Source organism: Periophthalmus magnuspinnatus, chromosome 8 (genome assembly GCF_009829125.3).
Source record: "Periophthalmus magnuspinnatus isolate fPerMag1 chromosome 8, fPerMag1.2.pri, whole genome shotgun sequence".
Lineage (NCBI taxonomy): Eukaryota > Metazoa > Chordata > Actinopteri > Gobiiformes > Gobiidae > Periophthalmus > Periophthalmus magnuspinnatus.
In genome coordinates this window covers 29398971-29543149 of record NC_047133.1, presented here as the reverse complement: position 1 = coordinate 29543149, position 144179 = coordinate 29398971, and the positions used below count along the sequence as shown (strand labels likewise).

General features: G+C 40.0%; 7 protein-coding genes across 10 annotated transcripts; 4 read left to right on the top strand and 3 right to left on the bottom strand.

The window, feature by feature from the left end:
- Positions 1-18150: 18150 nt before the first annotated feature.
- nags (N-acetylglutamate synthase) lies at positions 18151-23081 on the top strand. Of its 2 annotated transcripts, none has more exons than XM_033971730.2 (8): positions 18151-18574; positions 18930-19183; positions 20400-20613; positions 20728-20908; positions 21180-21219; positions 21498-21629; positions 22230-22412; positions 22497-23081. In XM_033971730.2, the coding sequence occupies exons 1-8, from the start codon at positions 18206-18208 to the stop codon at positions 22663-22665; spliced, it is 1542 nt and encodes a 513-aa protein (XP_033827621.1). In that variant the 5' UTR covers positions 18151-18205; the 3' UTR covers positions 22666-23081. The 2 variants fall into 2 exon arrangements, with proteins under 2 accessions (XP_033827621.1, XP_033827620.1); XM_033971729.2 differs by having other exon boundaries at positions 20385-20613.
- A 4276-nt stretch (positions 23082-27357) lies between these two features.
- LOC117375413 (beta-1,4 N-acetylgalactosaminyltransferase 2-like) lies at positions 27358-51719 on the top strand. 2 transcript variants are annotated; one of them, XM_055223550.1, is made up of 12 exons: positions 27358-27856; positions 29017-29147; positions 42364-42501; positions 43210-43316; positions 43465-43502; positions 44051-44123; positions 44353-44466; positions 44544-44630; positions 45197-45378; positions 46187-46330; positions 46834-47062; positions 47167-51719. In XM_055223550.1, the coding sequence occupies exons 2-12, from the start codon at positions 29017-29019 to the stop codon at positions 47352-47354; spliced, it is 1431 nt and encodes a 476-aa protein (XP_055079525.1). In that variant the 5' UTR covers positions 27358-27856; the 3' UTR covers positions 47355-51719. The 2 variants fall into 2 exon arrangements, with proteins under 2 accessions (XP_055079525.1, XP_055079524.1); XM_055223549.1 differs by having other exon boundaries at positions 43210-43379.
- Positions 51720-52962: 1243 nt separating this feature from the next.
- prr36b (proline rich 36b) lies at positions 52963-87708 on the bottom strand. Its single transcript, XM_033970862.2, has 5 exons — positions 87501-87708; positions 65340-66017; positions 64112-64199; positions 57105-57298; positions 52963-56921 (listed from the first exon to the last, which is right to left on the bottom strand). The coding sequence occupies exons 2-5, from the start codon at positions 65923-65925 to the stop codon at positions 54067-54069; spliced, it is 3723 nt and encodes a 1240-aa protein (XP_033826753.1). The 5' UTR covers positions 65926-66017; positions 87501-87708; the 3' UTR covers positions 52963-54066.
- Positions 87709-98267: 10559 nt separating this feature from the next.
- LOC117375234 (mucolipin-1-like) lies at positions 98268-109962 on the bottom strand. Its single transcript, XM_033971508.2, has 13 exons — positions 109785-109962; positions 108761-109008; positions 108274-108435; positions 107118-107274; positions 106635-106716; positions 106462-106558; positions 105694-105793; positions 105516-105622; positions 104749-104898; positions 104573-104674; positions 104374-104496; positions 100171-100377; positions 98268-99700 (listed from the first exon to the last, which is right to left on the bottom strand). The coding sequence occupies exons 1-13, from the start codon at positions 109825-109827 to the stop codon at positions 99566-99568; spliced, it is 1713 nt and encodes a 570-aa protein (XP_033827399.1). The 5' UTR covers positions 109828-109962; the 3' UTR covers positions 98268-99565.
- A 126-nt stretch (positions 109963-110088) lies between these two features.
- Positions 110089-111946, bottom strand: LOC117374359 (trafficking protein particle complex subunit 5-like). The gene is made up of 3 exons (XM_033970448.2): positions 111880-111946; positions 111105-111380; positions 110089-110927 (listed from the first exon to the last, which is right to left on the bottom strand). The coding sequence occupies exons 2-3, from the start codon at positions 111372-111374 to the stop codon at positions 110631-110633; spliced, it is 567 nt and encodes a 188-aa protein (XP_033826339.1). The 5' UTR covers positions 111375-111380; positions 111880-111946; the 3' UTR covers positions 110089-110630.
- Positions 111947-113134: 1188 nt separating this feature from the next.
- Positions 113135-117674, top strand: LOC117374357 (N-acetylmuramoyl-L-alanine amidase-like). 2 transcript variants are annotated; one of them, XM_033970445.2, is made up of 5 exons: positions 113135-113269; positions 114292-115101; positions 116224-116434; positions 116852-117146; positions 117606-117674. In XM_033970445.2, exons 1-5 carry the CDS (start codon positions 113197-113199, stop codon positions 117621-117623), a joined length of 1407 nt encoding a protein of 468 aa, XP_033826336.1. In that variant the 5' UTR covers positions 113135-113196; the 3' UTR covers positions 117624-117674. The 2 variants fall into 2 exon arrangements, with proteins under 2 accessions (XP_033826336.1, XP_033826337.1); XM_033970446.2 differs by lacking the exon at positions 113135-113269 and adding an exon at positions 114148-114219.
- An 812-nt stretch (positions 117675-118486) lies between these two features.
- wizb (WIZ zinc finger b) lies at positions 118487-143173 on the top strand. Its single transcript, XM_033971706.2, is given in 18 exon segments — positions 118487-118736; positions 119924-120103; positions 120725-120884; positions 121690-121765; positions 122325-122452; positions 124635-125894; positions 126586-126649; positions 126651-127021; positions 127338-127688; positions 130015-130122; positions 130555-131103; positions 131647-132072; positions 132512-133009; positions 133300-133854; positions 133966-134177; positions 135689-136010; positions 136693-136864; positions 140528-143173. Coding segments are annotated over 17 exon segments (5742 nt in total). The 5' UTR covers positions 118487-118736; positions 119924-119995; the 3' UTR covers positions 140910-143173.
- Positions 143174-144179: the final 1006 nt, after the last annotated feature.

The following is a 144179-nucleotide window of genomic DNA, read 5'->3' as shown; positions in this document are numbered from 1 at the left end:
CCCTGAAGAAGCTGCAGGAGGACTGGTGAGAGCGGTAGAGAGTACTATACACCGTAGAAGATGGATAAAACTACTGTATATTGGAATGCTGTGTAAAGCCTTTTATTTTGTATATAAATTGTAGAAGCATGGAGTGAACATTTCCCACCACTAAGCATTTTGGCTTGCAAGTGAAACTGTATTGAACTATAAAGGATTTAACAAGTGCTTCGGGGCTTCAGTAAATAAAAATAAAAATATTTTCAGATAAAAATATTGTTAAAAATCTCTATTATCTCCATTTCACAGTTGTAGCTGACAGACTTTGAAGTAAAATGAAAAATATAAAGTACAGAACAATGGAGTACTTAAACCAAATTCACCAGTCTTTAACAGTTTGGACCCATAGACTGTTTTGGTACATGGCCTGAAAGCAGATGGTTTAATAAGATCCTGCAGTGTTCTGTGTACTCCCTGGTGACTGGAACCAAGAGGAATCTAAGTCCAGACATGATTCTCCTGTTGTATCTCTGTGCTGACACATGTGACACTGTGGGACATTGACATGATTTTAGACCATGTTTACTTCTGTAAACTCTGTGTTTGTAAATCAACACACATAAACATGAATGTATGAAATTCTTGCTGTCACCTGGAGGAGTTACTCATTACCTGTTCTTTGATTACTTTAATCAATGTGAGCTGAACACGTTTGACCTCAGGCTAGAGTCCTGAGATGTAACTTTCATTGTTTGTGTGCAGTCTAAATTAATTTGAAAAACTCTTACGTCTATGGGATGTAGATTATAGGTGTGTGTATTAAATTAGGTGTACTTATGTGTCACAAATATGTGACCCAAAATACATTAGCACAGCCTCACCTGCCTCAAATGTTGAAACACTGAGAGAGAGACACATATCACAATTAATTGTGATATGTGGTGCTCAAAGGTCAAAAAAACAATATAATGTTTTTTTGGCTCCTACATTGCTTTTTATATCACCATTTACGCATAGACTGTGGTAAATACCCAGTGTTGTGCTATTTTGTTATTTTTCTAATGTCTACATCCAAATATAGGATTGAAATTTACTTAAACCTTATTAAGTTGAAACTTTTTTTCAAATCAAATGTCTCTAATCCTGGGGTTGTCCTAGGTACTCTGCTGCTCCTTTCTCCTCACTATGAGCCTAATAGAAGGCTGTAAGAGTCTTAGACCTGATTCAGGTCTGGTAAAGAGGTCAGTCCTCCTATTTAGTCCTCGTTTAGTCGTGTTTCAATTCTGGTGCTTTCCTGGTTCATATCAGCTCTCTGCTTACTATGAATATGAATATCTCCGTAGTTTTCAAAGTAAACGATTCACACTTGATAGACACGAGCGCTAAACTTCGCGCATTGCTGATAGATTGCTGATCTTCCGCGCGCATATTTAATCATATATTGCACTCTCGGTTTGCAGACTTTAGCGGGTCGTTTTCCGTGGTCACGGACTCTTTTTGAATAGTTAAATTCAGAAGGAGGCTTGGAGTGGTCTCTGGCGCGCTCTCAGGGCTCTCCCCCTCACGTCCAGAGCACAGACACAGCAGACCCGCCCCTCATGCGTGTGTATGCGCTTAGAGAGAGGAGAAGGCGAGCGCAGCGGCTCACAGACCGGAACGGGGCTCTTTCATGCAGCTTTTTTTTTACTGATACACTTGCCCTGTGTTGACGCGCGAAATAATAATTTACCGCGGTTAGCAAATTATGGTTAAGTTAACGCGATAAAAGGCTATAACATCCCCTGGCCTAATTTATAGCCTACAGTGTTGGGAAGTAGGTCTAATAGAATATATGTACCGAAAAGACGTATTCTGAATGGCTTATTAATTTTTAGTCTTTCGTTTGGTGGTGTTTAGAATAAAGTTACGTTAAAAGGAATACATCATTATGCAATTTTGGCTTTGAACAGCACAGTATCTACTCTAATTGGAAATAAATTCAAGCATAACAAACAGTGCACCAAAAATAAAGCTGTTTATAATTAAATACCATTTTTTTTTACATTATACCTTAAAAGCATCACGGTGTAAAAGTATTCAGAGCATTTAGAATACAGTGCTCTGACTGACTCATGTAACGGAATACGTTAAAAATTACATTATAATTTGGGTCTTCAATATTCTGCAACTAAATACATTTTAAAAGTATTCTTCTCTTATATGTATTCTTCCGTTATATGTATAATTTAAATAATTTAATACATTTAAATAATTTAAATACATTTAAAGAATTAAAATTAAGCATATACATGCTTGTTTTATTAATCTATGTTTATTTATTTATGAACCCTTAGACTAAATAAGCATTCATTCATAAATCATACAATCTTAGTTGTATGTTTCATTGGAAATGTATATATCTTACACAAAGGTTGTTAGTATTGTAACCTAATTCTTTCACGACGGAGGGGACCAGACTGATATCCCTGATACAAAGAAATATCATTCTAGACTTGTCAGGCAAAAACTGTCCCTAATATGTCTTACCAAACATGCCTAATTCTTGGACCTTCTAATGCTCCAGGCTGCACATATACTAAGGGTCATCAAATCTGGTTATGATTTTACAAGATATCAAGTGTGACTATTCAACGGATTTGAAAAGTCAGCACACACACTCAGCACACATTAAACAGCACACTAATCATTAATCCAGTTTACTTGATTTAACCCATGTGGAGCTGAACATGCATTTGTAGTCAGAACTTTGACTGTGGTTGTTCGATAGCCAGGATTTGCAGGATTTTAGAAATAGGCAAGTTTCGCCTGATCTGAGCAATTCTGAGGATGTGAGAAGTTTTGTAGTGTTTTGGAAATTTGTGAATCTGGTGAATTCATCATCAGTTCACCATAGTAAAACTGACTTTCTTTGACGATGGTGCATGCGCCACTGATATCTCGGTACTGTACATGTTGCGTGACTTACCCATTGCTTCTTATGTCTTAAGACGTCATGCAGTTTACTCTTTCATATTGGAAAGCAATGAAATAATAATTATTCAAGAAAAACATTTCACTCATAAAATTATGGGGAAATCACAACTGCAACAAGAGAAAAGATCAAACTCGCATGACTCCATCTTTACTCAGGACTTGTGTGGCGGATGTCATCTTTTAACCCTTGCATTTTGTTGAAAATGGACAGTGTTTCATTCAAAATGTATTTTTAAGATTAATATTTTTCAAAGATATTCTGTCTGTCTCTGTCTGAGTTTCCTCTACAGGGTGGCTGGGTGCTCCCTTAGAGATAAGGTGAAGAGCTTAGTCACACAGACTTGGAGCTTGGAGTAGAGCTGCTACTCCGTCACGTCAAGAAGAGCCAGCCACCAAGGGATCCATAAGATCCATAATATGCTGTAAGGATTATGTCCCTCGGCTGGTCCGGGAACTCCAGGAAAAAATGGAGGAAGTGTGTGTGGAAGGGGAAATCTTTTGATGTGTGATTTTTCTTCTGCTGGCTGAACCATGCTAATGGCAATATACTGTGACAGAAACATATCTGGTCTGGAGTCTTGTTCACAGACAGTGACAGTAAATCTGTAGCTTTACCCCAAAACTGAAATGTCTGCATGAGTAGAGGCCATTAAAATGAGGTACAAAATGAGAGGCGTGGAGTGCTGCACTATGTGACTACCCAAGCAAATGTAATGCACTGCAATTACACAGAAACGCCTTTGTTTTGAACTAAACACAATGTCATGGAAAAAGCCTATCAAAGAAGTGCTCAGGATTATAATTATCATGTAAATATGATTATCACACCTCTGTTGTCTTGGTAACCAGCTTTATGGTTAGTTCTGCTGAACAACTTTCTGTTATTACAGTCTCCAGTGATTGATTTGCATGTACAATTAAAGTAGAGGTAATCAAGTCTCTTGAAAGAATAATGATGAATGCCAATATAATACACAATGCAAAAATGTAGGCAGAAAATATTCAAATGTGAGTCTTTCAGACCAGTGTTGTTGTTGTTTTGTTTTTGTTTGGTTTGTTTGTTTTTTTTTGTTTTGTTTTGTTTACCTGGTTTATTTAAACTACTCCGGATAAGTCCAACTTTGTTCCAAATAAACAGTGTCTGTGATATTGTCCTCCCTCTGCTACACCAGACGCCGCTCTCCTGATCTGTGTTGGGTTATGTGGACTCAGCAGGGCCTCAGTGGAAAAAGCTGGGGGCCATATTTGACACTTTTACCCTATAAAATAGGCTGTGAAACCTGGAAATCTAACCTCCCTCCTGAGGTAATTCTGGCTTTGTTTTACCCGGATGGTGTAGTGTGTGTGTGTGTGTGAGGGGGAACAGCACACAAATTTACTGTCATAATTTGATTTCATTACTCAGGACCACAAAATGTAAACACAAATTATAAATTGTCAATTGTATAGTCATCATTTATTCAACTTTTCACAAACTTTACAAAAAATAAACACAATCAAACACATTTTTACATTGTTGTTAGCTCCTATATTGCTCTCTTTTTTACTCCTAAAACGCCATGTTAGTTTTTACCAGAACAGGGATGCATTTCTCTGATTAGTTAATCTCCCTGTCAATCACACACTCAGGAGACAGGATATGGTTCCAGACCGGCTTGTCTTTGTAAAGCGTCAAAGTGTGTGGTTCTGGCTGGCACGTAAGCTTTGTAGTCATTGTTTCTGCACTTTAAAAAACTGAAATGTTGACTATAAAAGTATTCCCATTATTTAAGTACTTGCCCCACTGGAATAAATTAAAGGTGCACTATGTAACTTTTCCATAAATATATAAATTTTTTACCTGGAATGTTCACAGTATGACGTTAAATTCATCTTAAATTCTTTCAAGGTATTAAAGTTGAAAGAAAGAAGAACATGCATTTATACAATTAGTGCGGTACCCTTTCTACAGATCTGACTTGTAACTGTGGAGATACACAAGTTTACTGTAATACTGTGGAACTTAGGCAAAACAACAACGACCATGGGGGAAAAGCAGACGTTGGACCTTTAAGTTATTTGATTGACATTGACTGTGGGTATTTAAAAGTATTTATTTATATTTTTACGTAACATTGCCACAGCACTTTATATGTTATTAGGGTTGGGTGCTTTTGACATTTTCCCCAATAAGGCCTTGTATCCTGACATTGTGTGCACATGTGTTCCTCTGAAATCAGACATGAACTGTAACTATAACTGAGGACAGACACTCAGCCCTCGACAGACTGTGGTATGGTAAAAAGTCTTTAACCACTGCAGATTCTGTAACGAACCATTTCCCTGTCATCTCTGATCAGAAGAGATGCTGCTGAAAGACCACGGCACCTACTCTCTCTCCTCCACTGTCTGTGCTCTCCAAGCCTTCTCATACAAAAGGAAACAGATTGTGTTTAATGCTCTGGCTTGGGCTTGTATATAAATCGTCTGTGTAAATACTATAGATATCCAGAGATGGAACTCTCGACTACAGGACAGTATTGGTATGACATCAATTTATTTAGAGGGGGTATAATGCAAAATTTTTATTTTATTTTTTTGTACATTCTACTATATTATAACATTGTTCCCTCATCAAAAACATGCTTGAAGAGGTTTTACATGTCATCCATACATGTTTCAGTAATTTATCAATCTCTCCCGGACCCTACTGAAACTGTGCTTAATATATTAAGTAATGTAATTGTAATATTCTGTCCAATGCTCAGCTCTCAAGCCTACGTCACCCTTGTTCCCACATGACAATTCTCATAAATACCTTATTTCCCGGACTATAAGTCGCATTTTCTTCATAGTTTGGCAGGGAGTGCAACTTATACTCAAATGCGAATTATATATGAAATTATTCAAGTACAGAATTTCACATCTTTGTTTTTGTCACACTGACAAGTGCACGAGGGCACTCTAGGCTTGTGTACCAGAATGACAGCCATGCGGAAGCGGCGCTTCATCTACTTCTGGAGCATGCAGTGTTGTTCAGAAGCGACACCGAGGATGTAGAATTTAATGGATTTAGAGGTTGTGTTAGAGGACTAACACAGGACTTTGTGGACTGGTGTCAGCAGAACCACCTCTTCATCAATGCAGAGAAGACCAAGGAGATGGTGGTGGACTTCCGCAGACGCCACTCTACTGCCCCCTCAGTGAACATCCAGGGAAGGGACATTGAGAGAGTGGGCTCATACAAGTACCTGGGTGTTCATCTGAACAACAAACTGGACTGGACTCACAACACAGATGCACTGTACAGGAAGGGCCAGAGCAGGCTCTATCTCCTGAGGAGACTCAGGTCTTTTGGAGTGAGAGGGCCACTCCTGAAGACCTTCTATGACTCTGTGGTGGCATCAGCCATCCTGTACGGTGTGGTCTGCTGGAGCAGCAGCATCACAGAGAGGGAGAGGAAGAAGCTGGACAAGGTCATCAAGAAGTCCAGCTCCGTCCTGGGCTGTCCTCTGGACTCAGTGCAGAAGGTGGGGGACAGGAGGGTCCTGGCTAAGGTCATTTCTATGCTGGGCCATGAGTCTCACCCCCTGCAGGACGCTCTGTCTGCCCTGGAGAGCAGCTTCAGTGACAGACTGATTCACCCTCGCTGTGTGAAGGAGAGGTTTCGCAGGTCTTTCCTTCCTGCTGCTGTCAGACTGTACAACGAACACTGTTAACACTGAACATGTGTCATTCATCCATACCTATGTGCAATACTTAAGTCACTTTACGAAGATGTTATATTAGAGTCTATTTTTAGTTTATTTTTAAGTATTTTTTATTATTATTTTAAACTATTTATCTATTATCTTTTTTTATTGCATGTACCATTTTCCTTCTGTTCTTTAACTGTGCGGCGCAATACTGGAATTTCCCCACTGTGGGACTAATAAAGGCATATCTTATCTTATCTTATTTAGTGATTTGGAGTGAGACTGAGTAAATTTGTTAGCTTGTTTTTTATGCTTTAGTTATCTGATTAACTGTTAATATCTTATGTTAACATACCAAACATGTATTCAGTTTACTGTCTATGCTTCATGTACCTGTTTATGTATGTGTTATGTAACATTTGATTATACATGTTACAGTTCAGTTGTTTGACCACTAGCTGGCGCTGTTGTGTTTGTAAGACCTGTAAAATTGACTTGACTCATTTTCTTTTATACATTTCATATTTAATTTCCCTTACTTATTTCCCCTTCATTTATAAGACCGTAAAGGTGATATTTTTTTTCATTTGGACCAATATTGTAAATGTTTAGTTTATCAAAAGTCTAGTTTAAGGTCGCAAAAACTAATTCCTGTTTTCCAGTTCAGCCTTTTACGCTAATGCGAGGTCTTACCCAACAGAACAAAACAACTGAAGAGTAAAATATAAAGTTTTTGGTTCAAAATATAAAGTTTTCAGTTCAAAATATAAAGTTTTCGGTTCAAAACAATAACTTGACAAACCTGATGTAGTGTGCAGTAGTTTCATTAGCAGGGGTGCACGCTGATTGTGTTGTGAGAGAGCTCTGAAGGGGGCGTGATTTAGCATGGAGAGCAAAGGGAGGAGAGACTTAGAGTGCTATAAACTAAAGTGAAAAAAAAAAAAAACCAACATGTTAATGTATTGTTTTTAGTGAATATATGATGAAACAACATCTAAATGCACCCACACATTTTATATGTGTTAGCAGTTAATACCCCCTCTTTAATTAAGGGGTTAGTAGTAGGGTTAGTAAACCTGAATGATTCTTTATATACTATTTGTTTGTTATGAATGAACTCCATGCTTTATTCAGGTTAGTTAAGTGTAGTTATTGTAAAATGTTACTGATATCCTGCTTAAAAAGTTACAGAGGACGAGGTAGGCAATATTGGCAACAATACAATTGTTGTACTGATCATATGAAATACTCCACAAACAAAACTACAGCATTAGACATTTAGATGCACATTTCTGACTGAATTGTAAATATTTAATTGCAGTTATTCATACTTTTGTGTGTGTCTCAGTTATTTAGTCTACAAGAACAACAGCAGCACTCACACTTGTGGGCTGTGACTGGGGGTGAGCTGCTCTCACATCTGTCCCAGATGGAGTTGGATGTGTCTGGGGTCTCAGGGGGGTCTTGGGGGTTAAAGGGGGTTGTTGGGGTGGGAGCATTGTGGAAGTGCAAGTGAATGCCACAGGCTCATAATCACAGGTCACAGTCATTAACTTCTGAGAGGAGGTTTGTGCAGGGGCAACAGGTGTGCCCTGCTGTCCAAAGATCAGAGCACTCCACACACTCTAGAATCATTAACCCATATTATTTCATTCATGATAATAATGTATTTGTTTTATGTGTTCTCAAAATTACAAAATCATTTTCTACTCTATGCACTCCTTGAGCTACACATTTGCAGTCACAGTTGTCGAGGGGCAGACTAAGAGAAGCGTGGCTATCAGTCCTGCTGTTAACAGAATTAAATTTTCTTTTGCTGTCGTGGCCAAGGACACAACAACAGTAGACTAGCTAGAGCTAGTCGACAAATGATTGTGCTGCTTGACTCATGTTCTGACTTGTACTAGAAGGCAGTTTACATGTATGTGACATGCATAAACTAAAACTTCACCTTTCAGGTTCAAGAGTGGATTCAGTCTCTGTATTTTTAGCAGCATGTTCAATATGGCTGACCTTTGTAACTCTAGGGCCCAAATGTCAGGGGTCAAATGTCGGTGGGTTGTAATGGCAGTTTATTTTTAGTGCAAACAAGGCTACATAAAGAGCTTGGTCAGAAAATTATGGCAGCGCTTGGTGGACTTCCATTTATCCACCCACCTAGCTGTCAATTGCAGCCATATGTGAACAGAGTAGGGGGTCTGCCCTGCTGCTCCCACTGTGTGTGTACAAATGTTGGCATAGTTTTTTACACATTGTAAACACTAACTACATATGCCCCCTCTTGATGATTTTTGCTAAGTACCAAGTGTGGTTTCTCTGCATACATCTCTGCTTCTATTTGGTTTGGACGTCTGCTTGCCTCTTTAATTAGCCTTCCCAAATTTGTGTCCACCCTGCACTGTAGAAGGCACTCTTGTTTACACCCCTCCTCCACACACCACTCAGACATACACTGTGTCAACACACCACTTTACAACACAGTCTGGTTTAGGCGACCAGAGCTACCAGCTTCAGGGGCTGCATCATACTAGTCATATACTACTACATCAAGTGATGCCATACATATTGTCTCTCAGAGAAATTGTACTTATTTGATTGAAGTTCCAATAGAAAAACTAGATTTCAGATTTAAATTTCAGTCCAGGCTGTGCTGATATGTATAACAACAGATGTACTTTTATTTCAGTATTTTTGGTCAAAGGACTTGGGCTTTGTTTCTTGCATGCATCTTTGAGTAATCCTGCAAGCTGTGGCTGCAAATAACCTTCTTCAAAGCAAGCTGTTATCGGTTTTAGCCGTAATGAAACTAAATACATCTCCAGCATTGTAGCTGAAGATTTCTAAAAACCTAAAAATATCCAGGGTTGAATTTTATGAACAAAGGTATATGGTCTGTCTTAAAGGAGTACTATGTAACTTTTCAGGTAGGCGTTGGCCACCAAGTGATGATTATTATTTTCCTGTTATTTTGCTCAATATTCTTACATTGTGCAGGGACCTGACTTGTATTTTGGCCTGCTAGCCTCTTTTCTTGTATGGAAGATAAGTTCAATGGCATACTGTGGAACATTCCATGTAAAGCAACAAAATCTTCATGGAGACAAGGAGATGGTGGGCCCTCTACCAGAAAAGCTGCATAGTGCACTTTTAAGTCAGTGCTGTGAGTGATTATAGCATGTATGTTTTTTTATACAGTAAGATTCACAAATCATGAAGACCTGATTGTCAGAGATTGCTCGATGCTGATCCTAACAAACTGCGTAGACAACTAGAGCTTAGGAGCAGATCTTCCGCTGCAATTACCTTGTCCCAGGAGGCCGTGGGAGAAACATGGCCGACATACTGTACCCACACCAGTGCAGTTCAATCTTCCTCTGCTTCTTTTCCAAATCCCAACATAGACAAATAAGAAAACCCAAATTTACTGCAAGACCAAAAGTACCCATAATCCCTCTAGGCACCCACTTGCGGTGTACGATTACCTCTTTGCAAACTCCACCCATCTTCCGAGTGTTTTTATATTGAAAGGTGATATACCTGAGGTTTGAGGAAATGGGTGGCCAGCAATGGCAAAGGTGCAAACATGACTGGTTTGATTTAATATAAAGCAGGATGACAAGTTGAATTATGTTCTGCTTGGTGGGTTGAGAGTTGACCAAAAGTGTGTTCTACCAATGTTGCAGAACGACAATGCAGGCAATTATTTTCATTACAATTTTTAAAACATTAGAAAACATTACTGCAGTCCATTGTGAGTAGATTTGTACAAAAATAACGTGATAAAGGTGCTTCCCTTCACAAGGAGACAGACTGACTTTGTGCAGATACATGGTTCTGCTCCAACAATGGTGACGAGCATCTGGTAACACTTGTGCATAATTGCTGCTGAGAAACCCTGAAGATCTGAGAAGAGGAGAAAATTCCAGTATGTTTTTCCTGCGTCCTTTTCCTACTCCATTTGCTTCGCTGTGGAATTTCACCAGGTTCTCAATAAAAAAAACAAAAAATGTAAAAAGTATTATAAGATTATAAGATTATTATAAGAGTACTTTTCTATCAGCATACTTTTACTTCTACTTGAGTAATATTTTCATTGCAGTAACAGTACTCTTACTTTAGTAAAGGTTTTGGTTCCTCTTCCCACTGTGAGTAAGTCTACAACTGACAAAACCTTTATGATGACGATATGAAATGATTTTAACTTTTTTTTATGATATAATGTATTTTTTTTTCTCCTAATTTTTGTGTCTATCCTTTGAAAATATCAGATTTTTTGTTTTGTCCTTCAAATTACTTTAACTTCAAATTATAAATCAGATGTTCTGTCCCAACAGTTACTCTTTAAGTTACACATACTTAAGTAATACTTTTTTACTCTTACTTAAGTACTTTCCTGGACAACTACTTGAGTAACATTATTTTGAAGTAAATTACTCTTACTTGAGTACAATTTTTGGCTACTCTACCCACCTCTGGTCAGGTGAAATAAATGAAAATGAAAAATGTATAGTCTCATAATAAAATTAACTAAAGTTTAAAGATATTTTAAAACAAGCTATGGTAATATACTCCACATAGGCATTGAAGCAATTTTCCTCAAGCATTTAACAGACTTCTGTTAAAAGTAGGGTAGCTTGCAGTGTATAGCGGTACGTGGCCCATATTCGGAACATACATGAAAACAAGGCTTGAGCAACACTGGGAATAAAACACACCTAAAGACAGAGGACAGTATGCTTATAAATAGTCCCTCCACAAATTTCACAACAACATGGTCGACGTAATAATTACAGGGGCGGATCGAAGGTCTTAGTGGGGCCCTTGGTGCCTGCAGATTTACTGTCTGAACTACCTGATGTAATGCTGGGTGTAAACTAACTACAGGTCTGCAAAAATAATCCACAAGAAGTCTATTCTTTCCTGGCTGGTGCAGTGTCATGGAGCAGATTTTCAGTACTTCCCTGTGTTATTGTGTAAACCCATACGTTAAAAAAATTTCCAAAACAATTACATTTAATCTCCACAATTTCCGACATATTAGACGGTCATTGACATTAAAGGCAGCAAGAATGTTTCTGCATGCTCTGATCTTTTCACATATCGAATACTGCTTCACTAATTGGACCATGACCAGTGACACCGCACTTAAACAGATTGAATCACTGTACAAAAGAGGACTAAAAATCTTTGCTAAGAAATCAATTTCATATCACCACTGTCAAATTCTTAAAATATATATATTTCTATTCTATTCAATTATACATATAATTTATTGAGCTTTGAAAATTTCAAACACTTTAAGTATGCTTGTACAATATACAAAATCCTCCATGGACTCGCACCACCACCACCACTACAAGAATTCATTAAACAAAAACCTACCACTGGCAGGAATACCAGGGCGACTACTATAGGTGATTCTGAGGTTCCTCATAGATGTACCACCTTCGCACAGTCAGTCCTCTCAGTCAGAGGCTGTAACATCTGGAATAACATCCCTCACACAATAAGAGAATCCTCTACGTATAACAGCTTTAATACTCACCTTAAAAAATGGCTCAAATCTAATCAACATTGCTCCCATTAGAGCTGTTCTGACCTCATGTACATGATACATATACGTATGTAGCATTACCATGATTGTCTGAACAGACTCATATTTTACTGTTGTTGTTGTTGTGCGGTGCATGCCTACATGTACGCATGTAGGCATGCACCGCATACATGTACCTGGCAATGCTGTTACTGTTTTTTACTGTTAATATGTAAATATGTATATATGTATGAATGTTTAGGACCTGAGGGTGCTCGGTAAACTCCAGTGTCTTGGTCGTCTCTGAGCGGCAGGAGACGACTAACACATCTGGACTGAACTGGCTTTAAACTAAATTAACTTATTTATTACAACACTACAGCACTTTAAAATTACTGGAAGCACTTTAGCCACACACGCACTTTATAAATAGGCACTAAGACCATATGGAGTGTGAATTTTTTGTGATCTGTGGAGTTGTTTGATTGTTGTGTGTGATGTCCTGTCTCTTGTCTCGTTTTAGATATTGAGGGACTGCGAATGAAAATTAGCTGTGCAACTAACTTCGGCACATTTACACGTGTATTTTTTACTGGTGTTTATTAATGTGCATTGTCCCTTTTAAATAAATAAATAAATGTGACTCTAAGTGGTTAAGGAAGGTACAGTACTACAATCACAAGTGGACCTGGGTTGCAACCTGTCAGTGCCTAAACCTGCATATAGAGGACACAAGGTTTGCTCATCAAGTGTAGAGAGACCTCCACTAGGTCTGAATAATGATTGACTGTGGTGCAGGTGCTGGAGTGTTGGTAGTGAGGATTCAGAGTAGAGAGATTTCATAAAGCAAGTAACACAAAAATCGGGACTGAGTAAAGACGGCTATATAGAATGCAAACACTCCTGTTATACAATAGTTCAGTGCAAGCAATGGAAAATGTCTCTGTGTGCTGATCAGTATGGATGAGAACATGCACATAATAACTAACCGAAAAGTTGTCATTTAGACCCTGCTGATATACTGTTGTTGTGTCCTTGGGTAAGAGACAAGACATTCTTTCTAGCACTGTGCTGTGAAACACTATACTGACACCATTTGATGTTATCAAATGAAGTTTGCTGAGAACAATGTAAAGGGTACATACGATTTATAATAATAATTTCATAAACTTGACCTATCTGTGTCTCCAGAAAGTAAGCATGTTCAAATCAAATATAGCTTTAGTATATTCCGCAATTTGGTGTTTTGGCTCTCAAAACAATTATCAAATCAGAAACATCTGATGTGACATCAACTGTCCAGGGACTGCATGTGTAATTTATTTATTTTTTATTTTTTTGCTAAAACCTGGCACATAGCATAGTTATTTGAAAAAGTCTGTGCATTGTCCCTGATTAAAATTAAAAAAGAAAGCAGAATGAGCCTCAGAATGAGTCTATTTGGGTTGCCAGGTCCAAGAATCTGACCAGTGTGAACCTTAAAGCTCTACCTCCGTTTTTCTGCCTTTATTGTCTTTCAAGTTCAAGATGCAATGTCATCTCAGACTTCAATAAAGCATATCCAACACAGTCAAAACACTCTCAATAACTGTAAGTGGGTTGGCCAGTGTTTACAGACGTTACCAGACACCATCCCTGAGTCCAATGCTTCTAAGTACATGGTTCAGCAACATGTTTAGATCTCAAGCTGCACAGTGGCATTTTAATCATGGTCGGACACACACATCCAGACTGACCCCACAAGCTCAACACTCACCCTGCCACAGAGTTAGCCCACCGCATGGCAACCTCAGTGCACCACCCACCTATGTGGCACCACCAGCAGGGTGGCACAGTCTTGTGGATTGGTGGTCTGCCCAAAACCATGTGCCTACAAACTGGCTTCAAACACACAAATAATTTTACATTTTACACATCAGACAATTACCATTAGCGCTGTGATGGGTGCCATTATGAGGCAGCATGTGAAATCATCAAAGATGGTAAGCCTTTTATCAGCAAACCTTGCACGATGCAGATGCACGATGTCTGCAGTGTAGTACACAGGACGTCATGTTACATTTGAATCACGGAAGCCCTCTGGGCCATGATAGAAGGATTAATAGACTTTTATCATTGAGTAAAAAACCCTTATTATGTATTAGGGCAAAAGAGGAGTGTTGTTAGCACAAAGCTGTCTCATTATGATTCTAAATACTTTATGCATAAAACAGTTTTGACACTAACAACCAGATAACTGTGCTGCACAATTCTGCAGCTGTTCTGCAATGTAGTTACACATTAAAGTCACCAGGGGAGGCAGTGCCTCTCTCCCTTTAAACTCCGCCAGTGGTTTGCATTTGCACTGATTAAAAAAATAACTTGTGACAACTCCAAATTACACTAGTGATTACATTTGTCACCTTTTTATTACGTATTTATCGACTTAAATGTAGCCTACGTTTAATTATCAATGGCAAGCCCAACTTAAAGATGCAGTTGCATCGCAACGGTGCACTGCCCTCTACTGGTGCTTACTATAAATGCGCCCTCTGCGTTTATGACAAAATCATACACAAAGTAAGCATTGTGATCACCTGACCTGACACTTTGTAAGAGGTAACGCACTGATACCACTCAGGGCGAATTATATCACCTTGCTTCCTCACTCAGAATGTTTTGGCAGTAAGTAAGTAAGTGTTACAGTGTTTCTCTTTATCTTCTGTTTTACTTCTTCCAAAGATATCACTAACAGCAATCTTATTGAGTATGAGTATAAAAACGTTTGTAGAAATGTTTTTGTCAAAATGTCCCAACGCCTGGAGGGGTGAGAGAGGGTGGAATGCGTGCCTTTGGTGTGCAGCCCCTAATCACTTCCTGCAGATTATACAGTAGGTGCACCTCCGCACTGTCTCCAGTCCTGCTCTGGCCCCAGCATTTCTTAGGCTCATGGGAGTCCTCGTTGTGTCCAGCCTGATGACAGACACAGATAAGGCACAGGAGCACGATGTCATCAAATTGGGTTAACAATTGCAGTCATCCGAGCAAACAAATATATTGCGATAATTGTGTGTCACTTTAACTATTACAATACAATGAACAATTTTGGCTATACATGATAGCATTAGTGAGACTGGATTTCTTTTTCTGCAGAGGCAGCAAATATCCAAAAATGTAACAAACCCTCAGTAACATAATATAATTATAATATAATATTAAAACTGCAAGCAGTGATAAAGGCCCTTGCCACCCCTTGCGACCGCGGGGTATACGCCACCGCGGAGATGCTGCCTTTCGTTCCCGCTTACATCGCCCCTCTCCCCAAAATCAGTGACTGAGTAATACTACTCCATTCATTCCAATGAGACCATTTATCACATTGTCACGCCTGCACGGTTGGAAATAGAGATATGTCTTCATTGGCTTTTTTATTCAGTATGATGAGAGGAATATGTGTACCAAATTTCAATGGTCTATGACACACTAATTATTTTTCATCCTTGTTGACTAAAACCCATGTATTTCAATGAGAAATGTCAGACGTTGCCATGGCAACACCTTTGAAAACAGAGGTATGGTGTTATAGACTTTTTTGTTCAGTATAGGAATAGGGATGTCCATGTCAAGTAATTTTTTTGGGTACCATGTAAAAATTTCAAAGGGGGCGCTGTGGAGAAATGTAATATTTGACATATGTAAATTGCATATCTATGCACTCAGATCAAGATTTTAAACAAAACATATATTAATGCTGGGAAATAGGAAACTGCATGTTTGAGTTACAGGCTATTTAAAACTTCAAAAAACATCTTTTTTTTTTGCAGGCTGGCCACACCCACATTTTATAACTTAGAAAAATCCAAGAGCGTAGCCTATAATCCCACATGGGTGTAATTAATTGTGACCATTTTGCAAGTTTATTGAATGAAAATCCATGGCATGAAAAATCCAAATGTTAGAGTTAAAATTTTGAAAAAATGGGGTTCCACCCACAATGGCCGACTTCCTGTAGAGTTTAGGGTGGAGTCATAATATAATATTTTACTTGCCTTGACATGTTCTATGTTTGTACCAAATTTCATTTGTCTACGATGAAAAAGGTCTCTCATTGCCGTAATATGACAAAGTAGTTTTTTTGAGTACTATTAATAAGTTCAAGGGGGCGCTGTGGAGCAATGTAAAGTTTGACATATGTAAATTGCATGTCTATGCACTCAGATCAAGATTTTGAACAAAACGTATATTAAAGCCGGAAAATAGGACACTGCGTGTTTCAATCACGGGTCATTTAAAACTTCAAAAAACGTCTTTTTTCTTTGAAGGCTGGCCACACCCACATTTTATGACTTAACAAAATTCAGGAGAGTAGCCTATAATCCCAAGTGGATCTAGTTTATTTTGACTAATTCGCAAGTTTCTTGAATGAAAATCCGAGGCACAAAAAATTCAAATGTGAGTGGTAAAATTTGGAAAAAATGGAGTTCCGCCCACAATGGCCAACTTCCTGTAGGGTTTAGGGTGGGGTCATAATACAATTTTTTACTTGTCTTGACATGTTCTATGTTTGTGCCAAATTTCATTTGTCTACGATGAAAAAGGTCTCTCATTGCCGTAATGTATTTCAAATTTTGAGGTGGCGCTATTGAGTCATTTTGAAACATTAATTTTTTTGAACATAAAAATAATAAATTTTTTGCCAACCTTGAATTTTGGGTCCAATAAATTAATGTTTAGGGGGTCAAAAATGACTTCAAAGCAGCACGTATAATAATAATAATAATAATAATGGAAATTTTTTTTCCACCCATTATTTTTCTCCTAAACCATAACAGCTACAGTCATGTGACTTTCTCACATTGTGTCCCATCACAAATAAGGCCCCTGTGAATTTTTTCTGAAGTCTACGACAAATCCATTGTCTTCTACGAATTTTTGAAAATGAAATTTGAAGAGGGCGCTAGAGAGCCATTTTGTGAGAGAGTGCCTTGATTTGCATATCATTGCGTTCAGCTCACAAATGTGCATAAATGCTGTATTAGCGTTTTCCCAACAAAAAATGTGTGAAAGAGAAATATTTTTTTGAAATATTCCAAAATTTGTGATTTTGTTGAAAATTCACCCTGACCACACCCAAAGTCATAATCAAAATGTAATTGATAATCTTTAATCACACATGGGTTTAGTGGGATTTGGCCAAATTTGAAGTGTTTGAGATGAAAACTGTGCGAGGTGATGCCCTGAAGGCGAGGGTGTGCGCTTTTGTCTTTCCCGGGTTTGATCCAATATGGCCGACTTCCTGTACATTTTAGGGCGGGGCCATAATATCATTTTTGATATGTCCCGACATGTGCTATTTTTTTATCTGAGTTTCAGATTTTTATGTTGACTTTTTTCCGACTCGGGCTCCCATTGGCCCCATGAAAATCAAAGTTTGAAGTGGCAAAGTATTTCGTTATTTTTTCTCGGGGTCTTTTGTGACAATTAGAGCTCATCGAATTCTAATTTTTGATATCACTCACTGCCACTTCGGAGCATGTTTACTACTTGATTTTTGCCATTTTCCATGCTCCGGACGCGGTTTTAATGAGTCCCTCGCCGGGACGTAGTCCCAGGCTCGGGCCTAATACTATACTATACTATACTGCACTGTACTGTACTGTACTGTACTGTACTGTACTGTACTGTACTGTAATGTAATGTAATGTAATGTAATGTAATGTAATGTAATGTAATGTAATGTAATATAATATAATATAATATAATATAATATAATATAATATAATATAACATAACCTTTAGAGTAATAACTCATTACTGTCAATAATAAGGGGTAATCCCTGATCTCAAACAAAATTTTGATCAATTTACAGCTTTACGACAGCTTTATAAAGGTTACCTAAACCTGATGAATTTATTGATTGTCTAACTTCAGATTGATACGGCAGCTGTTTGTCCTTGGGTTCTGACCAGAGGAACCGAAAGCATTAGTCGTTGCTCCACGGAAGCTTTTTGGTGCTGCACGTTCAGCCACCACCAGCGTCGCCACTACCACCTACAAGTATTTAACATGGCTAAAGTGAGCAGTAGCTCCTCTGGTTGTCGAGTGATGGTAATTGCGGGGAAATACTTGTCAAGCCCAGGTCCTTTAGCGCTCACCCGGACGTGTGGCCCCCGGCAGCGGGACTTGTGCGGAGCTCAGCGGCGACGGGCGAGCTCTGATACCGCGGGAAGCAAAAAACCTACGGCCTCAGCGCAAGAACAGCTGGGACTATACTCTGCTGCAGACCGACATCTACCGGCCAATCGTAATCTCATTTACCGGGATGTCAAAGCTTTTCTCAGTAAAGTCGGAGGGGACCCGCGAGAGGCCCGGTACTGGCTGACACAGTTCCAGAGAGCGTCCTCCTTTCAGTCTCCTGCGTTTGCAGTGTTAGAGGTGAGACTGGGGCAGAACTGGGGATGTTAGATATTTTAAGTTCTGTACCTCAACTTTGAAATGGTTTGGTTTTGTGTTTTGCCTCTAGGTGACGCTAGAGGAGTGTGAATATTGTGAGTTGGCATTGTATCTTTGGGTGCATTCAATCGAAATACACCTTACTGTATCATCACGTGTTTTTTAAAGTTTTAGATTTTTTAAATTTTTTTGCATGCTATAATCTGCCATTTTAAGTCCATAAAGCGCACAATTAATTCTAAATAGGGACTGACACATCATAATACTATGTTATAAACTAATCTCATAGCACCCCTATGTCCAATGTTTTTTAACATCATCTGGCCCTTCTTTGCAGGTGGACAGCTCTGTGTTTGAGCACAGAGACATGGTCCAGAGCCTGGCGTTTGGACTGTCCTTTCTGCAGCGGATGGACATGAAGCCGGTAGTGGTGATGGGATGGTCTGGCTGTGGGGACGGTGTGGCTGATCCTCAGAGCAGCAGGGCTTTAGTGGAGCGTAGCCAGCAGCTCACAGAAGCTCTTCACCAGCACTCAGCCTCTGTCCTGCCCTTCTTCTCAGCCCAAACTATCCTACTACAGCGAGGAGCCCAGTGAGCAAAGCACCTTCCCATCAAACATCTCACTTTCACAGAACACATTGCATATAAGTGTTACAAGACTGCAATATTTGCTGATACCAACAGATGACTTGCCACAAATTCATGTCAAGTTTTAGTAGAGTTCACAAGTTAACTTTTCACCATTTTAGAGAAATGGTAACTAAATGTATTTATCCATTTTTACACATTGGTCTGTTCAAAAAGGCCTATTTGATACTGTGGGAATGAGCACATAGAGACAGATACAGCATAGAAAATGTATTTACTGGAGCTGACATATTCCCTGTCCCAATGCAAAACATTTAGTTGATTATTCCCTGTTTGGGTTAGTATTACTCATTAGTTTATTAGTAGAGACTAAATAATACAAATTTGTGAGAGGTTTTGCCAACACACCGCACTGCCTCAGTAAATCAATCTACAGAGCATGTCTTTAGCTGAGCAAGAATTACTTTAATTGACTTCAACCCTACACAGAACTAACATTTAAAAGATAATTGTCTACAGAGCAAGTTCTGTATGGCTTGTCACAGTTATTGAAAGAATGAACCAAACTGAAAAATCAAATGTTGAACCTTTTTTTTATTATTATTTTTATTTTATTTGTTCCTCTCCCGATAATGCACAGTAGTATAGTGAATAACAATACAGTACGTAAATAGAAGGCATTTCCATTATTAGGAAGGAGGAAATATAAAGAAATGTTAGTCTGCTCCTTTATTTCCATTTGAATAAACTTATTTGATGGTCTAGATGGACCTTAATGTGGTTTGGACTTGTGAGAACCACAAAACATTTTAATCTAGATGCTTAACATTATTTCAGCTGACAACAATGACACCTTTGTGCTTAAACAATGCCAAGTTTTTTTGCTTTTATTATTTTTGCTTAAAAAATACCCCCCTAATAACATCCCCCTTTATTATTTTCTGCTTATAGAGAAGATATTACGGCATCCAAAAGTCATTTTTAATCTGAAAATGCTAATCTATAACTCCTCCCATTGGGCAGGTCTAATATATTATTATTTATTTATTTTGGGGACAATATATTTGTAGTATATATATATATATATATATATATATATATATATATATATATATATATATATATATATATATATATAATATATATATATATATATATATAAGTTGTATATAGTTGTTTTTCTACAATTTTCAACCATACACAGAGCTCCGAACTCCAGAGCTCCGCCAGCCATTGCTGTGGACACAGACCTTCTGCAGTGGAGTCTGGTCTGTGGGACCATCCCTATTGTCTGCCCTGTGGGGAGAGACGAGCAACAACGCTCCGTCATGATGGACTCAATTGAAGTTACCTCTGCTATCTCCAGAGCTCTGCAGCCACACAAAGTCATGTTTCTAAACAAGTGTGGAGGCCTACGTTGCCGCCAACACAAGGTACGACTATCTATCATATGTATTATGCTTTTTTTTTTTTTATAGAAAACTGACTATTACTGTTACGAGTGAGTATTGAAAAGGGCATGTGCATTTAAGTCTTTGTGTGTGCAGGTGTTTGCCACAGTGTCTCTGCCCGGGGACCTCCTGGCTCTGTCTACTGCAGAGTGGCTGCTTGATGTGGAGCGGCGCAGAGTCACATCTATAGCCACATTGCTCAACCATCTGCCCAGCGAGTCATCTGCAGTCATCACATCTGCTGACACATTGCTAACCGAGCTTTTCAGTCACAAAGGTCCAGAGCACACACACACACTCAACATGCATGCGACTTTCTTACAGTTATAAACATTGTATGTCCAGGTATGAGGCACATTCAATGCAAATATATCAAATTAACATTAAAATGCTTTTGATTGAACCCTTTAAGCACATTACGTTTTGAAAATTATTAGCACAGCTTTAGAGGGCTGTGCAGTGAATGCAGTAAAATGATTGCAGGCAAATTAGGCTTTTGTGATTTTTATTTACGGGTGCATTTAATATTCTCTGTCCTTCTGTCTCAGGGTCAGGAACACTATTTAAAAATGGAGACCCTATACACAGGTAAAAAGTTTTATAACATCCAAAGTCATCTTCTCTGAGCACTCAAAAATGCTCTGTTAGCGTTTTGCCCAGATTTTTCAGTCATATTTAAAATTCAGGACTTGTCCTGCCAAAAGCCTTTGTGCTCACAACAAACGCATGGTTTTATTCGCTTAACATAAAAAAACAAAAAAACAATTGTTTTGTTTCATTGTTAGCTAGTAACTAATACACCAGTTTTCCCAGGTAGAGAGTGTTTTGCATGTTTTGTAATTTTATTTCATTCCATGTTTGTCCAGGTACAGTTCCTTGGATGAAATTGATGTGGAGCGTTTGCTGGCACTCATCAACAAGTCATTTGAAAAAACACTAAACCAAGATTATATCGAGTCACTGAAAGGACGTCTGCGTACAGTCTACCTCTCGGAAGGGTGTGTAGAATCACTGCTTTCTCTTCATTCTTTTTGAATACTGATGATAATGGATTGTAACAGCAGAAAGTTATCTAAACATTAATAGGCTGACCAATGCACTGGACCTGTATTTGGTATTTGAATTTTAAAGGACAGAGTGGGTCTTTAGCTACTGCAGCTACTTCCTATGAGCCAGACTATATCAGACTGATGGATAACATACGTAGTTACAGTTGGACAATATTCTGCTGTTGTGACTGGAGTAAGGACTATGTAAAAAATTATGTTACAACTCTTACACTCACATTTATCATGGCGGTTCTAAGACTGGCTGTCTTTTGTCTATTTTTGAATGTTTTTAAATGTGAAAATATGGATGGCTTGATGTCAGTCTGGACTTTTAAGACCAAATTTGTATTACTGTGGATTGCAAATCTGCTGTTTTGGATCCAAAGTGGCATTGTACATATCTGTTGTCATAGTTTGTTGATGAGTTGGATTTTTTACTGGCCTGAGCTTTGAAAATCCCATGTCAATTGACCTCAACAATACTGTTAACTGTATTATCTGTATAAGATTGTAAACTGTATGCATATTTACATGTTTATATGTTTCTAGATACAGTGCTGCTGCTATCATCACTATGGAGCCTGTTAATGGTGGTACTCCTTATCTAGACAAGTTTGTGATCAGTGGCAGTAAACAGGGCCAGGGTACAAGCCACATCTTGTGGGAGTGTATCAGACAGGACTTGGGCAAACTGTTCTGGAGATCTCGAGCAAACAACAAGATCAATCCTTGGTTTGTTAGCCTACAGTCAGATACAGAAAAATATGGATGTGGTCAATACCAGTGCTCATAGTTATTCTGTTTGTCCATGTGTAGGTACTTCAAACAATGTGATGGCAGCTTTGTGAATGGTTCGTGGACCGTGTTCTGGTTCGGCCTGGCAGACATCCGAGATTCGTACAATCTAGTGGAGCATGCAACCACCCTGCCCGACTCATTCATTCATTATAGCCCAGAGCTGTGTGCACCAGCAGTAAGCTCCTGACTTGAACAACTGCTGCTTTAAAATTAACCTGGACCTTAAAACCCCAATACTAAAGAGACTAAGGTTGTGTGATTTGCCAAAAAAGATCACATCACTAGTTCCTTACAGCATGGATTACTTTTATCCCAACTTCATAATTAGTTTACACCAATTCAGCCAACACATATCAACTAGCCCTACAAGAGACACATTTCCACATAATACTAAGTTGGGTAGCACAAAGAAATGTCATGTTGCTCATTTGAAAATTTGTATTTCTGAATCGAAATGGACATTGTGGCTGTTGAATGTTGAATGACTCATTTTAGTTCACTAAAATGAATCAAAACAAGTGAAGGTTTGTGGACATTAAAACATTAAAAGCAGAATTTCCCACAAAAAAGTTGCAGAGATTGAGCTTTTAATTTCAAATGAGAGAATATCACCAAATGGAACATGCATCAGATAAAGTCTTAAACCAATAACTGCTTCCGGTAGCCCTTTTGGGGCAAAACAAGAGCCCTTCAAAGTAAATGTACAATATCTCCTTTCATATACAGTTGAAACCAGAAGTTTACACACACTATATAAAAAAGACAAACTTTTTTTCCATACTATCTGACATGAAATCACACTACGCTTTTCCTGTTTTACATCAACTAGGATTGCCAAAATTATTTCTATTTGCTAAATGCCAGAATGAGAGGATTTTTTTAGACAATTTTTCATTACTTTCTTCAAAGTCAAATGTTTACAAACATTTCATTAGCATTTGGTACCATTGCCTTCAGACTGTATGACTTGAGTCAAACATTTTGGATATCCCTCTACAAGCTTTTCATTATAGTTTTATTCTGTGGAACAGGATAATCATTAAGGATGAACTGAAAGGTAATTAGAAAATGGTCAGATAATATGAAGTTATGAGAGAGGACATTTAGGTCACTGATCTCTACACCATATGTTAGAACAAGATCCAGGGTGTGCTTGTAACTGTGGACTAGTTTATTCACATTGTATATCATAGTGCTAAACTGGGAAGGACAGTTGTAGTTTAGGTAGTGATTAAAACATCTAATACATATTACAATTGATGCCTCTCAATAGATACAGAAGGGATTCACAACCAGCACTGGACAAAAATCCAAGTAGAAATAGCTGAAATGATCAAAAAGCTGTGATGATAGGCATTCAGTGAAGCTGATAAATATTTGGCAGGATCTTAACTAATGAATTGTATGAGCACAGCGTTCAGACTGACAAATATGTAACAAATAGGAAAAAAAAAAGTGACTATCATGGCTGACATAGACACCTAGCAGACTATTAGGTGTGGATATATTTCAGAGTTTAAAACTATCTCATTACTAGAGCAAATGTGGAAACATATTTTGCTGCAAATTATGTGGTTAAATACCTTGCCATTTGTGCTGATGGCATTGTGATCCCCAATCAACATCTCAGTCTCTTTGAGATCTTAACTGGGAGAAGGATGGACACTCCTTTCTAGACCATGACATATCAGACTATTGCAAAGCACTGACTAACTTAAGTGTGTAGTTCTCTCCCAACAGGCCTAAAACCTCTGGAATTCCCCTGGTAACTGGCATTCTAATCTGACCTAAATTAAACACATTTTCCTAGGTCCATACAAGTTTTTCTAGGTCCATACAAGTTGCTTAACTATGGAAGCCTGTTTCCGCCATGGAAAAAAAAAAAAAAAAAAGCCCCACAGAAAGTCGAAATTGCGAGTTTTAAACTCGTAATTATTAGTTTTAAACTCGTAATTATTAGTTTTAAACTCGTAATTATTAGTTTTAAACTCCTAATTAGGAGTTTAAAACTCCTAATTAGGACTTTTAAACTCGTAATTATTAGTTTTAAACTCATAATTAGGAGTTTAAATCTCGCAATTAGGACTTTTAAAACTCCTAATTATGAGTTTTAAAGTCTTAATTGAGCTTGTAGCACATTGCAACTGAGTGTACAGAGCAGAGGAGACAGGGTTGTTGTGTTTATCACCTACGTAATTTTATAAATGAATAAATTAAGCTCCAGTAAAGTTTCTGGCATCTTGAACAAATCAGTGGGCCCTGAGTGCTGTTCTGACCACTGTTTTGTGCCGTGAGTGCTTTTCTGACCACTCATGAGCTCTGCTCTGGGTCTGTGAGCGCTCGTCCTCCTGGTCTGAGTCGGAGTGCTAGCTAGTTACAACCCCTGCTGGTTTATTGAGGAAATTATTAAAATACCAAATAAATTTAATCAAAATTGATAAGGTTCACATTTTGTAAATGTTGCATTCCCAAAATTATGAGTTTTAAACTCATAATTAGTAGTTTTAAAACTCCTAATTACGAGTTTTAAACTCATAATTAGTAGCTTTAAAACTCCTAATTGCGAGTTTTAAACTCCTAATTACGAGTTTAAAACTAATAATTAAGTAATTTCGACTTTCTGTGGGGCTTTTATTATTTTTTTTTTTTGTCATGGCGGAAACGGGCTTCCATACTTAAGTTGCTAAAAACCATTAAGTTGGGGGGAAAAAAAAGTCACAATACCAACAATATTAATTGCATCAGAGCTTAACTTTCTGGATGCTCATTGAGATTAAAGTGTATTTATTTACTTGGCCTGAATAATCACTTAATTATGATTATTGTAATGCCCGGATGCTCTCTTTGAGCCACCATATTTTGCGCTGCTCTTTTATTGTTTACTGTGCTGGCTACTACTCCCAGTCTGGCCTTTGTGCAAGAAGTTGTTCTGTAGCGTATTAGTTTTATTTAATACTCTTCTAGTCCAACCCATTCCTGACATTTAACCCTCCTCTGTTCCCAGAACCATAGCTAGTTTTAAAAGGTTTGCTGAACAAATCTGTACAGATCCAATTAATATTTACATTCATGTAATTTGGTGGTGGTGCATTAGTAACCATGTAAAAAATAAATAAGGTGAATTCAGGTGAAGTAGTACACTTTTTGGTAATAGTCAGGAAACATAGAAACATTTATTCTACTTTCCTTTTTTTCCACTTGTTCACATAGCAGTAATGGAATTTCCCCACTGTGGGACTAATAAAGGCATATCTCATCTTAATATTACTACTAGAGCACAGTCTTTCGGAGTTCAAATTGTGTGTTTTTTGCTTGTTTTATTTCTTTTTTCCTGACTTTATAAGCATTTTCTTGGCATTACCTTATTTAAGTAACATATGTTTAGTAGCAATAAATTCATATAAGGACACAACAGCCTCTTGGTTCAAATGGACAAGCACACAATATAGTTCAGATTACAAATTAAAACAAAAAACAAATTGATCCATTTGTTTTTGTCGTAACGGTGGGTGTAGGTGCGGACCAAAGGATGCAGATCTCGGGACAGATTTACAGTGTTTTATTTACAAGGTGCGGGATTCAAAGTCAATAGTAATAGTCACAACTGGGGGCAAGGTGCCGGAGGCAGAGCGGGCGGGCGCAGAACGGGACAAGGTAGGACAGACCAGAACCGGAGCGGGAGCGGAGATAGCCGGAACCGGGACACAACGGGACCAGGAACAGGACCAGGAGAGACCGAGCAGGAATAATCCAACAGGCTCTGAGGAGTGGCAAAAATCCGGTCAGAGGCAAGCAAGCAGGTAACAAAATACAAAGACTTAAACTGGAGCATTCACGTTTACACGCGGACGATCTGGCTCCGAGTGTATTCTGCCGAGCCCTCAAATACTCGGCAGCAGGTGACGGTGATTGCGGTGATGCGCTCCAGGTGCGTGCAGGAGGAGTCAGGGACTCCTCCCAGCTCCAGGCAGACAGGTAGGCGAGGGGGAGAGGACACAGGAGGACAGGCAAAACAGGCATCGTGACAGTTGTTTGTGTAAACTCATTTATTTTGTAGCCCTTTCATTCAAACCCATAATATGACAAGCAAGTCACTGCCATTTCCGTGCAGCTGTGTCAACATTACTTTCACAATGAGCCACACTGTTTCCTCAGACCAACCACAACTATTGTTTTGTGGACACAGGGTCTAGATCACAATTGATGGGAGGCTCTTAGTTTTCAAATGTAAAAGTAAATCCTTAATCGTCCCACTTTACTTGAATTGACCCTGTTTTCAATACAATATGTATCAGGCCATTTTGGCTAGAGCCACTAATGACCCCAATGGTCACTTTGGATAAATGGTTCACCTCCATTTCTATCATCCTAGCTGTCTGTGGTTGTTGCTGTATTCCTTTTGCTTATGTTTAAACTCTCTGTAATTGTGGCTTTCTCTAGTTGCTGCTGCAAAGAAAATGCCCTGCTTTCATCTATACAACATACTCCTGTGATCCATTGCAGGGCAAGGCAAATGTATTTGTATTGCAAAGTTTGTATGCAAAGTAATTCAAAGTGCTTTACAGTCTGAACTTTGAAGTTGTCTGCAGAGAGACATATTTTTCCTTCCCAGATAAGCAATAACAAAAGGTAGGGGTTACATGTGTAAGAGAGAGAGGAGGGACATTGGTGCACAAACGGTGCGCCAATGCGCACCCTTGCCATTTTCTCATTTTGACATCCAACTATCCACACCTCTTTCCAAAAAGGTGGGTGAACAAATGGTGTATAAAGGTTCTTGTCGTAATGTCTGGTGGATCAAAGATACAGACTCTGAATAAAAGGTTTAACAGAGTTTATTATAAACAAGAGAATGTGAATGCTTGTTGGAGGAGCTTGTAGTAGGAAGCTGGGTCAGAGGCGGAGGTATTCGAACCTTTCTTAAGAAGCTGGGCTGGAGGCTGAGGTGCAAGGGGGTACCGAAAAACAAACCAAGTACTTTGAATGTAACCAAAAAACAGACTGAGCCAAGCAGAACTGCAACACCACAAAGGATACACTGAAGATACACAGACAATCTGGGAACCTATGTAGTTATCAGCAGCCCCTTTGTACTCTTTGTTTTAGGCTTGACTGCTGATCAGCTGCAGGTGTGTAGTGGGTGGTGCCAGAAACTCCACCCAGCTCCAAGCACAGACACAGAAGGGAGGGAGAAAGACAGCACAGAAAATATAAAAGCCTGAATCCTAACAGTTTTCTAGTCTTTAACACAGTTATGAGCATGTAGCTCCATGACGATAGCGGACAGACAGGTCTAAGCAGAAGCTTTTTCACAGCTCTCAGTTTGCAGCTTTTCAGGTGAACACTTGGCATAGTACACAGGACTCTGTGCATTAAAGGTAAGAAGATTCAAGAAACACTTTTGTAATAGATTATCTCTGTTAATGTCAGTAACATGTCTATCAATTTCATTGAGTCATATTTTTGGAACATAGTATTCTTTTATGAACTACCTTATTATTATTATTATTATTATTATTTTGTTTATATATGATTTGGTCCTTCTGCATAAGCTTTATATGATTTGCTATTACATTGAACTTAACTTTAGCCACACCCTAAGTCATTCCATACATTTCATTAGCATTTTGTGCCATTGCCTTTAACCTGTATAACTTGAGTGAAACATTTTGGATATCGTTCCACAAGCTTTTCACAATAGTTGGCGAGACTTTTCGCAATTCCCTCTGACAGAACTGGTGTAAATGGCCATATGACAAACTGGCTCAAATATAATTTGAGACTTGTTTAAATGTACAATTCAGCTCACCTACTGTAGTTCTGTTCTTTATGATCCGACTGTGTTAAAACAAAGCTCAGATAAGATCAGCTGCAGACAGTGCACAGCCTGTAGCTGTGATGACAACACATGAACTTGATTATTTCTAACATTCACTGTAATATTTGTTTAACCTCCTGAGACCCGAGCTCTTGAAGGACTTTATTTGCAAAAACTATTAAGAGCCTGAACACATATATTTTGTGTAAAAAAACAAAATGAGAAACAATTGCGCCTCTAGGAACAATGTGTCTCATTTGTGCTGCTGACAAATGCCTTTAAATAAAATAAAATAAAATAAATAAATGAATAAATAAATAAATAAATTAAATTAAAAACTATATATTAAAATACAATAAAAAAAAACAAAATTAAAAAATAAATAAATACAAAATGAAATACATTAAAAAATATAAAAAAATAATAATTAAATAAAAAAATTAAATACAATAATAATAATTAAAAAATAATAATAATAAAAAAATGAAAATAAATAAATAAATATTCTAAACTCTTAGAAATATTCAAAATTGAACATGTTCTTGTTGCTGTTCTTCTTCTAAAAATTTGCACTGTGGCCTAAACAACCCAAAATGTGTCGTCCACAGATGAGGACACCGGGTCTCAGGAGGTTAATTTTCATGACTACATAACTTACTTTTGCTTACTTTTGTGAGAACAGAACTGAGTGACAGTGATTGTTAATGTTTTTGCCTGCAGATGACCGGGTCTACAATTATTAAACTGTTGTTCAGTACCCTCATCTTTCTATTGTTCATGGCCTACTTATTATTCATGACAAGCTTTCAAGCCTCTCAAAAGATGGAGATTGTGCCTGCAAAGACAAACAGGTAAACTCTTGATTATTTTACCTGGCCTTTTTTTACTGTTAACATAATACATGCTCTTACATAGGCTAGTAGTATCACATTACATATTTTACGTCTTTGTAAAATATCAGAGAGAAGAGAGAGCATGGGCTATGGGGCCGACCCACACACGGTGTTTTTGAATAGGTAAATTCTAAACAGATTACAGTGTTCCTGCTCGTTCGTGTGCTCGTTTATTGCGGGGGGTTATGTTCCAAAATAACCCACAATAGGCAAAATCCGCTAAGTAGAAAGCTTTATTTTTTACAATTATTATATATATATTTTAAGGCTGTAAAATCCCTTGCCACACACTTTATACATTTTTCTCAGACAGGCATTAACATTTTCTCACATTTCTCTTTTGTTTAAACGCTCTCAAAGTTCAAACCTTCGTATATTTTAAAAAATAAGCATAGTATTGTAGAATGAAACTAAATACTATACTGTACTGTAAATAAAAATTACAGCTTTTAGAAATACTGTAACAAATAGAATTTCAATGATCAACCTACAAGGTTGGATACATAAGAAATGATTAATAGTGACTCACGCATATTTCACAGTTCCTCTGACTCTTTGTCCTGGTGCCACTCCACTGTTGTAATGTTCTTTTTCCTGCAGTCACTGATCCACAAAGCTAAAGCAGACTCCATCCTTATGGTGGTCTTCTTGTGGGCACTTAAAATTCTTTTTGCATCCTTGTTAAAACTTATTGCTGCTGTTGTTCTTATGCTATTTTCTTCCTTCTTTATGTGACAAACCAAACATTAATTTATTCCGTAATGGCACCCTACAGCCGTGTAACTTCTACCTTCCCTCAGCATGTCTAGAACTCCAACTTCTTCTGTAATGGTTAGCATATTCCTTTGCCTTTTGGGCATGGGCTCAGGTGCCTTTGTTGGTGCAGAACATTTCATGGACATTGTGGGTTTTGTTGGAAAGCTTGCAAACACACAGCGCTTCAGAGTCACACTGCTAGCATCAAACATTTATGTAAATCTGGCTGAACGCATTCTGTACTGTACAGGAGTCTCTTAGCCAATCAGGATGCAGAACACAATGCGCGTTCATACACTATATATTAAAAAAAAAGCATGCAAAATTGCACCCAAAAAAATTACTGTTTCTGTTAGACTGAAAGGAACTTTGGACTGAGTGAGTGGTGCGGAACTGTCAGCTTTTCCCGGAGGCACACCGCAAACAAAAATCCAGTAGGCTCAAGTAGATCCAGGTTCTTTATTTCGGCAGAGGCATCATTCAAACTGATTCGACACGATCTCTCCTCTCCCCTAATTTTACATCTCCAGAGTGGGCTCTATATACTAGTAGCACACGTCACATTCTCTTAATGATTAGCTTGGAATATACAGACATGTACATGTTATCTGGGTTCACTGAAGACAAAGTCAGCATGCTGATCTGGTCTTTCTTAAGAAACACACATCTTGCACGTCTTGGTACAAAAATGCACATAGCACTTCCACGTCCATGTATGTTCCAAGTACATTATGACATCATCGTGCCACACTGGCACCCACAAAAACATACAGGTCAAAGTATAATATATCAAGTATAATAATATCATGTCACATGAAACATTAATCTCACAATCCCCCCTTTTGATCACATATCACATGTGATCATAAAACCAAAATTAAAAACAAAACACTACTTTCACATAATAATGCATTCAACTTAAAGTTCCCCTAATGAGTAAAATATTAGCATTAGCTTTAATCACTGCATTATAACACATCCCAGCCCTTAGGCTAACATAACACATAAATCAACACATGACTCTCGGACAGCAAATAAGAAACAAGGAGCACTTACTAGGATTCAGAATTTGGATTTTATATCTTTTAAAACAAATGATCAATCTACATAGTTTTGACCAAACTTAGTCAATTGGTTCAGGACATGAGAATTGAGACCTTACGGAGAATAACGAAATTTGTGACGAGGGAGCTTCTTCATTAGGGCAGTGGCCCTGCCCATGTCTTCGATCTCTACCAGCAATCTAAGACATGGCATGACGCAACATCCAATTATGACTAAGATAACAAACATTTTGTAGAGCCAATTTTGACCAAGTGTTTTCAGATGCGCCAGAATTTTTAGCAAATTCCATGGACAAGGACTTAAGGTGGTTCAGAGCCTTAGTAATACTCCCATCAGGAGAGGTATTATTTAGTATATAAGTTCAGCATTCTGCTTCAAACTTGATACATATTTATTATTCTTTGGCAAGCAACATATCTAGGGCAATCCTTTGGGTTTGGGTTTAGATTGATAAGACAATGGCCTCTTAAATGCATGATTATTTCTTGAGTTAACTCTGTATGACAATTTAATTTGTTTTAAATTTAGTGAATTTGCTACACCTTATAGTGAATAGAATAATTAACATAATTGATGCACAAACACCTGACCATGTTTTTGATAGAATGACATACAAACGTAAATTTGCACATAACCACCAAATATCTGCACGAGTGGTAGTGTGTTCAGTTAAAAGCAAATTCTACATAATTATCAGAAGATAAAGTCTAATAACAGAAATCATTAGTAAAACTTTCTATTTCATTTTATCATTACTTCTTGTGTCTATATGTATAACTGCATCTTTAAAGAAACAAGTAGCCATTCCCATAGTCCAAGATGATGCATCTTTTAAAGCTACTACTGGTAATTTATTATGTAAGTGATAGCATTCATCAGTTTTATCAAATGATTTTTAGTGAAGAGGTTAAGTATACAGGTCAGGTCTTTTTCATTAGAATATGGTATTGATGTAGTATTTGAGCAGTATACTGTACCCATTTTACCCAAGTATTTTCATTCATTACATGTTTCAGTTTTGTTTGTTTCAATTTGTTTCAATTTTTTATTTCTCTGGTTAAATCATTTTCTGGAGCAGGTTTATTAGGTTCAAAATTGTTGTTTAGATGTAGCCTTCAAAATTTAACTTTAGTTTTCTATTGCAGGGTACAGTATCAATTTTGGAACACTGGAATCCCATGGAATATTCCCGAGTCATTAAATGTTGGATGTTTAATAGATAATATTAAAGGATTGCATCGTTGAGTAATTGATTTGCTAAGAAGTATAATTTTCCTATTTTTTGTTAAAGTAATTATCTAGTGTAAATCAATTTCAAAAGTATCTTTCTCTTTATTATATTGTCCATTAGTACTGGTTATAACTCTGGCGATCTCTATAACTTTATCATCGTAAACATTATTTTTGTCAGACATGTGTCCTTACAGACAACTTGTACATTTATTGCATAATCTATAGCAGGTACATCTCGCACACAGTCTAGCACTTCACATACTATAGATTGAATAGTATGCTGCAAGTTTGTCCCTTATAACAATACTTTACAAGTTTTGGTGTCCCTCTCTTTACTCTTTTCAGTGCCCATTGTCTCTTACCTGTATTGTTGGTTTGCCAACTTGGTTTAATCGAGGCTTGTCATTTTGATTGTTGGCTGTCCGAGGCCATTCTCAACACTTCCATGAATAAGGGGAATGTACTACACACTAGAACAACAGAAATTAGCATAATTAGCATAATCAAGAATACACATGGAAAATTTTCAAAACATTTTTCAAAAAATATGGCCTATACTCTCCTTTCCCTTCGTCTTCTTCTCCCCCTTTTCTCCTCCTTCTCCAGAGCCCCAGTGGTAGCAGGTGGTCGGGGTTGCTCCTCAGGGTCACCGTGTCCAGTGATGTCCGGATTTGGTCGACTTTCTTCATCCTTCACAAGTGTTCTCTTGACAGTGGCATTTATTTGTCCACAACTCCTTGACTTATGACTTGTGGAATCCCAAATTGTGGAAAAACATCAGCAGTTAGGTGTTTGACTGCTTTCTTCTTTAAGTTCAGTTTGGTATTTCTGCAATTGCAACTTCACAGTATTTAGTCCCCACTTTTTCTTGTTCTTCAGTCTCCTTCTTTGTGTGAGTTGGTAGTAATGTTTGTTTAGGCTCCTCACTGAAGCAAGGGAGGGGCAGCTCAATCTCCAGGCGGCCGTTGCTGGCTTTCACATATCTCTGAGCCTCCTCAGACACTTGTTGCACAGTGCTGTGCACGGTCACATTGAACTGGTCGATGATGTAAATAAACATATCTACAACAGACTCAAAGACAGGGTTCAGCTGTTCCATATCCAGGGTGGACACTCGGTCTGCAATGTCCTTCACAGCAGTCACCACTCATCTGTATGCTGCATTCACATTGGTCAAAAGACCATCCAGATAGTCAGACTTGATGGAATCGACAAACTCTTGAGTTTTGTCTACAACCGCTTTCAGGGTCTGGCTGATCTTGACCAGCGTAGTATCCAGGCTCTCCATGTTGTTCACAAAGTCCACATTTGGTCAGAGATGCCTTTGCCAGTTATTTCGACATTGTCGATGATTTGACCAATGGTCATCACATGTCCGATTGGCATGCGCAGCTCCACGGTGCTAAAGGTGTCCACAAAAGCATTGTAGTAGTACTCCATGTTGCCATAGACAACTTGGATGGAGTCTATGATTTTTATAGAATAAGTCACTATTTAATAAACAGTTTACTTAGAAAGCGTGCGAAATCTATCTAGGAGTCAGCATTGCCTTATTATAGTTCTTAATTGAGATTATTTATTTTATTTGTTTAATTATTTTTATTATTATTTTTTAATTAACAATCTTAGTATTTTCTTAATTTTATTTATTCATTATTATTTATTTTATAAATTTAACAAGCTTAGTATTTTCTTAATAACAGTTTTATTTCACATTTATTAAGCATTGATCTATATCTTCTAATAACATCTAATGATATCAACTGTTTTCTAAATTCTTATTTATTTATTTATATGAATAACACTTTATAAGAACTATACCCCATCTGGCCACAACAAGATACAGTCACTAATAAATGCCATCCAATTTTATCCTAATTTAATCATTTCAACTGTCTTCTCTATTTTGTGTTTCAACATCCCAACTTGAGCTAGAAGCTGAAACAGGAGGATTTAAGGTCATGACCTTAGCGTTCCCTGTCAAACGCAAACACAACAATATAGCCATGACCAATACGGATCCTAAAGTTAAAAAGATAGCAATAAATGCAGCCAAAGTGTAAATAACACTTCCCTTCTTCTTTTAGATCTTTTAATATTTTTAGTGATATTTGCTAAATTTGACGGACACTGGTTTTAATTTTACAGTGGCAAGATAATTCATGTCCATTCTGGGTGTAACTCATTTGGACAGGTTCGTTTCCTTGAGAGCTTATCATGTTGATGAAATTGCTGCTAGCGTTACATATAGTTTTTTGGGTACCACATTTTTATGTAAACTTGATTAAAAGTTTTGTTTTCTTTTTAGTGTAAAGTTTAACCACTAAGTGTATTTTTATAAAACTTGCTTTTTTTCTCTCTTCGTGCTAAGTCATAAACACGGAAATGATTAACTTTTTTTCTAATCACACTTTACCCGATCAAAGTCTAAACTTGCTACTTATTATTAATTCCAGTGCTTTTTTTCTCTCTTCGTGCTAAGCCATAAACACGGAAATGATTAACTTTGTTTCTAATTACACTTTACCTGATCTAAGTGTAAACTTGCTACTTATTATTAATTCTAGTGCTTTTTTTCTCTCTTCGTGCTAAGCCATAAACACGGAAATAATTACTAATTTTATATAGTATTAAAGTTATAACGTAATTAATTTCACACAACGTCCCAAGAAAACATCACATTAATTTAGCATTAAACCAATTGACAGAAATTCTAAGAAAAAGGCCTCTGTCGTACCGTCTTTCTGGAGAGCTCGTTTTTGCGATGTCTTTCTCAGGCGTTCTGTGGAGGAGATGATTTGCCTGTGCCTCCAGGATTCAAAGTATCACGTCGGGGGTCACCAAACTGTCAGCTTTTCCCGGAGGCACACCGCAAACAAAAATCCAGTAGGCTCAAGTAGATCCATAAACCAGGTTCTTTATTTCGGCAGAGGCATCATTCAAACTGATTCGACACGATCTCTCCTCTCCCCTAATTTTACATCTCCAGAGTGGGCTCTATATACTAGTAGCACACGTCACATTCTCTTAATGATTAGCTTGGAATATACAGACATGTACATGTTATCTGGGTTCACTGAAGACAAAGTCAGCATGCTGATCTGGTCTTTCTTAAGAAACACACGTCTTGCACGTCTTGGTACAAAAATGCACATAGCACTTCCACGTCCATGTATGTTCCAAGTACATTATGACATCATCGTGCCACACTGGCACCCACAAAAACATACAGGTCAAAGTATAATATATCAAGTATAATAATATCATGTCACATGAAACATTAATCTCACAGAAGCCAGAGGGGTAGGTGAAGTCCACAATTCACGTTGCTAGCCTGCTCCATGCAAAATGATTTTTTGGGGTCTATTGTTCACCAGAAGTGTCAGACTGCTTATGCATTCAACCATCCAAACAACATATGTCACCTTCCAAATAAACCCACCACATCAATGGCCAACATGAAACCCAATCACCCCTGTGACCCACCACAGAACAAGCTTGCCCATTCTCCCTCTCATCCAGGTATACTGTAGTGTCATCCCTAGGACCACCAATGTTTGACAGTTAAATGTGCTGATGATTCAAAATTAGTTCATTTCAGAGATTATGGAATATATTTCTGTAAAAGTAATACTTCAAGTTTCTCAAAACGTATAGTGTGTGCGTGACAGTCACAGGGTTCAATTGGAAGCTGAGAAGGAGAACTAGCAAATTAGACAAACATTTTGGGTTGATCAGCCATCAGCCTCATTATTGTCACTCATTTGCCCCTTTAGTCAATAGTAACAATGACACCAAAAAAGAGGAAAAATTTTTTGATTCAACAATATATATATATATATATTTTTTTTAAACCCTATGTAATAGGGGTCTGTTGCAGCAGATAGGTAGTTGACAGAGGGGAGCCAAAGAGGAGTGAGCAAAGAAGGGGGAACTTTTGAGGAGTGCAAATCCTGGCAGAGTATAGTCAGCTTCACAAGTGCGTAAAATATGACAAAATATGTCTCTCGTTGGAAAAAGGTCAGAAACAAGAATAAATACAGTATAATTGAAACCTCAGGGCAGAAGTGGGCAGTGACCCGCACACTTGTGACAGGTAGCCTTGGAGCCTGGTGCGCTCGCAGTCCTTGTTGTGGCATATGGAGACATAGGTTGCAAAGGTGTCAATGGGGTGTGGTTCTGTGTGCATGTGATATGTAGTTTTCTGTACAAGGTTTTCTTTACTTTCTGTTACAAATTATAAGTAGTTTTCAGTCTGTCTTTCAGACATTACATTTTTTTTATCTGGATACTTCCAGTAGTGAGACAAAATAATCAGTTGAAGTGTTAGATGGTTGTCTGCTCTTCCACCAAGATCCCATATCCCAAGGATTTGACACACACATCAGTTTATCTCTTCACTCTTGGATATATATTCGTAAGAGTGTCACAGTTTCTGGCTTGTGTACTGCCCCATAGTTACTGGCCTGTGGATGGCTCTGCCACAGTTAGGACCACTGGCCTCAGGCTGTCAGGGTGGGGCTTTGCCATAAGGTTAGGCTAGTCATTAGCACTCGCTAAATGCCGTTGCAAAGCTCTGGGACCATACCGGTATACTAGTTTTTTTCAATTTGCCTAAACCTACCATAAGGTTACCTTGCTACAAGCACACACACAAACACCAACACACCAACAGCCACTTTGAAATGGGATGATTAATCGCTAAGTTCAAAAAGACAAACTCATAAACATAATCGCTTAATAGAAATAACACTGACTTGTAGTTTCTTTTGGGTTTGTAATTTTTGAAGTTATTTCCTTTCTCACTCTGTCCAATTGTTATCTGAGTTTGTTGAATCCTGCAGTGATGGCTCAGGAGCAGGGAGCCGGTTATCCTTCCATCCATCCATCCATCCATCCATCCATTTTCTTCCCCTTATCCGGGGCCGGGTTGCGGGGGGAGCAGTCTAAGCAGGGACTCCCAGACTTCCCTCACTCTGGACACGTCCTCCAGCTCCTCCGGTGGGACCCCAAGGCGTTCCCAGGCCAGCCGAGAGACATGGTCCTTCCAGCGTGTCCTGGGTCTTCCCTAGGGCCTCCTCCCGGTGGGACATGCCCAGAACACCTCCCTAGGGAGGCGTCCAGGAGGCATCCTGAGCAGATGCCCGAGCCACCTCAACTGGTTCCTCTCAATGTGTAGGAGCAGCGGCTCTACTCCGAGCTCCTCCCGTGTGACCGAGCTCCTCACCCTATCCCTAAGGGTGCGCCCGGCCACCCTGCGGAGGAAACCCATTTCAGCCACTTGTATCCGCGACCTTGTCCTTTCGGTCATTACCCAGAGCCTATGACCATACGTGAGGGTAGGAACGTAGATTGACTGGTAAATCGAGAGCTTTGCCTTTTGGATTCAGCTCCTTCTTTACCACAACGGACCGATACAGCGATCGCATCACTGCAGACGCTGCACCGATCCGCTTGTCAATCTCACGCTCCATCCTTCCCTCACTCGTGAACAAGACCCCGAGATACTTGAACTCCTCCACTTGAGGCAGAGACTCACCACCCACCTGGAGAGGGCAAACCACCAACAATGGCCTCGGATTTGGAGGAGCTGATTCTCATCCCAGCCGCTTCACACTCGGCTGCAAACCACCCCAGTGCCTGCTGCAGGTCCTGGCTCGAAGAAGCCATCAGGACAACATCATCTGCAAACAGCAGAGATGAAATCCTGTGGTTCCCAAACCAGACCCCCTCCAGCCCCTGGCTGCGCCTAGAAATTCTGTCCATAAATATAATGAACAGAACCAGTGACAAAGGGCAGCCCTGGCGGAGTCCAACATGCACCGGGAACAGGTCTGAATTACTGCCGGCAATGCGAACATAGCTCCTGCTCCGGTCATACAGGGACCGGACAGCCCTTAGCAAAGAGCCCCGAACCCCATACTCCCAGAGCACCCCCCAAAGGACACCACGACGACATGGTCGAATGCCTTCTCCAGATCCACAAAACACATGTGGACTGGTTGGGCAAACTGAACCCTCAAGGACCCGATGGAGAGTATAGAGCTGGTCCAGTGTTCCACGACCAGGACGAAAACCACACTGCTCCTCTTGAATCCGAGGTTCGACTATCGGTCGGATTCTCCTCTCCAGTACCCTGGAATAGACCTTACCGGGAAGGCTGAGGAGTGTGATTCCCCTGTAATTGGAACACACCCTCCGGTCCCCCTTCTTATACAGAGGGACCATCACCCCGGTCTGCCATTCCACAGGTACTGTCCCCGACCACCACGTGATGTTGCAGAGACGTGTCAGCCAAGACAGCCCAACAACATCCAGAGACTTGAGGTACTCAGGACGGATCTCATCCACCCCCGGAGCCCTGCCACCAAGGAGCTTGTCAACCACCTTGGTGACCTCAGCCAGGGTGATGGACGAGTCCGCCTTCAGGTCCCCAGTTTCTGCTTCCTCCTCGGAAAACGTGACAGTGGGATTGAGGAGATCCTCAAAGTATTCCTTCCACCACCCGACAACATCCCCAGTCGAGGTCAGCAGCTCTCCACCGCACTGTAAACAGTGTTGGTGAAGCACTGCTTCCCCCTCCTGAGGCGTCGGACGGTTTGCCAGAATCTCTTTGAGGCCGTCCGATAGTCCTCCTCCGTGGCCTCCCCGAACTCCTCCCAACCCCGAGTTTTTGCCTCTGTGACCGCCCGAGCCACGGCACTCTTGGCCCGCCGGTACTCATCAGCTGCCTCAGGAGTCCCATGAGCCAATAAGGCTCGATAGGACTCCTTCTTCAGCTTGACGGCATCCCTTACTTCCGGTGTCCACCACCGGGTTCGGGGATTGCCACCGCAACAAGCACCGCAGACCTTACGACCACAACTACGAGCAGCCGCATTGACAATAGAGGTGGAGAACATGGCCCACTCAGAGTCCATGTCCCCAGCCTCCCCCAGGATCAGGGAGAAGCTCTCCCGGAGGTGTGAGTTGAAGACCCCTCTGACAGAGGGCTCTGCCAGACGTTCCCAGCAGACCCTCACGATGCGCTTGGGCCTGCCAGGTCTGTCCGGCTTCCTCCTCCGCCAGCGGAACCAACTCACCACCAGGTGGTGATCAGTTGACAGCTCAGCCCCTCTCTTCACCCGGTTATCCTTTTCATAAAATAATAAAAATAAAAAATTTGGTCCGCACACCGCTTATCCTGGATGATAAAACTTGGAATCACACTTCTGACACCAAGATCATTATGGAAATATTTTTGGTGAGAACAAAATAAGAGGTCTTGAGTAAAACAATTGTCTTTGTGTGTGTGTGTTTTTTTTTGCAAGAGAAGGAGCAAAGTATAAAAGAGGTAGAAGAAGGAGAGCGAGCTGGGTTTTATATAGACTGGTACAGAGGCATGTACACAAAGGTCATCATTACATAAATAATGGAACTAGACAGTGAGGGGATGCACCTGAGAGAGGAAAGCCAGTTTTGATGGGAAAGCACTGACTGGCCAGGTCATTATGACAGTAATGACGAGCCTGGGACAAGCACAGCTCGGAAAATGGCAAAAATAGTAGTGGACATGACCCAACATGCCAGTGACCGGTATCAAAAATTAGAACTCGATGAGCTCTAATTGTGACCAAAGACTGAGAGAAAAAATAATAAAAGATGACTCGGTAGTGCCCCTTAACAATGGCACTGCAATTTTTTGCAAAGTTTCTCATACACAGTTGAAATTTGGCACGTACATCCTCCTTGACATACTGATCAAGATAGCCAATGAAAACATACCTCTATCTGCAACCATGTTACCGTGGTAACATAAGAAATAATAATAATAATAATAATAATACATTTTATTTATATAGCGCTTTTCAAGATACTCAAAGTCGCTTCACAATACATACAAGAATAAAATGTCACAAAATTTACAACATAAAATCAAACATTAAAAGCAGTTTTGAACAGGTGAGTTTTGAGTTCTTTTTTGAAGGTGGGGAGGTCAGAGCAGTCACGGAGGGGTTTGGGCAGTGAGTTCCAGAGGGTGGGGGCAGCGATGGAGAAGGCTTTATCCCCCCAAGTTCGGAGCTTGGTCCTACAGGGCAGAGACAGGAGGTTGGAGCTGGAGGAGCGGAGGGAGCGAGATGGAGTGTGGTGGTGGAGCAGGTCTGTGAGGTAAGGAGGGGCCAGGTTGTGGAGCGCTTTGAATGTGATGAGAAGGATTTTGAAGTGGATGCGCTGAGGGACGGGGAGCCAGTGGAGCTTGCGGAGGACAGGAGTGATGTGTTCACGTGAGCGGGTGTGGGTGAGGAGCCGGGCAGCGGAGTTCTGAATGTACTGTAGTCTATTGAGGGTTTTGGATGGTGTACCGTAGGGGATGCTATTGCAGTAGTCAATTCTGGATGTGATGAATGCGTGGATGAGAGTTTCAGCGGCAGAGAAGGTGAGTGATGGGCGGAGACGGGCTATGTTTTAGAGGTGAAAGAATGCAGTCCGGGTTATGTGCTTGACGTGGGGTTCAAATGAAAGAGTGGAGTCGAGGAGCACACGGATGAGTGAGGATGGAGAGAGTGTGGTGTTGTCAAAGTGCAGGGTGAAGTGTTGTGAGTATTTGGTGATGTTGTGTGGACCAATGATGATGAGGTCTGTTTTGTCGCTGTTTAGTTTGAGGAAGTTGTGATTCATCCAGTTTTTTATGTCTGTTAGACAGTGGGTGAGAGTGGAGTGGATTGTGGGGTTGATGGATATTGTGGAGATGTAAAGTTGGATGTCGTCAGCGTAGCAGTGAAAACGGAGACCGTGACGACGAATGAAGTTGCCGAGGGGGAGGATGTAGAGAATGAAGAGGAGAGGACCATGTACCGAACCTTGGGGGACTCCCTGCTGCAGGGGGGCTATGGAAGAGGAGCAATGGTTGAAGTGGATGAACTGTTGCCAGTTTGTGAGGTAGGACTGGAGCCAGAGGAGTGCAGAGCCGGTGATGCTGAGTGAGTTTTTGAGGCGGGACAGGAGGATGGAGTGGCTGATAGTGTCGAAGGCTGCAGTGAGGTCCAAGAGGATGAGGATGGAGAAGTGGCCAGAGTCGGAGGAGAAGAGGAGGTCATTTGTGACTTTGAGCAGAGCTGTTTCGGTGCTGTGTTTGGGATGGAAGCCGGACTGGAAGGGTTCATAAAGACTGTTGGAGGTGAGGTGGGTTTGGAGTTGGGCGGCGATGACATGTTCGAGGATTTTAGACAGAAAGGGGAGGTTGGATATGGGACGGAAATTTGCACAGTTATCAGGGCCAAGGTTGGGTTATGTGTCATTGAAATACATGGGTTCTGAGTACTGGACTTTGTTGTAGATTAAAAAGATGCTCTACATTATTCCAACTATGGCCTGAAATTCAAGCTTCCCAAAAGAATAACAGTAAACATAAAGCATAATTGAAAAAGATGAAAAATGTTTCCGTGGCGCCCCCTTAAAAAGTGAAAATACATTACACCAATGGAAGACAAGTCCAAACCTTTTTAAACATAGAAAGATGAAACTTAGCATGAACATAGTCCATGTCAAGACAAGTAAAAAAAAAAAAAGTGTTATGACCCCATCCTAAACCCAACAGGAAATCAGTCGTATTGAGCATTGAGCAAACTCCATTTTTGCATTTTACTTCTCTTACTGTTATTACTCCTCCTTGTAATTTCTTTCAAAAAGCTTAAAAATTGGTAAAACTAACCAAGACCCATGTGTTATTAAATATTATTGTTTAGATTTATGATGAATTCACAAATATGAGTGTGGCTAATCGGAAAATCAGTTGGATTTTTGAAAAGCACAAAAAGATGTGTATTTCTCACAGGTGATGGTGAATTGAGTCAGATCCAATGAAACATTTGTGCACATTAAGGATCTAATTAAATAGACAAACCAAAATTTTGTGACCCTAAGACAATTGAAATTTGGCAAGGACGTCTTTTGTTGGTTTAGTGGCCTTGTGTGGCTTTTATTATTATTATTATTATTATTATTATTATTATTATTAATAACAATAACAATAATAATAATAATAATAATATTAGTACTTTAGAGGAATACAGTACAACAGTGCATAGTCACTGAGAGAGGAGATTGGAGTTCTTTTAAACCCATGTATCCTGTCTTCCAGGTTGGCCCCTGTCCCTGTGTCTCCGCGTCCCTGTACTTGTCAGCCTGGCTCAGTGCAACTGAAAGATCGAATTCCTGAGGACCAGTTTGACAAAGTGTATCAGCGGAGAAAAGAAGAATTTGAGAAGTGGAAGAAAAGGTACAAGTCATGCACTGCAGTTTCATGACGTGAAGACTATACAAAGGGGCTTATGCTATTGTGTGCATTTCAGCAGTTCTCATTTAACATCATAATGACTTGGGTTTCTGGTTTTACCTGTTGATATAAAACAATTGTTAACAAATTGTTTTGTTATAGACACAGGGCTTGCTGCAGGTTGGTTCCAAACAATACACATGTAGATTTAGGGCTACTGATGTCATCAGCTCCAAAGTATATGCAAAGTATTGTGTTATCAGCAACAGTTAAACAAATGACCTGTGGTTAGAACTTTAAAACAGAGGGACTATCTTCAACTAAAACAGAAATGACTCATGTTTTGAACCAAAGGGTTTTCAGATTTAAAAATGAACTATTTTCACTTTGTGGGACCAAGCAAATTAAACGACTCTGAGACGTACATATTAACACATTGCATGTCATGGTGTTCTGGACATCCTTCCTTCTGTAATAATGCAATGTAAAGTGCCTTGGGTGTCTAGAAAGCCACTAAATAAATTCAATGATATTAGATATTAAATTACTATGATGTAATTATGATTAGGTATATGAATGCTAAAAACATATACACCGCTTTCACTTTCAAATAGGCCACAAGAAGAAAAGGGAACAGCCCATACTTTAGTTGATTAGTAATTAACTAACAACTTTAAAAATACAAAAATAATATTTGTCTTTCACCAACAGAACCTCATCTGAATTATCCAAACTGCTGCTGGCTCCACCCAACTCTCCTCTGCAGTATCCCATTCAAGGTTTTACTGTTCCCCCTCTAAGGAGATGCCCCATCCCAGGTACACACCTCACAGCCCCACAAGTGTCAACTTCACCTGATCAAGTACACGGAGACTCTCTCAGTAATGCATGATAAAAAGGAAGAAACAATTCCATATAAACATATAGATGGATGGATTTAATAAAATAAGTTCATCTTTGTCCCAGGTTTAAAACTGTCCACAGGAGAGCAAAGCAGCTACAAGGTTAGTATGTTGTACTATGTCTGTAATACCTTGCAAATTATACTACTGGCTCTAAAACCAGTCAAATGCTTATCAGGTATGGTAGCTAAGGTTTTAAATGGAGTCATCTGGACTAAGCTCATCTGAAGGTATTGGTTTAAGGAGCCAGATAGCTTCATAGCATACTACACCAAGGGGAGGGGCAGTCAGACTGGGCAAGTTTCTGGATGGCAAACAAAATGTCTCAATTTTCAGAAACATTCTCCTGATGGCTACCACTTTTTTTCTATCATACCTGATTAGCATTTGAATAGTAACTATCTAGCCGGTAACACTCAACCTCCCGCACAAGCTCAGGCTCCTTCCCCCCCAGCGAGGTGACATTCCACGTCCCCAGAGCTAGTCTCCATGTCTGGAGATCCGGTCGTCGAGGTCCCTGCCTTCGACTGCCGCCCGGATCTCTCTGCACCCGCCCCAAGAATAAACATGTTGATCTTAATGCAAGCTGTATAAGGTAAAGAGGTAAAAAAAAACACTATTGATTGCTTTTGTGTGTGTTGTCTGTGTAGGTGATCCTGAATGTTAGGAAAGGTCTCCTCAGTGCAGACGCCTCACTCTTCACAGGAGAAGTGATACTAAAAGGTCAATCAGGATTATTAAACAATTAAAACAAATCCTCTCACATAGGCTGAGCTTTCTGTATCAATGTTATGCATTTATTAGATCAATCAAAGCTTTTAATCACAGAAAGCATGGTGCTTAGTGCTTTCTATGATTAAAACAAAAAAAGTTGTCCAAGTCTTACATCACAAGTGTTTACGAGCGCTACACATTATGTGACCCTCAAAAGTTTATATAATTTTAAATACAGGTGATGGAAAGGCTGAGCTCACTGTGGAGTCCAGTAGCCTGAAGCTCCTGAATGCTGTGCTGGCATCAGTGTCCTACCAAAGCAGCTTTTATCATGTCCACACTGCAGATTTGGGTAGGTCCCCAAACCACAGCCCTCTCACATTAGTGCATTTGTATGAGTTTAATGTCAAACTCTTTAAATTGTCTTAGCCTCCTTTTCTTTTGAGAATCATGGAGCCCAGTTTCCCATCATCATCAGACAGCCTCAGCTGCCAGTCATATTTGACATGGGGGCGGGTAAGTTTACTCTGTGACCACATGCTAGACAGACATACATTCAGTTAATATGGGACATGTTTAGTTAACTTTACAAAGTGTAAACATTACAAATCGACAGCCATTACCTATAGGAAGAAGCATTAATAAACAAAGATGTACATTATGTTGTGAACAAGCGCGTGCAAAGCAATTTGTAGCACTAACAATATTTTGAACCTTTTCTCTGTTCCCTCTACAGTAGGTAGTAGGTGCCACGATGATCATAAAAGTACTGAATTGTAATAAACATAAGCTATATTTCATTTTTATCATTAACTTGTAACTTTGCCCAATACTAACTGTGAACACTATCACTGACAAAATGTTATTATCATTTGTAGCATAAATACTGGAGAATACATTTTGGTTGTTTTCGGCAGACATTACAAGAAATAGTAGTATATATTGTTATGTATATATAAATCAGCTAGTACTAAGTGTTGTAGTGTTTTGAGAGTCCAAGTTAAAAAAAAAAGTAGTCAAAGTGTTCATCTGTGGTTACTTTTTCATTAGAAATGGTATGTAATTGCTCTTTTTTGTCTCAGACATCAGCTCACAAGTCAGTATCACCATCAAGACCTTTCTGCGCTACGATAATCTCAAAGAGCTACTGAGCAGCATCCGCAGGTTTTACCCCAACATAACAGTGATTATTGCAGATGACAGCATTGAACCAGAAAAGATAACAGGAGAGAACATCCACCAATACATCATGCCACCAGCTCAGGTAAAACTCCCATTTGCATGTCTGTGTAATCACTAATTGTATGCAGAATTGCATGTCTACGAGATGTGTTCCAAATGCTCTTCCTGTTTCCCCTTCATATAATTTGATATGCATGATAGATCAAATTTGTGTTCTTGTTGTATTCTATCCTTTGGTTTCACTAATAACCATCTGCTATGGAAAGTTTCTAAAACTGAAGACAGAATTAACTTTTACCACAGAATGCCCTTGTGATCAAAAATTGCTGTTGGCGCTCTTGCCTTACAAGTGCTGGGCCTTCCTTTGGAGTTTGCCTGTTCTCCCCGTGCTTGAGTAGGTTTCCTTCGGGTGCTCCAGTTTCCCCTACCACTAAAAACATATACAGTAGGCTCTCCTGAAAATGATATCTAAATCTCAGAGGGACTTGTCTGGTAAAAAAAAAAAAAAGTATAGTTTAATTTACTTTCTATATTTTAATAGGCAGCACAATTTATTTCTATAGTGAAATGAGCATGTAGCTTTCATTCTCTTACTTAGTATTGTAACATGTGTTTTGATGGTCAATTCGTCATCCAGTTAAAATAAATACTTTTAAGAATAAATTATTTTAATCACTTTAAGCATTCAAGCATTTGTGGTATTGTAGTTTTGTACTGGTATCTCTATAGAATACACTATAGATCCATCATTGATGTTAAACTGATGTAAAGCTTTGTAATCGTAGTTATACTGTCAGTGACGCACATCTAGGGCACTTACTGTACCAATAAAATGGCCTATTATTAAACACGCTCGCAATGATGATTCATCTTGGTATGTGTATCTTCAGGGTTGGTTTGCTGGCAGAAATCTGGCTGTTTCCCAAGTCACTACAAAGTATTTTCTGTGGGCAGATGATGACTTCATATTCAGTCAAAGCACAAAGATTGAGAAAATGGTCGAGGTCATGGAGGCTGTTCCTGAACTGGATGTGGTGAGTAAGTTTGAACTAATGCTGTATAGTACTTTGTAATTGTATTACGATTGTTTCCCTGTTTATTTAAAGGAGACTTGTTATGCTTTTGGGGTATTTAGTATTAAACTTCACTTAGTATTAAATATGTATAAATAAAAATATGTGTAATATGTTTTTACAGTTTACAGTTAATAAAATGTAAAACAAACAAGCAGCAGATAATCATTTCTATGTTTTTATTGTTAAATGCATACGTGCCTTTATTGAACAATACATGTATGACCTGGATTTAGATTTTTTTTAATAATTAAAAATAAGTAGAGCCATGGATAGAGATACGGGGTAGGTGAAAACAGCAATTTTCTGAGAACTCAAATGCAGGACAATATAGGATTGCTCAAACATGCGTGATTTAACTGAAATACAACTTTGACCATACCAATTATGAGGGAACACCATTATAACATGGTTAAAAACAAAAACAAAACAAAGTTAACTTTACATAATTTGTTTCCCTTAAGGTTGGTGGCTCAGTGCAAGGAAACACATTTCACTTTTCACTTGAGTATGACAAAGGAGATGAGACTGAAGGAGGCTGTTTATACAGAAAATCCCATGGAAGGTTCCACGCAATTCCTGGTTACCCACAATGCTATTTGACCAGCGGAGTGGTCAATTTCTTCCTGGCTCGTACAGACTGTATCCAGAAATCTAGATTTGACCCCCTCCTAAAGAGAGTTGCACACTCAGGTAAGCAAATTTGTTGCATGTCATGTGGCCTACATTACGTCTCCTAACCAGTACCACGTGATTGGTAGACCTATAATCAATACAAATTTTTGTGCCTATGCTAGAGTTCTTTATGGATGGACTAGGCTCCCTGATGGTGGCTTCTTGTAGTCATGTGTCTATTGGTCATCAGCCAAAGAAAAATTCCAACCAGTATAACAAGTTTCGGAAGCCAACTGGTGGTTCTGAGCAGGCATTCAAATACCAACTGCACTTCTTCAAAAACAATCTCAAGTGCATAAAGTTTGGATGAACGGTTACAGTGGAAAGTGAGAACTTCCGTCTTTTCATCATATCATGTTATTTTTCAATTCTATGCTCAGCGCTTCCTGTATTCCCCTTTTGTTTCTCATGTCTGTGCACTTTGCTTGGAAAAAATGACATTGCCCTTGAATGTACCTGTATTTTGGGTCTCTTTTGATGAATACACTGGTATTATATTATTTTCACATTTTTACACCAGTATACATTCTCACCCCGTAACCAATGTACCCCTCAAGCACCAGGACGAACAAGCGGGGCCTTTCTCTCGAGCACCCTTCTCCTCCATGGGGGATGCTTTTATTAAGTTGGTGAAAACACAAAGGGAAGTCAGAGCGTTTTGAGACTGAAAAGTGGTGAGGGCATAGACTGTAGTCTGTGACTGAGTGGAAAAGGGACAGACCTCTCCATTCCATTCCCCTTTCCCACATTCCATTCCCCATTCCATTCAACAACTATTATTCTGTTTATTTAAAAATGGGCTACTGTATATAGACCTATTTATTTATGTAGGCCTACTATGTAAATTAATGCACTAACTCAACACATGGAAATTTCTAGCATAGAATTATAATTAAATACATATACATTCATGTCAAAGAATAATGGTGTAAGTTTTATACTGATAATGCTTTTAAAACTTGACAAAAGTACATATGTGTACTAGAAAAAGAAATGCTACATAAAACACACACAAACACTTACCCATACAGGCCTACCCTCGGCTGACAAATGCATGAAATAATTCAGTGAAATTATTGCCTAGGTTTTTAAAAGGAGCATGTAGCTTTGGATGATGATACTATGCTTTGTAAATTGAGAATTTATTTTGCACAAGCCTGTGTGCATGTGTTAAAACAAATATGAAATATGAAAGTGGTGGACCCTCCACCAGAAAAATGACATATAGTGCATGTTTAATGTAGACGATATATTATCATGCCCAACTTATTACACCACTTACTGTAAAGCTAATTTGAATGTCCTTTAATAGTAGAACTCAGTGTACCATGAGTCAGCATTTGTATTTTGTCTTTTTGTAAACAGCCTGTTCAACTGTAGAGCAATGACAACAAGTAGTACACACAGTACAGCCTGTACACCTGCAGAGCAACAATAACAAGTTGTACACACATTACAACATAATGTGTGGAACAGGTTGTATTGGCAACAATGGGTAGTTTCCATTGTGCAACAGAATATTTGGAAAATCTTTGGGAGTAGTGTGATTGCGATTATATGTGTCATTGATGCAGATGACATGGTACAAAGGTGGGGTAGAATAATAAAGGCAGTTAAAGAAACTGTGTGTACAATTTGGATTTTAAGTGGTGTAAACATTTGATTTGATTTTTTTTTTTATTTCGAGCAAATGAATGAAGTTACATATATTCACCTTTTGTTTTCAATGTTCAACACAAAATAACTGTATCACAGAATCAAGGTAAATGTCCAAATCAACTATCTTTTACTGGTAACAATTCTAATGCTAATGTATTCTTAATTGAAGACAGACTGGCATATCGGTGAGCCGATATATCAGGCAATATGTGCACTTTTAAGAATATCGGCTATCACTCTTAAATCACCAGCACAGGCTGATATGTTGTTTTGGCTGACTTGCTGCCTAAAGAACACACAAACCTTTATTTGAAGAAGAGGCAGAGCTTATCGGCCAATGGTTTCTCTGGATTCTAAATGACTGGCACCTCATCAGCCATGAAAAAAAAACAAAACACACACATTGTTTGATCTCTATTCTTAATTACAAAAACATTAGCCATTATGTTATGTTATATTTTGTTGTTTTGGTTCTCAAGATGATTATCCAATCAGACAGCAGAATCACATGAGTCTTCCATTTGGGTTGCCAGTTTCAATGCTGAAGTCCAGGTTTAAACTTAAAAGGACTGTCTCTGATCTGAATCCTCACTACCTAAACCCCAGCACCTGCAGCCAATCATTAATCAATGCTAGTGCAGCCTCTGTAGCTCAGTGAGTGAATCCTGGATGTTCTGAGCTATCATAGGAGGTATGACCTATCCATATACTGAGAATGAGAAGAACTTTCACAGTATGTGCCCTCCATATGCAGGTTAAGGCACTGACAATGCATGTTCAGTTGTGATTGTAGTACTGTTTTTGAAACTGTGAGAGAACAGGCCACATACAGTGTGTTTAAATGCTGTAATGAATTGTAAAATAAACCAATTTTCACACAAACACACAGTTGTTATGAAACATCCCCCAAGATAACACTGAGTCATGGCCTATTTTAAGCTCCAGCGATACATCTGCTCCGTGTACATCTGTGCTATAGACACTCGCGCGCTTACATAAATCTTTTGGTGTGAGACTCCAGAGACCGCCATTCAAAGCTTAGTATTTCTGTCCATTCTGCAGGGTTCTGAGACATGAGGTAATCAACAGTGCACGGCTAACACAGCAATGTAACAGCAATATCTTCAATAGCTCTATGTGAAATACCCTTTGTACTATATTTACTAGAGTTTGACTAGACCAGGGGTTGACAACCCGCGGCTCCAGAGCCGCATGCAGCTCCTTCATCCTTATACTGCGGCTCTGCGTGGCTTGGGAAAACTAATTTTAAGTATTTAATTGAAGTATATTTTATTTGTGTTAGTTCTTTTTTATTGTAGTTTAAACTGGAAGATTATTATGATCGTGAAATATTCAACTAAAATGATATTTTCTTATTTTTCGTTGATCAAAATAAGCATCACACTCGTGGAACAATGTTAAAAACAACACTGCTCACGCCTCACTGACACAGCTCACAGTTCTGCGTAAAGACACAGCCCTGGTTTTCAAATGCTGTGCGCACAGGAGTCAGGAGCAGGAGGATCTTCTCCGACGTAACTTTCACCCGTCCCTAATGACGCACTAATAAACTCGTTTGTAGATATATCCTGAAAATCGCCACAGAAATCTATTCGATGCAGTGACATGTTCATTATCTGCTCTTGTCCTCCACGATGACGTATCACATATAACACATCAGACACGACGCATAAAAGTAGAGCCACAAGCAAGTGAAAATGAGCCAAAACAAAAGTCTTTTGTTGTTAAAAAGAGAGCTTTTTAACAAAGGGGAAAAGGCCAACTGAGGAGCCACAAGAGGAGCCTATGACCTCCAAGAAAAAGAAAGCTAAATTTAACAGACAACACCAGGAGTCCTACTTTTTGTCGCTACAGGTGAGTCTCACGCGCAGAGTCCGCTCTGCGTAATATGCGGAGGAAAAGCGAATGAGGCAATGAAACCTGTGCTCCCAGTGTTTTATTTTCCGTGGAAACTGGGTCCAAATGGCTCTTTGCGTGTTAAAGGTTGCCGACCCCTGGACTAGACTGTTATGCCTTCAGTGTTGAGTCTCCACCTCTACCACAGTCCAGTCTCCACGAGGAGAGCTGCTGAGACTGTCTGGAGAGTAGCTGCTCACTGAGGTGACTGTAGCGGTGGGGGGGCTGAACTGTGGCCACGTGGTGCTATGCAGCAGGCTGAGACTGCCCCCCATTCCAACAGGAAGGAGCAGGAGAGAACTCCCATCTTCAGACAGCATCAGGCTCTGGTTGATGAGCTGCTGAACCATGACCACCTTCATGTTCCACTCAAGCTCCTGTGTAGGCCCTGGGCAAAGTTGCTTTTGAGAGACATATTTTCCCTGGTCTTGGCCATTGAGGACAACCTCCTCCTCATCACTGGTCTCCATAGCCTCATAGATGGTGCAGAGACCCGAGGAGGGGGAGAGCATGAGTCCAGTGGGGCTCCTCCTGAGCTGCTGTTGCTGCTGCAGGTGTTTCTGGTGCATGCGGTACTGCAGCTCCAGCTCCAGCTGCCACTGCAGCCTGTGTCTATGCTGCAGCTGGAGCATTTCCTGCCTCTGTGCCTCTTCCTCCTCCGGCCACTGAGTCTTCATCCACTCCTGCTCCACCCAGTGAGTCTTCTCCTGCTCCTGCTCTGCCCACTGAGTCTTCAGCCCCTCCTCCTGCCACTGAGTCTGCTGGCGCTCACGCTCCTTACACTTCTCCACCTCCTGCAGCTTCTCTTGGTGTTTTTCCAGCCCATGGAGCTGCTCCCTCACAACAGCAGTGTCAGAACATGTTTTTATAAGAGGTCCAAAATGTGCTGCCAGAGCAGGATCAATGGGCCTCCTGTTGCCAGGTACAAGAGCCAGGTAATGTCCATTGGCTATAAGCAAACTTCCAGTGTGGTTCTGATTCTGATTATTCCCCGGGCTCTGTAGCACATCTTCATCCTTGTCATCAGATATTTTGTTTCCTGTCACACAGTTAAGATCACTTGGTGCATCCATCAGATGCATGCATAAACACGACAAGTAAAACAACTAGTGAGAACAGGGTTCAGAAGACGTAAGACAAAAAGGGTAGAACTTAAAAAGGACTGTAAAAGGTAAGAACACCGCCTATGTTTAACCAAGCACCAGACGGCAAACTGCAATTTATTACTTAAAACCTTCATAGTGTGCATTTGGTTTCATTTTAATTTCATAAAGTGCACTTTATTTCACTTTAGCACATGCAATATATCAACAGTAGACACTTCCATGCAGCACAAGACTCTATCGGCTACATGAGTGATAATTAGTGGTGTCCTACAAGATGTGTAAAGGAGACAAAAGTTGACTCAAGACTTTTGGAGGTAAGGTCATTTGAAGGTGGGAGGTTCATACCAGGGGTTTTGTTCAGCAGGCTTGGGGATGTCATAGAACAAGAGCAGGAATGTAACACAGTGTAAATGTGTTGTTTTATTTTAATAGTCTGTCATGATGCCTGCATTTTCTGTCTCCCTGTGTGCTCTCCCCCTCCCCTACCTGTCTGATTCCGGCGCTGGGCGGAGTTCCTACTCCTCCCGTGCGCACTTGGAGAGCATTAGCGCAATCATCGCCACCTGCTGTCGAGTATATGAGGGCTCAGCAGAAGACACTCAGAGCCAGACCGTCCTCGTGTAAACATTCCTGCTCTCTCGCTCGTTCCTGCTCCTGACCCTGCGCTCCAGCTCCGGTACAGTCCACCCCTTGTCTTCGCCTCCTGTCCTGTCTTGGTCTCCGGCCTGCTTCCCGTCTCCTGCCCTGGCTCTCGCTCTCTGGATTACTCCTGTTCAGCCCTCCCTGGTCTCGTCTCGGGTCCTGTCTTGCTCCGGCCCTGGCTGTCTCCGTGTCTGCTCTGGACTACCCCCGCTTGGCTTGCTCTGTTCCCGTGCCCGATCCTGTCCTCGTCTGGTCCTGGTTTTCCCTGTTCCTGCTCACCACTCCACACGCCTGGTTTGCCTCCCGTGTGTTTAATGAACTATTGACTCTTATTATTCCACAAACTGTTAATAAACACTGTAAAATTGCCTCGAGTCTGCATTCCTTGGTCCGCTCCTGTACCTGCCATTACGACATAGTCACAATTGTGGACAAGGTGACGAGGTGTAGTTGGACAAGAGAGCAACTGTACAGTGTGGGAGGGGCTGGTTCAGGGGCATGCCAAGGACACCACTTGAAATATAAATAAAATTTGACAAAAATTCCATTTTGAAATGACACCATTTAACAATGTTGCATCACGTCCTGTTGTCTGTTATTCCCACATCAGAGTGGAATTTAATAGAGGAAATCAAGCTGTATACACACACAGTCACTATTATAAAAGACTAGGTCATATGTTTGGCCCATAAGGGAAATAAGAAACAGGAACAGAATGCATTGCAATGATGTTTTAATGGAATTTTGAAAGATATTGAAACCTAATTTGAACCATTCTTTTATGAACATGTGTAATGTAATTTCAAATCCTTCAGCTATTACAGTCTTTGTTAGTTGAACATGCAATATACTGTTGAAATAGTAAACCAAGCATCCACTATGATTCAGTTAGTAAGTCGTTTCTGCTGCAAGACAGTTAAAGGCCTTGTCATAAAATGAGTGAGGTTTAACTTTCCTCCAGAACAAAGGGTCAGTTAATGAGATATAAACAAACACATGAAACCAAATGCCTGCATAACATATGGTACTGTGTAACTTATGCCTTAGCAAAAAACTCCTGAAGCACACATTAAACATATAACTGCAATCTAATGCTCCCACAACTATTTTGACAAGAGCAAAAAGCTTTAATAGCTAAGCCTTTATTTGAAATCTAAAACATCATGAAGTTTGAACAAAAACCTGCATTAAAGAAATGTGTGATATCGTTATTATGGTGCTGCTGAACATGGAGCGTGAACAAGGCAGGGAAGACTGGGCTTAAAGGAATATAAAACAAAGTAAAATACAAAACAAAGATGACATTTGATTGGTAAAAACAATAGGATAAATACACAATGAGTCCATTTCATTCCTTCTTTTACAGCTTAAAAGCTTAATCACTACCCCTCCAGGGGTTTCAGAATATGCAGTGTTACTTAAAAACAACATTCTATTAGAAAACGGTAGTAACTATTTTACAAAGATTTAAGCCATACTTGTAACCATAACCCCAGTATGAAAGTGGGAGGCTTTCATTTAAAAATTGCTACAGTCATTTTTCCCATCTTCAGTTGCCTGTTCAATTTTTTAAATCTCTTCCTACAATCTTGGTCTCCTTTTATCTTCTAAGGTTTCTATCCCAATTGAAGAGAACATGAATAGGTATAGGGTAGGGTTGTGGGGAAAAGGTGCATTCCAGGGGCTAGCATTAGGGACTTATACATTACCTTCCAGAAAACTATCAGTTTTATCACATATGGTAGAGTAGTAGGGCGGCTGGTTCTCATCGGTGTCACCAGAATCCTGGTTATCAAGAGGGTGTCCAGGCTCCTGTGGGTCAACATCATGCAGAAGGTCTGCTCCCAACTTGGCACTCATCATGTAGTGATGCTCATCCAGACCGGAGTGGTCCCCCGGGTGGCCCAGGGGAAGAAGGTCGACTGGTCGGCCCAACAAGTCGTCCTCACCTGCACCCGCCGATGTCAGCTCCTTTATGAGAGATGGGTCCTTGGCTTCCTCTGTAAGTTGCTCTTCGTTCTCCAGGGAGAAAATCCCTGGACTTTTCCCACAGCTCTCAGCCACAGAGTGGGCATTTGAGTTGGAATTGGTACAATCAAAACCATAAGATGCCACAGAGTTAGCGGATTGAGGGGTAGCCCCACCTCCATCCTCCTCAGCCTCAACAGTTACTGCTTGCACAACCTCCTCGTCTTCATCAAAAGCTGGTAGGTTAGATGTGGGAGTTGGGCTGTCAAACAGAGCACTCTCACCCATTGCCATTGGTTCATCTGGATCATTTATCTGCATTTCGCCCTCAGTGTCACTGGCTTCATCTCCTGATGTGGATGCTGAAGAGGGAGCAGACACTGGTGCAGTCGGTGGTCCTGTTCCCAAAAGCTCATCAGCAGGCAGTGTCTCTGCCTCCTCTTCCTCTCCATCAACTTTTTCCATGTGGATTCCCAAGTCCTGCTCCAGGTCAGGGTGATTTTGAGCAAGCACTGGGGTCTGCTGTTTATCAGAGCGAGATTCGACTCCTGAGCTGCTGTCATATTCACACAGGTCCTCTGGGGTACTGGTCTCACTGCCACCGTGGCGGACAGGGACATCTGCAGCAGGAGCAGACGCATCAGCATGATGGAGGTCCTCTGATTGAGGTGCAAAGGCTTTGAGAGAGCCGTCGAAGCAGGTCTGTGCGGGAGACTGGGTGGGTGTTTCAGAGTCTGCTGCACCATGATCAGACATTGGACTGGGGGCAGAAACTGAAAGCACTGAAGCAGGTTGAGCCCATGTATCAGAGAAGGGGTTTGTCTGTCCCCATGATGAAGCACTTATTGGAAGGCCACACTGATTGAGGTTGTCTAATCTTTCTTCCTCATTAAAATCTTCCTCAACATTTTCACCACTCTCAGTCTTTCCTTCACTGTGCATCTCAACATCCTCATCCTCCTCCTCATGCTCCTGATTTGAGAAGACCTTTTGATGCTCGTCAATTTTCTCTGAGCTGAGGTCCATATCATCCACACGTTCATCTTCATCTTCATCTTCTTCCTCATTGGCAAGAGTTTCAACATTTGGAGAGCCAGTAAGGTTTGCATCCCCCTCTGAGCCCCTTAGGCTAGAGTCCACAAGGGCATCAGAGCTTTGTGTACCCTCCAAGATGGCAGTGTGCAGCGTGCTGCTCAAGTCAGAAACACCCTGCTGTCGACTGCTGGTGCAGCTGCTCATATCTTCAGAGTCCATCCCAGACAAAAGATCATCACCATGCCAACCCAAAGAGCCCCCAAAAGCTGATGACCTGACCTGGTCCTCTGATGGCTGTGATGAACTCAAATCTGTGATCATGGATGATGGCTGGTAACCAAATCTCCTTTGGTCTTCATCCTCCTCATCTTCATCATCTTCATTAATCTCTTCCTCTGCCTTTTCTACTGCCTCCTCCTTCTCATGAGGGGATATGAGGTTCCCTGAGGCAAATGCATCAAAGTGAGAAGCAGTGGAAAATGTTTCGGGAGCTTCCATCACACTGGAAGTTACACCAACTGGGGAAGAGGAGACCAACAGATTCTCCATCTCATTTGGCTCCTCCTCTTCATCTTGGTCATCATTTTCATCCTCTCGGTGTATGTTCTGGAAGTCCAAGAGAGACACATTTGGTGCTTCTACAGCAGGGGATACAGCTCCTGTGGGCGAACATGGAGGTGACATGACTGTGGTCCCCAAAGAAGCCACAGAGTCATTGGTCTTATCAAAAAGATCATGTACAAGCTCAGCTTGCTCATTTAGTTCAGGAGTAGGCTCTCTGATTGGTTCTGGGGTGAGCTCTCTGATTGGTTCTGGGGTGGGCTCTCTAATTGGTTCCGGGGTGGGCTCTCTGATTGGTTCTGGGGTGGGTTCTCTAATTGGTTCTGCGGTGGGCTTTCTGAGCTCTCTAATTGGTTCTGGGGTGGGCTCTCTGATTGGTTCTGGTGTGGGTTCTCTAATTGGTTCCGGGGTGGGCTCTCTGATTGGTTCTGGGGTGGGCTTTCTGGGTTCTCTGATTGGTTCGGGGGTGGGCTCTCTGATTGGTTCGGGGGTGGGCTCTCTAATTAGTTCCGGGATGGGCTCTCTGATTGGTTCTGGGGTTGGGCTAAGTTGTCTAACAGACTCTGTTGGTGGTTTTGTGGTGGTTTCTGGCTGGTGCATGCCCTCCTCAGGAGATGGGTGCTCTTCTGGTTTTGCAATGACAGCAGCTGCAGTAGCTATTGCAGCAGCATTGGCTACAGAGACAACCACATCCTTGTCAGATTCATTGGTTTTGGGACCACGCTTCACTGGAGTGGGAGTACTGCTACCTACAGTTTTTTTAGGGCTTGTGGTTTTGGGTGCTGCTGTTTTAGGGGCCTTGAGCGGTGTGGCCTTGTTTTCAGGTTTGGAGCGGTTTGGTGTCTTTGTATCTGCAGCCTTAAGGGTGGTGGACTTTTTGGAGGCAGTATCTGTTTTAGCTGTTGATTTTGGTGCCTCTTGTTTTGCTGCAGGAGTAGTGCGAGGAGACTGCACAGGCTTTTTGGCTGATGGGGCTTGTTTGGTAACATCTGTATGAGAAAAGAGATGAGAAAACACTTCATTTGAAGTCAAAAGAATAATTACATGGAATAAAGAAGAATACTATAGGAGCTTTTCATAGTATAAATTATAAGATGCTTTGCTCTTTGTTTTACTTTGTGACAGTTGTCTGACTGTAATATATTATATTTTTAACAAAGGTGTTTTATTACCTTTTTTCACAGGAGTTGTAGTCTTGGATGTTTGTAAAGCTGGAGCTTTGCCAGCAGAGGGAGTTGTTGGTTTGGGAGTAGCTGGCTTTAATGTTGCAGCAGAGGGTTTAGGGGTGGCAGGTTTTGGGGCAGCAGCCGAGCTCTTGGTTGTGCTGCTACTGGGAGGACGAGTGGCTGATGCGCCAGAGGGTGTCCTAAAAACACAACAAAACAAGATCCATTCAGTGAATAAGATAAGATAAAACTCTATTGTCTGTAAAAGTGAAATTTGATTTACATATTTGTAGCTAGTCCCATAAAATTAACAGCACATATGACATTCATCACACATAAAAGTACAAATCCAGTATGGGACAGTTCATCTGGGCTTCCTTTGTGTAAAAAATGCAATGGAACAAGGCACGAAAGAATGTATTCATTCCTCCTGCATCAGGGCACTCTAAAATAGGGCTGCAAGATTAATTGCAATTGAAATTGCAATTTGGATGGAAGCAATTGCTACATCTCAAAGGTTGTTTTTGAAGTACCATAATTTCCTCCACAAATAACAAAAGATTTTGTCTTACACATGTGGACAAAATTGTTGGTACCCTTCAGTTAATGAAAGAAAAACTCACAATGGTCACAGAAATAACTTGAATCTGACAAACGTAATAATAAATAAAAATTCTATGAAATTTAACCAATGAAAGTCAGACATTGCTTTTCAAACATGCTACAACAGAATTATATATTTTTTAAAAATGAACTCATAAAACAGGCCTGACCAAAAATGAGCCTTAGAAAAGACTGAAAATAATGTGACGAAGGGGACATGTTAATCTAAGGTGTGTCCACTAATTAGCATCACAGGTGTCTACAGTCCAATCAGTCAGTGGGCCTATATATAGGGCTACAGGTAGTCAATGTGCTGTTTGGTGATATGGTGTGTACCACACTCAACATGGACTAGAGGAAGAAAGAGTTGTCTCAGGAGATAAGAAAGAAAATTATAGACGAGCATGTTAAAGGTAAAGGTAAAGACCATTTCCAAGCAGCTTGATGCTCCTGCGAAAAGTTGCACATATTCAGAAATTTAAGCTCCATCGGACTGTAGCCAACCTCCTTAGACGTGGCTGCAGGAGGAAAATTGATGACAAATCAAAGAGACGGATAATACGAATGGTAACAAAAGAGCCCAGAAAAACTTCTAAAGACATCAAAGGTGAACTTCAAGCTCAAGGAACATCAGTGTCAGATCGCACCATACGTCTTTGTTTGAGCCCAAGTGGACTTAATGGGAGACGACCAAGGAGGACACCAGTGTTGAAAACAAATCATAAAAAAGCCAGATTGGAATTTGCCAAACTACATGTTGACAAGCCACAAAGCTTCTGGGAGAATGTCCTATGGACAGATGAGACAAAAATGGAACTTTTTGCCAAGGCACATCAGCTCTATGTTCACAGACGGAAAAATGAAGCATGTCAAGAAAAGAACACTGTCCCTACTGTGAAACATGGAGGAGGCTCTGTTATGTTCTGGGGCTGCTTTGCTACATCTGGCACAGGGTGCCTTGAATCTGTGCAGGCTGCTATCAAGCTATTCTAGAGAGAAATGTGCTGGCCAGTGTCAGAAAGCTTGGTCTCAGTCTCAGGTCATGGATCTTGCAACAGGACAATCAGAATCAGAATCCTTTTATTGCCATCGTTTGTGAACACAGTTCACAAACTAGGAACTTATTTTGGTGATAAAGTGCAACATAAAACATAAAACACACTGAATAAATACAAATGCAAATAAGGGCATGCACGAAGTTAAAAAAATAAAGATATGCTTAAAAATCAAATCAAATACTTAAAGGTAGAAAATATATACAACAGCAGCATCAGAACAACATTGCAAAGATGACTTATTAAAGTGACCGGTGTTATAAAGTGTCCAGTTTTGTGCAAATATTATAAAGTGTTCATGAGACAAAATGACCCAAAACACACAGCCACACAACCAAGAATGACAAACAGGAAAACACTGGCCTATTCTAAAGTGGCCTTCTTTGAGCCCTGAGCTAAATCCTATTGAGCATCCTTGGAAGGAGCTGAAACATGCCATCTGGAAAAGGCACCCTTCAAACCTGAGACAACTGGAGCAGTTTCCTCATGAGGAGTTGGCCAAAAATACCTGCTGAGAGGTGTAGAAGTCTCATTGACAGTTACAGGAATCGTTTGATTGCAGTGCTTACCTCAAAAGGTTGTGCAACAAAATATTAACTTAACCTCCTAAGACACAAGCTCTTGCATGACATGCTTTATTAATTTCTCTTTGTTATTTAGGCTGATTGGGACCTGATGAGTGTAAAAATAATTATTAGAATTATCTTTTTACATTATGTATTTTCTGAGAAAAGTGATGTAAAACAAATGTCCTCATATGTGGACATTTTAATCATTTTAATAAAACATTTGAATAATGATTTGCAAAAACTATTTATTAAGACCCTGAACACAGGAACATTTGTCCTGAATGTAAAATCAAGATGAGAAACAATTGTGCCTCTTGGAACAATGTCTCTCATGTAAAGTGCTGCTGACAGGAGCAGGAAGACATGTGCCTTCACAGAAAAAAAAACCAAAACAAAAACCCCCAAATTATTACTAATTAATTATTATTATTATTATTTTTTTAATATATATAATTCTGTTGAAGCACGGTTGAAAAGCAATGTCTGACTTTCATTGGTTAAATTTCATATAATTTTTTAAAATGTATTATTACTTTTGTCAGATTCAAGTTATTTCTGTGACCATTGTGAGTTATTCTTCATTGGCCGACGGGTACCAACAATTTTGTCCACGTGTGTATTCTGCATACAAACTGCTATGCTATGTAGTTTAGATTTGTACAAATATACATGTGATAAATGCAAGTACATGTGGTTCATATTTCAGTCTTTTTATCAATTCTCCTGGACACATTTAAAATGTGAACTTTCTAAATTGCAAATCTAATTGCAATTGCTTGTCAGAAAAATCACAGTTTGATATTTTTCCCTCTAAAATGCTTCAGAGGGTACAACATGACCTCTGTTGGTAGAGAGTTTGTTGGCTGATCTCAGTGATTGCTTCTTCCAAAGCTCCTCAGAGGATACCCCACTCTTTAGGAGCAGTTGTCCTGTTCTTGTTCTTTTTCTGTACTGAGAGGTCACAGAACCAAACTGCACCACAAAAAAGCAGCATACTTTGTTTGGACTGTGGCGGTATTACTGCTCCAGGATGGTTCTGTTGACTAGGAGGGAGCTTTCCACATACACTCCTATACTACTATATTGTTAGGTGGTGAATGACAGCTAGGGGAAGCTGGGAATGTCCAAAGATAGTTTCTACTGTTTTTGATTAGAGCATCCTGGTCAAACCACCTCATACTGTCCAGGTACAAACCTGGCTGCTCCCCTCCACACAGCAGACCCACAAGCACTATGTGATCTGAGAATTTGATGAGCTGTTGCATGGGTGCACTGATGACACAGTCATTGCTGTGGATTAAGTCTTTAAAATATCAAAATCTTATATCTCTCGAATTGTCTAAATCACGTCAAAAGAGTGCCAAGCTAGTTAAAACAAGCAGTTTTTGTGACATGTCTGAACAAAGTAGGCTAAATTGAACCGTCCTTACTTGTATGCAATCTCAGGGGTGCTATGCTAACTGCTTCTAAATAAAGAACTGAGTTCATGTCAGCAGAACGACAGCATGTAACCAGGAGAGACAGAGGGAATGAGGGTGGCTGAACCATGTTCATCTTCAGTATTACAAAGAGAACAAAATGGGCTATGGACTGTATAGTCAATGTGTGCTCCTTTGTGTTATTACAGCTGCTGGTTTAGTGTCATAAAGTAACTGCTAAGCCTGATTCTTTTGGGGGAAAGTAACCTGTGTACTCCTGATATTGAGTAGAATAGCAATTTCCTTGAAAAGCAAGGCTTGAAAATTTAAGTAATTCAGAATGGTATTAATACCTACGTGAAAATATTAAAAGGATGTAAGAGTCATGTGGGCTATTTGAAAGGACAATACATCATTTAAACTTCCAACAACTAAACTGAACTGAAAATGGAGATATTACATTCATTTCAGAGCAGTATTGTGACATAGCACTGGTAGATACATTAATAGTATCTAATAGTGCTGAAAAGTAAAATTACTGAGGTTGTTCATGGCCACAGATGCACTGATGGACATAGAAAACAGTTGTTCTGTGCTGTTCCAGAATTACAGATAAACTTATTGTCAACTTACATTTCAGCTACATTTAGTTCTGCCATTACATGTCAGACCAAATGCCAGACCCAATCATAGCCAAAGACTTGGCTATGATTTGTTTAATTAGATGTACAATGGAAAATGTGCCATGAGTAAGCAGGGACTGAGCTTGCGAATAGACAGACATGTTCCCTCCCTGCAGCCATGGTGACAGACATCATGAAGAGTTGCTAATTAAAGATGAGTTCATTAGCAACAGACTTTGATATATGTGCCCTTTGTATCTTTCGTCTCATTCTCTCTGACTCACGGCCACTTAGTCCATTTGGTAATTAGGTCTGCAGTTGCATGGCTCAGAAATTACAGCAGAGGAGGTGTACTGCATCACATTCTTACTGACCACACCCACAACAGTAAGAGATTAACAGGCTGCCCCAGTCATGCCTACCCATTACATCAACTGCAATTTGTTGGATCATGATGCTGCCCAAATTCAATTTAGAGCTATAAAAATATATCACCCCAGTGGGACCATCTATGAGATCAGAGCATGACTAATGTGAGAATATGGGTGATGCGGAGGATGGTGGGGTGTGATGGAAAACCACCTAACAGCTTCCCTCTGAGGGCTAGGCAGGCTGCTGGTTTTTGTGAAATATAAAGCTTACTACTTACACACTGTGAAATGACTGAATGTGCAAGAAAGCAGTAAATTCTCCATATGATAACAACAACAAACAATTCTGTCAGGAAAAATACTATTTTAACTTGTAAGAAGAGTCTTTCAAGCTATTGTTTATAAGATATTAGATTTTGTTTTGCAGGTATGCACAATTAGAATATTAATAGGAACAGTCAAAGTTATAAATAGTCAAAATATTGTTATTGGGAGTATCCTTAAAAAATAGATAATATGAATTAGCTAATTATTGTTGTATAATGTAACTAGTGTTGCCACAATAGGCTTAATATAGGTATGTGAATATTTTTGACAATCCTAAATGTAACTGCCATTTTAATTTGGACATATTTTATTGAAATCCAAAACAGTGCACTCAGAAAGAAAATGTAATATTCTCCTGCAGGGATCTGAGGATATGTAACATAACTCCAGTATCAACCTCGAAATCTCCAGCTAGTACAGTTCTTGCATGTGTGAGAGATGCAGCGATGAAGCTTATCAGGACACATGATTTATTCAAGCAAGCAGCCTCTGTACTCCACTGGCACCATTCTCATTGGACAGAGTACTGCATTCACAGAGCAGGGCAGGAGGAAGTGACTCTTTAGCACGTAACACAAACATCTCATGCCCCTGTAGCCTGAAATGCTTTAAAAGTAACACTAAGACATGGTATGAAAGACAAAGAACAGTAGTAGTATATCGCTGCATCTGCCAAACAGTCTGACATACACATATTAGTACAATTCCAGCTACAGAAATGCAGAGATAGCAGAAATCAATATTGGTTTTATTTTAAATTTAAGTTAGATTTTATGCATTTTCCCTTTGTTCTTTGTACTCATCAGAAGGATTATGAACAATACAATGCACTTAAATAAATCCCCACAATGACTTACAACAAGAAGCTCATAGCAGTTATAACTTTAAATCTAATCTAATTTCGCTAAAACCTGCAGCTGAATAGAAGAGACATTACTCTATTAGCCCTAAATTAGATAGACTTAACCCAGCCCACACATATTTACTCTGCACTTTTACTTGCCTGAATGGAAGCTGCTGCAAATGGATTATAATCTAGTAGGTTTTAGAGTACTTAAGTGAAAACACACACACACACACCCACACACACACACCCCCACCTACGCCCACAGACACACACACACACACACACCCACCGTACATGTGACAGCCAAAAGTGTGTGTGCAATTTATGGTAACAATGCCAGAGCCCCACTGCTGTTGGCCACATGCACATGCAGAGGTTACACAAAATCTAGAGGGGAGATAATATAATACAACTTTAAATTAATCAAGAATAATTGTAAATTTAACTTAAATTGCCGTTGTTGATGTTGATAAAAACTGTTTTAAGGCCAAATACATTACACATTTCTAATACTTGAATACTAAAAATGTTGGTTGCATTTAAGGTAAACATGAATGAAGATTCCAGTTACCAAAGACCTTAAAACAATGGTTCTCTTTTCAGTAATTCTCACCGTGCTCTTGGGAATGAGCATCAGCCATTTTTAAGGCTGTAATCTGAGTCTAATCTCCACTGTGTGCCTGTTCCCAGTGGCAGTTGGAGGAGAGTGGGAGGGCAGTGTTTTTGGTTATGAGGAAATCTTTAACCAGATCTGACGAGATCTATTTCCATTTGGTTTTTGCTTTTTGCTAATGCAAACAGCTGCCACAGCTGAGAATAAAATTAGTTTTCCAATGTCCAGAACTTAAATCTAACCACTGAAAATTCCTGTAATTTACAGTAGAGTCTGGCCAAGGTATGTCTCAGGTTGTGATCCATTTTACAAATGTAATCAACTAAATTATAGCTTATACTATTGCCATGACCAAAGCACTTTTTGATCCATTTGGATTCAACAGAGGCAAGAGCTTAGGCTAATTAGGTGGTAATAAAAATATACAACACATGCCCAGGTCAAACTAAATAGAAAGTATGGGCTCATCCAAGAATATATTTTTATGTGGTGAAGTTTCTGTAAAATTACTAAGCAAAAATAATTGTGTTTTCCCATCTAAAGTTTAGTGAAAAAAATGCTTATTTCCTCTGTATGGTCACTCCTACCTGGTTTTCTTGGAGACAGGAGGCTTGTCAGGTTTGGGAGAGGTGGTGGAGCTGGGCTTTGTGGCAGTGCAAGTGACTGGTTTAGAGCCTAAAGGACAAAGAGAGTTCTGATGAATGTGCTTTATCAGAGATCAATTGTGCATATATAAACACATGAAATTATACTTTACAGATATAGAGACATATATAGGTCAATGCATCTGTCTGTACGATCTAGGTCAGCTGCATTTCTAGAGGTGTAATATTCACTCCAACATGACTATATAACAGCACTATAAGTGCTATACCCATCCTACATTCATCTATCTTGTGGTGCAAAAAACACTGTTTGTTATAATTATAGCTGTGAAAAATGATCATGCTCCAGTAGTGCTGTGTGCTTCCTCACACAGGCTGCTCACTATTTATTTATACTTATAAAGAAAGTACTTAAAGCCCATTTGAGTCATTGTCAATGTATGCATGTCTGTGTAATCTGGCAAACAAGGGTCAAAGAAGAATGGTTTGAGAACATTTGTATTAAAGATCAATCGATATAGTTTTTTTTAAATGGCCAATACAGATATAGATTGTTCAGAATTTGGAGAGACCGATGGCCGATATTATCTGTCTGATACGTAGAGCCAATTTTATTAATTTTCCCCAAATTATCTCATTTGAATTAATTACAATCTCATGCACAACTTTGTTTTAATGCAAACTGGATAAGAGAGCAGTGTAGTTAATTTTTTACTGTATTCTCTTTGTACTGAAGTGTTCAAATAAAGCTTTACGTATATATTCTCAATGCATATTTGGGGAGCTGGATGGGACAAAGAAAAATATTGGCCCCTGCTAGAGATTTAAGGCTGCAAATATTAACCTGAGGCTGCAAATATTAACCTGATATATCAGCAAATCAATAATTTGTATTTTTATGTATTTTTTATTGAAATTTTACTGATTGGTTGACATTAAATTGTTTGTGTACTGTTATATCAAATATTGACATATTTCATTTTGTGAATATCACACTCTCCTACTTATTATTCAATCAATACAAAATTGTGTACAAAGTAATAATAATCACCTTGACTACATATTTACTAATTGTGCCTTTTTGTGATGCTATTGTGAAAAATTTGAGCTTTCCTGACAAAGAGCACTAAACTGTATACAAATTTTTAAAATATTTGTAATCTTTTCATTTTTACACAGGCCTGATGAACATATTTTGTAGATGTGAAACCTGCAGGCTTCCTTGCAGTAGCTGTAGATGAGGAACTGGTTTTAACTCCGTTAGCAGAAGCAGTCGGCGCCTTCTTGGCTGTTGTGGTTGTTGTCTTAGCTCCGTTAGGGAGCGGCATAGCTGTAGGGGTCTTTTTCTCTGCCATTTTTGGGGTACTCTTGGGTGTCGGGGTGGTCCCTGTTGGCTTTTTGGATACTGCTGTAACTGGAGTACTCTTTTTGTCTGAAGCTGTGGTGGTTTTCTTAAGCACTCCGTTGGTTTGGGGCTTAGAGACTCCATTGGAGAGACGGCTAGGGGTCTTCAAAGTGCTGCTGGTCTTGGTTGGAGTGGACCCTGGTTTTGTCTTGGTATTCTTATTAGGAGTCTTGGGTTTGGAATCTCCCAACAGCTTGCTGCTTGTTTTGGCAGTGGCTTTAGATGGTTCTGTATCACCTTTCGATTCTGGCACTGCTTCACCTGGACTTTCACCCAGACCGGCGGCCTGGTTAGGCTCCTGTCCTGGAACTGGGACTCCTTCATTGACGGGACTGGCTTCTAGCGTTTCCATTGGCTCCAGCACTGCTGTGGCAACCCCATCCGGCTTCATCTCCCCTTTCAGTGATAGTCGGACTCAGCCGTGCCGGGCTAGTGGTCTTTATGGAATGGGTCTAGAGGTGTCTGGAGGCAGCGAAGTCTGCTCTGAGGAGACATAATAGGGTACAAGTGCAGTAGTTAGCAGCAAGACCAGACATGAGGCTTGTCTTTGCAATCAGCAGAAAGAAAGACAGGAATGTGGTTAGATAAAGTAGCTTTTAAATTTGGTCAAATGCTGAAAGTGACATTTAAAATCCACTAGTAGCAATTATTATTAGAAATAGTGCATTTACTGTATTTATGTAACTAAAGTAGTCCTGATTCCTACAGATTATCTGTCACATTGAGGCGCTCCTGGTTATAAACAAAGGAATTTTTCAAATACACACTATGCACATGTATGCTTACACATATGCTTATCACAAAGCAGCCCAGGTAAACACATGAGCCCCCTTATCAGTCAGAAAATATCCCAAGGACCACTTTTAGTCCTTTACGAACTATCTATTGCCTTAAATAAACTAGTTCCAACTTCCATCTATTTCTATGGAGACAAACGGGACGCTACTAGGCCAAGTTACAGGTCAGATTTGTGGAGAGGTGACTGTGCTCACAGTTTTGCAAGTATTCCCAGCTATAAGATTACAAACACTCTGTTTGCACATAAGTTAAAACCCACAGACTTGTATCTAGGGCAATATTGTACACAGAGGGAGACACACTAGGATAAACAATTAGAACAACACATGTCATGATCAGCTGTAAGCCAGGTTTCGTGGGCCACAAAAGGGGAGCCATGGGAGGACATGTCTGCTGCTCAATGCTACAAATAGCCATCATTCATTTCTGTGCCAGTGCAGTGGCAAATGAGCCCCAGTCTGTGTTACACTACAAAGCTCAGTGAGACACTTGGGTAAGAGTACTTCAGTGCTGATGTGGGTGGGCGTTTTGAGCCTACTACAAACGACATCTGAGTCAAAAGAGTGGAAAAGTAGTTCACTAGGATATTTACTTTGCTAAATTCTAGTCTACATTATTCTTGTTGTTCATGCTACCTTACTAGCTCTCTTTGTACCAATGTATGACATTAGTATTACCTTACCAAAAAAAGTGCTTTGACTATACACACTGTTTTCATTGACAAGACATATAGTCAGCACTTAACAACTAGCAAACATGGCTAAGCTAATATTTAAATATCCATTAATTCGATGCCATTCTTGCCTTGTGACAATAGAAAGTATGTAACCCTGGTTTGCCAAATACCAAAAAACCTGGCTTCAAAGGGTCATCAAAAGTTTTGAAAATCAGATACTAATTGATACTAAAACTAGTATCGAAACTAATAACTCATTGATACTATAAAAGTCACATTCACAGGACAGAAATTAACCTTTCCTGAATAGGTTTAGAATGATCTTAAGCTGTATCAGAACAAGTATAAGACTAGTATATACCCATGGATCATCATCTAACCTACCTGGCCAACTGAGGGGATTACAGACCACATGATAACATAAAATAAAGTACTAGTATCATCTTGGTATCAGAATCAGTAATAAGTATCGAGTCTATTCCTCAGTATCAGAAACAAGTTTAAGATTTTTGTATTGTGACAACATGACTTGAAATTGTTTTAAGGTGCCAAGGCCACAAGCTGCTCAATATGAAAAGACACAGACACAGAGCTTTTGTAATACTCTTTTTCATTGTGCGTTGAAAGTGAATAACTGTATCTTATCGTGTTTCCTCACCTGTTTTCAAATGAGAGAATAGTTTTGGAATCTGAAGGAACACGCTCAAAGGGAAGTGTGGTGCTGGAGGAGAGGGGAGAGTAGCAGGAAGGCTTGTCAAAGTTTACAAACAGCAAGAGGAGCTGTCGGTAGGAGGCTACTGCTGAGGCTGGGCCCAGAGGAAGAGGTTTGGCCTGGGGAGCATGGGAACAGAACAACACTAGGGTTAAAAACAAAGGCATAAAAATTATCATCTGAATTTCCACTGCGTTAAACTTCCACACTAACTCACAGTGCCCATTTAAGAATAGGCCATACATCATCAGTCACTTTTCGGAAAATGTTGCAGAAGGTTTTTGTCTGAATTGGTCGCCTTACTACATGGAGCCTTGTTTTTTCTACCCTTGTGCTACTTGCATCCCTCTGTCTTCTGTTTTGCTTTGCACAGATGGCCAGAGCAGCTGAACCAGGGCCAAAGGGAGGAAGAGGAAAAGAAAAAAAAACTGCATACTGAAGACACGGACAAATAGCTAGTGCAACAGGCCACCACCCAGAACTCAGAGGATCACGGACCAGTTAAATATGTAAGAGATTTTCTATTAGGAGAGCTCTGGTATCTGTGAGGACTAAATTGTTGGAAAAAATGTGTAAAAATGTATTAAACATTTTTCAAATCACATTAGCTAGTGCATGTAGCACTGGACAACTTGTCAAACACTGATTGTAAGATGGTTCCAATGGTAATAGAGTTGTTAAGTGACTTCTGGCTTTGTTTTTGTTCCTTATTCATCAAACAAGAGACAGTTACCGTTCAAAAATGTTTAACCACAAATTGTATCAAATATGTAAAATTTAGCCTAGCCTAGATTCTCACCTCAGTCTCCCTCGTAGCTTTAAACAACTGCAATCTCTTTTGGAGATGAGGAAAATTGCATGATCATTGTTTTCAATCAGCTAATGGACCTAGAAGTGACATCACATGAGGGTTGGGCAGTGAGTAAAATAAGCTCCTAACAAGAAAGGAGACAATTCTGCCAGGCCAGCCAATTGGCCATTATCAATGCATTATTGGATGACAGTTTTATATAAGATAGTAAATCTTCTTGAAATCTGATCAGACAAACTTTGTCTCACCTGCTTTCATCACGTGCTTTCTATTTCCAAATACCATAGGTTAACCAGTTTTATAATGATGCCAGAAAGCTATCTGCAAATGTAATTCGGAAATTCATCAATGGCAAGCTTGATTGTGTGATTAGAACTACCGGTGAAATAGTACATTACACCTGCTACTAGTACATATGACAAATCTCCAATGTGCCCAGGCAAACTTTGTAAATCTGTTTGACCACACAGTGAACCATAAAATATACTCTGCCTCCAATCACCGTGCCTTCTTCCATTATGAACAGTCTCCTCCCACATAGGACTGCAGCAGATCTGTCCAGAGGGCTCATGGGTAATGCTGCTATGGCGAATGGGAGGAAGCAGTGATAAATCCTCCCAGAGCCATGGCCAGAGTAACATTTCTCTTTGTGCGCCGCACTCCAGACAGCTGTGAGATTGCACTTCTCTCCCAGGCTCTGACGCTCACTCAGTCGCCCCTGCATGCCATTAAGACCCCCCCATCAGTCAGAAGAACTACGGGGGAAAACTCCTGCTTATCTTCTGAGGAGCAGGAAACTGAACCAGTGCCTTTTTGAGTTGGGTCCAGAAGCTTTACTTTTATACTGTGAAGTGAAATCATATATTTTGTTTGTAAATCCTGGTTGAGTAGCATTAAGAATATATGAATTGTAGTCTGAGGGCTTTAAATCGTTGTCTAAAAAATCTAAAATATTTGCAATATATAGATTTGGTACAATTGAATTGACAAGAGTTGCCTGGCAGAAATAATTGTAACTACCATGATCATAAATTCTTAGCAAAACATTGAACAACAAGAAACTGATGAGTGATTTTTCCTATGTATTTGAGCAAAATTTTGTCTTGCCCAAGTACAAATAAGTAGCTTGAGGCCAAAATATTCCCACTGCACGCAATCTGCATCTACTTATGAAGTGTTTTATTGTCTGATAATCAGGATGTGCGTGTTAGCATGCTAGTTCTTTTTAGCTTCACATCATCCTTTCATCTGGCCATCATGCAGGCTCATAATATTTTGCTGGCTCATTGGCACCTTCACTAAAGCTACTGAATAGGGTTTAAGTAGCTCCAAGGGCTTGCAGTCGGATTACATTGCTTCATACTACAATATGTTTCTTTCCTCTCCTGTCTCACTGTTGTCAGCTCATTGACATGAACACACTGAACAGGATATAAACAATCTAAAAACGATTACCACAGGAAGCCACCATCTAAAACCCGAGTCCAGAATGGCTTTGGGAAATCCTCTCAACATCTGAGGCTGACCAGCTGCCTTAAAGTCATAAGGGACTACTGCATTTGATGACCCAAACAGAAGAGCCTGCAAGCTGCACCGAGTTGCTATAAACATATTTCACAATGTTAATGAAACAAATGTGTGAAAAATTTGGTTTGTGGTGATTTGGATGGATTTCTAAATATATTTGGCAAGCTTTACTCTCAAGCTTAGTGCACTATTGTGTTATTCGGTCTGAGCCATGTGGTGGAAGATTCTAGAAAGTAGCAACCCACTTCAAATTCTCCTCAGTCCTCAATGGTGAGCTAAACAGTTACCCGGACCACAGGACACCCACTCAAATGTCTGTACAATGGAGGACCTAAGCAGTGTTTACATTCTTTAAATTGTGCAATGCGTCACATGTGCAGGCTGATCAAAGCTAATCTCTGTCTGTGCACCCAGATACCCTTTGAACAGATTATTTACACAGAAAAATACGGATAAGATAACTGTTTGTCAAGTGTGCAATAAAACATGTTAACTCACAGAGATAAAATATGTTTCACTAATACCATCTTATTTAGTGGGAATATTCTAAATAAATGATCTTGACCTGTATTTGATAAATGAAGTATTTAACAATGATCATATTAATTTATGCATACTCATTAGTATTTCATTCTTTACTCGTGCTTAATAATCTTACAAACCATGACTAGCATTATTAGGGACATGGATGATTGACTAATACTAAGTATGCCTGTTGTAAGATGAATTACTTTTGGCAGTAGTTGCTTTTTTCCATTTGTGAACACTACAGTAATAAGCAATGCAGTTATTTAGTAGATTTGTCATGTGGTTTTACAGAACAAATACTCTAATGCCTCCAAATAAATGATTACACATGCTCATTTGTAAATAATATCCATAGAAATTGTGAAGAAGTTTTACCTTTACCAGCTCAGCAATGATTTCGATGAGGTGCTGTTCCCTGAAGGAGACACTTTCTATACATGCACTGATATGATATTGGTATCTGATGTGGGTACAGATATTGAAAATTTTGGTGGATCGGATATCAATTCCAAGATATTGGTTCAGAAAATAGCCCAATTTGGGTGTGTAAATTGGTATAATAAGACGATGTACTGGCCAATGTTGGCCTAAAACATCTGAAAATATTAAACTTGTATTTTTACAAAGATGTTCTGTAGTTACAAAACACATCTGGATCATTTTTGCTAAAAAAATAAATGCTACTTTCAGTCTCTGCATTGGTATCGATAAATACTTAACGCCAAAGTATCAACTTTGGTATTGGAACAGAAAGAGCTAAATCGGTGCATACCTAGCACTTTCATGCACATCTTTGCAAAATGCACCTTATGACTATGAAAAATACAACCAATACTACTATCAGGAATCCTACTTAAACAAAATAATTTTCTTGCTGTGCTATTGCCTCACTTAGCAGTAAGCAGTAAGCTAATGATGGCCAAGGCAGCTTGACAAGGTGAGCTCATCCTTCTAGGCATCATCCCCTCCTAATCCCACAGTGGGATATAAACACAACATGTGCTAAGAGCCGTCGTACCAAACTTAGTCAAATAGCAGCAATAACTGGAAGGCACCCAACAGCACAAGCAGATCTGAGCTTTTCTGTCTAGACACAAACAGCCATCTTGAATAATCAGGTCATAAGCATATTCAACACAAACAAGGCCCTTTGATCCCTTTTTGTACAATGTACTACTTTGTGTTGGCTCCACTGAGGTTGTTAGCTAAAACATTAAAGCAAAAACATTTAGAGCTCAATGAAAACTAAAACTTTTAGCAGTTTTTATAGTTTTTCAATTACTTCACCATACAAATTCATATTAATTTTCACATTCCCTGGAGTTGGTGGTGGTTCCTTAAACTTCAGTTTTGTACGTACACAAGATGATTCCAAACCTTGTTGTGTGCATGACTGTGTCACACTCATGCATTATGCGAAGCTTCTTTTGTCCCCAGGCCTTACTCAAAATAGTCGTCAAAGGGAGAGATTGTGGGGGAAGGAGACATGGGCCTGGTGGGGGCAGGGCATAAGGAAAAAAGACACAAGCAAAAGTGGGCTTTTGTTGCTCAAGTAACCCTCTGCCAAGGCTGAACCCGTAGAAGCTTGGGGGAATTACCCCAGACATGGCTAATGCTAATGGCTAAAGCTGCCGGGTAGGGGTCTATTTGTGAGGGTGCTTTTAACAAGTTTAGGTGACCTCTTACCCTGTAATTAGGCTGCTTTTATCTTCACAAGTGGTAGGAGTTGACTGAAACTGTTTGTAAAAATGTATAAAAAGTGCAAACAAAAGTCAACTTTGTGTAATAAACTTACTCCCTTTTCTTTATTCATAATGCTGGAAGATAAAGTTCCCATTAAGAAGGTTTCAACTTTACCAAAAAGCAACAGAGGCTCTACTATGACAACTAAGAACTTATTTAAACAATTAATAGGGCTGTGCAATTAATCAAATTACAATTGAGCCATGATCATATAGTTGTAGTTTGCAGCCAATCTTGTATCAGCAAAAGCATGAAATTTGATATTTTTGTGTAAACATGTCACAATAAAAGTGTGTATTTTGTTGATGAAACTTGAACAACATGTTGTTTCTCACACAGTGAATTTTGTCAGCAGGTGTGTTACAATTATGTTGGGTGAAAAGCAAGGTGTCAGGCTGTTGGCACTGTGCAGGTCAGAATCTACTCATTAGCCTTGAGTTGTTTATTATTGTTGTGATGAAGCTGTGGCCCCAATAGCCTCATACACAGAGGAATTTGATATCACTGAACCAGCAACCTGCTTTTCACATTTCTAAGACATTAAAAATCTGGTACAACACCTCTTAATATTAGAGGTGCTCCAATCAGGATTTTTATGGCCAATCATCTGAATGTTTAATTGGCCGATGAGTGGACACATGAACTTCTTTTTCTTTTAAACACAGGCTTTTCATGATATAAATTTCAGCAAAATCTAACTCAATCAAATCAATGGGTTCCTGCTGGCAATTTAAAATAATAATGTTGCTCTAGCTGCCCATCAATTACCTATGTGGGTGATCAGTGTTCATGTTGTTTTTGCTTTGGTTGACTGATTAATGATCAGACCAATCAATGCCTGAAAATACATTGCTACAGAAATTCTGACCCTTTCTGTGAGATGCCATGTACAGCGATGAACTTTTGGTCCCTGTTTAAGGTCCAATGGGACATCTCCAGGGCTGCTGCCTGGAGCTGCTCTCTGCTAATCAGAGCACACCCTCTCTACGCTGTGCACAAATAAACTCCAAGCAAAGCCTGCTGCTCAGCACTACTCCCTGAGGGCTGTGGAAGGGCTCAGGAGAGAGTACCTGGGAGGATACTGGGAGAGAAGAGACTATCAGGAAATAAGACATACGGTAAGATCTGTAACATTAAAAGTTATTATGTTTGGGCTGCCCGTTTATGTAAAAATTATGACACTTTTTTCCTTAAATTTGATGATAAATAAAGTCTGTAATAACAGACTCAGAAAGCATTAACCTTGCAGGTTTTACAACATATTAAATAATCTTTTTTCTTTTTCAGATTATATATTTTTTGTAAATACTGAGTTTAATAATAAAGAAGAAAAGGTATTTTGTAATTTGACTTATGGTCAGTACAATCTGTCTCTAGAACCAATCAATTTTGGTCCTGAGACATTTCCCTAAATCAGCCACACTTTTGTTCACACCAGTCATCATTATACGTGGTAAACGACAACTGATATCAAACCTGCTGAGTGGTGATAAACAGCTTAACTGTCCAGACTGAAGTCACTCCAATCCATAGATTTTCAATGGATCAGTAGTGATTGTGATTCTCGGTGAGTATATGGGGACAAAGGCCTCTCACAGAGAAGGAGCTCAGACTGGGATTTCCTTATGTTGACTTTGCTGCATAAGAACAAGGGGACACCTGGCCACAATGAGCATGACTAATATGCAGTACAATGGTATAGTAATGTATCATACTGTAAAAACAACACTGGTATACTTTCACTTTGCCATAATATGGTATGGTATGTTTCTGCACAATAATATCTTCTTTGTCTGGGATCTTATTTATACTTTTTTATTATTATTATTATTATTTATACTATATTGGGAATATTTATACTTTACAAGATGTGAGTTTGGTCACCAGTGAATCTCCCCGTTTTCAGATGAGCATGATTGACAGGTGGATTAACCAATCACTGACACACATAGCCCATTGGTAAAACAAATATGGCTGCTTAAGAGGAAAGAAGAAAGGAAAGATATATCAGAAGGGACAGAAAAACATTGTAGATTTCTGCAGAATCAGTGAGTGAATCACTGAACTACTGAGCTGAGAGAAATGTCATTTTGCCAGATAAATATCTTTTATAAATTACACATAGTTTTAGAATGAAGGTGCATTTATTTTATTGTAATTTGAGCTGGTATACCACCACGTATTTTTGGTGGTATAAACAGACACTCATTGCTCCACACATGTGTAGTAAAGAGTGTGGCCTTCCCACGGTGCATCTCTTCTCAGAAAACTTTCCCCCTGGGAATGGGCAGATTAGCACATGACAGAGCTTGTTAGCCCTGGACAGATAAACTTATGCTGTCTACCTCAGGGTCCACCAATGTAGCACAACGACACAACACAGCTGCATCACAACTAGTGTTTATTGGAGGAACCATTCTTATGGTTTCTAATACAATTTATGTCTCTCATCTCTAGGCATCTTTCCCCACAGTCAGTCTTTGTCAAAAACTACTCACAAATGGCATACAATTTTTTTTACTTATCTGCCCAGAAATAATTTTCCTTTAAATTAGTTCAAATTAGTAGTTATCTTTTCAATACACTTTTCCATCCCAATCATTCTTTCAAGAAATCAGTCAGACATTTCTTTATGTTGTAGGCGAGCAGGATCATGGTCTATGTTGTAGCCGAGCAAGGATCATGATCTATGTACCGGTAGTTCAGTGAGACTGAAGGCTACTGTAGCAGTGGACCTGGCCCCTCCCAGCAGGCCATCCCACAAATCTGCTGTGGGGATATTGATCCATCAGAGAGAGTGTGGAGTCAGGAGTGCTCCACAGATGGGCAGTGGGACAGACAGAGGAAGTGCATTAGCAAGCAGCCCTTTGATGCTGTTAGCCCGTCTCCTGAGAGACAACAGAGCTGGGGACAGAGCTTTATGTGAGGGGATGAAGGGAGGGGGACAGGCCAGGCAGGAAAATGCAGTTTGACAAAAAGGCTTAAATAATTACCCAAAAAAGTTAGAGCCCATAGAGCCCAAACCAAAAGGTAAAATCATGTTAAAGGATTTTTTCACACAACTACCTCTATTTTACATATCCATCTGTGTTTCTCCTTTGAAGCATCGAATAACTGACAGGGAAAATCCTGCGGGTCATCATCTTCGAGGGACAATGTAAGAAGATTACCGTAATGACAGTAAAATATTTAAAGAGCTCCATGCCTCTGCTTTGAGATGCCATTTGAATTTACATGATAACACAATTGGTTGCAGAGTTACGGTAATAGAAAGTCCGCAACCGCGCTCTATTGGAGATGATAGCATCCGACACTATAGGGTTAATCACAAGCTTGAATTGCGATTCATCGTGATTCATCGCATGTTGTGCACAAAGGTCAAAAAACTATATACTAGTAAGGGTTCTTCCTAAATAGATGTTTATTGTACCTTTTACACTTAAATATACTGTAGTATTCACCCAGTGTTGTGGTGGTTTGACTTGGATATAATTATTTCTGTATCTGGAACTAAGATATTTTAAAATGTCCAAATAAAAATCTAAATAATATCAAAAGGTATTAGCCTATTTTATTATTTTTCTAATTCAAATATAGGATTGGAATGCTATTTAACCTTTCGAAGATTAAACTTTTTTTTTTTTTTCCTGTAGTTATCCTGTGTAGCCTGCTGCTTCTGCTTCTTTATTGAAAAATAAAATATAATTTTTTTCAAATTCAATACATATGTATGTTTTACTGGTGCACAAAATAAACCGTGTATTAACATCACTGTGTTCAAAGAATAAAACCAATACAATGCATAAACTCACAACAAATTACATACATACCTTTTAACAAAGACATGACTTTTTTAAATTCTACCACACTGAAATTATTTTAATTTTGTATTGTATTATGTATTCCAATAATGAACTTACTGTATTTATGCTTTTTATTATTTTTAACATTTTAACACACACCCATCACCTAATTTCCATCAGGCTACAATAATGAATATTTACTGCAAATCAGTGTGACTTCTGCTGTTGCCTTTGAGAGACCAGTTCAGAAATGCATGGCTTCACCTTGGCCACTCTCATGTCATTTTCACAGCAAAGTCTGTTCCTTTTCTTCGTTTTTATGTCGTTGTATGTTTTTATGCCGTTCGAAGTGACAGTATTCAATGACCAATACACACTGAGAGGAATCTGTATCTGCTCACCCAGCTGCTCTATTACTGCAGATTCGCATTAGCTAATGCTAATGATTACACATAATACACATTTGACCCACAATTAAGTCAATAGCAGAATAAACCACGCTTACCGATCAGGAACAGCATCCAGTCCATCAAATCATAAGGTCCTCTGCTCCTCAGTCCATCATGAGATCTTCACTCGGTTCCACGAACCCCTCCAGGTCCGAGATGCCTCTTGTTTAACTTGTACAAACATCCACAGTGTCCTCGGTCGCGTACTTCCTTTGTTTTGTCCGTTTCGTCATGTTTAAAACGCAAAACTGCTGCAAAACAGTGCGTAAAACGCAATTACGCGTGCGTAATTTTACGCGCGGATCTTTGCCCGAGGGCGGGCCGTCGGAACATTAAGGGGTTAAACACTTAGAATCTTCAGCGAGTTTTCACTACACGTCGGCCACATCGGCTAAAACTCTGGTAGCGGCTGACGGTGATAAGCTGCGCAAATACGTATGTGAATCACATAATTGGCTGGAGCAGCACGTCGCCGGTCACACTCACTGACTCACATTGAAAAATAGCGCAGAATGAATTGTTGTGTGTTTATTTTATTTTCAATTCCGGTTCGATTTTTTTGTGCGCAGCACAGATTTTCTGTGCGCGGAGACCGTGTCAGCAGTGCGCAATTGAGCACGCGCGCAGTTTAGAGGGAGCAGTGTTAGATAGGCACAGCAAAGGGTGCATTTGTCGAATTAGGACACGGCTAGCGTCTGGAGACGCTCGCAGTCCGCGAATCATATGAGTCTGGTGCGTGTCTTGACCTCCGCCGAACCCCTGGGACTGACTCACCGAACCCCTAGGGTTCGATCGAACCCAGGTTAAGAACCACTGTTCTAGAGTCTTAGTCCTGATTCAGGTCTGGTAAAGGTCAGTCCTTCTATTTAGTCCTCGTTTAGTCCTGGTTCAGTTCTGGTACAGTCCTAGTTCAAACCAGCTCACCGGTTACTAAACATGTGGAATTGTAATATATCCGTAGTTTTCAAAGTAAATATGAAACTCTGCGCATTGCCGCTGATAGATCGCTAATCCTCTGTGTGCATATTTAATCATGTATTTAGCGTCACTCTCAGTTTGCAGACTTTCTTTGTGATCACTGGCTCTTTTTGGAGAGAAAGAAAAAGGCGAGCGGGGTTCTTTGATCCAGGTTTATGACTGATGCACGCGACCTGCGTTAACACGCAACAAAATAATGAACTGCGATTACCAGTAATTTAACTCGAAAAAATGCATTGACGTGCCCAGCCCTAATTTTTTTCCAATATAGCTATAAAATAATATTTATGGTATTGAATGACCCTAAATTATCTGTTCTGTTGTTGCTATCCAACAATCCAAATACACCTAAGGCTACACCATGGATAGCCCACCACCTCTTTGTCTCCGTGGAAATGTTGTTGCTTTGCCTGTAATGTTTCATATATGGCATTATATTTCCATGGAAACAAGCAGCTGAGGTCAACAAGGTCAAAATAGAGATCAAATCTATGGAGAGGTGACCCTGCTCATATAACTTATCATGACTAGTCGACTATTAAAATAGTTGTTAGTTGCAGCTCTAGTAAGAATTCGTGTTTCCAAATATTTTTTGGGGCAATAAAAACACCTGTGACTGAATAAAAGCAAGATAGATATATTTCATGTAATACTGTTGAATAATCCAGGCAAAAAATAAAAAGAGACAAGAAAGTGGCAGGTACATTCTGTACCTCTAAAGCAGGAGTACAAAAATATATTCTTGGTATATTATAAAAGTAGCACTTTGTGACTAATTATAAAGCATTCAATTGAAAACCCAGACTAAAAAGGCTTTTTTGTTTCGAGGCAAGAGCGTGTTAGCTGTGAGATGGTAGTCAACTCAGCTTTAAGAAAGTCATTGGGGTTCAAAAAGAGGAATCGTGGAGAAACTAGCTCTCATTTGTAGCTCGCAGATGTGCTGCTGTCTGGACCATCTTCGCGCTGGGCCGCCTGCTGTTGAAGAGGGTCTTCTATGGTGGCCCTGAACCAGCTGGCGGCTTGGATCAATGACACAAAATGGAGCAGAGAGAGAAGCAGGGACAGGCTGGTGCCACAGCATCTGGACAGGGACACTACATCCAGGGTGATTAAATTAAAATGTGCTTGCCCAAGTATGTGTGCATAATGGGCAACAAAGACTGATCCAAGTATAGAGAAGAGCAAGAGAAGATTTTTTTGATCAAAGAGGGTCACACTGACACCAAATTATTTTCATTTTTTGAAATTTTGGCCAATAGGCTTTGGTTTAGTGCATTTTTGACCCTCAAAATGTCCTGTAACTATTAATTTCCATCACTGTACTTAACAAACACTATTTGGTCAAATATTTTTATTTTATTATTATGTTTGAATTTTTTTTTTAATTTATATACATATATATTCAACCCCCCCCCCCCCCCCCCCACACACACACACACACATATAAATACAACCCCAATTCCAATCCAAGTAGGGATGCTGTGTAAAAAAACAAAAACATAATACAATGATTTGCAAATCCTTTTCAACCTATATTGAACTGAATAAACTACAAACACATGATATTTAATGTTCAAGCTGATAAACATTATTGTTTTTATGCAAATATTCACTTAATTTGATGTCTGCAACAAATTCCAATAAAGCTGGGACAGGGGCATGTTTAATACTGTGTTAAATCACCTTTCCTTTTAACAACAATCAATAAGCTTATTTGGGAACTGAGGACTTTCCCATTCTTGCTGAATGAACAACTTCAGTTGCTCAGCAGTCCTGGATCCGGGGGACAGGTCTGGCCTGCAGCCAGTTCAGTCTAGTACCCTCACTCTTTTTCCACGAAGCCACACCATTGTAACACGTGCAGAATGTGGCTTGGCATTGTCTTGCTGAAATAAGTAGGAATGTCCCTGAAAAAGACGTTGCTTGCATGAAAGCATATGTTGCTCCAAAACCTGTATGTACTTTTCAGCATTAATGGTGCAAGTTAACCATGCCATGGACACTAACACACCCCCATACCAGCAAAGATGCTGGCTTTTGAACTTTGCGCAGATAATAATCCAGATGGTCCTTTTCCTCTTTGGCCCCCAGGACACGACGTCCATGATTTCCAAAAACAATTTAAAATGTGGACCACAGACCACAGCACACTTTTCCATTTTGTGTCAATCCATCCCAGGTAAGCTCAGGCCCAGAAAAGCCAGTAGCGTTTCTGGGTGTTGTTGATATATGGCTTTCGCTTTGCATGGAACAGTTTTAACTTGCACTTGGAGAAGCGCAAGAGTGACAAACTATGTTAACTGACAATGGTTTCCTGAAGTGTTCCTGAGCCCATGTGGTAATATCCTTTACAGATTCATGTCTGTTATTTAATACAATACCGCCTGAGGGATCAAAGGTCACGGGCATTCAATGTTGGTTTTTGGCCTTGCCACTTATGTGCAGAGATTTCTCCAGATTCTCTGAATCTTTTGCTAATATTATGGACCGTAGATGATGAAATCCCCAAATTCCTTGCAATTGTATGTTGAGAAACGTTGTTCTTAGACTGTTGGACTATTTGCTCACACAGTTGTTCACAAAGTGGTGAACTTTGCCCCATCCTTGCTTGTGAATGACTGACCCCTTTGGGCTCCTTTTATACCCAATCATGACACTCACCTGTTTCCAAAGAACCTGTTCACCTGTGGAATGTTCCAAACAGGTGTATTTTAAGCATTCCTCAACTTTCCCATTCTTTCGTTGCCCCTGTCCCAGCTTTATTGGATCATGTTGCGGGCATCAAATTGAAAATGAGTGAATATTTGCATAAAAACAATAAAGTATCAGTTTGAACATTAAATAGCATGTCTTTATAGTTTATTCAGTTCAATATAGGCTGAAAAAGATTTGCAAATCATTGTATTCTGTATTTTTTTTTAAAGTTGTACACAGCGTCCCAACTTCATTGGAATTGAGGTTGTAGGCAAGGCAAGGCAAGTTTATTTGTACAGCACAATTTGTACACAAAGTAATTCAAAGTGCTTTACAGAATAAGGAGGACATTAAAATCACACAAATCAAAACATAAACAACCACAAACAATCATCATAAAATTAACACCAAAACAGAAGAGTGCAGAATAAAAACCTTTCAGTCATATGCACATCTAAACAGAACTGTCTTGAGCCTGGGTTTAAACATGTCAAAGAAGAGGCCTGTCTCACATCTTCAGGAAGACTGTTCCAGTTTTTAGCTGCATAAAACTGAAACGCCAATTACCCATGTTTAGTCCTGACTCTGAGCACCAGCAGGAGGCCGGTCCCTGAAGTCCTCAAAGAGCGAGATGGTTCATATGGCACTAACATTTTGGAGATGTACTTTGGTGCTAGGCCATGGAGAGACTTATACACAAGCAGAGCTGATTTAAAGTCTATTCTCTGAGCTGCAGGAAGCCAGTGTAGAGACCTGAGCACAGGACTTATGTGCTCGTACTTCCTGGTTCTAGTCAGGACCCGAGCAGCAGCGTTCTGAATGTACTGCAGCTGTGTTAAGGCTCGTTTGGAGAGACCAGAGAGCAGGCCGTTACAGTAGTCTAACCTACTGGTGACAGATTCATGGATAAGTCTCTCTAAGTCTGGCTGACAGTATACCTTTGATTTTTGAAATATTTTTACGTGGTAAAAAGCTGCAGATGTTACTGATTTGATGTGGCTGTTAAAGTTCAAGTCTGAGTTCATTATTACCCCTAGATTTCTAGCCTGATTTGAAGGTTTTAGAGAGAGAGACTGGAGGTGACTGTGGACCAAAGATGTGGATTCAGTCTTGTCTGAGTTTAGCTGGAGAAAGTAGTTGCATCCAACAGATCAGTGTGTGGATACACACTGATCTGTTGGATGCAGTGGCAAAGTGAATCCACTGGTCCATATTCACCTGCTGCCAGTGAGACATGGATCTGAGTGTCATCTGCAAAGTTGTGTTATGACACATTATTGCTGCGTATTAACTGGCCTAACGGCAGCATGTAGAGATTGAACAATGGGGTCCCAGGATTGACTCCTGGGGCACCCCACAGGTCAGGAACATTTTATCTGAGACACGTTTTCCAATTTCAACAAAGTACTCCCTGTTTTCTAAATAGGACTTGAACCAGTTTAGTGCCATACCACAGATGCCCACCCAGTCCTCTAGTCTCTCTAAGAGGATCCCATGATCCACAGTGTCAAAAGCAGCACTCATATCTAACAGGATCAAGACTGAGACTTTGCCTGCATCAGTGTTCAAGCGGATGTCATTTGTCACCTTGATAGGAGCAGTCTCAGTGCTGTGGTGGGGTCTAAAACCTGACTGGAAAACATCAAAGGAGTTGTTCATTTGGAGAAAGTTAATAAGCTGTTGGTAAGCAACGTTTTCAAGGACTTCGCCTAGAAACGGCAGATTTGAGATTGGTCGGTAATTGTTCAATATCGTGGCATCAAGACTGCTCTTCTTTAGGAGAGGCTTGATAACCGCAGTTTTCAAAGCGCTTGGGAATGTTCCAGATTGAAATGACATGTTAACTTTGCAAGCCAGTGGTGACACCAAACTGTTAAGCACAGACTTTAGAAATTTTGTGGGTAACACATCAAGGCAGCGTGTAAATGAACTCAGACTGGTGACAATCTCTTGGACAGTTTTGTCAGTTACAGGTGCAAAATGAGTCAGTTCTAAGTGTCTAGGTGGGTGCTGGGTTGTTATTTGCGTTGTGAAATTGATGGCATTTTTAATGCCCTGAACCTTGTAATCAAAGAATACTGCAAACCCATTGCACTTAGATGTGGAAATTAGTTCTAACGGCAGTGGTGCTGGGGAGTTAGTTAATCTGTTTACTGTTGCCAGCAGGACATGAGAGTTGTTACTGCAACTTCAAATAATGTCAGAAAAATACCTTTGCCTTGTTCTACATAAACTGTGGTTGTACATGTGCATCTTTTCTCTGTAAATCTCATAAAACTTGGAGCTTTGACTTGCGCCATTCCCGCTCGACCCTCCGGCACTCCCTTTTCTGTGCCCTGACCGAGTCATCATTCCTCCATGGCGCTTTCTGCTTAACTTTAACCATTTTAACCTTCATCGGGGCAATGGTGTTCAGAACATTAAGAACACTCGAAGTCACAGAGTTCAACAAATTATATAAATATAAAAAAAATCTCCTCCTCCGCAGGTGGTTTCATCCCCTCTTTTTCCATGCTCGGGACCTTTACCAGATGCTTGAGGGTTCTACCCAGTATCTTTACTATTCCTAGTACTGCACTTTTCTGGACTGAGATGTCTGATGTTTTTCCTAGCCACTCCTCCAGTTTGGGGGTCCCTGCCTCGAGAGCTGCAATGACCACGGGCACCACTGATACATTCACCTTCTACGCCTTCTCCAGCTCTTCTTTGAGCCCCTGGTATTTCTCTAGTTTCTCATGTTCCTTTTTCCTGATTTTCCCATCACTTGGTACAGCAATGTCCACCACAACCATTTGCTCTGTTGTTTATCGAACACCACAATGTCTGGTTCGTTCACCATTCTGTCAGTCTGTATCTGGCTCAATCTTGGCTTGATCATTCTCCACTACCTTTGGAGGTGTTTCCCACCTTGACCTCGGGGTTTCCAGTCCGTACTCTGCACAGACGTTTCTGTAGACTATGCCCACCACTTGGTTATGCCGCTCCATGTATGCTTTCCCTGCCAGCATCTTGTGGATCAGTGAGTCGTTGTCTTGCTCATTTTTAGCGTACAGCTTGATGTCATCGCACATGTGTCAAACTCAAGGCCCGGGGGCCAAATGTGGCCCTCGACATCATTTTATGTGGCCCTCAACATGGCAAATTAAAAGGTATGATGGTCTTAAAATGTAATTTTATTAAGAGATATGTCATTACACAGCCATATTTTTTTACATCTATGCAAATGAATATGCAATATTTGAAACATGAATAAGTAATAAATACAGAAACAGTTAATTAACAAGTTAAAAAAGTAATTACATCTATTTTACATCTGGCCCTTTGAGGGCAGCCATTTTGCTCATGTGGCCCTTTGTGAAAATGTGTTTGACACCCCTGATGTAGAGGAAGTGACTGATGGCCCTATTCCTGAGACGGTATCCATAGCCAGTGTTGTTGATGATTTGGTTGAGGGGGTTCAGACTTATGCAGAACAGCAGTGGGGACAGTGCATCTCCTTGGTATATGCCACATTTGATGGTCACTTGTGCAAGTCGCTTGCCATTGGCCTGAAGGGTGGTTTTCTACAACCTCATCAAGTTTGCAATGAAGGCTCTTAGAGTCCTGTTGATATTCTACAGCTCCAGACATTCAGTGATCCATGTGTGTGGCATTGAGTCGTAGGCTTTCTTGTAATCAATCCAGGCAGTGCACAGGTTGGTCTTATGGGTTCTGCAGTCTCGGGCGACTGTTCGGTCTACCAGGAGCTGGTGTTTGGCTGGTGTCTTTGCTGATGCTCTCCTCATGTATTGCTCATGTATTGGTCCATGTGCCCAAAATTATTCAAAGCAGGGTTTAGCATCAGAATTTATGATCTTTGATGAAATGATCGAATGTTCTGTGCTGTTTGACTCATTTCCAGGTAAACAGTTACTCTAAATATGTGACTGGAGCTTTAGAATAAATAAAACACACAATTCAAACAAAGCCTCCTCAAGAGACCAGTACCTCCATAAAACAACATGTACTCTGATAGAGAGAGCCAAGGGTCTGTCATCTGTGCATCTGTTATCTGTGCATCCAGTGATCACTAAAAGTGCACAATGGACTCTATTTTGTTAATGTAATAAGAAATAAACGAGAAATGTATATTTTTTGTCTATAATTTGAAAATAAACCTTTGATCGACTCATAAGGTTGAAAACAAATGACTTCATTCAGAGTGGAAAAATTGGACTCAACATGGATTGGTGCTTTGATGAAGAGAAATGAAAAAGGTTCCACTTCCCTTTGTTGAGTCGAGCTTTATAACTAACCAAAGCAAAACAGGAATTATTGCTAATCAACCTACCAGCACAACTAACACTTTGTGATGTTTAAGGTCTGACTCGAGGCCTAGTAAAAGAGAACTATATCCACCATCTTTCCTCCCACTGGTGGAATTCTAACGGGCAAATTACTGCAGCTGCTGGCATACAGACTCTGAACCTTGTGGCCAACTGTGTGTAGACAACTGTGGCACCACCAGTGTCTCTCCTATCTGCCCCGGACATAGACAGGACTTTATCTATCCTGTACTGGTGCCCTGTTGGGATGATTCATTGCAGCGTCTGTGCTCAAAAATAATCATTCCCAAACAGACAGGGAAGTTAAGCTAAACATCCAATATAACAACAGCATGCTCATGGTATGCTCCTAAATACACATATTATGAATTACATTTCATGAAATGATGAAATACAAATTGTGAGGTATATGAAATACTACTGCTACTTCTTCTAGTACTTCACCACCATGGCTAGTGTGCTTTTTCTTCTCTTGTGACTGGTATTACTACTAGTTTACAATTACTAAAACTAATGCTTTGCAACTGTTATTTATTGCCAGTAAGATCAATTTGTTCAAAATGCAAGACCGCAACAACTTTCTTTAAAATGTGCTTAGTATTTACTCACAAATAAAATACCTGAATAAAATATATTCTGGATATTTTTCTTAGGTATTAGTCAAAATTGTTTCTGATGGCACTAAAAAGGGGGTGGGGACACGGGTTTCATGGAGAGAGAACCCCTAGGACCAGAGACACAGGCCTGCCCTTGTCACTTTGGAGATGTTGAGAAAAGAGCCATTTAAATGAGTCATGCACCCACCCTGAAAAGCCACCCGCAGCCTACAGGCAGGCTGACACACAATTCTATTGACAACAATCACATCTCACAAGGAGTGGATCGAGAGGCCAGCTGTCGGCAAAATACACCATTAATATTAAAATCGCAGCAACTACAAGATTATTGACCATTCATGGGAAACAAGAACTGACTTGGAGATGCCAATAAATGAATTACACTAGAAGATTCTGAACTGTTTAAGCCACAGTATGTAAGGTTTAATTAAAAAAAAAAAAAAAAAAAAAAAAAAGCCTAAAATAAAAGCAAGTTTTGTATCTTCACAAACCTGACTCTTATTTGGCCTGGGGAAGGCAAGGAAATGTTGCTCCTTTGGCTATAGTCTTTCACGGTATGGCATAAAGTTTATCTATCTCCATAAATAACAGATGGTACAAAGTATATTTTTTAACTTTCTATTTCCATGGAATCATAAAGGTGATGTGCCACCCCCAGTTACATACTGTGAAAGTTACATACTGTGCCTAAATGTTGAACATAAATTGCACCAAAAGACAAAACAACTGCATAAGACAATGTGTGTGGCTCTTTTTGGAGGAACATCAGAGAAAAAACAACAAAGAATTAGAAATAAGAATGGCTTTACTTTTGTAACGTCATCTGTAACACCTGCTCCTCAAGGTGATTTAACCCCGCATCATCTATTGTTGAACAAATTAGGTTGTACCAAACTGAAGACATTCATCTTTCCCATGATTACAATAATCTGCTGTGTCTATTTATGCTTAGTTTGGGACAAATCACCTACACTCACAAATGCCTCTAGCAGTGATCCACATGCTCCAAACCAATAAATCCTTAAATAACTTAATAAACAGAGTTTGATGTTGGCTAAATTTAATTTCATATGATTGCATTAGGCCATGCTGTCTGTCCTACATTTGGCTCCCTCATCCAGCAGTGAGTCAGCCCTTCTCTCATCTCTATGCAGGGGGCAGCTGCCCCTGTCTGTGCCCACCTCTGACTCCACAGGCGTGAAGCTCCTCCAAGAGAAGTGTGTGGGAGCCTGAGACAAGCTCATATCGGTCACCCTGGGATGCCACTTAGTCAGGGTGACATCAATATCTCATGGTCCATCACCACAGCTTATTGACCAATACTTGCCCACTACAGCCACAAAGCCACAGTCAATTATACCTCTGTTTGCTGTAGGTCAGGGGAGTGAGAAAATTGTTAAGAGCTCAGGGATAGAGATTTTCAAGGGTTGCATACTTGTAGTTACTCTTGGCCAGCCTTTGGAAGCTGGCAGTGTGTTTCCCTCCCATTGTTCTACAAAGGGGAGTGTAATCTGTCTTGTTGCTCTACTCAACAGAAAGGAGAAGGAGGAGAAAGGCCCCCACTGCTTTTGCCCTCACTCCACAAAACTCCACAATCACTTTTGGAGGGTGACATTAATCACATGTGATTATATACCAGGCTGAATCTAGGAGAAATACTGAAGCTACATTTCCTAAAATTCTATTGGAAACTGCACATAAAGATGGCACATGGAATGCTGTCTGAATATAAAGGGCATAAGCCCAAATATTAGCTCTAAATACCGGTCGGTCCCCTTGAGGCAAATGAGGCATTTCTCAGCCTATAATAGAACAATGGGCATCATCGAATGAGGGTCAGACAGAGCCAGACAACAGGATTTTGAATTTAAAAAAACATGTTAAAACAGCAGAATAACGCGAGATATTTCAGTCAGGGAATCATATTCAACATTAACAGAGTGGAAGCGTGGGTTAGGAGGTTTACAGAGCATTTAAAGGAAACGTACAAGCGCCACCGCCCCTTCAGCCCATCTGCAAGAAACAGAACTCAGCGCGGCGATGCGAGAAAACTAGGCTGTCATTAGGCTCCTTAGAACATGGTGTATTATAACATGGTGTAATAAACACAAAAGCACGATATTCATAGATTAGATCAGTGTATGAGTGCATTGGTAAGTGTATTTATAACCGTATTAACCTACCAGCAAATCTAACATCGATCATTTACGAGACACGATTTAAATTTTACGCACAAGTTATTAACGGTAATTAACTACACAAAGTGGCATTAGCATGTTAGCTTGGGCTAAAGCTTGTGTCTTACCAGTAAGTGCAGCGAAGAAGAGCTAGCAAAAATCCTCCAGCTACGCCCAGTGTTAGCCACTTCACCCCGGCTTGGATCAAAACACAATTAGCTGAAAGTGAAGATGGGATCTCGGTGAACCCGAGACAAGACAGACAGAGCCGAGCCGTCAGACACGAAACTTGTCCGTCCTGAGAGTGATGCAGCAGCTCCTGAAGAAGAATGAAGGAGAATCACACGCTGTGGACCGGCGAGAGGAGAGGAGGAGGAGGGATGGACTGGACCCGAGGAACACAGGAGCGGAGGAGGAGAGGAGGACGAGGAGGAGGAGGAGGAAAGGGCTGCTGCCGCCTTCAGGAGCAGCGGAAATGTGCTAGCATCTTACCATTATAAACTATCATCATGTAGGCCTAGTAGATATCAAACAATTCTATAATAGGTTCAACTAAATTAACATACAATATACAACCATAGTTTCAGCAAAAATCTATAGGGTCCAGAAGCATTGCAGTTGTCTACACAACAAGCAAGAGTTTTAAATCAACTTTATATAAGATATTTTATTATATTTCTTTATATCAGTATTAATATCACATGTATGTATTGTTTTTAAGATATTATCTAAAGAGAAAACATTACATATTATTTTATATGTTGTGTAAAAATATTATTGAAGGGGCCCTGTGTGATCACAACAGTTGTCTTGCCCTTTGAGACAACTGTTGTTGTGATTTTGGGCGTTACAAAAATAAATGAATTGAATTGAATTGATAGAGGAACTGCAGCACAGCAGACTTTTGGGAATGGCTGATTCTGGTCATTCTGTTCTGAATATCTAAGGTATATATTCAGAATGGGATAGAATTGAGTTAAGTGATATATTTTCTGCATTATCCACATCCACAATACAGTACTACTTACCTAATATTGTAGTGGTGGTGACAGTAGACCAGGTTACAGCCATCTCAAATATCACCTGTATGCATATGCATACAACTGACTTTTTACATTATTATTATTAGTAGTAGTAGTTGTAGTATATTTCACATAATTTTATTATTTATTTATTTATTTATTTATTTCATATCTTCAAATTCTCCTGATCTAATTGTCTCAGAAACCACCAAGGTTCCTTAAATGCACCATTGAGCACTACAACGCGCCATGCTGGAATTGAAAGAACTCAGTAGCAATAGCAGGAGAACTCTGGTTTGTGTGAGCACAACCAATCGGGTCCCAGGCTCAGGGATTATTCAAATTAAGGATGATGTCATCTCTTGCAAGTCACCCTATACTGTTGCTTGGTCCCTCTCAGTTGTCTGTCGCCCTCCCTCTAGGCCCCCCACCCCTTTCACTCCTCTTCAAACCTCTTTTTTCTTCTTTTCTTCATGCCCCACTGCACATGAACACACACACACACTTGCTCCATGCATCAAGTGTCCTTTATTGTTCACTGTTGCTATTGCATCCACAAGAATGTATAGTTTGTTAACATGTTACAGACCTGTTGCAGTTACATGGAAATAGATCTTTAATAGTGTTTTCATGATGGTGATGTAACTCAAATCATTCTAGTGGCTTTCAAATGTGTTTTCTTTGTCTCAAAGTCACTTTTTTGTATGCAGGAGTGGAGGCAGCTTGACACATGCACCTGCTGCGGAGTTCAATCTGAGGCAGCAGGAATGAAAAGAGCAAAAACTGAAGCTGAAAGGAGGGGCTGGGAGTGAGGTAATCCCTAAAATGGCTCCCCCCTTACAACAGTTGTGTGTGTGTTTTACATAGAGTGCCATTGTTTCATTTGTTCTATTGTCAGAGTTTATTATAAACACCTACAGGCTTGTATCCACTTGACTTACTATTAAAAGGCCTTATATTATTTGACAATTATATTACTTCATTATTATGTGAAAGTCTTTTCTTTTTTAGCTTTTTATGTATTTCATTATGTAATTAATATATTTGACCATATATTCGAGAGTAAAAAAAAGTTTTAAAAAAAAGTACAATCATAGCCTTGATTCTAGTTTATCTTCATACTAGTGTTTGTAATTAATTATAATAATGTTGTCTGTGTAATCCCTCAGTCGTCCAAGTCTGATCCATAGCACAAGATGAAGTTTAAATCTGTCAACTGGACAAAGTTATAAGAGTGAAGACGTTTTGCTGCTCATCCAAGCCGCTTCTTCAGTTCTGGTCAGATTGCTGGCCACTGCATTACAACACTGAAACTGTAAACATCTGTTGTCTCCAATTTCATCTGAAACTACCCTATACAGCCCTTAATGACCCTGTTATTGTTCTCATTGTTCTAGATTTGAGGATGGAGTTATAGATGGGGAAGAGATTATGTCTCAGGCCCCTATTCCTGTTTAAGGAAGGATTCTCTTTGCTAACAAAAATAGCTTTTTAACTCCCCTCTCAAACCATTTATTTTCTCTGGCTAAGGTCTGAACTTCACTATCTTCAGAGGAGTGGATAGTGGCTTTGAGATGGAGATGCACAGCGGACTGGGGCCCAGAGGAACTTTCACACCGCACCGGTGTTGGTACATCCTTTTATGGAGTAGCTGTTTAGTTTCTCCAACGTAACGCTCACTGCAGTCTTCATTACACTGAATGGAGTAGACTACATTACTTTGTTTATAGCTCGTAAGTAATGTAGTAATGCCCCTCTCTTCAGATAGATATAAGGCAGTGGCCACCAGCAATCTGACCAGAACTGAAGAAGTGGCTTGGATGAGCAGCAAAACGTCTACACTCTTATAACAATTTGTCGAGTTGACAGATTTAAACTTCATTTTTTGCTGTGTAACAATGTTATATAGTACATCTCTGTAAGCTATTGATGTCATGCCATTGTGGATCAACAAAGTCTGACTTAGTCAAGGTGCTGCTCAAAATGGCATTCAGTGAACAAACTCAAATGCGTGCTTTCTCCTGGTTGAATCAGACATAGAGGGGCATTGTTTCGGGGCTTTTGTTTGAGTGTGTACTGTTCAGTCTGGGTGGGCATGCCGCCGGTCTGTCTGTAGTTCTGTCTGTCTAGTGCAGTGCTGTTCATCTCCCAGCGGCCGCCTGCCCTGTCTCCATGAGCCAGGCTTTTGTGCATGGCTGTGTTTCTAGATGACCTTCTATTGTGGAGTGCTCACAGAGATGTCTGATTTGGCACTGTAGTGCTGGTTTGAACCCAGGCTGTGCAGACACATACAGAACAACCATATTGGGATGGGCGATATTGAAAAATGCAAATACATTGATATTTATTTGTGATATTATGGTAATCCATCAGAAATGCGCTGAAACATGGCTGCAAATGTATTGACAGTTGATAAAGTATTGTACAAAAAATTATACAAAAAATGTGCAGAAATATTATTTTATTCTCTCATTTGAGACATTACACAGCGTGTTTTTGAATTATAACTAGTTCTTTTTGCAGCCTTTTAATTTTTTTAATTTTTATTATCTAGACATTATATCTGATTTTCTTATTCTTATTTACCTCCATTGGTTTGTGCAGTATAAACATAATTGAAGGTCAAGTCAACATGTGCATGCTTAATTAGGATGTTTACACTCTTAATCCGCAGGAATAAATGACTGGCCTGTACAAAGGCATTAATGTGATTATATTGGCAGCTTGCAGGTGGAAGGCCCGAGATTAGAGCAGGGAGAAGTGGGAGGAGACTTCGGGGGTGTGATGCCTGCTGGACATATTGGCACCGTTCAGTTCCAACAAAGAGAGGAAGGTGTTTTGTTTTTTGTTTTGTTTTTTTCATGCTGGGCTGGAGACAGGAAAAGGCAGCGGTGTGTACCCCGTTGGGATGTTCCGTGTTGGTTATTTAATTATTTTTTCCTCTCTTAGTCTAGAACAGATAAGAGGTAATAGCCTGTTTGGTAAAAAGTGAGTCTTCATCACAACATTCTGTAGGCCAATAATATTGAATACAGATGGGGGCAGCTAAAATTGTTAAAATGCAGTTATTAATAATCTGATTCAACATTGTGCATTTACCTTTTAGATATTTCAATAGAAAGTACAATGTAATCAGAAGGAAAAACTGGCAGAGCCATCACAGCCATCACATCATCACATTCTAGAATTTGAAAACCAGCAATAGGCTTGCGTTGATAGACAAAAAAGTCCTCCTGTATCATGCTAAATTTACCGTTTTAAGTTTAAGGTCTGTTTCTGTGCAGAATTGAAGATACCTGGTCCTTGTGACATCATTAGGGGTAATCCAGGAAGATAATGCTCCTTCAACATAACATCATTTAGAAAAACTGAGAAATGCATAATACCTCTAAATATGTTATGTTATGAAATTATAAGAACAACTTATCCTTTGCTATTTTTTTCAAGGATGCCAGCATGATGCAGGGCTCTTCCTGATAAATCACTGCTGTAACAACTTGCTGCCAAATGCTGTCCAAGCCTCACATAAGAGCAGCTGGCACAGAGACAGACACACCCTGTGCTCCAGACACCTGCCGCCATCTTTGAAAAGGGACCCTTATCCAGCACCAGAGACTTCACCTTCATTAGTACCCACATCACCTGACGGAGTACAACCATCGTCGTGTTACAAGTGTACTGTTAGACTGTGCACATGTATAGGTTAGCCCTTAGCCTGTAACACTGAGTCTACAAACAGTCCCTGCAGAGAACAGCATGCCAGCACACCATATCATTAACATGCTGCTCCACTCACTGACAGGCAATATGTGAGCAAGGACACATTGGAAACCTGCATCCAGAAAAATGGTCATATACTGCCCATATAAGGGATAACACGGATGACATGTGACTGGTCACAAACAAGCTGTATTAGAATTTTATAAACTGATCTGTGAACTGAAACAATGCTTTTTTTGTTTTGTTATCTGGAAGCTGGTTGGTCTACACTACCGGCAACACCTAATCAATGGCTGCTGACAATACAGATAGAGTTTTGTTTTTTCTGTTTTTTTTACATGGGCTGAAAATAGTCAAACTAATCAAACAACTTAAATGTAGAAATAGCTAAAAATGTAAGGTGGATTATTGTTGTTTTGGATGGGGAATCAAGTACATCTAAAAACCTCAAATTGATTTCAACTGGGTTACAATAGCCTTGATTCTCACCTCCGTAAATCATTTGTTGCACATACTTAAGCAAATGTTCACTTTAATATATGGCTGTTATAAATGCTGACCCTACATCATTATTTAGTTTAATTTTTTGCCTTGTGGTAAAATGTGTCTCTGTGATTTTGCACTGAATTTAATTATACCTTGTGTGAACATCAACTTTTTCAAAGATCAAATTTTGGAAGTTGAAATAAACAGGCTTATGATTTTTCTCCAAAACAGACAAAGCTGCAGGGCTTGTTCCTGTCAGTTCCTTCCTGAGTGCTTCTTGTCTCTCTAGCATTCTTTGCTAAATAATGTATGTTTATGCTAATGGTATTGGACAGCCATACCACTCTGTAGCGTTAAGAGTAGTGTGGACAGCCCTAATGTATCTTCCTTATACTATATGCTCTTTCATTCTGGTGCATTTGTAGCTTTAGTTACAATCCTCATCCTGCTGGAGGGAACAGAAGTCACCTTGAACAGGGAGTGAGGTCAGTAATAATGAGCTAAGATGTGAAGGTCAAATTCTGAACAAGCATTTTGTTTTGGGTTTTGCTTTTTGTTTTTTTGTTTGTTTGTTGTTGTTTTTTTACAAGCCCCTCCTTGGGCTGTAGTGTCTCACTCCTCTTTTCTTCTTTAAGTGCAGATTCAGGACTTTCTGTCCTGACACACTGCTATTGATCTCCAGTGATTGGTGGTCAGTTTGGTGGCTTTGGAAAGAGCACTCCCTCTAGTGGAAGGAAATTAAGGGCAAGTTCCTGGCTTTCAGATGCCTGGCAAACCCAGAAGTTTGTGTGTTTTGGATCCCAGGCAAGAGTTGCAGATGACATCACGACATTCTCTAGGCCAATAATAACACAGACGGAATTCACTTAAAATTATTACTGTGAACATCTCTTCGGCACCAAGCGGTGCACTAAGACTGGTTAGTTGGAATGTGGGGTTGAACTCTCCAGTAAAAAGAAAGAAAGTAATTAACCACTTAAAACAGTTAAACACAAAAATTGCTTTTTTGCAAGAAACACATTTGAAAATGGCAGATCACCTTAAGCTCCGGTTTGGGTGGGTGGGGCAATTATACCATTATACTTCAACAGTAAAGCACGGGGTGTTGCTATCTTTTCAGTGACTGAGGTGATATCAGATCCCAATGGACGCTACGTTATAATTTTAGGCAAAATTTGTGGAAACAACCTTGCTCTAGTAAATGTATATGGACCAAATTATGACTGTGAGGACTTTTTTAAGAAAATGTTTTTTTCACTTCCTGACTTGAAAAACAGCCAACTTATCGTTGGAGGCGATTTTAACTGTTGTCACAATTCAGAGCTGGACCGTTCTTCAAGTAAACCATATCCCGTGTCTAAATCTTCCAAAGTAATACAATTAATTATGCAGCAGTACAGAATTTCGGATGTTTGGCGATATCTCAACCCAAATTCCCAACGGTACTCCTTTTTTTCCCCGGTGCATGGCACATTCTCACGAATAGACTTTTTCCTGGTGGACAATAGCCTGCTTTCTACAGTGAAATCCTGTGAGTACACCCCAATAGTGATATCGGACCATGCACCTGTTACTCTGGACATCTCTTTACCTGGCAACTCCCTGTTTCGCTCTCCTTGGCGACTGAACCCACTATTGCTCAATGACAAGGAATTTGTTAAAATGATTAATGAGCGTATAGACCTCTTTGCGTCAACAAATGTCACACCAGATGTTTCTGCAGCCACAATTTGGGAAGCATGTAAGGCTTTTTTGCGAGGTGAGATAATATCTTTTACAGCCCACCGAAGTAAGGTTGCCTCTCAAAAGACACATGCTCTCTGCACAGCTATATCTGAATTGCAAACTAAGTGTGCAGAATCCCCAAATGCTGAACTCACCAAAGAGTTACTCATTAAAAAGGCTGAATTTGATTCTATGGCCACTGATAAGGCTGTGCAGACATTAACCAAGACTCGAAATGACTACTATGAGTTTGGTGATAAGCCTAACAAAATACTTTCCCATCAGATCCGACAGTCTTCAGCAGCTCAGCATATTACTGAAATCTATGTCTCTGATGTACTTACAATTAACCCTCAGGCCATTAATGATCAATTTAAGGACTTTTATTCCTCTCTATACACAATGGAATGTCCACCGTCTGACAACTCTTATGAAACATTTTTTGCACACCTTTCTATACCTACAGTTGAGCCAGATACAGCAGCTGAATTGGATGCGCCCTTCACTGCTCATGAACTTAAGAATGCGGTAATGTATATGCAGAGTGGGAAAACTCCTGGTCCTGATGGTTTTCCATCAGAATTTTACAAGGTTTTCATTGATAAGCTGTCCCCCCTGATGCTCAACATGTTACAGGAATCTGCAGATTCTGGTGTCCTCCCAGTTACTCTACGGCAAGCCACTATCTCCTTTATTTTAAAGAAAGATAAAGACTCTTGTTTTTGCAGTAACTACCATCCTATCTCATTGTTATGTGCAGACATTAAAGTTCTAGCAAAAATGTTGGCTAAACGTGTGGAGTCAATAATGCCTACAATAATCAGTCGTGACCAGACAGGGTTTATTAAGACCAGACATTCATATCACAATGTTAGGCGCTTAATGGACATCTTATACTCCCCATCGACATCCGACACCCCTGAAATAGTTATCTCCATGGACGCCGAAAAGGCTTTCGACAGGGTAGAATGGCCTTATTTATTTTACACCTTGAAACGCTTTGGTTTCAGCGACAAGTTCATATCCTGGATCAAATTATTATATGCCTCTCCCATGGCACGTGTTCGCACCAACAATAATTTTTCTGAATATTTCTCTTTGGGCCGCAGAACCCGTCAGGGTTGCCCCCTGTCTCCTCTCTTGTTTGCAATAGCTATAGAGCCGCTTGCAGCTGCCATCAGATCCAGTTCTATGCATGGCATCATGAGGGGTGGTTTGGTCCATAAAGTAGCTTTATATGCTGACGACCTGTTGCTTTTTGTTTCAAACCCAGATAACTCTATGCCCACAGTTCTGACTCTACTAAAGGAATTTGGGGAGATTTCAGGTTATAAATTAAACCTTAATAAAAGCGAACTCCTCCCTGTCAATCCAGCTGCCATTACATACCCTCTTGCCAGCTTGCCTTTTAAAGTATCTCTACAGAGTATCAGGTATTTGGGTATTTACGTAACCAGGGAATTTTCGGATCTCTTTAAGACCAACTTTAATCCACTGCTTGACCAATTAGCTCAGGACTTGCATCGTTGGTCCATGCTGCCTCTCTCTTGCAGGTAGAATTAGTTGCATCAAAATGAATATACTACCTAAATTTCTTTATCTTTTTCAGTGCATACCAGTGTTTATTCCTAAACGTTTTTTCCAATCACTTGATAGCTCTATTGCACAATTTCTATGGAACAAAAAACCTCCCAGAATACGGAAGATTGCATTGCAAAAAGGCAGGGAGGATGGAGGCCTTTCCTTACCCAACTTTTTATTCTATTACTGGGCTGTTAATATCCGGTCAGTGTTATTTTGGTGCTGTAATAACGATGACATGCCAGTCTGGTTGCCAATGGAGGAGACTTCATGTAATTCTGCTTCGTTGTTCTCCCTCTTGTGCCTTCCTCTTAAATCGTCACCTACAACTTATTCTAATAATATTATAGTCAAGAACTGTCTTAAAATTTGGACTCAGGTTAAAGAACATTTTGGATTTCAGGGAATCCCTCATCTGTCCCCTTTCTCTTCTAATCCTCTGTTTCCTCCGTCACTTACGGATAGCACTTTTGATATATGGAGGAGCTGTGGATTGGCTTCTGTAAAGGATTTTTATGTGGAGGGGGTTTTGGCTTCATTTACCCAACTATCCTCAAACTTTAATCTGCCCAATACCCACTTCTTTAGGTTTCTACAAGCCCGAAACTTTATTGGAAGACACTTTCCTTGCTCTCCTAGTATTCCTGATGCTACCATCCTCAATACTATCATGGAAATCAGGCCCTCTCTGAAAGGTGCAATCTCCAAAATATATAGCTTGTTATTTTCCTCTTTCGATGTCACATCTGATCATCTTCGTATGGCCTGGTCTGAGGAGCTCGAGGTGGAGATCGATGATGAACAGTGGAGGTCCATTCTCAAGTGTATTCATTCCTCTTCAATCTGTGCACAGCATTGTATCATTCAGTGTCAGGTGGTCCATAGAGTACACTGGTCTAAGAGTAGGCTTGCCCCAATGGCACCAATCCTAACTGTGTAAAATGCAATCTAGGCCCAGCCAATCTCACTCACATGTTTTTGACCTGCCCTGCCTTATCCACATATTGGGACACTATATTTGACTCTCTTTTTGTTATTTGCAATGCTAGAGTTCGGCGGTCCACACTGACTGCTCTTTTTGCGATTCTTCCAGCCAATCACTCCCTGTCACCCTGTTTTGTTGATCTTGTTGCCTTTCTTACATTGTTGGCCAGGCAGTTCATCCTGATGCGCTGGAAAGACCCTCACCCACCTACTCACTCTCAATGGATAAAAGATGCCCTCTCTTTTATGAAACTAGAGAGAATAAGGCACTCTCTCAAAGGCTCTGATTCTAAATTCACAGAAGTCTGGCTACCTTTTCTAGATCATGTCACGTCTTTGACACTGGAGATAACCCCATGAACTGCCGTTTGTTTCACATATACATGGATATCAAGTGATTGATCCAACTACGCTAAGTGTTTGAGTAGCGCATATTCTGTCTGTTTTTGTTTTGGTTTTTTTTTATTCTTGTTTTTGTTTTTTATTCTTGTTGTGTTTTTGTTTTATTTTATTTTATTTTGTTTGTTTTCTCATCCATCTGTCAGGGGTTTGTTTATGAGGGGGCTGTGTGTTTTGTTTTAAGGTGTGTACACTGAAAATTGTTAATCTCTCATATTAGCCTTGGATACTACACCTTTCTTTGTTATCTGTTGTGTATATTCTGAAAAATCTTTAAATAAATCATACATAAAAAGGGGGCGTGGCAAAAGCTCTCAAAACTAAAAAAATAATAATTATTATTATTATTACTGTGAAAATGCATTTGCTAAAATTATTATTATTGTTCTTCGGTCTAGTCTAGTCTAGTCTAGTCTCGAAATAATCAGGTTCAACATTTGTGAATTTACCTTTTTAATATTTCATGGCACTGGCCCCCATCCGAGTGTATGGCATCATCACATTTAGAATCTGAAAAGCCTTCAGGTACAATACAAAATATTATTAGCAAGAATACACTTATGTGAAGATGAAACTACATTAAATTACATTGACAGTGCTAATATGTTGTGCAGTAATGTAATGAATAATGAAACGTAGTAGAATTTTAGAATACTCTTCAGCCAACAGAATAAATATTAAAAAATATTAAAGAGCACAAATAAGGTAATAGAATTGAAACCAGTGTAATTTATTAACATTTAAAAGTGACAGTAGCCTATTTTTGTCATCACAAACATGACAATAAAGTTATAAAATTAAAAAAAGTAAAAACAAAATGTCACATGAAATAACACATAAAAACATGCAAAAAACAAATAAGAAATAATGCAATTCATTTAAAAGTCTACATACACAACTAGTTATATTGCATTAAAATAAATATTCAAGTAAATCTATATTGCACTGGAAGTCATAAGCATTTTTCATTATTAAGGAAATGATCCTGTTTGAAACCAAAGCGTGACAAAGCAGAATATACATACAGTGTATAACAGTATTATCCTGAACATTATATTTGTACAATTCCAAACGCTGTATGTGTACAGCGCCAATTCAATAACATCAACAATCAAGTAATTTACAATGGTAGGTTACATTTGCAATTGAAAAAAAACAGACTTTGTGGTCTACACTCAAATTTAAACCCTAAAATATTACATTACAGAAAATAAACACCATAAAATGTCTTCCAGTGCATTACAGTGCAGTCAGCAGACTCCACCATCATAAATATTAATGCTATCTGATTGGCTGCAGGGCTTGCTTCCCTCATGCCACGTCCTTGAGGCAAAATCCACAATGTAGAAAGTAGTTTTTCAAAAGCTGCTATAATCCCTTTTCAGTCTTTCTCTTGTCAATCTACACATACAAACAGGATAGAGACAACTCGCATATTAACACCAATTGTGCATTGGGCAACGTTCTTTTGTCCTAAATAGATCAATGAACATAGCTTTTGTCAAGAGAGAGTGCACTATTTATACAGTACAATGCCAGTGATTGAGCTTGTGCACTCTGAGCTCATATAAATGCAAAATTCAGACATGACCAATAGAGGACAACGTGCTTCAAGGTCAAACAGTTCGCTCTCAAGGCATTATTCAGGTCCCGCCTGGGAACCGGGAAACATGAGGGGGTGTGTGGCGGTCATTGAAGTGGAAGTATTTGAGGGAAAAAATTCTGTCACCATTAGCAGCCATTACCAATACCATGTACCGACTTTCTAAATGTTGTGGGACAAGATCCGAACTGCACTGCCCTTGCAGTCAGTGTACACCCGGCATTTTTTTAAAGATAACAAAATATCTCTTTTGTAATTTTAATGTTCACTCTAAACTGCAAAGATGAAGGGCCAGGTATAACGCATATAGGAGTCATTGGGTCAGAGCTATTCTATTGAACCATGAGGGACAGAATTTTGCAATAATAAGAAGGAATGCATTTGCTATTATCTATCAATCAACTCTATGAGAGGGGGTTATAAGTAATATATCAGTAGAACAGCAGTTAAAAACTCCACTACTATTATTATATTATTAACTCTATAAATATTCAATGACCACAGAATTCTAATTTCTATTCAATACCATTCTAAAATTTAACTTAAAGCCTAAAAGCACTGAGTTTTGACTTATGATGATTCTATTAGCTAGCTGAGTTGAGAACAAGTGTATGTAATATTGTGATGGTGGGGCGTGTAGTAAAAATGGAGGTAGCATGTCTTTCTTTCTGCATCACCACTCGCAGCAGCAGAGGAAAGAACAGGATGTCCCCTCTGGTCCTCTGAACTTTCCGGAGCTGGGCGTGTCCATGCACTCTGCGATGAAAGCATGGAGGTCTGTGATGCGCACCTGCTCTTGGGTTTGGGCCTGGAGAAGAGACAATAATCAGGTCATTGTCAGGATTATAGTTCAATAATGTACAGGGTCTTCAGTGGTGCACAAAGAACTCTGCAGGTAAAGTGACTAGAATGTAGATTATATAGTATCTTTATTATTGTACAGGTAAGCAGGGAGTATAGTGTGAACATATTGTCCTCAGGCTGATGATGTGAGGGCATATATTTAACTTTTATAAGGGTCAAATTTTTAAGGTGACAGTACTCACTGACAGTTTGGTTATTCATCCCCCTACCAGTAAGTCTGTTTGTACTGAAAATGCCAATGAGACATACATACTTATGCTCCTTGTACTGTAATATTTACTGTGTTTTAATGTTTTTGAATTTTATCATTTTTAAAAAAAATAACTACAATTCATGCTTAATTTTATGTTCTGTCTGCCGTATTTCAATATTAAAACTCAATTACTGTATGTTCACTTACTCAGAACCCCTTACCATGATGGTGTCGTATGCTCCGGTGATGAGAGCAATGAAGAGAGACAACACCATGTAGATGAAGAGGGAGATGAAGGTGTATAGGTAGACCTGGCTGAAAATCCACACCAGCGGACTGCTGTGCTCCATCTCCGCAAAGGTCACAAACATGTCATCTCCGTTAATCAGAGAGAACAAGCACTCCGACACCATGGACAGGGACCGGAACTGGGGACAACAGTGCATGTGTGTGTGTGTGTATATATATATATATATATATATATATATATATATATATATATATATATATATATATATATATATATATATATATATATATATATATATATGCATTATTAACTTTTTTAATAAGTTGTATGCCAAGGTAAATTGTGTAGATAACACTTTTGTAGCCACACTGGCTTTAACAAGTTTTTCAGAAAACGAGATGTTACCATTAGTTAGCACCTTATGCTTGGTTAGTGTGACTTTACGAGTGCTCACAAACACTGACTGCTACATTTTTAGCCTACATCCTACATTGAGCATTGAGTTTACCAATGTGAAGACATGACATACGTTTGAGTTATCTTCATCATTCAGTATCTGTGCAAACAAAAACACACTTGTTCTAAGTTGTGGCTTCTTTCAGTGCCGCTGCCTGAGCCCCACACCTGACCCATTAACTGAACTGAACAAGGCTGAGCCCGGAGTCTGTCGCTATACTGTTGGTGATGAGCCCTGGATGCACCGGCTGGGTTTCCCCTCATGGTTCACTGGTTCACATAGAGTCCATCGTCGCGTCAGGCAACTCACTGGCCTAAGAAACCCTAGGACCGTGCGCTGTGAGCGCGTAAATTGGGACGTGAGTCTTGGGGAATGCGCTCCAGTTTTCACTGTAAGCTCGTATTTCAGGTGATTTGTGGTTGTATGTTTCATATGATCTGTGGTTGTATGTTATCTGGTGATTTGTGGTTGCCCTGCCTGCAACAGTGGAGCTGTGGCACTGATGCGGGCACAACTGCTGTTTTGTCTTTTGATTTTTGTTTTATTAATTATTGTATGGAATTATTATATATGTGAAGCGGCTGGGATGAGAATCAGCTCCTCCAAATCCGAGGCCATGGTTCTCGACCGGAAAAAGGTGGTTTGCCCTCTCCGGGTGGGTGGTGAGTCTCTGCCCCAAGTGGAGGAGTTCAAGTATCTCGGGGTCTTGTTCATGAGTGAGGGAAGGATGGAGCGTGAGATTGACAGGCGGATCGGTGCAGCGTCTGCAGTGATGCGGTCCCTCTATGGGTCCGTTGTGGTGAAGAAGGAGCTGAGCTGGAAGGCGAAGCTCTCGATTTACCGGTCAATCTACATTCCTACCCTCACCTATGGTCATGAGCTCTGGGTAATGACCGAAAGGACAAGATCGCGGATACAAGCGGCCGAAATGGGTTTCCTCCGCAGAGTGGCTGGGCGCACCCTTAGGGATAGGGTGAGGAGCTCAGTCACACGGGAGGAGCTCGGAGTAGAGCCGCTGCTCCTACACGTTGAGAGGAACCAGTTGAGGTGGCTCGGGCATCTGCTCAGGATGCCTCCTGGACGCCTCCCTAGGGAGGTGTTCTGGGCATGTCCCACCGGAACGAGGCCCCGGGGAAGACCTAGGACACGCTGCACGCTGGAGGGACTATGTCTCTCAGCTGGCCTGGGAACGCCTTGGGATCCCACCGGAGGAGCTCGAGGACGTGTCTGGGGTGAGGGAAGTTTGGGAGTCCCTGCTTAGACTGCTGCCCCCGCGACCCGGCCCCGGATAAGCTGAAGAAAATGGATGGATGGATACGTACTTTTATCAATGTAAAGAAGGAATTAATTAATGTACTGCGCTAATGTATTGTATTCTTGTAGTCTTCACATTGTTAATTAAACTTAATGCTATATTATGTATAGCCTGCTCTGTTCTGTAATAAGTGCCTTTAGGAATCCTTTCTCCAGGTTAACTGAAGTGGTGTTGTTGCTAAAAATGTAACATCTAATGTTTGCCACACTAACCTTATTAGCTGGAAAAAGTCGGGGAGGTGTCCCCTGCCATAAGGCACTAACTAGGGCTAACGTTTTTTTCTGAAAAACTTGCAAACACTTTTGTAGCCACACTGACTTTATCTACGCAGTTTACCTTGATATAAAACTTATTAATCAAGTTGTCATTTTTTAAATGAACAAGAATAGATTTATACTTTGCTAATCCCATACCCAAATTGGAAAATACTAGTTTACTGTACAATTTTTTTTCGCGAAACACACTAAGCCCCGCCCCTTTGCACTGTGACAATCATGCGATTCACGCTAAGCCCCACCCCATTTCGCGTATGATTCACGCCAAGCCCTGCCCTTTTTTTCTGTGACAGTCGCGATTCAAGCTAAGCCCCGCCCTTTTCCTCTGTGACAGTTATGTGATTCATGCTAAGCCCCACCCCTTTTCGTGTATGATTCACGCTAAGGCCCGCCCTTTTTCTCTGTGACAGTCTGTGATTTGCACTAAGCCCCGCCGCCTTTCTCTGTGACAGTCGTGTGATCCACGCTAAGCCCCGCCCCTTTTCTCGTATGATTCAGGCTAAGCCCCACTTTCTCTGAGTCATGTGATTCGTGCTAAGCTGTGGCCCCTTTCTCTGTGACAGTTGTGCGATTCACATTAAGCCCCGCCCCTTTTTTTCTCTGACAGTCATGTCACTCATGCTAACCTTTTTCTCTGACGTCATTCACGCTAAGCTCCGCCCTTTTTCCCCTCTGTGACAGTCGAGTGATTTGCGCTAAGCCTTTTTCCTCCTATGAAAATATGACAGGGACTACGTGCATCATTCCTGTGCATTTTACGTACTGTTGCTTTGGAAGTTTTGCATTCTAAACATGACGAAACACACAAAACAAAGGAAGTACGCAATGAGGACACTGTGAATGTGAAGTTATGCTAGAAGCATCTCGGACCCGGAGCGGTTCATGACAAAGAGTGAAGATTCCGCGGTTGACCAGGAGTAGAGGACCTTACTTTTTGATGTTGATGTAGATTTATATTCATGTGTATGTGCTAGTGGTTGACTATCTCATCTGGTAAGTCACCTGACTTTCACACAGGGGACCTGGGTTTGAACCGACAGCGAGAGCATGACCCTTAGCGCTACCGCCTACCTATCATAAAATGATAAGTGCTACTCAAACTTAAGAGATACCGATGTCGCATGGCCAGACAGCCTCAACCATGACGAGTCATGAATCACATGACTGTCATACGAGGAAAAAGAGCAGCATGAATCACACAACTGTTTCCTGAAAAACTTGTTATACACACATAAAGGTGACGTACCGTCTGAATTTGGGTAAGCTATTCTTTTACTGTATATAAACCAATTTAGCCTTTGCCACAGCAAATCATTCCCCTCTAGCCCCTGCTGTTTTCAGGTTCAATTCAGCCGTTGCACTTACATATCGTTTTGAGACAAACCTGGCGCAACGAATGCCTCAGAACTCTCAGAAAAGCTTTAAGATTTGTACTTGTAAAATTACAAAGTTGTAAACATAAAATGATATTTGTGAGTATATATATATATATATATATATATATATATATATATATATATATATATATATACATATATATATATATATATATATATATATATATATATATATATATATCAGTGTACAAATCAACATTTACACGTTCAAACTTTTCGGAATAATTTTTTTTACGAAAGTGTGTTCCATCATATGTAAAAAAAAAAAAAACTTGTAATAATTCCCTGAACATTTTAGCTTATTTTAAACATACAATCACTTCTTTAGTTCTGTTCTTCTGTTTCCATTTTACTCACTAGTTTATTTAAAAAGACACATCAGATAAACTGAGAACAAGCTGGGAATGACAAATGAGCACACAGAAACTAAAACATTGTAGAAAATATATTGCCGCTGTAAACCAGGCATTTTTCTATAGTGGTCCAATATACAAAAAAAAAAAAGAAACAAGAAAGAAAAAAAAAGGCAACCAAAAACATCGAACATATAGGCCAATGTTGATCTTACAGTCTGTTCCTCATCATTTCAATGTAATAGTTATTTATAGTTTAGTTGTGTTATAGTTATTTAGATTTGATTGTTGATTGTAAATTGTTTCATTCAGGTCCTTGTTAGAGTTTGTAAAATGAGACAACATTATGGGAGGGTAATGATCTTTGAGCATATTACCTTAGTGTGATATGGCCCCAATACAATCCAGCCACAGAAACAGTATCCCAAATAAATGGCAGCAGCACAGCAGCAAAAGCGGATAACGTTTGGAAAAGCAGCTCTTAGTGTGACAATCAGAATCTGTAAAAAAATGTGTGGGATATAAACATATTTGTAAAAACATAGTCTTTGTATATATTATGTGCCTTCAACATACATTATATTTCTGAAAGAAGCTGAGGTAACGTATGACTCCAACCCACACCAGCAGAGTGGATGTTCCCAACAGGATTCCACAAACATCGTACGATGAAATATTCTGTAAAATTAGAGAATAAAAAATGTTTAAAAACACACTACTTCATAATGTCTTTCAATTTATATGTGTAATACCTTTGACTCTATTCCAATTTTAATAAAACTGCCAAAGATTGTGAATAAGTCGCTGATAATAAGCAGAATATACCAGCCATTTATGAAGTCCATTCTGTCTGACCAAGGGACATGACGGCTGAACCTGTGCTTGAAAAATTGCACATATTCCTGTAAATAAAAAGGATGTGTAAAAATTACAAATGTGTAATAAGAATGCTAAAAATGATAAGGGACAATATTCTCAAAAATGCTGTTTGCTATTCATGAAAAAGTTGTGTGTTGGCTCTTAGCCTTTCAAAGTAGGGCACAGTTGCAAGGCATTTCTTTGCATATGTGAAGCACCAACACAATGAGTCACTGCAGTCATTTCCTTAGGGACCAGGGGAAGTAGAGTGACACTGGATCCAAAACAAGGCCAGCGATTTTATGATTAAACACCCCTGGGCAATAAAGATGAAGTCAACCATCAGCAGAAAAAACACGAATTTGGGCCACAGCAGTGGTTCACCTATGCAATCTTTTGCCTATCCACCAACACCGTCTCTTTAAGTCAAGTAAAAAATGCCTATGTTTTTATAATTGCATCTATGACATAAATCAAATGAGATGACCTAGATTTGTTCTATAATTAAAATGATGATACCTTATTTCTCACTTTACACAGTGTACAACAAAGATGGCTAGATAGCAAGATAAAGGGATAGTGAAAATGAAATTTGGTCCCACTTGTTTGACAACCTCAAATGAAAACAGGAATAAGAGATCATTTGCATTTTGATAATTACATGCTGCAGAAGAATTCCCCTCAAAACTGAGCGTCCACACAGGAGCAGAGACAGCAGACAGACTATCGCCACCAGGACATCAAAGAACTCCCTTGCGTAATTCTCAGCTATTGAGAGGATAAAGTTACAAATTGATACTATATGGGCTACTGTATTTGATCACTCCTCTTCTACTTACCATGACCGGAAACATTGGGGTCCTTACACTCTTTAATGGAGGCGTCGTTGTGCAAACTAATTTTGACTTTTCCACTATGAGCACGGTTGTCCATGACAATCTGAAAGTGAGCAGAATAAAAACTTTTTAATAATAGTAAAGTGTAACTTCACTTCTAGGGCAATGGTTGAGTTTGGTATCAAATTACAAAGTACATCAATAGATTGCATTCACGTTTAAGAATTTTATAATGTCATGTTTTCAGATGAAGGACAGGAGCCTATACAAATCTAATGGAGATTCAGTTTTTGCAAGAAATATCCAATTGGAATGATTCACAAATGTTGAGCCTTATTGTTATTAACATATTAATCTTATGTCTTAAATCCTTTCAACTGACAGCAATCATGTCTTTGAGGTAGAAGAATGGCACCACTTTCTGAAGTCATTGTAAAATCACTTATTTATACTGACAAGAGAAGAGTTTGAAAGTTATGTCAGTTTTTGTTTAATGACGTGGATGAATCCAGTCATTACAGAGATATTTTTATTAATGTCTACAATCTGCCAGTTAAAAGGAAAATTCTACCATATAACTCCTCCAGCTTAATTTTAAAACATCAAAATTATGTCCCATGATTGCAACCTATAGATACAAACACTTTGTTGGCATATGTAGATCAAAATGATATTTGCATTACTAATACCACAACAGAACACACTATAACTATACTCAAGCTTCAATAATACAAAGTAGCAATTGATTGGATAAATATTTGTCCACTATACCATAATAGCGAAAGTGTAGCAGTCTGGTATTTCATTGTTCAAAATGGTCTGTAGGTTTATAGCCTTTAGCTGGAAGTCAATGGTGACATTGATCAACCTAGGAACAACAAAATGGTCAAAATTTCTAAATGTCCAATTAATTTATTAATCTCTTTGTGAAAATAAGAACTTACTTGTAAAATTTCAAAGTAAAGTTCTTGTAATCACCGTTTCCGGAAGCAGAATTAAAATATTGAGGATTTACCCCAGTGCAATCTGAAAAGGAAGAAATGCAATATTAGGGCAACAATTTTAAGGAAGTTAACAAATTATTTTTCCAAAGTCACATAACTGAAGCCAACTTTTCCACAGCTGTTTAATATGTTTAAAATTAGCTTTAGCACATTTGTCAATAGCAGGTGTGCAAATAAGTCAGTTCTCTTGGCAGCAGTGTCATGTTTAGTTACTAAAGTGGATGGGGGGGGAAAAAAACGAGTCAAACTTCTAAAGTAGGGTATTACAACTGGTATTTCCTGACAAATGTGAAACTACATGTTTTTGCTATATGATATTCCTTTGTAAAATATTTCATATTATTACAAAGGATATAATTTTTAATATCATTTTTATATTATATTATAAAAATTCACAATGGTAAAACCCAGGATTACGCTTACTGGTGACAACATGGGGGTCAATGTCGAATGTATCATTGACGGGATCTATGGAGCCTCTCTTGTAGTACCTCTGACAAAGGGACAGTGCACTGTCATTGTAACCAACACCCAGCACGTACGCATAACGTCCGAGGGAGATCTGAGGCAGAGCCAGGTACTAAAGGGGAAACAAAATATAAGTTTGAGGGAAATGCACACTTGTCCTTTTTAATCAGCCTTGTGAAAATTCATAAAAAATCATGTACTTTTACTTTTTCTACTGTACTTACTGTAGCTTTTAGTAATTCAAAGCAACACTTTTAATTTAAGCACAGTTTGAAGAAATAGTACTTTTACTCGAGTATATTATCTAAATCTGGGTTTCATGATTAAAATGCAGGAAGTACTCAAAATTATATTGTAATGGAAATTTAAATATTGTGTCATTATTTTACCTTTTAGAAATCACATGGTCTCGTAACTAAAACTAATTTGGTTTGGTCGTCAAAGACAGTGTTAGAAAAACCTTTCATGTCAACCCTTTTGTTCCCTCTTGGTGGCTAGACTTGTTAAGATGTGTTGAATGCAAGTGAAAGTAGATGCAACCAGACCATACAGTCGGCCTTCAATCCCTCCCTATTGACCCCCTGAGGGGACCCAGCTCATGAATATGTCCAGGAGCCAGTCTGACCACACCTCAGCAGAAGTACCACACTCTCTCCCCTGAAGTGTTCCACATCTAGTATTGTTTCTACTCCACATGCTACTTCACACCTTGTATTGTCTCTACTCCAAATGTTACCTCCTGGGGGGAACCGGCTCCTAAATGTCTACAGGATCTGGACTGACCACTCCTCAATGGAAGTGTCACATGCTTACTTTGAAATGTATGTCCTCTGGTCATCTCAACCTATATAAACTGGGTGCTTTCCAGCATTCGGGGTCTGACATAAGGGGGAGATGCTGTCGGACCTATTTCTTGCAAGAAATAAACTCTTGTCTATGCTTCAACATTCACCAGAGCCTGAAAAAGGAGTCTTATTTCCACGACAATATCATTATTCAGTTCATGGTGCAAATTAATTACTACGTTTAAGCACCTATTGCTTGTTGTTTATACTTGTTTATATTTATCTATTCTAAGCATAGTAGTGAACCACGAAGACAGTGAATTTACCTGCTCTATGGCAAAGTGAATGTGACTGTAGAGCTGGTCCTGTGAGTAGACTTCCTGGGCATTGTTGTCCTGATAATCCTTCAAGAAAAGGTGCTTAAATGCTGCAGTATTCTCATCCTTAAATGTCACAACCATCTGGTTACTCAGGCCAAAAAGAACCAGCTACAGGTGGAAACACGCAAGAGGTTAACATTAAATGTGAAATATATTTATCAGCCTGGCATACATTGATACAAAACTAAGAAGGATACAAGTTAATAAATTTGTAACAGTTGGATCATTATATGTTTCTATTTTCAGAACAATCTATATAGATCAATGTAACATGTTTTACTGATAGAATGGGGATTAGATAGTAATTTGATGAAAAGTCAGAACAACAATAGTGAACTCAAATCCCTTTTTTGTTTTGAACTTGAGCAGTTTTGAGAATAATCAGATTCCATTAAGGTTTCAAAAGACTGGAAGATGATGTGTAGTAGACCACCTGCACGGTGACAATGATGATTTTCAGCAGCTGTAGACCGAGTTTGAAAGGTTTGCGTCCCTTGGCATAGTATTTGTCACATGGGCTCATGAAAAAGTATTTGAGTTTCCTTCGCAGAGCTTCCTCCTCTTCCTCTTGCTGCTGCTGGAAGCCGCAACCCCCCAGTCCCTCTCCAAGATGAGGGCACCCATCACTGAGCCGATCCTGGGAGCCATAGCCAGACATGGATGACAGCAGATGGTCCTTCTCTGACGAATATAAATACAAGGTTTAAGCAACATATGTGTATCTTCAAAATAATCCATTCAGTGGCAAGCTTTTTTAAAACATTAACCAGAGTGATTTTTCATAACACATTTCCTCCTTTGAAACCATAAGGGAAGTAAAAATATTGGCTTCATTGTGATATTGCACTACCAGTTAAATTTTACTGTATCAAAGGGGAGCTGCTGGAAAATTGAATAATAATTATGAAGCCAATAATTGTCCAGAGTAAATAATATTAGAAGATATTTGGATATTGTTACATGTGGACATTTATGAATATGAATAGACAAACTATTTATGATGAACAGAGGGGATTACTTGGAGACAGTAGCTTACATATTACAAGAAATAAAGAGCAAAAATGAAATTGTTATAAAATACAACAAAATAACTTCAGTAGCAATAGCAATGATAGCAATCAGTAGCAATGATAATAACGATAACGATAACAAACGGCTTGTCTCCAGTAAAAAATACATAGTTTTTTGTTTATTTTGTATATGATCAGGACACAAGCTAGAGATTGCGCACATTATATAGTTATATTTACTGCTGATGTGTGTGCCCTAAATATGAGTAAAAGTTAAAGGGGGGGAAAAAAAAAATATATATATATATAGCCATGACAGAAAGTTTCGATCTCCATTGCCTTTTACACGTCCCCCATATCAATACTGGATGTATATGGTAATAATAGAACTGAAACAAAAAACATTGAAGAGACATAGGACAAGTAAAAGGGATGAATGAGTCAAACCTGTGGCAGTGTCTTGGATGTTGCTGTAAGTGGCAGAAGCCATAATGATAATCACACGGCTACGGGACAATCATGACATTTTTAATTGATTAAACGGTAGTAAAGAGGGTAAATAAGAGGGCTTGGCACCGCAGAAGAACCGCAGGGGGACAAAAGGTAAACAACGCTACTTCCGTTTGACCACGTGATCACGTCACGTGACTGACGTCAGCGTAAAATAACAATGGGCGTGTAGATGATTTTGCGAAAACTATAGGTTTCTATGGTAAGACAATAAGCAAAACCTTTTATTTTTTATTTTTTTAATTAAACATTGTTTTATAATTACAAAGAAAACGTACGAGTTCTGAAGTCAATGTATAAGTAAGAAGACGAAAAAATATGACTTAAGAATGCAATAAAATTTCTGTGACATGATCAATAATTTTACAATGTCTCACGTTTTCATACATTGTTGTAACAAACAATAACTTAAGACTATCTCAACAAGACTTCATTTATTATTTTGATAAGCAAGATATTTCATTTCATGATTCATCAACAAAAAGGAAAGATGTTCAGAACCTATTACAAGAAAGCAGCCAGCAACATTTAACATTATCTACATTGCTTGTTGTATATTAGCTCCTACACCTGTCTCTATAGTAGTGCATTTTCACCCACATACACCCTGTTTTTGTGTGGTCAAAGGGTAGAATTGGAACTACACTTCTGGGAATGTATTTAGTAATGGTAGTACTTGTAATGTGGTTGCAAACTCCCGATATTGGAAATTTAAAAAAAAAATGCCATGACTTCAAATAAATTAACCTGGAAATGAGTCCTTTTGGATTGCATTACATTTGATCATCGTCCATCCAGTGCCTTGTCCCTGACTATCACCGACTCATTGAACTTGATCATGAGTGTGGTGCCTTTATGCCAGTGAGCAGTGACTTTGGCAGGGAAGCCGCTGTGTGTGAGAATAGCCTCCAAAATGCCTGCTGTGAAGGATGCACAGTTGAGGCTGCTGTTCTCCTTAGGCACAGATATGTAGGCATTGATCAGAGGGTCCTTCTCTATAATGTAATAAGTCTTGTCATCATCATTGGCTTGTTCCAGCTTATCGGCTTCTTTTCCAAACAGGGACTTCCACACATTCACCTGGAGCAAAATAAAGGAAAAGAATATGTCAAAAGAGGGATTCGTTCAACATTACTGTAGACCTAACCTCCAACAATAAAAGATAAAGTTACTTTGACAGTGAAGCAGCTTGTTGCCCCCTCCTATAGTTGATATCATGAAATTACCAGTAGTAATACGTGCCATCACTAGTCTTACCTTAATGAACAGAAGCATGTTGAGCAGTTTAGTCTCCCTCTTGCCGTTCTTCTCCCTGAGCACTAGCACATCCAGCAGACTGGCCCCCACACTTTGGCCCATCTCAGAAAGCCGAGACTGAAGCTCTGTGACCGAGTACACGCGGCTCTGACAGTACTGTACCATCTCGGAGAAGAGCAGAGCAAACGCACTCACACTCACTTCTGTCTTAGGCCTGGTCAGTGGCCGCTCCAGGATGCTGGACTTTCCTTTAGTAAAGCGGTTGTCCATTTTTATCTGAAAAAGACAACAACGCTGCAAGTTTTAAAGCAGTAACAATATGAACTCATAGCAAATTTTATTTAAAAAATTAATAATTTCGAAATTTCGTCTTTTGCGATAGATCAGACCTAAACTAGAGGGATTACACAGACAATATGAGGTCACATAACATTCAGTGCCAATTAATATTCAATTCTGTATGATAGCAGTTCTACAAATAATTTCTCGCCATACAAATTAGTACAGTACAAGATGAAAGTATTTGTATCGTATTTATTTCGTGCACCAACTTTTGTACAGTCAAGCCATGGAAGCATATGACTGGAAGCATATGACAGTAAGCAGTAGCATTAGCATAGCTTTAGCATTAGCATAAAGACTACAAATGGCTGCTTATAACTATTACAGAGGGAGCTTGACGTGAATCAATTTATTAAAGGCGTATCACGATAATAACACGTTCAACTCTATTACAAGCTTCCATCGCACGATCATGTTAATTTTAATAACATACCTTGATGATTTCTGTCACTTTCTTGCAGTTCACCCTTTTCTTCTTCTTTTGCTGTTTAGCTCTAGCACCATCTGCTGGAAAAGTAGAAGTAGCCTCAAAGCGCTGAATTGATGGATTGTTTTTTTTTTTTTTTTGTTTTTTTTTAGCGAAGACACCACAAAATGTAAAATAGAGGCCAGTTACTTTAATTAATAATCTCGGTGAAAATTGGCTGCCAATTACAAGTGCAGTAATGCATAATGTAGAAATATTGTTATTTGAATTAAAGAATTAAAGTCTTAATCATTCTTTTACCAAGATAGGATGCTCCTGTGGTAAAAAATGAGGGGCAGATATTATAAGCTTTTGCTTCCTTCTGTGCCCTTTCATTCACTTAACAAAATTGTACAAAAGCCGTAATACTGTATGCAGTTATGCGGATTGTTTTGTTTTAATGAATGAAATAAAATATTAAATTGAAATTGAAAATTGAAATTATGGACCAGCTGACAACCATTATTAGTTCTTATTTTAAATTCCCCCCTAGCATTTCCATACCTTCCTCTTTTCAGCTCAGCAGACGAACAGATTTTTGCCTGACCATTGCTGCATTTTTTACACAAAAGACTTCCTGATTTGTATGTCACATGATTTCTAACAGATTATTTATGATGCTCCATTGCAAAACTACTTTTAGTACCTCTTATGATAAATGAAGTAAACAGCAAATGTAAAGGATACTGTAAAGTAGTTTTTTACTATAATCATATTAAAAATACAGAAAAGATATGAAGCTGATATGCCAAATTAGCCAACTCTTTCTCAAGGCACAAGTATTTCTTAAGGTTAATAAATTACAATCTTGCCAATACATTTAAAATGTAGTAAATAAATAATTGTACTGAAATAGAAAGTGTATCTGCTACTGTTTGATTAATTGGATTCCCGCAGCAAAGGACTTGAGGAGTCTCCACCAGCATATTTGCAATCTCAGCATACATGAGTCACTAGCGCTGGGGTTTCCAAATGGTATGTGAATGGACATTAGGACATGCATTGCCAAACAGAGGACTGCCATCAATGCGCACAGTTCCCAGTGGTTGAAGGTATTCCAGTAACATTCAGAACATAAATTTGTAATGACAAACTGAAGAATGTCAACAACGCCACTTCCATTGCAGGTGTGTGTTTCCCAGATTGCTTGTCTGCCGTTTGCCGTGGGCTGATTATTTCCTTGTTGCGTAAGCAGCAATTGGTTTTGCAGATGAATGTTATATATGCCAGTCAGACAGCAGCATTATGCATTAGGAGACTGACACAGAGGTTATTCAGGATAGAATGTGGAAGATGGCAAACCGATGGAGATGCATCATAGTACTTTTAGGAGTCCTATTTGGCTTGGGCATAGAAGGTAATATAATTTTTATGCAATTTAAAAAATAAAATACAGACAATCAAGACAAAACATGCTAGCCAACTAACAATATTTACTTTATAATCCTTTAATGCTAGGGGATTTTAAATTGAGTGGTCTACAGCCATTTTGTGACAATAAAAGGATGTTGTTTGGAGCAGAATTCAGACTTTGGGAAGAAATCATTTTTATTTTCTTTATTTAATGGCACTGGCTAAAGGTCTGTCTTAATTACCTTCATGTAATTACTAGAATATCAATCAATATGAGGGGGTGATTATTTAAAAAATGATAACTTGTCTGTGCAGCCCTCAGTAAAAGCATACTTTTTACTCATCCAGTCTAAAGAGTAAATTAACAAGCTGAAAAGGTTGTGGTTTATCTGCATAGAAATTATGGATTGAAAATAATACCAAATATTTATGGTTCACTTCAAAAGTAAAACAAGCAGAACAGGTTGTTTGTGCAGCCTCACCCTCACTGACATTGATAGGGCCTGCTGTTACAGATTTTTTTCACTTTGACACTCCTCTCTATTGAAAATGGGCATTTGCAATACTAAATATAATTTTAGTTTTTCAAAACTAAATTTCATCTCAGCAAAATGCAGATTTTCATTCAAAACTGATCAACCATCCTCCAAAGGCAAATTTTACCACCAAAATGCTCTTTCATTCATTTGACAGAGCAGCTCAGAAGCTTTAGTCCTGCTCCCAGAATTTTTAAGAATTTTGGGCTGAAAAAGCATTTCTTTTTTGTCTAAAACCTGTTTAAAAATATATTTATTATTATTATTATTATTATTATTATTATTATTATTATTAAAAATAAATATAATAATTACTAATTGAATTATATAGCACTTTTTTGGACACTTAAAGACACTTCACAGAGCATTATTCATTCACTCCAGACTCGGCACAGCTGCCCTGAGCCAAACTGGCATGGTGAGTGAAGTGTCACTCTTTTTAAAACAGGTTTTGAATTTATATTTAGTTGTATTTATTCTTTTCTGTCAGCTTCATCTTGGCACATGGATGACTTTATCAAGGCCCTGAAGGAGCTGGAGGACAGAAATCCTGATCTGAGGCCTGTACATTTACTGAGGGCCCTCCGCAGTGCATCCAGCCTCACTGATTCTTTCATCCAGCACTACCTTGGAAAACCCAGGTCTGCTTCTCCCCTCCACTCCAATGTGTCTACATACCTGATTTCTGCTCTCCAGTACCACATCACTACCAATAATCAAGAAGTTGGGGTGGTACTGACTGGAGATGGCACCACTGTGGCACTACGGCCTCTTCTTCTGGGCATAGAAGCTGGCTTTCTCCGTAGACTTAGGTGGGACATTTCAAGTTTTCACCCGAGCCCTTCTGTAACGACAAAATCATCCCAATATGAAGATCTAGGTCCTGATGGTTGCTGGGACAACCTCACCAGCCCTCAAATATTCACTCTGACACACAGGCCAAATTTACTCACCACTGCCCAGGTCAACGGAGGAATGGATGGTCTCATCTTGGCCCGTGAAGTGTTCAAATCTAGATTTCTTAAGCTTAGTGCTTTGTTGATGCTGTACTATGACCACCAGTTGGATCAAAGAGGCCTGGATGCAGCACCACGCCTCATCAGCCAGCACCGCAGAGAGAACTTCAGACAGTTGATGGAGAGTTCAGAGAGTAGCCTGGGTGTTCTGAGGATGGAGGCAGTGGCTACAGTTCAAATGCACAGAAGAATGAAGGGGCAGAGGAGCATGAGACTCAAGGAGAAGAAGCAAATGATGACTGTGGTTAACAACAGAGTCAAGGAGTTACTGCTAAAATACACAGGTAAGATTATGTCAAGGACATAGGCAGAGCGGTCACACACAATTATGCACAGACCATTCAAACTGTTGGAGAGTTTATTATATGTTGATAGTTGAGTTTGTAGTGATACCCATTTACTAATAAGTACTGGATACTACTGCTCTTGTGTCCTTAAGCAAGACCCTTCTACGTGCCTGTTTGTATACATGTGATACTGTGTGCATAATGGCCAGTAGTACCTGGTAACTGCAGTTACAGAAGGAGCTCAGTCAATATGTAAAGTGTGTTAATACAATAAGTACTGTTAAGTATTTTGTGTAAGGCATTTTATAAATCCAAACCTTTATTTAACATTAAACATAAATATTTGATATAATTGTTAAATTGTAAAATAATTTGGGTTGTCTTGGAAATGGAATTTCACAAAACATATTTATTATATTATGATATCATTAGATTCAGGTTCAGGTAAAAAAGAAATCGCTATACAATCAGAGCAATGCCATGTCGTTGCATTTGTAATGGAAAATGCTGGCGCAGTAGACTTGTGGCTCCATCTTGTGGTATTCATTTGAACTAAGCAAAATAAAGCATTCTTGAACAAATAGTTTGGAAATTTTAAGCCATACTTAAAAGCCATACTCAGTTACAAAGCTATCTAATGATAGACACATTGCACATGACTATGAATTGTGTGAAATTAAATGATCAATTGGTAGTAATATTTTTAAAAGTACTGCAACAGAATTTATAAAATTAATAAATTAGAGGTTTGGTAATAATGATTTAAATATTGACTTATATAATCATTGTGAGCTGAGACTCTGAAGAAATGTTTAACTGAACAAAACAAACGAATGAAATAAAACACACAGTGGTGTAGCCGCACCCAACCTGCTGCTATGCTGGGCCTCAGGCTATACTTTGTGCTATCACTTTCTATAGCTGTAGATCACACATAAATTACTGCAATTTTATAGGTAACATTTCAGACTGGATATGTCTGAATATATTTAGTTTGAATTGATTTTTTTATATAGTAATTTTAAGTTATATGATGAAAAGACCCTAAATTAAACAAAACAATTTTTTGTTTCTGAATATAATGCATGTCTCACTACTGCATATTTTGTGTTGTTGCAGACTGCCCTGCCATTGTCCCACGCTGCATATGGGGTGCACAGCCATACAGGGGCACACCCACCAATCTGACTCTGCCTCTCCGCTTCCTGTATGTCCATCACACATCAACGCCCAGCCAGCCCTGTGTCACCTTACAGCAGTGCTCTGCAGATATGAGGGCCATGCAGCGCTTCCACCAAGACGAGCGCGGCTGGGACGACATCGGATACAGGTGACACAGTAAAAACATTAAAGTTAAAGTTGGGACATGAACTTCTACAGGTTAAACATCTGCAATACAATCACACCTAAACCTACGATGCCATTAGACGTTACTTACTCAGGACTCATCATATCAAAGGGCCCTTTTGGTTTTCTTTGCAACCTGATTTTAGGATGGCATCCTGCTTTCTGACTTAATAACAGGCAAACCAAATTGGCTGATTGGCATAGACAACTTGGATGTAAAATGTTTTTTTGTAATTGTAAAAAAGTCAACATTCAAATATGTCAAATTTATCTATAAGTTAATCATTGTTTTATCTGAGTACACAGATAGATACTGTTGAAATATTAAAATATAGTGGTTCAGCAAAAATTGTTTCTCCTCTTACATTTTTCATTAAAATCCCACCTTTTGTGTCGGCAGTTTTGTTGCTGGTTCTGATGGTTACATCTATGAAGGTCGTGGCTGGTACTGGCAGGGAGCGCACACTCTAGGACACAATTCCATTGGCTATGGTGTTTCCTTTATAGGCGACTACTCACGCACCCTTCCCTCTGCACATTCTTTGGAGCTGGTGAGGAATAAGTTGGCCTCCTGCGCTGTGCAAGGGGGTCGCCTTGTGGACAACTATGTTGTGCAGGGGCACAGGCAGGTGGTGAGCACAACCTGTCCCGGAAACGCTCTCTATAGTGAGATCCAAACTTGGGAGCACTTTAGGGTACGTGCTTCAACATGTTCTGTAATGAAAACAACTATTTAATGCTATTTTTGCTGTTGGATCCCTGTGGGACAAATCAAAGTGGTCTTCTTGAAAGTAACTTTTACTGTACTTGCATTAGAACAGTGCTAGTCACTTGCATTATGTATTATATATAAGTTGAAATGTTGTCTAGTTATTTGCATCTTTGACTTATTTAGCAAAAGACAAAGTTTAAATCTGTCAACTTAACAAATTGTTGTGGAAGTGAAGACGTTTCGCTGCTCATCCAAGCTTCTTCTTCAGTTCTGGAACTGAAAAACTGAAGCAGCGGCTTGGATGAGCAGCAAAACATCTTCACTCCTACAACAATTTGTCCAGTTGACAGATTTAAACTTTGTCTTTTGCTACGGATCAGACCTGGATGACTGAGGGATTACACAGACATCTTTGATTTACCTTTCTTTTTATTTCTTGTAGGAGGTGACATTCTTGTAGGAGGTGACATCTGCCAAAGAAGAATACTTAAATAAAACATAACACAACTCAGTTGTTTATGTGTTTCAGTGTTTTGACATTAAAGTTGTAGCTTATTATTATTATAATCATAGACAGATTGAAAAACATTTTTCTTTCAATGGAGAGGAGGTCAGGAGCGTTATGTCTGAGACTTAAGGACCACTTATTGTGCTACTCCTATTGCATGAAAAAAAATCTTCAGCTAATAAAATTACACAAGCCTAACTACATGATGATAACTTATTTTTTTACCTCATCACATATAAATATAGTCAGTCTAGCTTCATTCATCCCCAAGGTACAATTCAAGGGGTTAAATACAATAATAATACTGTCAAGGCAATTTGCTAAGGTGAGTAACAGTTCCCAGGACATTATATGTCCCATCTACGTCACAGTCAGTGTCCAGGGGAGCCAAGTGAACTCTGGAGATTGATGTGTTATTCTTTGCCACAAACACTTTTTACATTAATTATTATTAGTTTACTATGGTTTGTAAGTTTTCTTTTGGATACCACCAGAGGGCGCATCATTAAAAGAAACACTGAAATTTGAGGGAAATGTTTTACAAACATACAGTCTATGCAACTTACTTGAGTTATAGCCCAGTCTGCACTCTGCAGGTCATTGCTGTTCAATCTTGATTTTTATGATTGAAATCTCATAACTAGTTGACTTAAATCTTTGCTACTACGTGCCTTGCATGAAGTATAATAAGATCCATGATGCCATGTTATAAAGCCAAATATGTGGGTGTTGTGGTAAAAGTTGAACTCCCCGAACTTGCCCTCTGTATGTTACGCGAACTCTTCCACGGGTCTCCCTCCTCCTCCGCATCGACGTTACGCACGCAGCCGTGGCGTGCCTCCGAGCCAAATAACATGGAGTCCTCCGCCTGGCATCTCCGAAGGAGCCATGCAGGAACCCGGATCGGCATTTAGCAGAGCCCCTCTTCGTCCCTTCGGCAGAGGGCAGGCACGGGCTCTCTATCCACGGCTCTGGGGTATCGCTTCGGCTCTGTCTTCAACCACGATGAACGCAGTTTAAAACAACGTCTCCAAAAAGTGCTATCCGCAACGCAGGCCAATTCCAGTGAGTACTAAAAAACTGCAGTTTCAGGGCGTTCGGGGATTACAGACAGCAGTGCACGGATGCATTGTTGGAGAAAGTCACCTGACAAGGACAAGATCGATACAAGTGTTTTCACCGGAGCGACAGACAGAGAGCTAAGTGTGAGCTGTGCGCAGCCAGCGGTATGAGCAGGGTGATGGACCCGGGCACTGGGCCGCTTTAAGACGGCTAGAGAAGAAACGGGCCTGGAGGAAAGGCCACTTTTTTATATGTTTGAAGACCAGACATTTTGAACAAATGGGTCAAAACAAAGATGTTGTCACGGACTTAACGCTGGGGGCAGAAATCTGGAAGCGTCAAAAATGAACAAGTGGTCATTAGTTAGAGCGAGTTAGACTTGATTTAGGCTAGGTTTGAATCCAGGTATCCCTGTCCATTTGTTACACTGGTATCAACATGTTAGTGCCTAGTAGTAAATGAATTGGCTCTTTTCTCTGTTCTTTGCCACTCACAAATAGTGCATTAAACAGAAGATTGACAATTGTTCACATGGGCAAGCATATTAATAGCTGAATAGCCACTCCATCTGGAGTGCTGGAGATTTAATCATCATCTATAGTTTAGTGAAGGTTTAGAGTAGACTAGCAGGTCTCAAACATTCCATACAAAGTACCACCAAAGGAAAGATCTGCTTTGCAAGTAAGTATCACCAGATCTAAATCATCTATATAACAGGACTATTCCAGGTCTAATCTAGGGCTAAACCAGCTCAAAAAGTGCAGTGCATCATTTCCCCTGTAATTGTAAACAAGGAATTACCCAAAGGATGACAAAAAGTGGATAATATTAACTCTAAATTAAGCAAACTCACTGAGGATTTTGCGTACCACCAGTGGTAAATGTACCAAAGTTTGGGAAACAATGGAGCAGACTTGTGTCATTTTCGTGTAATGAGGCCAAACTTGACAGGTTCTGGTTTAGTGATTACATTAGATAACAAACATGTAGTAATACTGCCTGTTGTGCTTTAGCCATCCCAGGTGTCACTCACATAACAGGATAAATTACTACTAATGCTGATCAAGTGATAGGATATGATGACACAAGTTTATTCATGTTGTCAGTAAATGTTATAAAATCACACTGTAGCAATGACACCTGTCAATGTGACACCCCCACTACTTATGTGTTGTTGTTTGTGATTCCAGAAGGACCCAAGATTGCACCATGTAGGTAGACTCCTTGACGGTGGGTTGCCATACTGCTCTCTGGGGGGGACCATGGAGCCCGAAGCCGGAGCCCTCACCCCAGGGACCAGCTATGGGCCCCTAGATTTACACGCACAAAGCCCTCCACCAACCTCCTCCACCTTCGACTCTACTCTACAGGTACATATACAATAGTTACACTACTAGTACTACTACATTTAACTGGTTCAATATTTCAAATTTATACATTCACCTTTTTGTGTCACCGTTGACGCAATGCCTGTGATATTCCAAAAAATTACTTTCAATTGTGGTGTATAGTGTCAAAATGAATTAACTAATTAATCAATTAATTAATAGCCACTAAACAATCAAACCACTTTTTACTGATTAACTGTGTAAATTGCTCTAAAATATTATTGTCTATGCATCCTTGTTTTGAAAATTTTAGTTCATATTTGTTCCAAATCTTCCTTTTGGGTCCAAACCCGTGTTTGTAATGGCCTCAGGTTCAGGATTCAGCTGTTTCAACTACTTTTGGAATTTGGACCTGCAACCACTGCTGACTCACTTTTATGGAATAGCCTTTTATTCAATTTCTTGAACTATATTTGTTTGCTCTCTATTGTATGTTGTTTTTTAAATTACTTTGTTTTGTATTTGATTATGTTGTGATAAACTTCGTAAACTCTGCTTTTTTAAGGCGCTTTATGAATACATATTTTTACAATGAATATATTAATAAAGAGCTCTAAATTTTGACCAATTCAGAATAATTGTATGTGTGTCTGCCTGTGCTAGCTCTCATGTTCTCCAAATAAACAAGATGGTCTGACTTCTGCCAAATGTGAGCTGACAGAGGGGGCAGAGCCAGGAGGAGGTGCAGAGCGGAGAGCGCGGCCCTCGGTCTTCCACTCCTCGCTGAGCTGGGACTCCGACTCAGAGAAGGAGACGCTGGATGGTAAAACATGTGCTCAAAATGTGTATGCAAAATATGAACAGACAAAATTAACTTATGAACTTAGTAGTAAATAGTTAAGTACCCATCTAATTACATGCTTATGTAACAGCAGATATTGCCTGCATGTTCATAGGTAGATATTAGATGCATAGATTATGTGCTATAGGAGAAGCAATTTAAGGAACAAAACATAATGCAAATGTATTGAGATAAACGTATTACTGACTTCAAAATGAGTCCGTTTCACATCAGAGCTGACACAAAGATGACACATGAAAGAATTCCTGCTGAGAGGTTTGCTATTTTTAGGTTTCATTATTATAAATGATGCCACTTGACAAAATGTCATCCTTTTTGTTAAAATCAGACTTAAAGTTAAATTGAAAAGTTGTTAAACAGGTTCTATTTTTACTTGTGAATTGACAATTTATTCAAAAACATAATGCGCTGTGGTGCCAGTTTTAACAACCATGGCACCATGTGCATTTGTAAATTGTATATCTTAGTACAATACGATGTCAAAGTAATAGTTTTAAAATGCATATTGATTGGTCAATGATAATTTTCAGTTCCATTAATTACTACCATCATTAAACACATTTGATGTTTGAACCGTTTCCAGGGCTTCTAACATTAGGACAACAGTAGACTGAAATGAGCGAGATGTGTTATTAGACAGCTTGCAAATGGACATGTGTTTCTTGTACCACAGTACTATAGATTTGATCAGAGCTGTAACTTTAGTGCAGGACATAGGATGCTCATGTATTTAATGGTGGCCTACCCTGTCTGTTCCATGTGCCAGAGGAGGAGCTGACCCACCTGTCGAACCCTCACGGTCTGGCCGCTCACAGCCCTGGGTCACCCTCCACAGAACTCAGGTAAGGCCAGGGACAGCAAAAGGTGCACTGTCTAACTACTACTGAATTACTAATATATGGTGGTCGGTGGTGGTCCCTACAATATCTTTCTAGGTGGAATCTAAATAACAGATAACTTGTTGACAGTCAACCAATTTATTACAAAATGTAAATCTAGAAATTCAATAATATAGTCATTGAAAAATAATGAATTTCTATTATCCTGTTACACCAACATATGCTGAAAAATGATTTGTCTTTGGTAACTTCAAAAATAGTTTTATAAAAAAAGATTCACACTAACTTGATCTGAAGAAGAATTTTAATGCACTGATCTGTTATGGTATTTAAGTGGTCTCTAGCAGTTTATTGTTGGTTTGTGTGATGTATAGAAGTGTAAACTAAGAAATACCCACCCACATAGTCACTTCTCTTACTTTGATAATATGTGCAAATCCTCTACTAAAAATAGCACTCACATGACTCCCTTGTCCTACATATAGTATCTTTGGCCTAATAAAAATAAATTGCAACACTTTGATTTGCTCATAAAAATGTCACTGCTTTCACTGTGGCCTAGGCTTGAATGTGAAAACAGCCAAGAAAGCGAGCAAGTGTGGCCTGTGTCCAACCAAGCAGAGGAACCGGCGGAGAGCACAAGGAGCATAAACACTCAAGAGCCAAAAGCTCAGCTCAGTGCAAACCAATGTGAGTACAAACCAATGATCATACACTGCCTGGGAAATAAAAAAGTTGCCACTTGGATTTAACTAAGCAAATAGGTACAAGCCTCCTATTGGATAATTACTGCATGTGCAATTATCTTTCAGCTGGCAACAAGTTATTTAACCCCAACTGGTGCAATGAGTTGCTTCTGTTATGGCATTCTTTAGCATAAATCTTCCACAACACTTCTCATTTCTTAAACGACCATGTCGAAAGACACATCCCGTGGTCGTGGAAAAGATATTAGTCTGTTTGAGAAGGGTCAAATCTTTGGCATACATCAAGCAAAGAAAACATCTAAGGAAATTGCAGAAACTACTAAAATTGGGTTAAGAAATGCCCAATGCATTATTAAAAACAGGAAGGATAGTGGGGACCCATCGTCTTCGAGGAAGAAATGTGACTGGAAAAAAATCCTGAATGATCGTGATCAGCGATCACTTAAACTTTGGTGAAATCAAATAGAAGAAAAACAACAGTAGAACGTAGGGCTATGTTTAATAGTGAAGGGAACTCAAGGGAATGGGACTGAACAGATGTGTGGCCTTAAGAAAACCATTAGTCAGTGAGCCTAACTGGAAAAAGGCTTTAATTTGCTAAGGAGCATAAAGATTGGACTCTGGAGCAATGGAAGAAATGTCATGTAGTCTGATGAGTCCAGATTTACCCTGTTCCAGAGTGATGGGTGCATCAGGGTAAGAAGAGAGGCTGATGAAGTGATGCACCCATCATGCCTAGTGCTGACTGTACAAGCCTGTGGGGGCAGTCTGGGATTGCTGCAGTTGGTCAGGTCTAGGTTCAGCAACAGTATGTACTCAAAGAATGAGGTCAGCTGACTACCTGAATATACTGAATGACCGGGTTATTCCATCAATGGATTTTTTTCTTCCCTGATGGCACAGGCATATTCCAAGATGACAATGCCAGGATTCATATGAAAAAAGTGGTTCAGGGAGCATGAGACATCATTTTCACACATACTGGCCACCACAGAGACCAGACCTTAACCCCACTGAAAATGTTTGGGATGTGCTGGAGAAGGCTTTGCACAGTGGTCAAACTCTACCATCATCAATGCAAGGTCTTGGTGAAAAATTAACGCAACACTTAATGGAAATAAATCTTGTGACATTGCAGAAGCTTATTGCCATAGTGAATGTGTGCCATAATCAAAGCTAAACGCAGTCCACAAAATATTACAGTGTGTGACCTTATTTTTCAGTGGTGACTTTTTTTTGGCCAGGCAGTGTAGCAACTGGAGATCTTGCAAAAAATACTGTTATGTCATGGTAAGTTAATGAACCAAAAAATCAACTCCATTTGGAGAGAGTTTTTCCAGGCAATAATAGTAGCTTACCAAAGTTCATTCATTTAGATTCATATAACAGCTTTCAAGATATCCAAAGAGCCTTACACTGCATTATTCATTCACTTCATACTCTGTGGTTGTAAGGTACAATTGTAGCCACAACTGAGGGAGACTGACAGAAGTGAGGCTGGCAATCTGCGCCATCAGCCCCTCAGACCACCAGCAATCATTCACACACACACACACACCCCCCAGATTCATAGGTAATCGTAAAGTACAATATGCACTGGAGCTACTGCCGCCCCACTACAGCACTTGGTATTTCTAGCTGTCTAACCAGGCTCAACCTGGCTTAGTTTTTGAGATCTGACGAGATTGTGCACTCTCATGTGGTTGTTAACAACTGGAAAATGACATTACAGAAACATTTATAGAAGATTATAGAAGCAATTTTTATATTGCCACTTCACCTTTTTACTAGCTAATAGTGAATTATATAAAATAAAAACATTGGAACATAACAGTATCTCACCCCACTAATAGCTTTGAGTTTGAACATTTTAAAATATTATTTCCGACATGCAAAAATAAGGCATAACAAGTTACTATTTATTTGAATGGGGTGACCTGGGAATTCAGTAACAGAATAGTTGGTCCTTATTGTCTCTTTGTACTAGCTGGCCACGTTTCATATTGTTCCCTGCCTAAGGTCCCAAGGATGGGCTTCAGTCAGGCTGCAAGACAAAATCCCAAACATGTCTAAAAGTTCATCCACTTTTACTATCAATGGTACCAACACAAAACCACTTGCTTCTTTTGATCTGCTCATTTACAATCCTCTGATTCTCTTCACAGTGCCTGACAGCGCACTCTGGAATGTAAGCGAGCCATCCGAACCGTTTGTCTCTAAATCCCCACCAAAGGAAGGCTGCCAATTGGTGCAGGAGGTTCACAAGACAGAGGGCTCCCAAACGCACATGGGAAAAGAATTCAAGGAACGGGAGAGAGACGTGTACACCTTCCCCGGAGACTCTGATCCTGACAGCCCTCCTCCTGCTCCCTGGGCCCGTTGCACGTTCATTCAGCGCTGCAGGAAGAAGAGAGTGCTGCTCAGACCATTCTCTGGCGTCAGCCCTGATCTGGGAAAAAACTCAAAAGACAGCAAGGTGGAAAAGATGTACGATTTTGACGAAGACGAATTATTGGAGGAACCTAAAGAACAAGTGGAGGAAAGCGCCTCAGAGGTGGACAACAAAATTTTTACTTGTGTGGAATGTAGCATTTACTTCAAGAAGCAGATCCACCTACAAGAACACATGGTTGAGCACTCCCAGTGTATTTCAGAAGGCAGTGACAAGGATAGGATTGGTGAAAGTAGTGAGTTTAAGTGTACAGAATGTGGCTGGAACTTATCAAATGAAACCGAATTAGAGGCCCATCAAAAGCTGCACCAGGAATCACGTGACAAAATCTTAACGGAGATTGAGAAATTGAATGTTGACAATTTTAAAAAACAAGACAGCGAGGAGGCCTTAACGGTTCATTCGCCATTAAGAATCCCCAATACAGGTTGTGCCATTGTGGATTTAGATGCTCCAGATATCAGGACCCCAGTCCAAGGGAGAGGTCAAACAGGATACCGGCGACGATTTATCTGTCCTGTATGTAATTTCAGCACAAGAACGCCACAAGCACTGGCGAATCACAAAAAGACCCACAACCGAAAACCTTCTTCCACTCAAATTGCTTGTTTGTACTGTGCCTTCCGAACCTCGAGTAAAAAGGTTTTAAGGGATCACCTGAAACTCACACACCAAGGGCAAGGAGAGAAGGGGCAGAGTTCAAAACATATTTTAAATTCTGAAATCTCCATAACTAGTAAATTCCCCAGAGGAGTTTGTCCTTTGGAGGACTGCACAATACCAGATGGAATAAGTGGGAATATGGGACAAAATAGGAGAGAGAATACTTGGACTAAAGTGGTCAGGCTTAATCCCAGATTGGAGTACGATAAACTGTCTGATAGTGAGGATCAGGTGCAAGTTCATACAGCAGAGAGTATTAGTCAACAAGAGGATAAATCCACTCAGCGCACAAGATCTCTGTCCAACACAGGTGAGTGAAATTATTGCAGCTATTTGAATCATTGTAATATTAAGATAATTATATAAGCACTTTTGATTTTGGTAACTTGGTTTATTTTGGCTAAGGGGTTTGGTTGTTTGTACTGTGTTGTCTTTACAGAGCTGGGCGATATGACAAACAAAAATCATAAAAAGTTGATTTTATTTTGTCTTTTTACAAACAATTAAGAAAATAAGTTTAATATCAATTTCATTAACATAAACAATATAAACATTTAATCATTGCCATCTAAGACAAGTCAAACCTCCAAAGTCCAACCAAGTCAAACCTCCAAAGTCCAATGTGGGGAACCACATGCTCTTACTGACAGAGGATTGGCTAGGGACCTCTCAATTGAAAAAACCCAAACAAATCATTGAAGTTTAGAAAAGACTAAATCCAGATCTCAATAAAATGTCCTGTCTGCACTCTTCTCTCACTAGTCACTCTTCTTCTAGTAATACCAATGGTCAAAAAATGATCTCTTGTTAGAATACAGAAAAACTTAGCATAACTAGAACCAATTGCAATGCACTTACCTAATGCTGCTATATACACATAATTACTATAACTAATATATAACTGGCCAGACTATTTAAATGTATTTTAAAGTAGACAGTTTCTATTTTTCACAAAATCTGCAATGAGTTGCTTTTTACATGAAATGATGTTGTCTATTCAGATGACCCTGTAGCACAGTGCAGCAGCCCACAGGCACCTCCTCTGAGAAGAAGTATGAGGCGTGAGGACAAAACAGGAGGGACAGCAGGACAGAAAGGTGTTCTACCTGAGGCGGAGCAGTCGAGTCAGTGCTGCCCCAGTGCTAGTGCCCAGTGATGATGAGGAGGGTGATGAAGAGGGTGCACGACAGCTGCTGTCAAATGTCCTCCTGGATGAAGACACAGAGGAGATTGATGAGGACACAGAGGAGCTAAAAAGCATAGAGAGGAAGTGCCCTTACTGCCCCGATCGATTTCATAATGGCATCGGGCTGGCCAATCACGTGAGGGGGCACTTGAACCGAGTGGGTGTTAGCTATAATGTGCGCCATTTCATCTCTCCCGAAGAGGTCAACGCTATAGAGAGGAGGTTCTCCTATCAGAAGAAGAAGAAGAAAGGTAAAACATGCCTTATTTACATAACTGTACATTTTATTTTGTGGATTCAACTTTTTTCATATAATTGTTTTTTTAACTTAACTTATTACAGTAAGTCTATTGGAAAAATATTCCATATGTTGATAATATAGACTATCTTATCCAGCCAAGTGGTGGACACAGTTTAAGCATCAACGCCCACTCTTCTCTCACCTCACACACTTACTCCACCTCTGGCCAGCTGAGGCCACATGCCTCATGGTTTACTGGACCTCCTTATGTATGGTTACACCAGTGGAGACATTGTGTACTTACAGGCTGCTTCCTGTGTCCACAGTTGCCAACTTTGACCCGGGCACCTTCAGTGTGATGCACTGTGAGTTCTGTAATGCTGGCTTTGACACGCGGGCAGGCCTGTCCAGTCATGCACGTGCCCACCTCAGAGACCTGGGCATCACCAACTGGGACATCACCATCTCCCCTATCCACGTGCTGAGAGAGGTGTTCTCCAGCCGGCCTGACCTGGACATCCCCACTGCCCCCCCACGCAGCCTGTGTGATGAGGAAGAGGAGGAGGACAGTGATGAAGATGATATTATTGAGGTGAAACTGGAGGAAGAGTCAAGGTCTGACATATCAGAATCAGCTGTACCCTGGAAATATGAGGACCAGATAAAAGAATGTAAAGGTAAGAATTCATTTCAATCATTTGTGATGTTTATAATCAGTTTTCAGTAAGACACACACCAAAAAGATTGTTTGAGATAGATGCAGTATTAATATTTAGTTAATTGAAATGAATGCCTCAAAAGCCTCATGAATGCCTCAAATTAGGTGATCAACTTGACTACTTTTAAAAAGTCCCCTATTGTACTTTTTTGTCTCTAAATTTCCTCACAACACAGCTAACTGACTTTAATGCATTCTTTCAAGTTTTACAACATGAAAGACCAAGTCAAAGGTTTTGAAAAATAGTAAAAAACAAAACAAAAAAAAAACCCCAAACAAACAGAATATTGCAGAATTTGCGAACTAACCCAATTTATTATTATAACATTTCAGTGTTTAAACACGTCATGAACATTAAAGAAATGTTTATTAAAATCATTATTTATTTATTTATTTATTTTGGGAATGAATGTGGTTTGCTGTAAGTTAAGCTTTGACTGGCTGAGGGTAACCTATAGTGTTAGTGTTGCCTGGAAGCAGATCCAAGCAGTCTGTAAATGTATTATCGGTGTGGTCTCAGCTGTGGTTATATCAACTTTTGTAAGATCGCCGTGCCATCCAATGTCTATATTATCAATAACCTTCTGGATTTAAACTTTCTCAAAAAAGGCTTTTACCTAAATGTGGGTATGGTTGCACGTTTTCATAGTAGCTCAATATTCCAGAGATGTTATTTTAATGCCAAACGCTGCTCATTAGATTTGTGGATGAGTAAAATGTCAGATGCTTCTCTCTGTCGTGACCTAAATCCAACTCCACTCCTCTGTCCCAATGAGGGAACCCCCCATGCAAACGCGCTGTGGGGAAATTCAGTTGTGGCGAGTGCATTGAGAAGTTGCTCCACAGCGGTGATAACAGACTGCCGTTCTTGCTTGTATAACTTTAAGATCAAATTGTTGATGATTGAGTGGTTAAGTGGCTGCATGTGGAGATGTCAAGCGATAGTCCCTTATGCCCACCGTTCATACACTCTGATGCCAACATCCGCCTTCCTCTATTGGTCACGCCTTAAGCTTAGCGGTGCATATGGGGCAAAAATGGCTGCTTCCACCTCCCCGCAGACCCAAACAATAGCGGAAAAGCAGTCGGTTGGCTCCCACGACTGCCGGGAGTCCGATGCACTGCGGCTGCGGAGCAGTGAGTTCAGCTCCAGCCGTCTTCCCCATCAGAGCCGCGCTCGCTCCCATCTCATCTCCTGCGTTCCTGCTGTGCCACATCTCTCTAGACAACAGCCATTAAAAGTGTTTTTCTCTCCAGAGAGCACGTAAAGAAAAATGATTGTCGGGCAGGTAGCCACGGTGCGCCTTGTCACGCGTGTCAGCAGTCCCCATAGACATGCGTTTGGATTGTTTAGTGCTCGGTAATAAGTGCCGCTCCTATTGGCTCGAACATTACTGTATTTTCTTCCTGTCTGAGCCTTTCATTGAGTGCGTCTGGGATGACGTCCAGTATTTCAATGCTGCAGGATCTCTAAAATTACCTACACTTGCCCAATCCTCGCCATTTACTTTGATTTTTGATAGAGGACGTGCTGTGCCTTCAGTGTATGTATCCATGCATGGTTTCCTTACAAACTCGTAGCGGAATCGCTCTGTAGACATAGTTAAGCACTTTAGAATGTAGCGAGTGATGTTTGGAGAACTTAGGAAAGGTGAAGTGCAGTGGAAGTGACACTTTTGCTCGGGGTTAAGCAGTGGTGTTCCTACAGTCAACTCGGCGTGTCTGCACGGTCTAAATGCTCCGCTAATGATGCCGTGCCATTGTGTGCGTTTTGATGTGAGACCGTTGTAACGCTGCGCTCTGAGGTGTCACATCGCCGCTCTTTTACAGTCAAGAGATGAAGTGACAAGCGCAGAGCCGCCCACCAGACAAAAAGCATTGTCTGTCTCCGCGTCTCTTTTGATTTAGCCATTTGTCGCAGAAAATGGCACTTTTGACCCAAGAATCCGGGAAGAAAGACTACCATCTCAGTTTTTATAGAATTTATAGAAGTTATAGAATATTATTTTGCAAAAATTTAGAATATGAATTCGTTTTTTTCATTTTATTATTTTTTAATAAAAAAATAGGGTTTACTTAAAAACTAAATGAAAACATTTTAATGTTTTTATTTTTGGACTAAAATGCCATTTTTACTATATTCTATAATTGTACATGTGCTTGCATGCGGTAGAACAGGCTACATCTTTTTGTCAGGTATTAAAATGCAGCCATCAGCATTTGGTGTGTGTGGGTTTGAGTTGAGTGTGATGAAGTTGCTGTCTCTTTGTGTGTATGAACCTCAGATGAGGAGGACGAAGTGGCTGTTGAAGAATGCGATGCGCTGCAGCTGGCCGCTCTGAGCCTGGTCCGGGAGTCAGACAGGTCGTCCCAGGAGGATGCCCGCACCAAGGGTGAGTGAGCCCGCATGTCGACAGGGGATGGGATTAGCCACACAGAAGCCTTATCATGGCTGTCAGTGCATGGGGAAATAGAAGGAATGAACCTAGAAGGCTGTCCCCAGGGACCCTGAGAGGAAGACAAATGTACTTATGGGCTAAATGGGTCAGTTTTACATGGGGCCAGAGTAGGGAGCAGATATGAGGGTAAGTGAGGGCAGTGCTCCCCTGGGACACAGAGCTGTACCTGAATCTGCAAGAGAAACTCCCACTGTGTGGGATTAGAATATGGTAATGCTTTATTTGATTATATCTAAAATAATAATATGCTACAAGTAGTACAAGTGTAGATTTTAAAAAGTAAATGAAACTGTTGAATGTTTAGAGCTGTTGTGTGGTAATCCATATCTTAAATCCCTTAGTTACATGTGGCTTGTGTGTTTGCAGATGATTATTTGAAGTGTGAAGTATGTGGGGCCCAGTTTGAGACTAGACGAGGCCTCTCCAGCCACGCCCGCTCCCACTTACGCCAGCTTGGCATCCGAGCCTCTGAGAGCAGCGGGGCACCCATCCACTTCCTGTACCAAATCGCCAAGGAGCGCAAACTAGACGGCCAAATTTGTTGTCTTCAAGAGCCTACTCCAACCAAGAAGTGTTCTCCCTCCACTCCATGTAATCCAAGTGACGAAGTGATAGAAGTCATGGATGTGGAGAAGACACCTGTCCCTCCCTCCCTCCTTGCCAAAGCAGCCAAAGCAGTGCCCCCTTCCACCTCCTGCTCCACCCCCTCCCCTGGTGCCTCTCCTCTCCTGGCACCCTCTCCCTCTTCAGTGGTGAGGAAAGCCCCCATCTCTTCCCTGCTGCCAGTGTCTTCCCCTTTGCGCTCTCTGGAGCACAAAGCCGGGGGAATGAAGAGCCTGACCTCCAGCCTGGCCACACCCCCGACTAGCAAACCCCTGTGGGCCCCACAGGACAACGATGCTCCACTCAACCTAAGTAAGTCTGAAACATTTGCTGTGTCTGGTAAGAGACAAGCGTATCCTTTGGTTTGTTTTTAGACTGCTAACAGCAATTACCTTTGCGACACTTTGTCTTTTACACCCCAGGCTATTTTCAGTGACATAGTACTAATAACTGTGTGTAATTAGAATACTTTAGTTGGCAGGATTTCAGTTGTTAGAGATGTTAATACTCATTGAGTTGGTTGTTCAGGACTTGCTGATAGTGCATGGTACCATTGTGCCCTTTGTCAGACACCTTACTCACTTGTGTTGGTGTGTGTGATTGTTGGAGGTCAGAGAGGCATTGCTTCTCAGACTCAGGAAAGCCCTGCCTATAGAGGAATTACTATTTACATTATCATCTTACAGATTATCCTCTGCTAAACCTTGTTAATACATTTTAAATGTAATGGTTTAATTTTAGCTTTAGCTTCACACTTGGGGGATGCACTAGTGCTCTTTTAAGTGTTTGAGTATCATGATGTGCTTATCAAAAAATAATGTTAATTACTAATGTGTAACATTTTTAATGGCACAGCTCTAGAAGCCGATCCCCACAAAGACATAGTGTGCCAGCTGTGTGGAGCTTGGTTCGAAACAAGAAAAGGCTTGTCCAGTCATGCCCGGGCCCACCTGCGGCATTTTGGAGTGGAGTACTCCGAATCTAAGGGCTCACCTATAGACCTTCTCACGCAGCTTATAGAGAGTGATGAGTTCAAGCACAAGGCCAGAGAACTGCAGCTGGACTGTCCTGTGGAGAGACAGGGACTCAGCAGTACACTCTCTTCCCCAAAGTCTCCCCTGTTCTCCCTCCCCACGTCTTCTTCCCCTCTGCTGTACAAGGTGACCACCTCCAAAACTACCTCTGCCTCTCCATTACTCGGCCCGCCCGCCAAGCGTCTCAAGCCCTCCTCCATGCAGATCTTCCGCCTGAACAGTGGGGAATTTATGACCCTTCCTCTCAGTAAGCTTTTTTCATTTTTATTTTTCAGCTTCTTAAGTTTTCATGTGTAAACAAAAAAAAAAATGTATAAAGGAACATGAGTGACGGCCACCACTGACTCAATTCATGTCTTGACTGTCTGTGGTGCCAAAAAAACATTCTATAGTTATTTCAACATTTTAGACAGCAATTTTGTTTATCCTCAAGAAGGTAGCGCACCACTCCATTGGCCTGGTTGTAGAGCTGTCTTAGTCTTTTGTTGTGAAACAGTGGACCCTAAAAATAATCGTTACTGATTTTATTTGTTATATCCATGTGGCCCAGCTGAGACTGCAAGAAAAAGGTAAATAAGTAAACAGGGCAGATTTTTAAGACTGAAGCCATTTTGTCCATCCAAGATACTTCCTCAGTCATGAAGGCAGTTATGAAAAAAATCACAAATAATTACTGTTTTTCCCAGGTGAACCTCTGAAGGAGATAGGCTGTGAGTTTTGCGGAGAATATTTTGAGAACCGTAAAGGCCTATCCAGTCATGCCCGCTCCCATCTGAGACAGATGGGCATCACACAGTGGTCTGTCAACGGCTCACCCATTGACACTTTGAGGGAGCTTATTGCCAGGCGGGGTCTTCCCTCTGCCTTGCCTCTAAAACCTCTGAGGACCCCGGCTCCACCCTCTCCAGCCCCTCCTCGCTCCCCTCTGTCCAGCTCCTCCTCTCCTCCCAGTGCCCTCCTCAACCGCCTGCCCTTTGCTCGCCACCACAGTCCGCCTCACATGGCGTCCAAGTTGAACTCCGCTCCTCCTCAGTCCTCTGTGAGTGGACTCCTGAAGCCCAAAGCAGAGCCAGTGCAGCTGGATGTGACTAGTCCTGGGACAGTGGCTCGGTCTGTGGGATACTCCCCTGGAGGTCTCAGCCCCACTTTGACCAGCTCTAACAGTGTGCATCCACTCAACTTGGGTAATTGAAGATTTTACTGCAGTTCGCTTCTTTAAAAATTGATTATCCATTGTAGTGTTTTAAATGGCAAAAGTGTTAATCAGCTTTTGCTTTGTGTATTGGTTTTATATGTGTGTTTTGGTCATCCATGCCATCCCAATCAAACAGTAAAAAAACAAGACAAACTGTATATAATTAGTAGTAGTGGTAGTACTATGTAATACATGTATATATCACGGTAGTAAGCAAAAAGTCCATCATATTTGTACTATAATACTGCTTCTGTAACAGGTGTTTGTGTATATCCTCAGCAATGTCTCATGATGTGGAGCCACCTCGGGACATCCGCTGTGAGTTCTGTGGGGAATACTTTGAGAACCGTAAAGGACTGTCCAGTCACGCCCGCTCCCACCTGAGACAGATGGGCATCACACAGTGGTCTGTCAATGGGTCACCCATTGACACTTTAAGGGAGGTGATGCGGAAAAGAGGGGTAACTTCTGCATCATCTTTAGAGCCTGAGATCAAGAAAGAGTCAGGTGCAGAGGCGAGCAGTCCTTCATTGGAGTGTCTAAGGGGTATTGTCGGTGTGTCCACTTACCAGTCCTCCAGTTTGCACAAGTCTCCCCTGACTCTGCTCCAGTCAGGGCTCAGAGTTCCCAAATCAGGGCTCAGCTCTCTGGGCACATCTGTTGTCCCGTCGGGAGGCAGGCTTTTGGGACTGTCCCCTCTGGGTAAACGTCCACTGTCAGAAGATGGACTGTCAGCGGACACAGCCCACTCACCACTGGGTCATTTCAAGACTTATTCACCTCTGCCACATGACCTATCTTTCAAGAGCAAGTCCCCTCCAGTCAAGCACAGGCGTAAGTTACTCTTTGTAAATGTTTTGTTTTTGCTCTGTTGCTTTTCGTTATGTTTGTTAATATAATTTGATGTACACATTCAGTGGTACTGACGCCTTCCTCTTCCATCAGCTGATCCCAGCTGTGAGCTGTGTGGTTTCTACTTTGAAAACCGTAAGGCTTTGGCCAGTCACGCCCGGGCTCATCTTAGACAGTTTGGGGTGACTGAGTGGTCGGTGAATGGATCCCCGATTGAGACACTCAGTGCCTGGATCCGCAGCAGGCCTCAGAAGGTGCTGGACATGCACCGCAGCTACATGCAAGGCAACTGCACCCTCAAGAAGGTGAGAAAAACTTTTATTTTTCTACATATATAATTTTAAATGTCATGACCTCTGTGATGTTATATTTAGGGTCACTGTTTTTAGGAAAAGGGTTCTGTTTATATTTCTACTGTATTTGTGCAATTTGTAATTATACATTTACTTTGTATATTTAATATGAAAATCATTGGAATGCATTATGCAACAGAAAACTGCATTTAGAAGGGTTTTTAATTCTGATTGGTTGATTATGTTGGAGATTTCCCATTATCCATGGGTTTGAAGTTGCCCTGTGCACTAGTATTTTCTAGTTGGTTTGACTGATCATTGGCCCCTTTAGGCTGTACAGGCCTGTAACCTGCTGCAGTTAGAGAGAGACATCTTGCTGGGAGATCTGAGCGGCCCCGGCTGGTTGCTCGACAGACATTAGCGTCTTGGAAAGCTTCAGACGTGTTGTCTAACAGCTTTGAGCCTTACTGTAGATCCTATGTCTTTACACCCAGCTAAAATCACTGCAGGGACAGATGCCAGAACAACTCAGCTATCGACTTGATAGTTGCCATAGTAACTAGGGTGCCTGGCAGCTTATGTTTCATCTTCAGATAAATTATGGCATGCTGTTGATAGAAGAAAATGTCTTTTTTTTCTTTCCCTCTTTCTTCCCTCCTGAATTAGTTTCTGGTGCATTTGCGTCACTCTTAACACCTTTTCTTTGAGCTAATATGTGACACAAATGCAGAACAGATTGCATTTCCAATGTCCTTGTCAGTCAAGTTGTAAAGATTTATTCATACCAGAACACCAATCCTACCTCACCTAATTGAACTCAGTACCTGAGGACGGTTTAATTATAGAAGAGATTATGTATTTAATTAAATCTATAAAAATGTTTCCTTCTATATTTGAATGCATCAGATCTAACATGCAAATGGAGTGGCTAAAGGAAGTTGTTTCTGACTGGATTCTGGCTTTCAGTAGATTCATTTCACTGCCCATAAAATTAATGAAATTAATTGATTAATAAAATTAAATTTTAAGTAATTACACTGTACTGTGACAATGTGTGTGTCATCATCACTAGAGATAGTAATTGCATGTAATGTCTGCACAGCCATAATAGTTTTTCTCTAAACATTCTCTTCATTATCTGATGATTCGTATTAGGAGAGTTTGCTTTGAAATTGTTAAAATGATTTGCAAGTTGTGTGTAATGTAGCCCAATAGGTCACAAGCCCGTACTCTCTCAGTCCTATTATATTCTTATTGCTGGAGCTGAACAGAGAAGGGCATCTGGCACACAATTGTTCCCTAACTCAAGCTGCTGAATTTAATTCTACATTTTTGCTATCATGTTTTAGTATTAACCTCCTATTAGATGTATTTACTTGTATACACTATTATTACTATTATTTATCTGTATAATATTATTTCTTTGCATGTTAAACAGATAAGATACTGTACTTAGTACAACATAAGGTTATATTTGTTTTGTTTTGAATGTGGCTAATGCTGACATTATTACTCTTCACCAGAAGTGCAGGTCGCCTGTCTCTGTGTCAGCGGATTCTCCTCACGTCCTCCCTGCTTCATCACCAAAAGCATCAGCCTCCTCGTCCTCCTCTTCCTTGGCCTGTGGTCAGTGGTCTTCATCTTTGTCAGTCAGCCTGGTTCCAACCTTCAACCGCGAGGTCGCCCACTGCCCCTCCAAGAACTCTGAGGATGAATCCAGCACCAGCCTGGACACCACACCCCCAAAACCTATGGACAGTAGCCCGAGTCCCTCACGGCCCTCTGGCAGCCTCCCCCTCCAAGCACAGGTGGCTCGCAGTGAGCTCAACGTCCGCTTGCCCAGAGGTATGTTAAGCTAGTGCTAGTGCTCCATTGGTTTCAGAATGATAAAAAAAAAAAAGTTTACTTTTAGTGTAGGAATTAACTATTTAAAACCAAATATTATATCTTTTGAATGGTGAAATGTCCTCAAAATGTTTCCCTTGAGTGAAAATGTAGTTTTTGCATTGACTCAACTGTTAGCTAATAGTGTTGCACCTATAGCGGATCAAACAAAACTGAAAAATTATTTGAGAGGTGTTTGTCTACTGAGCAGTTGCATAATGACGCATTAGGACATGAATAGCTTTAATCTCAATGTGTTCTGTTTTAAATGTTACCTATGACACAAAGGACTTTTGATGTACATTAACAAAGCTATTAGCACAGCCTTAGTAAAAAGTTAGATTTGTTTGTCTTTGACAGTTATTTGCCTTTTATGCATCTTGAATTTTTTTCTTTAAGTTATTTAACACAGAAAAAGTATATCTTGTGAATAAGAAGATGTTACTTTTAACAGATCAACTAATAAGATCAACAAATACTCCACAAACAACAGGAAAAAACACTGAATAGAAATACTTCAAAATAAAAAAAATATAGAACTTATATGTTAATAAATCAAAACTATTTAAAACTATTCAAATCAATATAAGCATTCGGATTCAGAGTTTCTTACGGTATTTTTAACATTTGCTCTCCTCCATAGGATTTGATCGACGTCCCCTAAAGCACCCCTCCTGCCCTGAAGGAGCAGAGCAGGACAGCAGCTCTCCCCGGCTCCTTCGCACAGGCACAGGCACCATCCCTGCTTTGGTGCCCAAGCCCCCTTCTTACCCACTCGTCAAACTGGAGGGTAATTTCTACACCCTCAAGTGCCGGTGAGTCGTCCTAAGGCAATTTTGTTAAAAAACTTTCAGCTTTTAACCTTGTCATGATGTGGACTCTTCACAGATAATGCTTTGAGTAGTTTAGTATTCTTAAAAAGTGATGCTATCTCCTTGAAAGCTTTGTTAACAACACTTTTTTAATTGAAGGAAGTGTTTAAACATGGATCGTTAAAATAATTGACTGAAAGCTATTTTATCAACAATTTAAACTAAACCAACTGGATGTACTTAGTTCTCAAGCCGACGTTTCACTCCCAGCCTTGTAGCTTCCAGGTAGCGTTGTCAGATTTTTCCTAGCCCCACTTTGTGCCAGTGTTAGACCCTCTTTGGCCGCATTGCTCTGATTGGTTAGAACTTATTACGCAGTGGACGTTTCCATCATCACATGGTGGGAGGAGCTAGCCTGTGTTGAGGGAAAAAATGCAGAATTTAAAATTTAAATAATTTTGGTATCATGCACCAATAAGTACAGACCATTGAAAACAATACCTCGCCATCTTTGGTTCATTTTCCAGATATTGTTAGACTTCCATGATTCTAAACTAAGCCATTGCACTTATCAGAACATGTTTTGATCATTTTAGTGCCTTTAACTCTTAACATCATGTTGCTAATAGAAATGCTGCTGCAACATGCTCCTGTCGTGGAAATAAGACTCCTTTTTCAGGCTCTGGTGAATGTTGAAGCATAGACAAGAGTTTATTTCTTGCAAGAAATAGGTCCGACAGCATCTCCCCCTTATGTCAGACCCCCAATGCTGGAAAGCACCCAGTTTATATAGGTTGAGATGACCAGAGGACATACATTTCAAAGTAAGCATGTGACACTTCCATTGAGGGGTGGTCAGACCGACTCCTGGAGACATTCAGGAGCCGGTTCTCCTCAGGAGGTAACATTTGCAGTAGAGACAATACAAGGTATGAAGTAGCATGTGGAGTAGAAACAATACTAGATGTGGAACACTTCAGGGGAGAGAGTGTGGTACTTCTGCTGAGGTGTGATCAGACTGGCTCCTGGACATATTCATGAGCTGGGTCCCCTCAGGGGTCAATAGGGAGGGATTGAAGGCCGACTGTATGGTTTGGTTGCATCTACTTTCACTTGCATTACAACACATCTTAACAAGTCTAGCCACCAAGAGGGAACAAAAGGGTTGACATGAAAGGTTTTTCTAACACTGTCTTTGACGACCAAACCAAATTAGTTTTAGTTACGAGACCATGTGATTTCTAAAAGGTAAAATAATGACACAATATTTAAATTTCCATTACACTCCACTGCCCACTGTTGTTGTCATTAAAGAATAACAAATAAAATCCAAGCAAGCAACTCAAGAATATTTCAAAAAGCCTGAAACTATTAGACTGAAGGACCTTTAATGAAGTGTGTTGAAAGTAGATGTTCTGTATTTTCAGCAACATGAATGAGATTTGTTTCACTGCAGCAAAAGCAGACAGCTCCCCTGGGTGGTACCTGCTCTGTGAGGATCAGCATTTTATTTCTTTATTCAAGACCAGTGTTTCTGCTTAAACATGCAATTTGCAACTTCTAGGAGAAATGACATTTAACTACCTACGTGTAAATGAGGCATAAATTAAATTGAAGCTAACTCTGACTTTTCCTGGCTGCTTGGAAGAATTATAAAGTACGGTTGATTTAAAGCAGTCTCAGGCATACAGTGCTTTTGTGTACTGGTGCATAGATATGTGATTGCTTATGTAAGTTAATAAGTCCTTGATATGAAGTGCTTAAGAGCTTGTGGTATATTTCTGTCTCACTTATACCAGTTATAGCACATGTGTCAAATTCAAGGCCCGTGGGCCAAATGCAGCCCGCCAAGTCATTTTATGTGGCCCGCGACAAAGGAAATTATGAATTATGATTAGGAAATGTCAGTTTATCATTAGATACACAGTTAACCAGCCATTTTTTCATGTCTTTGCAAATCCATATGCAATATTTGTTATTTCAATAAGTAATAAATATAGAAATGGTTGATTAACAAGATTAAAAAGTATTCATTGTACATTAAATTTGGGTACATTTAGTGACATTTATCTTACAGTTAGTTACATCTGGGCCTTTGAGAGCAACCGTTTTGTTGATGTGGCCCTTTGTGAAAATTAGTTTGACACCATCCATCCATCCATCCATTTTCTTCTGCTTATCCGGGGCCGGGTCGCGGGGGCAGCAGTCTAAGCAGGGACTCCCAGACTTCCCTCACCCCGGACACATCCTCCAGCTTCTCCGGTGGGACCCCAAGGCGTTCCCAGGCCAGCCGAGAGACATAGTCCCTCCAGCGTGTCCTGGGTCTTCCCTGGGGCCTCCTTCCGGTGGGACATGCCCAGAACACCTCCCTAGGGAGGCGTCCAGGAGGCATCCTGAGCAGATGCCCGAGCCACCTCAGCTGGTTCCTCTCAACATGTAGGAGCAGCGGCTCTACTCCGAGCTCCTCCCGTGTGACCGAGCTCCTCACCCTATCCCTAAGGGTGCGCCCGGCCACTCTGCGGAGGAAGCCCATTTCAGCCGCTTGTATCCGCGATCTTGTCCTTTCGGTCATTACCCAGAGCTCATGACCATAGGTGAGAGTAGGAACGTAGATTGACCGGTAATCGAGAGCTTCGCCTTCCGGCTCAGCTCCTTCTTTACCACAACGGACCGATACAGCGACCGCATCACTGCAGACGCTGCACCGATCCGCCTGTCAGTCTCCCGCTCCATCCTTCCCTCACTCGTGAACAAGACCCCGAGATACTTGAACTCCTCCACTTGGGGCAGAGACTCACCACCCACCCGAGAGAGCAAACCACCTTTTTCCGGTCGAGAACCATGGCCTCGGATTTGGAGGAGCTGATTCTCATCCCAGCCGCTTCACACTCGGCTGCAAACCGCCCCAGTGCCTGCTGCAGGTCCTGGCTCGAAGAAGCCATCAGGACAACATCATCTGCAACAGCAGAGATGAAATCCTGTGGTTCCCAAACCAGGCCCCCTCCGGCCCCTGGCTGCGCCTAGAAATTCTGTCCATAAATATAATGAACAGAACCGGTGACAAAGGGCAGCCCTGGCGGAGTCCAACATGCACCGGGAACAGGTCTGACTTACTGCCGGCAATGCAAACACAGCTCCTGCTCCGGTCATACAGGGACCGGACAGCCCTTAGCAAAGAGCCCGGACCCCATACTCCCAGAGCACCCCCCAAAGGACACCACGAGGGACACCGGTCGAATGCCTTCTCCAGATCCACAAACACATGTGGACTGGTTGGGCATACTCCCATGAGCCCTCGAGGACCCGATGAAGAGTATAGAGCTGGTCCAGTGTTCCACGACCAGGACGAAAACCACACTGCTCCTCAGGAGGAGTAGTTTGACACCCCTGAGTTATATTATATGTGTCCCAGGGTCGGACTGTGCAATGCCCAACATTTTGGATTGTGGTGGTGAAGTAGTTAGGGAGTTTGCCCAATTACCCAAAGGTTAATGGTTTTAATCGCAGTTCTGACTGTTGTTTTGTCCTTGGGCAAGATGCTATAATAAATGTGGTGTGTGTGTTCATACTGGGCTCTTGGGCTATGTCATTAAAATGGATTATTACTAGTTATATTACTTTTATAAATATTTTATGAATATTTTTATGTTCTGTTCTTCTGCCCAGGTTCTGTGAAGTGGAGTTCCACGGGCCTCTGTCAGTGCAGGAGGACTGGATCCGTCACCTCCAGCAGCACATTTTTAAGATGAATTACAAGACCCCCCCTACCCCCCGAGCTCCTTCAAGCACCCACACAGACACCTCTGTCTCAGCCCCTGTTTCAATACCTGTCTCTGTCCCTGTCTCAGCACCTATCTCAACACCTGTCTCTGCCCCTGTCTCGGCACCTATCCACACCTTTGCCTCTACCTCCAGCACCCGCACCACTGCACCCGCCCTGACCTCCACCCACAACCCCACACTCCCAGCAAAGTGCACTCCCAACACTGCCACTGAGCTTGACCATATCTCCACAGACCAGTCCACGGTCGAGCCAACTCCAGTGTAACTCATCTTCCAATAGCAGCACACCTTACTTCCTTACTTCTTCCCTAGTTTTGCCTTTGATTGGTCGGTCATTCTTCTGTGTCAGCCAAGTGTTTTTGAGGAGAAGAGTTTCCCCACCGAAGAGCCCTCTGAGCCTCAAGCACCTTTGAAGCAGCTTACTAGACTGTTACTTGGTCTTGTTACCATGGGAACACAGCCCCATGGCTTATCCATGCACCAATGGATGGGTATTGTGAAAACTTCCAAGGTTATGGGAAACAAAACAATGTTTGTTTTTGTCATGTTCATTTTTAATGTCTGTTTATTTTAAACCTTCTTTTCTTTTATTGATTCAATTTGGAGCATTCTTACCTCCATACTTTTGTCGTTCACTTGTGCAGCCTCATTTTTGCTCCCCTGTTCTTGTTATGAACCCATGAGATTTGACTAGCTGTAGCACTGGTCTAAGCCTTGAAAAGTTCTGACTAAGATTTGAAAATTGTAATCCTGCTACTAGTCTTGTGCTTTAGACTTTAAACTGGTGGAATATGTGGTGGATAAAAATAGCACTTTTAATGTGACACTGAGCACTTACAGAGCACTTGTTTTGGGCTCTGGCTACACAGACAGTGTTTAAAACCTGTATGGAGCTAGTTTTAGTTAATCCAGGTGATGTGTTCATACATGCATGTGGAGGAGTTGAACAATTCATGTCATGTCAGACTATACACATTATGGCTTACCTTTGTGGTGCACCTGTAACTAGAATTAATACTAATTTAGCAGCTGTTTTAACTATAGTCATTGTTGAAATTCATAGAGAGAAAAATGTATGAAATTGGATGAAAAATACACTCAAAATTTTGTGTGGAGCAGGAACACTAATGCATAGGAAAATATCATTAAGATTTTTATGTGTAGCCTGGCCCTAAAAGAATGGAGCAAGAGGAGAAAGCACATCCAAAAAGGGATTCTCCCTTTATCAACTCTAAATAATGTCCACAAATCTATTCTTATTTCTTGAATGTAACTAAAGCACCTATTGAAACCTTATGCACACTACTCTTTGTGCTCTTACTGATTGATTTATGGTGGTCTTTGACAAGGCTTCTGGCTCTCCTTATTATGTGAGAACTGGGGCCAGTGAGAATCATCAACATGTTTTACCCATTTTACTGTCTTTTTTCAACAAGATTCAAATTATTTATTTTTTACTCATATGAATGTTGTCTCGAATGAATTTTAATGTTTCAAACTGTCTGTATGCCACTAAACATAACCCATTTCCCACTGTTAAGTCAAAGATGGCGTTTAAACAACCGGCTTGCTGAACTCCTTTCTGTATTATCAGAACTTGCATCCGTCGTAGAGTTAGGATGTGCCAAAGAAGTCTGTTTACTCCCTCGTTTTTGCCTCTGTACTTGCTGTTTACAATGGACCTAGCAAAGTGGAGATTTGCTTTCCACTCTGGATGAGATAAGACTGCTGGACTTCGTGATACTAATCTCCAGGTTTTTTTTTCCCAGTGAACCTGACTTCAAGGTCTCGTATATACCCAGCCATGTGAACTTATACCAGGCATGGGGGCCGGGTGAGTCTCTGGAGCCCACCTTCTTTCCAATCTGTTTTCTTGTACATGGCTTCAGGCGCTTCGTATCAACCTCAACTGACTGAAGCAATAGCTCAACAGGTCCTTTACATCCAGTGTTTCCAAACATGACTGTTTAGCCCTAATCCTTTTATGGAGTATATACTATATAACTACATGTACCTAAGCAACTGCTGATGCTAGTAGGCATCAACAGTTCTATTAGCAAAGGTAGTTCAAATAAGTGATCTTAATTCATATATTGTGATTTATGTATTTTCTATTGCTCCGTGCATTTCAGTAATCCTGCAAGGTAGACTATTTTTTAATTTCGATCCATTAGATCTCCAAACTGAATTGGTGCTGGTGAGCGATTGAATCGGTAAGAAGCATTTTATTGTGATTGTCACGTCCTGTTATCAAAGGACTCTTAATAACTTGGCCTTAGGAGGGGACTTAACTTCATATAATGATTGTCTGTCCCCTCTACTTAAACAAACAGAGCCCATTGCAGGTCTGTGGCTGCTCAGAGGCCAATGCATTAGAGATCCCTGTTCAAAAGCCTCAGCTGGTTAAACTGGCTTATGTACGCATGTGTGAGTGTCTGTGATTAGACAACAGAGAATGAGAAATAGAAGCAAACGAAGGACTGCACTCAGAAGGGTGAATCAACTCCAGAACAAAAAATAAATAAATGTGATTTCAAAACGCACTCTGGTTTGCTGGCGTTATTGCATAACCTTTAGGTGACCACTAGATGGAGCCTCAATACAAGCTTGATCATTGAAAAGGTTCGACTATAACCAAGAGTCTACATTTCAGCCTACGTGTCAGATTATAATTAAGAATGCTATTGATCAAATAGTAAAGATCAGTCACATAAACAAATACTTACTCTCAACCAAGAGTTGCTGTATGCTCCATAATTTATGTAATACATATTTCAGAACACTTGCATTAATAAGGAATTAATATAAAACTCTATACCATATAGTTATTTTGGAAACAGCTTTCTGATTCTTTGGACCTGAAGAGCACTAGCATACTGTCATTTCCGTATTCTTGTTCACTTGTGTCTGATTAAACTGTTTGGGGCTTGTCTCATCGTCTCAATAGATGCTTCACCTAGAAGAGATAAGGGCATTTCGCTAAGGCACTCAAAGGAAGATTTGTTATAGGCTACCTGAAGGCTTATTTCCAATGGAGGAGTGAAAGACAAATTTATCATCTCCACTCAAACTATTAGGCAGTTTTGATGCTTTACTAATCATTCTTGACAAATAGCTTTTACTTTCTTAGACTTCGAGTTTGTAGCAAAGACGAAGTTTAAATCTGTCAAAAAAAAGTTGTAGGAGTGAAGATGTTTGGCTGCTCATCAAAGTCACTTCTTGGATTCTGGTCAGATTATTTCTTCAGTTCTGGTCAGATTACTTCTTAAATTCTGGTCTGATTGCTGGTGGACACTGCCTTATATCTGTCTGAATGATAGAAGTGGATGAGCAGCAAAACGTCTTCTTTCCTACAATGATTTGTCCAGCTGACAGATTTAAATTTCGTCTTTGCTCTGGATCAGACCTGGATGACAGGGATTACACAGACGACTTCGAGTTTGGTAAATAAAATCTATTGAGCTCTTGCATATGATTTCTCTCAGACAAGCTCTCACTCTAATATACACAAAGGTATTTTAGAGAGACCCATCTC

Coding starts and splice junctions, on each gene's coding strand:
- nags (XM_033971729.2), top strand. CDS start 18,206: ATGGCTAAAGTGAGCAGTAGCTCCTCTGGTTGTCGAGTGATGGTAATT. Junction 21,220..21,497: donor AATGGAGACCCTATACACAG/GTAAAAAGTTTT, acceptor ATGTTTGTCCAG/GTACAGTTCCTTGGATGAAA. Junction 21,630..22,229: donor ACAGTCTACCTCTCGGAAGG/GTGTGTAGAATC, acceptor ATATGTTTCTAG/ATACAGTGCTGCTGCTATCA.
- LOC117375413 (XM_055223549.1), top strand. CDS start 29,017: ATGACCGGGTCTACAATTATTAAACTGTTGTTCAGTACCCTCATCTTT. Junction 43,380..43,464: donor AGTACACGGAGACTCTCTCA/GTAATGCATGAT, acceptor TCTTTGTCCCAG/GTTTAAAACTGTCCACAGGA. Junction 45,379..46,186: donor ACATCATGCCACCAGCTCAG/GTAAAACTCCCA, acceptor GTGTATCTTCAG/GGTTGGTTTGCTGGCAGAAA.
- prr36b (XM_033970862.2), bottom strand. CDS start 65,925: ATGAAGCCGGATGGGGTTGCCACAGCAGTGCTGGAGCCAATGGAAACG. Junction 64,200..65,339: donor TACTGCAAGGAAGCCTGCAG/GTTTCACATCTA, acceptor TTTGTCCTTTAG/GCTCTAAACCAGTCACTTGC. Junction 56,922..57,104: donor TACAACTCCTGTGAAAAAAG/GTAATAAAACAC, acceptor TTTCTCATACAG/ATGTTACCAAACAAGCCCCA.
- LOC117375234 (XM_033971508.2), bottom strand. CDS start 109,827: ATGGCTTCTGCCACTTACAGCAACATCCAAGACACTGCCACAG. Junction 109,009..109,784: donor CATCCAAGACACTGCCACAG/GTTTGACTCATT, acceptor TATATTCGTCAG/AGAAGGACCATCTGCTGTCA. Junction 108,436..108,760: donor TCATCATTGTCACCGTGCAG/GTGGTCTACTAC, acceptor TTCCACCTGTAG/CTGGTTCTTTTTGGCCTGAG.
- LOC117374359 (XM_033970448.2), bottom strand. CDS start 111,374: ATGGACAACCGCTTTACTAAAGGAAAGTCCAGCATCCTGGAGCGGCCA. Junction 110,928..111,104: donor ACATGCTTCTGTTCATTAAG/GTAAGACTAGTG, acceptor ATTTTGCTCCAG/GTGAATGTGTGGAAGTCCCT.
- LOC117374357 (XM_033970445.2), top strand. CDS start 113,197: ATGTGGAAGATGGCAAACCGATGGAGATGCATCATAGTACTTTTAGGA. Junction 113,270..114,291: donor ATTTGGCTTGGGCATAGAAG/GTAATATAATTT, acceptor CTTTTCTGTCAG/CTTCATCTTGGCACATGGAT. Junction 116,435..116,851: donor TGGGACGACATCGGATACAG/GTGACACAGTAA, acceptor TTGTGTCGGCAG/TTTTGTTGCTGGTTCTGATG.